The sequence below is a fragment of the Schistocerca cancellata genome, chromosome 3, assembly GCF_023864275.1.
Source record: "Schistocerca cancellata isolate TAMUIC-IGC-003103 chromosome 3, iqSchCanc2.1, whole genome shotgun sequence".
Taxonomy (NCBI): Eukaryota; Metazoa; Arthropoda; class Insecta; order Orthoptera; family Acrididae; genus Schistocerca; species Schistocerca cancellata.
In genome coordinates, this window is record NC_064628.1 from 142,998,312 (window position 1) to 143,142,490 (window position 144,179).

Here is a 144,179-nt window from a genome sequence, read left to right on the forward strand (position 1 = left end):
CAGCGTTAGAAATGTTCTGCCATATCATCACTTCATCGATCGCATGACAACATTAAGGAACAGGAGGACACAAAGAATAATATCACTCTCGATGTGGTTCACTACTACAGGGTAGATAAATAAATTTTGTGTAGTTCGTAACCTTGTGCTGAAAATTTAATACGAGCCCAGTAGGTGAACAGCAACCGTTCAATTGTCTAGCTACTATGACGTTCGTTATCTGAAAAGACTACCGGGAAGCGGTACCCACAATCTGTTGGCAAACAGTTGCTTAGCACCTGTACAGGCAAGACTGGTACTCGGTCTGAGCATCACGTTCATTTGACACTTGTATGTGTGTAGGCTCTGTAAAGGCAAATGACCGTCGTGTTGTCTATTTTCATCTCCTCTGGCATTTAGCTAGAAGACCAATTAGTACGTTTGTTCTGTACATCGGACAACTGAGCTTCAACATTAAAAATGCAGGTATTACCACCAACTTTTCGTGTAACTTACACCATTCACGAACGCATGTTGTTTTGTCATCGAGGTTTGAAAATTAAAACTGATGTAATTTCCACCACAACCCGTTCCATACCACTGACGTCTATCTTCTACACTAAGGTGGACAGCACGTACATCTCCTAGAACATGGCGGGTACAGAAATACTCTGAACTAGAAATACTAGTTCGTTTTGCCTGGGGCGAAGATTGATCGTTACTGAATCTGGAACCCACGACCAGAGTATGAATGTAGGAACATACACCAAGGATGCTGAGACATGAAAATTCCAGTGACATGCCTCTTTAAGTATTGAAATAGTAAAAAATCAGCTGATGATTAAATCGAACAGTATCAAGACTCAAATCCAGAGCCGAATCATAAATCCGAGAGCGATTACGTCACTTTGCACAGTTTTAGCTTATGGCAAGTAGAAGTAAACACCAGTATACACAGTAAGCCGTGTCGCACGTACTTACTACTCTCCATGCTTCCGCCAGGAGAGAATGTTAGCGTAATCGTCGTTCCTAGGTTATTTCTAAATACGACAGCTGGACCTCTCCTCATGATATTGGCAGAAATAGGCAACCAGATGACGTTTTAGAAGCACGAAACGGTTGTGAGACAATAAACCGTTGTCAGTTGGTTCTCAATAACAGTTATTATCATTTTCAAACTATAGTACAACGAATGCCGAAGTACGGGGTGTACCACATAAAAGATTCAAGGAATAGTGAACTAACTGAAACAGAATAGATAATAGAAACATTAAAAACATGTAGTTACCTGTTTATAAGAGATACAGAAACTGGTAGCCATGGGCATCCAGGCACCGTTGACTTCGTGTGATAACGTTATCACCAACATGCTGTAATTCTGCGGTCGCTGAAGTTAATTTCTCCATCAATGTTACATTTAAGATCGTCTATTGTGCGAGGACTGACAGCGTACGTTGTAGCTGTGCTTCATGAACAAAAGCTCTGAGCACCTTGGGGGCTAGAGGCCTCTACTGACCTACCTTCACGGAACAAATTGGTGATGTGGGCCATACTTTGGTTGGATGTGTGAGCAGTTCCTCGTCATTTTGTAGTACTGAGAGCAGCTTCCCTGCATTTTTTATTGAGCATAGAAAGAGTCAAAGATCTCCAAGTACACGGCACTGTTTGAGGCATAATTGTAAAATATGGTGCCAATAATGCAGATACCGAACAATCCGCACCAAAGACCTATCTTGTATGAGTCTGAAGGCCTTCACGCAGAATATCTGGATTTTACTGGGACTAATGTGTGCAATTCTGGGAGTTAACATAACCTGGCAAATGAAACTAGGCGTCACCTGAAGTAAAGCAAGGGTTCCAAGTAACCGTTAGCAATAGATGATAGCTGTCAGTTACGACCAGTGAACTGCTTTTTCCTGAGTCTCAGATTTCAGCTCTTGCATCACACTCACACGATGGGCTTTTAATTTCGTGTCTTTTAGTACACGATGGCACGATGTACGAGATACACCAACGTAGTTCTTACCGACTTGAGGGGACTTTTCGTAATGACCATGTGAGCTCTACCTATACTTTCAGAGATACTCACCGTCGGACACCTGCTTCTCTACACATTCTGATCGGATCCTACAGCCCTACATTTGTTGTACACATCCTGAATAGTGCTGGTCGGGGAATTTGCTACCAAGATACTTCGCTTGGAACATTTCTTCACATCCCTTGATGGAGTCTGTCTTTATCTAACACTCTACAATATCACTTCGATGTTCTAATGCAAACTGCCCCACATGTGTAACAGCTCAACCATACGAGCTTCTCACAACAACTGACGCACGAACACAAAGCTGCACTCAATTTTCCGATAAAATGCAGTGTAGCCAACATTCGAGACAGTGTTGTTATCTCACAAGCAGTTCTATTAGAGATAATTAACTGGGACGTGAGGCGGACTGGTGAAATGTGGGATACCCCGTATAACAGACAGCTGGAACTGGGATGCATCGGCTTTACACACGGAAGTGACATCTTGTTGGTGGCCTGTGGAATGCTTTCCTCCAAACGCAGTCAGTGCAGACGTGGCGAGAAGAGTACCGTTGACCACTGGAGAGACCTTAGTGTTAAAACCTTGTATATGACAGAGGGGAGTCGTAGCCAGCCGGCTTGCTGCGCCAGGAAAACACAATACTGCGCCTCCGTGAGAACAGAACGTAGGAGCCAGCGTTCCTGCTAGTGGGCGACCATTCTGAAGTCGCCTGCAGGGTTCCAGAGGGGATATGCTTGTTTGTGAGAAGCTGCGACCTGAGACATGAAAACGCTTACCCTAAGAGTGCATGAAAGTCCGTCCCCAACAGAGATAGATGGCACCAAGAAACCAAGAATCAGCAGAAGAACTGCCAGGAGGAATCGACTGCTGGCTGACTGTGATGTGTCATCTGCCAGTAAAATAGCTTGACATTATAATTTCAGCACTCTGGAGGCGAAAGAGAGGGGAGAATGGAGTCAAAACTGACGAGTTGGACACTGCTGCGACACATAATGTAGTCGACAGAATGATGAGCGTGACTTCGTGACGATTCTTCCGAGAGACTTCATGTAGGGTCTCAACATATTATAGTCAGGACTTGCTCTGCACTTGCCGTTGTTGCTGATCCGATTCCTTGATGACTTTAGTTTACGACAGAAAACTAGGACATACGTCGCATATAGTTAAATATCTCACAAAGGGCCTTCTGTGTACTATAGGTAGTCCCTCCAATACACTAAGGTGACAAAAGTTATGGAATAACGACATGCACATATACAGATGACAGTAGTACTGGGTACGCGAGGTATAAAAGGACATAAAATTGGTGGATCAGCCATTTGTATTCAGGTGTCTCATGTGAAAATATTTCCGATGTGATTATGGCCACACGACAGTAATTGACAGATTCTGAACGCGGGATGGTAGTTGCAGCTAGACACATGGAGCATCGTATTTCGAAAATCGCTAGGCAATTCATCTTTCCGAGCTCCACACTGTCAAGAGTGTGCCGAGAATACCAAATTTCAGGCATTACCACTTACGACGGACAACACAGTGGCTAACGATCTCAACGACCGAGGCCAGTGTCGTCTGCCACGAGTTGTCAGTGCTATCAGACCAGAACTCCACCAACCAAAATCAAATGGCTCTGAGCACTACGGGGCTTAACATCTGAGATCATCAGTCCGCTAGAACTACTTAAACCTAAGTAACCTAAGGACATCACACAGATCCATGTCCGAGGCAGGATTCCAACCTGCGACCGTAGCAGCAGCGCGGTTCCGGACTGAAGCGCCTAGAACCGCTCCGCCACCGCCGCCGGCAGAACACCATCAACACCTGTGGGAAAATGAATATATCTGTTAGGACAATGAGACGAAATCAGGTGTTAATGGGTTATGGCAACAGATGACCTATGCGAGTGCTGTTCCTAGCACTACCACATCGCCTGCAGCGCCTCTCCTGAGCTCGAGACTATATCGAATGGACTCTAAACAACTGGCCTGGTCACATGAGTCCCAGTTTCAGATGGTAATAGCTGATGGTACAGTTCGTGGGTGGCAGAGACCCCACAAAGCCATACATCCAAGTTGTCAACAATACACTGCTGAAAGCTAGCTGCCGCTTCATAATGGTGTGGGCTGTCTTTACGTGAAATGGACTGGGTCCTCTGGTAAAGCTGAACTGATCAGTCTCAGGAAATTGTTGTGTTCGTTTTCTTGTAGACCATTTACAGGCATTCATGGACTTCATGTATCCAAACGGTAATCGACGTTTTATCGATGAAAGTGCGCCATGTCACCGAACCACAATTGTTTGCGATTGGTTTGAAGAAAATTCTGGACAATTCGAGTGAGTAATTTGACCTTCCACATCACCCAATATGAATCCAAAATGGTTCAAATGGCTCTGAGCACTATGGGACTTAACATGTCAGGTCATCAGTCCCCTAGAACTTAGAACTACTTAAACCTAACTAACCTAAGGACCACACACACATCCATGCCTGAGGAGGATTCGAACCTGCGAACGTAGCGGTCGCGCGGTTCCAGACTATAGCGCCTAGAACCGCTCGGCCACCTAGGCCGGCAATATGAATCCCATCGAACATGTACGGGACAATATCGAGAGGTCAGTTCATGCACAACTTCTTGTACCGGCAATACCTTCGCAGTTATGTTCGGATGTAGAAGGAGCATAGCTTAATATTTCTGCAGGGTACATCCAACCTAAAGTAGGTCCGACACGATATTTGGAGACACCCCAAGACTCTTGTCACCTTAGGGCAGATTATAAAATTCTGCAAAAGGAAATGTACTAATTGACAGCTCTACACGACAGTATCCATTTAACAATTACTACACCGCACTAGCACTATGCAGATTTATTATGATTGTTGTTGTTTTCTACTAATATTGGAGGTGATCCGATACAAAGCATTGATAGTATGATTTCCGCCAGATCAGGAAAGAGGAGTCTAACAATCAAGTAATTTACAAATAGTAAGAGTGGTGGACACATATTAACTTGGTTAATTTTAAATGCGATTCCGTGTGTGGGTGAAGAAAATGCCGCTACGGTTAGGAGTGATGCGGGATAAGCATGTTTTGTAACATTTGTCTATCCTCAATGTAGGTAGTTAGCTTTCGCTTCCGAGAAAGAGTTTTAGGTGCCTCTCATGATGCACTCAGAATAATTGTTACATCAGTCTGTATAAAACCGTTATTAGATACTGACTATTTAGTTCATGGTTATAAAAAAATAGAATGAAAAATAATTTTCTTTTAATATATCTTTCATTCTAAGGTTTAGTTTGGTGCTGATGTCGATGATGGAGAGGGAGAGGAGGGTGGGGGGGGGGGAGGGTACCAGCTAACAATTGATCCACTGATGGAAATGTTGGTGGTTGGAAACCACTGAGTAGAGGAAAATCGTCCCGTCAAACACTCTTAGGAATATATTGTGCGTGGGATTTCGGCACTTAATGATGTTTTCTTTATTATCATGTTTAAAAGCAACTACCACAAATGTTAACTCGTTATCGGACGGCCTTGCACGCTAATAAAGAGGTGGTGGAAAACACGGCGCCCCGTCGGATGTTCGAGTTCTCCCTCGGGCTTGGGTGTTTGTGTTGTCCTTAGCGTTTAAGTTTTAAATTAAGTAATGCCTAAGCTTAGGGACCGATGACCTTAGCAGTTTGGTCCCATAAGTTCTTACCACCCACCCACCCACCCACACCCACCCACCCACACCCACACACACACACACACACACACACACACACAGAGCAAAATACCAGCTCAGTTAGGGAAGAATTAAGAAATTGTGGACGGATTTGGCGTATGTTAACGTGAAATTATCTGAAGTAAATTCCACATATCGTAAGATAAAAGGTCTGAAATGCTGATTTGGCATGATAGATGGACACTCAGCTGATATGGTACTGGAAATTTTGAGATACATTGAAAATTTATGTGAACCAGAACATTACTGTTTACCACTGAGCTGGTAGTCATATGATGTATTGGTCAGCCAATGGAACGATTTGAGTTGTGGATTGCACTTTGAAATTCAGTGAGTAACTTACAGATGGCAAAACAGTGAAGTAGAACATAATTGCGACAGTCGCATATCTAGAAGGACATCACAGGGTGTATAATGAAGTACAAAATAAGTAGCAAACATTCCACAATGTGAATGGCTGGCGACACAAAAGGCCCGACAAGACAGTGCAGGCCGCCGTCAGCGCATGCGCATACAAGCCTTCATGAATACAGAGTGGCTGAGGTCCCTTTACGTGCCAACCTGGAGACCCGTTAAGCAGCCCGTTACGCTGGCTTTGCACAGGGCATCCTGGTGACCTGCGCCGGACACACGAAACTGAACCGTACCCTAAGGGCAGCGGCAGAGCAGATTAGTGTTTGGCACGCCACACAAGTAAGAATCATTACTTACAAACTACTATCTGTAGTTTAGACTGTTAAATTTACGCATACAGATATTAATTTACTTTTTAACAGTTTTTCCAGGGTAATAAGAGCCAGAAACAAGAAATAAGTCGATTTACGTGGAAAGGCTGCAGCAGAGCGGAAAATATGAAAGAATGTATGGTACAACGTAAGTTCTGAGTTATCGCTCCTGTTAGCCGTCCACATTTCGTCAGTTTCAACTTCAGCCAAGGAATTCTTTTTATTTAACAAGAAGAAGAACCTAATTTAATCTAGTATGAGTAGGGTTCAGATGTGAGAGCGATGTACTACAACATTTATTCTCACAAAAGTTATTTACTTGACTGTTACACACACGCACATACCAGGCGCTCGAATCTGCTTCTGCTGTTAATACACACATTAGTTGTCCGAACAGTAATTTCTAGTGAATCTTACGCGACTAACGTCTCAGGCAACTGGAATGTATTCGGCAGTTGCTCCTACACATTGTTCACGCAATACGTTTGAATTCGTCTGGCAGTTTGTTCACATGATGCTTTTACTGTTGATCTATTCAAATTATGTGGTAACTAAAAATGGAGTACGAACTGTAACATGAGTTCAATGTTCCTGTATTATCAGTGGTATACATTCTTACTGAAAATATTTTACTGATAAATATTTTGACCGGCACATAATGTCCATATTCTAGAACTTTTTCGTGGCGTTTTCCTATATATTCACGGGTCGACTTGTCAATTTGGATAGCGTAATTTTAGTGGTAGAGCGTGGCCCGATGCCCTCCCCCCTTCCTCCCTCCAAACTGCCCCCTTCCCATAAATCCATCACCTTATCCACCATCAGTATGCGTGTAGAATTATGTGAAAATTTTTCTTTTTTTTAAGTTTTCTGAGACTGGATGTGGGTACCAGACCGATGGCTAGGAGGTCAAGTGTGTTATGCAACCATTTACAATTCGTATTGGCTCATTAAGTAATTGTTCAAAGTAATTCTCCGAGAAAGCATTTAGTACAATTTCGGAAGATGTTTTCTGTCTACCACCGGCTTTGAACATGTATATTCACCAATAAATCGAGGGTAGATTGAAGTCTCCACCAATTATAACTATATGAATGTGGTACTTATTTCTTTGAAGCGTTCAGCTATTATATCATCTGAGTCGGGGAGTCGGTAGAAGGAGCCAATTATTATTTTGCTACGGCTGTTGAGTATAACCTCTACCCATAGTAATTCGCTGGAACTATCTATTTCCACTTCACTACAAGATAAACTACTACCAACAGACACAAAGACACCACCACCTACTTTATTTAATCTATCCTTTCTGAACACGGATTCCGCCTCTGTAAAAATTTCGGCAGAATTATCCCCTGCTTTAGCCAGCTTTCTGTTCCTATAAAGATTTCAGCTTCTGTGCTTCCTATCAGCGCTTGAAACTCTGGTACTTTTCCAACACAGCTACGACAATTTACAATTACAATATCGACTGTTTCATGGTCGATTCTGGACGTTTCTTTGCCCTGTACCCTTTTGGACTGGAACACTTTCTGATTTTTCCCAAGACTGTCTAACCTAAAAAACCGCCCAGTCCACGCCACACAGCCCTGCTACTCGTGTAGCCGCCTCCTGTGTTCAATGGACACCTGACCTATTTAGCGGAACCCGAAACCCCACCACCCTACGGTGCAAGTCTAGGAATCTGCAGCCTACACGGCCGCAGAACCGTCTGAGCCTCTGATTCAGAACGTCCACTCGCCTCTGTACCATAGGTCCACAATCGATCCTGTCGACGTTGCTGCAAACGGTGAGCTCTGCCTTCATCTCGCTAGCAAGACTGGCAGTCTTCACCAACTCAGATAGCTGCCGGAAACCAGAGAGAATCTCTTCCTATCCACAGCGACACACATCGTTATTGCCGACTTGTGCCACCACCTGCAGTTGGCTGCAACCTGTACCTTTCATGGCATCCGGAAGGACCCTTCCCACATCTTGGATGACTCCCCCCGGTTTTTCACACGGAGTGCACATTGGCTTTATTCCCGTACTTTGCTGCCATATCCCTAAAGGGTTCCATCAGCCGCCTAACATTTGAGCTCCCAATGACAAGTAATCCCACCCTCTGCGATTTTCCGGAACTGTCAGGAAGACCGGCCACTGCTGCAACAGGCGAGGCCGCCCTTGCTGGCTCAGAAGTACTTTCAGCAGTGGCCAGCACCTCAAACCTGCCGACCGACTGTGTACGGCTACAGTGAAATGGTAATCATTCCCTTACCTAACCCTGTATCCAAACTCATATTGTATTCTGCAGGCCAATTTGATATTTGTTACATGCTGTGTTCATAGTGTTGCAATTTAAATGGTGACCAGTCTCAATAAGGTACAATGAAAGACTGACTGAAACTTAAGACAGTAATTTATCTTATATTTGATGTAGGACAAACCATACTCAATCTCGTTTTTAGTGTGTGGTTGACAAGCCTATTATGGGGACTGCTATTTTGGGTTCGAATGATTAAGTGTCTCAATCGAGGAAGACCAGCTTAGTTCCTTCTCATCGTTGGCCTATTTTCTCATTGCAATAATCAGCGAGTTCACCTTTCGCAGGAACGCCCGAGACGTGAAACTAAATTCGACTGCATTTTCTCATATTGAGAACAAAGAAGGAGCCATTTTTGTTTCATTTGTCCGCGGCGTTTATCGCTGTATCATGCTTCAATAAAATCTTCACGGTTTACAAGCAGCGTCATTTCGAATAAAACGCTCGAGCTTTCGACAGCGGTCTCCGCCATCGTCATCAGGAGTTGAAACCACTGACTGACGGTGCTGGCATGATGTTCTGCTTATATAGATGTAACGAGAGCGACTCCACGTTCCACAGACGGCCAGAGCAGCGCATTCTCAGTAAGAAAATTAGCCAGCGGCTCCGTCCCACCGCGCTACCGGGGCCAACGAAATTTACATGCACTGCAACGAACTAGTGACGTCACACTAGTCGGCTTCTCCGCTACACTTGGCGAACTCTCGGTCCTTGCGGGACCCGAGGGAAATCAATATGTAATATAAAAGGCACCCACTAAAGACTTTAATTTCTCGTGAGCTGTCGGAAGCTTATATGCACTTCAACGCGCAATCAAGAATTACTATTCCAGTCTGAAATAGTTACTCGCTTTCCGCCGAAGACGGCTGCTGTCATTCGTAATACTTGCACTCTCACGTGCTGCGACGTAAGTGTCACGGCCTGTCTTTCTTGTGGGCCTCGCGCGCACCCGAATGACGTCACATGGCTCCAGCGGTCTGCGCCACGTTTGAAACTGCCGACATCCAGTTCTTGGTTGGAAAGACTAAGAATAGTTCTGTGAGCTTTATTTGACACCGTGTAGTGACCTACGCGAATTAGCGGTTAGACTTGGAACACTGCTCGCATGTCGTCTTACACAAACTCGTTTGCTGCTGCTTGTCCGTGGCTACGTCTACCCATTCCAAAGGGCGACAAGGTTAATGCCAGAAGTAGACGGCAATCAAGTAGGTTTTAAAAATTAACATCAAGTTGATATCTAGTCTGCAGTATTGGCTGTGTCACTATGGCGTGACTAGTTTTCATCAAAATTCTGTCCGCTGCAACAGTTGGAGTGTGGTGTTCGACTACAGCAAAGCGAGGAATTACCTTCTTTGTACCGGTAGCGTTGTAAATATACTGATGAACGCAGTAAACGTGATCTCTTCCTCCGGACGTTTTCTACCAGTCGCGTTATGTCCTCACCGTAGCGGAATCACACGTGTCCTCGGAGTCTTTGGCGGTGATATGCTTCATAAAATCTTTACAGTTTACAAAGCGCGTAATTTCGAATAAAAACACTCGAACTTTCGACAGCTGTCTCCACCGCCGTCGTCAGGATTAATCACTAATGACCAGCGGTGGCACGGTCAAGTACTATAAAACTCATCTGAAATAATTACTCGATCCGAAACCTTATAAGGTAAACGTGTCTACAAGGAAAAGCAAGAAAAAAGATTAAATAAAATGAGGTGTATTATGTGCAGTTCTATTTTTGCTATAATTATACTGAGTAACCGATTAGCATGAACTATTATTTTCTTTTGGGAAACTACTGGGTATTACAGTAATACAGTATAAACATGTAACTGTGAACGTATATTATTATATGAATCAAATGGGCTTGATAATAGGAAAACAGGATACTCCAGTTTATAAAAGTTTGAAACTAATGATATGCATCACTATTTCTTTGCATCGATGAAACCTGTACTCCGTATCGCTCCATCGGCATCATCCGTGCATTCTAGTGAGGTTGGCGCTTTAGAAAACTACTGCACAGAATAGGAGTGCGCTGTTACTCTCTTGACATTAGTCGCTGATACACTGTTTATAGCAACTGAGATGCGTACGATTTCTGATTCATCCTATAAAAATCACAGTCCGCTCTGCTTAAAATAGCTTCCTTAGTTATTGTGAAACTGAGATATTTTGCAGATCTTACCTTTCCTGCAACAAGGTTTCTAGTAAAGTTGTGTCGTAGTTACGTTTTCGTTCTTGTGTATGTTAACTCTGAGGAGCTCGGAACGCACACCAATACAGCTCCAGTTTGCTTTGTTGTACTTTCTAATTTAATTTAGAAATACATTTTCATGGGATATTAGAACACGCATTGAAACATTAGTTTAATGCAAATATTTTTTCTTTAATCAACATACACTCCTGGAAATTGAAATAAGAACACCGTGAATTCATTGTCCCAGGAAGGGGAAACTTTATTGACACATTCCTGGGGTCAGATACATCACATGATCACACTAACAGAACCACAGGCACATAGACACAGGCAACAGAGCATGCACAATGTCGGCACTAGTACAGTGTATATCCACCATTCGCAGCAATGCAGGCTGCTATTCTCCCATGGAGACGATCGTAGAGATGCTGGATGTAGTCCTGTGGAACAGCTTGCCATGCCATTTCCACCTGGCGCCTCAGTTGGACCAGCGTTCGTGCTGGACGTGCAGACCGCGTGAGACGACGCTTTATCCAGTCCCAAACATGCTCAATGGGGGACAGATCCGGAGATCTTGCTGGCCAGGGTAGTTGACTTACACCTTCTAGAGCACGTTGGGTGGCACGGGATACATGCGGACGTGCATTGTCCTGTTGCAACAGCAAGTTCCCTTGCCGGTCTAGGAATGGTAGAACGATGGGTTCGATGACGGTGTGGATGTACCGTGCACTATTCAGTGTCCCCTCGACGATCACCAGTGGTGTACGGCCAGTGTAGGAGATCGCTCCCCACACCATGATGACGGGTGTTGGCCCTGTGTGCCTCGGTCGTATGCAGTCCTGATTGTGGCGCTCACCTGCACGGCGCCAAATACGCATACGACCATCATTGGCACCAAGGCAGAAGCGACTCTCATCGCTGAAGACGACACGTCTCCATTCGTCCCTCCATTCACGCCTGTCGTGACACCACTGGAGGCGGGCTGCACGATGTTGGGGCGTGAGCGGAAGACGGCCTAACGGTGTGCGGGACCGTAGCCCAGCTTCATGGAGACGGTTGCGAATGGCCCTCGCCGATACCCCAGGAGCAACAGTGTCCCTAATTTGCTGGGAAGTGGTGGTGCGGTCCCCTACGGCACTGCGTAGGATCCTACGGTCTTGGCGTGCATCCGTGCGTCGCTGCGGTCCGGTCCCAGGTCGACGGGCACGTGCACCTTCCGCCGACCACTGGCGACAACATCGTTGTACTGTGGAGACCTCACGCCCCACGTGTTGAGCAATTCGGCGGTACGTCCACCCGCCCTTCCGCATGCCCACAATACCCCCTCGCTCAAAGTCCGTCAACTGCACATACGGTTCACGTCCACGCTGTCGCGGCATGTTACCAGTGTTCAAGACTGCGATGGAGCTCCGTATGCCACGGCAAACTGGCTGACACTGACGGCGGCGGTGCACAAATGCTGCGCAGCTAGCGCCATTCGACGGCCAACACCGCGGTTCCTGGTGTGTCCGCTGTGCCGTGCGTGTGATCATTGCTTGTACAGCCCTCTCGCAGTGTCCGGAGCAAGTATGGTGGGTCTGACACACCGGTGTCAATGTGTTCTTTTTTCCATTTCCAGGATTGTAGATTTAAATGTTTCAATAGTCAAAGAAAAGCAAGCCATAGTAAAACCAAACGATTGTGAAAGAAAGCCATACTTATGGACCCCAGCTAAATACTTCGTTTTTCACCTAATAATATTAACAAGGAGCCAAAGTTAGCTCTAAAAATGCTGATTTGGCAACACTGATTGCTACTACTGTTACAATGTTCGCTCAGAATTCAGTAGCCTATCCAAACAGTTGCCTTGACAGTGTCGAAGATTTTAGTTTCGAAACGAGTTTAAAACATCTTTCTTTTTTATAAACAGAAGAGAACTTGTATGTGCGTCATTACGTACTGTGCGGAGCAGTGGTTTTCTGTTCCTGTGTTTCTTCATTTTTGAATCATTTGAGATTACTCACAAACTTTTAGACTTTCTTGTCTATAGTCAATTGTTTCTTATAGTGTAGATGTAAAGTTCAATTCGAAAGTAGAGAGCGTTTCTTCGTCAGTACTTTCTTCCACAAACACATAGTATTTTTATGGTCACCCATCATCTTCAGGTGATAAATGAATAAAACTAATCCATCAAACTAAACTATTTTTATCTGCTTAGGCAGAGAAAAGTGAGTTTTCATGAGTGGACATACTTTATGTAATGACTCCTCTTGAGCCAAAGACACCATTTAATCCCATGAATTCTTCTAATCTATATAACTGTGCATCATTTAATGTGACGTGTGTATGTGGCTTTTCCTTTCTTTTTGTTTTTGATAAAATAATTTTCGTATTGGACTGCGTCATTGTAGCTACTGAAATGGTTGAGCTGCCGCCGTTTCGACCGACTTGCTGCTCTCGTCTTCAGGGCGGTTCACTGCTGTGTACTGATGATGCTCTTCCTTTATATACCGTCATTTTTGGGAAGAGACGATGATTTGGAATGCCACAACGAAACACTATATCATCAGCAAGTTTTAGAATGTGCTGACTTAAGTCTAATTTCCTACAAAAATCCTGAGAACCCCATGAAAATCAAGCAGACACATATACAATAAAAAGAACAAAACTAAACCGGAAAATGTTGTCACTTTCTTTGCAAAATATAGTACACTATAGTCAACATAATCGTCTTGTGAGATTCAGCAACTGTGTAGATATTTAAGATAATTTGCATTTATTGTTCCCTCTCAGTTACACACTTTTGATTAGATTACGTGCAGACGCAACTACTTGGATCTAAAGATGATCCAGAGTGATCGAAACATTTAATCTAATTACAGTCTGTAACTGAGACGGAACAATAAATGACAATTATCTGAATTCGAAATGTAGTTATTACTGGAAGGTCGGACATACCTTTTAGAGGGCATCGTGATGAAGACTCTGTTTTCTAAAAAGGGTCCAGACTATTAAATAAAGTTTTCTTACAAAAACAAATGAAATTTCGTGTCGAAGAATGTAGAAATATTGAATCGGCGGAACAGCATAGCTCTCACAGTAAAAGAGGTACATTTCTTAGAAATACTATGCAGCATTCAACAAAACTGATTGTACAGTGTAGGATTTAATGGGATCTCTGATATTTTTCACGGAACTAACAAAACAATTTGGTGTCGAAGTTCATCAGGGAAGATTTCATAAGTTTATCAGTCCGCTAGAACCAAAGAAAAGTCAATAGAAACAATATTAAAAATTCATTATAAAGGTGAAATAAACGATGATATCGCTTCAACTTCTGAAAGTGCCCCTGATCACCAGCATTATTGTCAAGATAACAATATTTGTGACAAATATAAAGCAGAGAAAGACATAAGGATTCCCGAATTACTGGGGTAAAATAAGGTAAAACTGTGTTAAACACTATGAGAAGCCTTAATCTACAGCGATAAAGAGAGAAATATAGTCATGCTGAACGGGCCCCTTGTTTTAATCAATCTCTAAACTTTTGTATTTCTAGGTACATCGATGGGAAATTAGTGCGAAACTCAATTTGGATGGAGGAAGAGGTTGTCTCTTTCTTAACAGCTTCGTAAGAAAGATTTGTTGTACTCGTAAAGCATGTAGGGAACTAGGTAGTTTCCATGTGTGAAACAAGTATCGTAGAAAGGCACCCTCCGCCACACACCGTTGGGTGGCTTGCGGAGTATAAATGTAGATGTAGATCCATAGTGCTTATTCTTAAAAAAAAATAAAAGAAAAGAAAAATATTGAAATAATCGTGTCATGCCTAAACGAAACTCCGCTGTGGTCACATTTTATTCCAGGTGACACCTCTAGTGTAACAGGTAGGACCCAATCGTTTTATGTGCAATCAGTAATGGAGAGACCATTGTTACTCCCGTGTGCCTTGCTGATTTACTCACGCAAATACCCCTATCAGTAGGTTTTTCACGTCGAGAAATGCATAGTTCTGCAAAGAAGTGAGGAATCAACACAGAAGAAATAACTCAGAAACGTTCAAGCAGACAAGTAAGTAAAATTCACTACGTTAACGCACTGCTTTTCGCTCTAGATAGGAAGTCAGTTTCTAAATATCTCTCACTAGAGACTACTGACGATGTTATGTTCCATCCCAATTGAATGATACATATCTTCTGATGAGAACCGACACAAACTGAAAGTTTTCAAAGACGTCATTAAAATACCTTCAATAATTGTAAGACAACTGCGGGAAATATGTCACCAAATATGAAGAACCTGGAGTAGTTGATGATATCCTTAAAAAGAAAACTATTAAGAGTGACTACGCTCCGCACCTCCATCATTGAATCTAACCCAACAAAATATTTCTCTATTCATTTCTTGGGCCCGCCTCTTATCATATTCAACGCCTTCTTCATAATAAATGCAACTGTAACGTCGCCTTTTCTATCAATGATAATTTGAAAAAATACTTCGTTCATAATTTAAAATCGACTCGTTCCCCTTTGGAAAATTCTGGCATATATAAGATTTTCTACGACACCTGCTCCTCTTACTACATAGGAGAAACAGGACGTGCCTTTACAACCAGATATAAAGAACGTCTTTTAAGAAAAATTGGCACTAGCACCCAAAATTCGTCTTTTGCCGACCAACTTCTGATTACAGATCACGCGCCTAAAGCTGTTCACGATATCAACGTTTTGCACACTGAGAAGATAGGGCGTAGCTTACATATTCTCGAAGAATTAGAAATTTTTAAACATCTTTCTCGAAATGATAGCCTCATTCTCAATGAGCAGCTGCAGTTGCGTAATAAATACTTCTTCAACGGTATAAAGCAGTCGCTTGATATTTGATTTCGGGTGTCCTCGTGCAGTTACCGAAATGTTTTTTTTTTTCATCTAATTCCACTCATAATTTTTCGTTTATTAAATGGTTTATATTGGCTGTATTTCTTGTTTTCTACAGGCTGTGTCATTCAGCCCTTTTTTAATTTTATATAATGAAGTTTTCATCCTTTAAACTGTCATTCTAAGCTATGATATAGATAAAATGTTACCTTATCTGCTGCTGTCAAACAAAATATTGCCTTTTACCTCATGTACTGAATAATGTTCATCACAATATTCGTGTCTGTCTTTATATGAATGTTAAGTATCCAGGTGGTACTTGCGGGTATTATATGGCACTCTCGGTGCATTTTTCACCTGCCCACAGTTGTTAACGCGGGCGCCTTAGTCTGATGCTACCTGTAGATCGACATACGCGAGCAGCCCCTAGTGGTTTGCTTTCCTCGCATTCTGCTTTAAAAATTGTTGCTAAAGCTTTTTGGCTTGATTTTTATTTTATACATGAAGTGTAAGTACTGTTTCCTTTTGTACTGTTAATCAGTTTTCAGTCTTCAAACTGTATTTCTAAGCTTTTACATAAACAAAAAGTTACCATGTCTGCTGTTGTGAAATAAAACTTTGCCTGTTGGTTCATATACCAAATACTGTTCGACTTAAAATTCAGCTGTCTATATTTTAAATGTGTAGTAGTCTACTTATATTTACGGCTACTAGATGGCACTCATGATGTAATGTTCAGCTGCTCGAAGTTGCAAACGCGGCCGCCTCAGTCTGGTGCTACCTGTGGCTTTATGAGCAGCCCATAGTGCTCGCCTTCCATGTATTTTTTTTTAATTTTGTGACTTAAGCCTTTCTCGCATGATATTTATCTTATAGGTGACTTGTAAGTACTGTTTCTTTATTGTACTGCTAATCAGTTCTTACACTTTTATATTTAAAAAATTTCCAATTAATTTGTACTTATAGGCCAATTTGAATATTTAATGTCTGACGAAGGCACTCACAGAAGTGTTGAAACTTGGTCAAAAGACTTAAATTTTGTGACCGAGGGCTGTAATTGCTTTCAATTTGTAAATGGTAACTGAACCACGCAGCTCTGTTTAAAACTTTATCCTTACGTCGTTTTTATAATATTCAGTGTTTTGAGAACCGCAAATGAGACATTTTTGTCGCGGACTGCTCATGTTTGCTTAGTGAGCACACCCTTTTTTGTGGAATAATTTCTGTTTATAAGCAGATATTAAAAGAATTAGAGTCGAATAACACTTCATATTGTCCCCAGTTGGTAATTTCGATTTTTTCTGTGTTCCTATTTGAGTCACCTTATTTAGTAAGATATTATGATAAACGTTCATTGATTTTTCATGAAATGTAACCTCATTATAAATGCCGTTCCAAAATCAGGACGAGTTAGACGAAAATCAAGAGTAGATGAAAACGTTCTTGAGTAATTTTGAGTACCCGAAAGGGCGTGTGCTTAGCGTGAATACTACACCGCAACTATCTCAAACAGTTCCCACTCACATGGAAGCTGCTTCTTCGATTCTCTGGAAGGGCACTGAAAAACTGTTTTATACGAAATAAGTGCTTACAAAACACTGTTACGTGCTGAAATACTGCTCAAATCGTCAATCGGAGATAAAAAGGATTTGAAGAAATAATGAGTCTTCGCTGCAAAATAATCTTTATTATTGCATATTTTTCCAATAACGCTTTTCGCTTTGCTTAAGGTACCTTCATATGGACCGGTATCGCGGGTACTAAACATATAGGCTGCTGTCCATGCAAATGTCTTAGCCGGCAAACACCGTCGTTAATATTTCAAGAACACTACTTAGAGTCTGCACGCTGATATAAAACAGTGTTGAATACACGGGATATGCGGTCGGAAGAAGGTCCTGCAGGAACGGAACCAACGACGACTGAAAAGTATCGTTCAACGTGACAGGAGTGCAACCGTTCCGCATATTGCTGCAAATTTCAATGCTGGGCCAGCAACAAGTGTCAGCGTGCGAACCAGTGCAGACCCTAACCCAAGCTACACAAGCCACGCCTAATGTCAGAAAGACTGAGGACTGTCTTCTCTGCGGACTGTGTAATATACAGCAACCATGACAAGTATGGGGTGCCAGGTATCACTATTGTCAGTGCCGGGTGACGATCTGGCAGCTTCTTGTCGCTTCCGCAGAATGTCTTGTGCACTGTGTAACGTGGATCCAAGTCTACAGTCATAGAAATTCTTAATGATTTAATGATGTGTGACAAACACCTGCACTCGATAGAAAGTCACGACTTTTACGTGCAAAGGCGTCCTGGTCAAACAAACTTCAAAGAGAATTTGTTTATTACAGAGGACTAGCTTTCTACCAATGGTATATGAGGGCAGTCAGAGATAAATGAGCTTTTTGCCACGCCATAAGGAGAGGCTGTTCTGCTTTGCGAATGGAAATTCTTTTCTCCGTTGGTGACTTTCCTGTCGTCGTGTTATAAGAGGTGGATCCTCCTCATTGGCTAACCTAAACAAATTGTAGAGTCGAAGGAACCACACTTTTTGAGCAGTGGATCAGTGGAAGAAACCGCATTCCCTAGAACATCGAACAGGCTGAAGTGCAGCAGAGAAACTCAGAGTGGTTCAAGAGGAGTTTAACGTTTGGTTAACTTTGGATCTGAGCATGATGGGTAGAGTGTTAACTTGCTAACAATTAAGCAATTAGCCAGATCTTTCCAGAACCGTTGCTACTGGCACTCTAAAATTGTGAGGATTTGTCGAGTGGAGAACGAACACAGTTACTGATGGGGAACAGACAGAAGAACTGATATGAGCTCTCGGTAGAGGAATGACTTTTACGCAGTCCTTGATAGACAGCACGGAATACTTCACAGCGGTTCCCAAAAGAGGGAAGACTGCACTTTAGTTCTCGAACGTGTATGCTCGATTTGGACACTTCAGGTAGTGTGTCACAGTCTACGCCAGATCACAATGGCCACTTCGCTTCATTCATCAGAAAGGGAGCATGCTGATAAGAGTGTGGTATTGGCGACCATGGTACGTGAACGCATTTGTTTTTATCAGCACCCTGCCACGACCTGACACATTTCAGAACCCAACACTTTCGTGGGCATCTGCAGAATCATCATAATTCTATCAGAATTTTTTGTTGCTTGTGCAATTCTTTCAATCTTTTTATGGGTGCAGTAAATCACTATGTCGTAACTGCACAGTTAACTACCTATAAATCATTTGTGGATTAAAGTTTTGTCCCATCCGTCTGAAATATCCAGTATTTGCCAAAGTATTCAAGTGTGTGATTTCTAGTCACATACGTTAAAAGCTAATAGTTTTCTCTGCACTGAAGGTGATCGAACTGATCCCATAATAATTGGCTATTCATATGTATCAGCAAAGTAAATTCTAACAAACACGTGTAAATTTTAAATACTGTTTCAGTTCATAGATGACCACCCTGTCTGACACCTTGTGTGTCTTAAAGCACCCTTGTCTCATGTTAGCAAGGGACCATCAGTATCTCATTAATTATCCATTGCCTAATAGAGCTTTTTCATCATACGCATGAGAGTTGTAAGACGTATGCGTTGCCGGCGATGGGCGAGGCATGGTAGAGTCTCTGACCAGAGAGCAGTATGTGGTTAGTTGTTGCTTGTCGCTAGTCGGCATCAGTCGGCATTAGTCTTCCGTAGTCTGCGTGAGTTGTCAGTAGTCGACAGTAGTCGACAGTAGGATGAGTATTATTGTAGAAGGTAAAGAAGCAGCCTTGCGCATATCTAGTAATGTATATTAACTGTCATTAATTTCTTTTTAAAAAAATGCCCCAATAATAATTTTTATAATATAAAGTAATTTTTTTAAGAAAAGCATTCATTTCAATTTAAGAATATTTCCTATGCATGATCATTCCTTCCAAGAATCAAAAAAGGTATAGCCCAGCATTGCACGAAGCTGTGCCGAAAAGTTTTTTCGTAACAGCAGATATATTCGCAGTTTTTATTGAGGTAAGAATTTTTCCTTTTTTATTCAGAATACAGGGCCGAGGCGCAGCGATGCTGTCGTCATAAAATTTACCAGGTTACTGAATTTTTTAAAAATTATTTCCGGGTTTAGCAATTGAATTTTGTGGCTACATTAAATGTGAATGCATTTCTGCACAGAGATTATAAATGGGAGCCAATTTTGTTCAGAGGTTACAATATATAAAATTCATTTAATTATTATTTTTGTGCGGAGGTTACACTTGGTTCTTGGTTTTTAATTTTAAAAAATTCAGTGGGGAGGTTACACTTGGCGACATCCGGCCAGGATCGTATTTCTTAGTGAATCTTCTCATAAGTAGTCATATATCTGCTCTTATTTACTTAAATGTAGTTTGCATCTGGCGCAACGCATTTACTAATTTGTCACTCTTTCTTTCACAGATCATCGGCAATTTGTTGCTCTTTCTTGTATTTGTGTTTGTTGCATTTTATATTGTCCTTGTTTCGTTTGTGCTTAATTTTGATTTGTAAAAAATGCTGCGAAAAACTGTTAACAGTACATCGCGATGTACAATGAGTGAAATAGCCGACTCGAATAGCCTGACCGATAATACTTGCAACACTCAGTGTAATAGCGACAGTCCTCCATTTACGGAAAATTGTGCGTACCAATCACTAATATTGATTTTGATCCTAATGATAAACAAATAAATTCAATTATGTCCTCTGTTAATTTAACGACAATTGAAGACGCGGGACGTTCTGTTACAATGAACGCTGCCCAGCTTGACACACCCGGTTTGCAAAATTTACGTAATGACCAGATAATTATTTCTAACGAATATGAACAATTTACTCAAAGAACGACAAATTTATTTGATTCCGATTTAGTGACCAGCAGTGCACATTCGATTGGCAAACCTTTTCAAGAATCACAGAATATCCAAATGGATACACAAAACGTGACAATTGCAGGTACGCCATCAAACACCACAGAGAATAGAGTAGGTAATATTGGCTTGGATCAAATTATGGCAATATTGCTACAACAGAATTAAAGACAAGACAACAGTCATAAACAACTTAGTGAATGTCTCATACAACAAATTAATGAAATTAATGAAAAACAAGACAACCTTAATGAAAAACTAGACAACAGTTCCAAACAGTTGGATGAAAAATTAGACAACAATTCCAGACAGCTTAGTGAACAGATTACAGCCGTTGCCGCGCAATGTCATGATACTAAAGAACAATTACGTGAGGAAAGTAAGGCTTGTGCTAGGAAAAGTAGTGAAGAAATTAGATCTGTTGCCCAAGAATTAAGGAATACGCAAACAGCTGCAACAGAATCACTTAGAGACGAAATTAGAGCAGTCGGTAAACAATTCTCTGAAAACGCAACACAGTTACGCGACGAGTTTAAATTAATGTCAGCAGAACTTTCGCGCACACTGGATGCAAAAGTAGACGCAAAATTCGACCAACAGAACAGTCAAAATGACGAACGTTTTAATGACCACTTACAAAACAGTGAAACGCGTTACCGTAAATTCATACAGGAACAGAATAAAGTAAAGCGACAAGTCATGGAAACAATTACTGCAGAGAGACAGGAAGATAAGCGTAAATTGTTTACGAAAACAAAAACGTACGTAGATAACAATATTGCTACAGTATCAGACGAAATTAATACTATCAAACAGTTGAACACCGAATTGCGTGACGAAATTTCCGATCTTAAAACAAAAACAGATACACACATAGTAGACTTTCAGTCAGTGACCGACAGACTTGAACTATTAGAATAAATACAGGATTCCGATGCCATCAAAGCAGACATTAAAAAATTGAACGAAACCACACGTAAAATACAAAAACAAATTAATGCTTGTGACACTAAAAACGATGATCAGGTAAAAATACTGACTGAAAAATATGATGAATTGGCCAGTCGTATTGACGTTATTGAAAGTAATAATGACAGCAAATCAGACGATACTTCACCGATTTCGTTTAATCAAACACCTGAATTCCAAAATTTACAGCAGACGATCAGTGAGATAGATTCGTCCAACAATACGTTACGTAGAAAATTGTCAACTTTACAGCAAGAAGTGACAGAGATGAAAAATGTTTCGCTCAATAACACGTCACAGTATACAGCACATTCCGAACGTTTGTCACACTCACACAGCCAGTATAATTTATTTATTTATTTTTATTTATTTATTTATTTATTTAACCTGATCAGATTAGGGCCATCAGGCCCTCTCTTACATCGGACCAGTGTTTCACACATGCAGCATTTCACACATCAGAGTTACATCATGAAACATAGTTTAAATGAGAAAATTAGCTTACTCTAGTGACAATTTGAATAAAGTGTAGTGACTAAGACCTAATAAAGTAAATGCGGAAGTATTTTTACAACAGTTGCTATACATACAGATTATGATAAAAGCAATAATAATAACAGTAAAACAAAAAATCAAATAATAATGATGAATATGACTAAGACCTAATAAAGTAAATGCTGGCAGTATTTTTACATCAGGTGCTATACATACAGATTATGGTGAAAGCAATAATAATAACAGTAAAAAAAAAATCAAATAATAATGACAAACATGAGAAAGAGTGGCAATAATAATGAAGGTTTGTGCAGATGTACATTAATATATTGGTGTGTAAAGTAGATGTTTACTAGTATAGCGAGTTTTGGGTAAGGGAGGTTTAAGGAGGGGGAGAGAGGGAAGTAATGAGGTGAAGTGCACTCATGTACAGAGGAACGCATTACTGTTGCTTAAGTAGATACGTCATTAACTGTTTTTTGAAGCCGGTCATGTTTTTAAGTTCTCTAACATAACGAGGGAGGTTATTCCAGAGTCGGGTTCCCGCTACTGTAAATGACTTGGAGAAAGTGACTGAGCGATGCAGTGGAACGGAGAGGATTTTATTATGATGGGAACGTGTGTTTCTGTCATGTTGTTCCGACATGAGTGTTAGGGAAGAGGAGAGATATGAGGGACAGTGTACATTTATAAGGCAGTAGATGAGACAGAGTGTATGGAAATCTCTGCGTTTGTCTGCACGCAGCCAGGACAATTTTGCATATGCTGGTGAAATGTGATCAAAAAGTCGAACGTCACAGATATATCGGACGCAGGCATTCGTGACCAGTTCTAGACGTCGGGAATTTTCCTGAGAGAGGCCTTGTAGGATAATATCGCTGTAGTCAATGATTGGGAGTATAAGCGTTTGTACTAATTTCTTTTTCAGATCGAAAGGGAAGAGTTTTTTATATTTTTGTAGGACATGAAGGGATGCTGATGCTTTTTTGCACACTGCAGTTACGTGCTCTGTCCAATTTAGATTTTCATCAATTATTACTCCCAAACTCTTTGCTGATGGCGAGAAGTTAATATTTGTTCCATTTAGGATAAGAGGTGGTACGGATTCCCGATGTTTTGGGCTAATGAGCTTAGAGTGACCAACAAGTACCGCTTGGGTTTTAGATGGGTTTAGTTTTAGACCTATGTCCTGTGCCCAGTTTGACAGCGCATCGAGGTCAGTATTGAAATTTTCAATAGCTTTCTTGAGATTGCTTGGTTTCGCACTTAGATACAACTGAAGGTCATCAGCATACATATGGTATTTGCAATAGGTCAGGACCGATGACACATCATTGACATAAAGAGAGAAGAGTATAGGACCTAATACTGAGCCTTGGGGAACGCCTGACACTACCTGCCGCCATTGTGATTTTATATCCCCAGACAGGACGCGTTGCTGACGAGACATCATGTATGAGCGAAACCATTGCATTGCGCTTTGTGAGAAATTTAGACCGCTAAGTTTGGCTAGTAAGATGTCGAAGTCGACAGTATCAAATGCTTTGCTGAAATCTAAGAAGCAAATAATAGTCGCTTCTTGTCTGTCCATGGCAAGTTTCAGGTCATCTGTCACCTTTATCAGAGCGGATGTTGTGCTTCGATGTTTACGGAAACCTGATTGGTATTCGTCTAGTAGGTTGTTAGTAGTTAGGTAGTTGGTGAGCTGGTCATGAACTATATATTCTAAGGCCTTTGATAGTGCAGGAAGAAGGCAGATGGGGCGGTAGTCAGAGGCTGCTGTGGCGATGTCCTTTTTAGGCAGTGGCTTAATTTGTCCCAGTTTCCAGGCCTCAGGGAAAACACTTGTGATTAATGAATCGTTGAAAATGTCTGTTATAGAGGGCAGTAGTTGGTCAATAATAAGTTTTACCATCTGGATAGTGATACCATCATGTCCAGTAGATGCTGATCTAATCCGCATTATGGCTTTCTTAACAGTACTGCAAGTGACGTGCTGTAGATAGAATTTTTCTTTGCTACAGTCGTTCATCCCAATGAAGTAATCAATGATTCTCTGTTTTTTTTGCGGATCAATTTTGGTTGCAGGTAATGTGAAGAATCGGTTTAGTTCTTCAGCTGGGACCATGGGATTTTCTGCAACTTTTATTTTGCCTAAACCGAGACTACGGAGATTTTTCCACAGGATAGCTGGTCTACATCTATTGTCAGCTAATGTACGGGCATGTCTGAGCTTAGCGTTTCTCACCGCTTGACTGACTTTGTTTCGTTTCTGCTTGTATACAGCGTGATTTTCAGGTGTAGGGTGTATCTTGTATGCTCGATGTGCAGCATCTCTGAGATTCATGAGCTGTTTTAGTTCATCAGTCAGCCAAGGTGCAGGTTGCCTTTTTACTTTTCTGGTCTTTATTGGAGCATATTTGTCATATAGCTGAGTAATTTTGTTTGTGAAATCGTGGAGTTTGTCGTTTATGTCCATGAGGGGAGTAGAGGTCATCCCCCAAACTATTTTTTGTGCCTCAGTTTCGAGTTCAGGCAAATTTATGCGTTTGAGGTCTCGGTATGTAGACAGTTTTTGTTTCTTTCTAGGACATTCTAGTGAATACGTCATGGAAATGATGTCATGGGCAGACATGCCAGGCGCAGATATTTGAGAGGTGCGGATTATTCTGTTCGGAGATTTCGTTGCGAATATATCTATGAACGTGTGACTGGTAGTCGTGTGATGAGTAGGTGCCAGCTGAAGTAGCGTCATATTTGAGGAAGAAAGCATCCTCTTAAATTTCCCAGTGGAAGGACTATTGCACAGAAAATTAATGTTAGTGTCACCAGCTATAATTACATGTTCATATGACGATTCGAGACTAGAGAGGGCAGTTTCGAAGCAGGCGAACCCACCTACTTTAGGAGGTTTGTAAAGGACACATATTAAGCACTTTCTGTTAAGTGATTTGATCTCTATGAACATATATTCCACTTGTTTATCTACATTGTTGTCGGATGTGTGTAGTACTGTAGGTGACAAATCAGAGCGTATGTACGCCCCTACTCCGCCCCCTCGTCTGTTGCATCTGTCGTGCCTGAGAAAGATATAGCCATCTAGGTTTACGGAAGTTGTAGGAATACTTGGTTTGAGCCAAGTTTCTGACAAAAGTATTACGTGTATATCAGCAGTTTGAAATATATATTTGAACTCGTCGAAGTGAGCTGGCAGAGACTGGACATTTGCATGTGCAATATGCAGCTTGGTGCGTTCGGGTGTTGATTGCCCGAGGAGGCTGCCGACCGATGTTTGCGGGTCGTGGTTGGCGGTGACAAGAGGGTCTGGCATGAGGAATGCGGAAAGCGTGTGAAGGAGAGGCGGGTGAGGGAGTGTCCTCCCAGTTCTGTGCAGTGAAAGCGGCCGGGAGGGGGTAGGTCCCCGGGGAGACAACGGGATCTGCGGCCAAGGTCAGCGAGGTCTGCAACGGTTATGGAAGTAGCAGTGGGCTGGCAGGGGAAGGAATTTCGCTAAATACAACGGGAGTAATCTGCACGTTATGAAATAGTGTGATATTAATTGCACTTATGAGGATAACAACTAAAGTATGATGGTGGGTTGCTAATTAAGGATGGAAGTGAGACTACCTAATGCAATAATTAACAAAATTACATGAGAAAAACAATTAAAAATGAAAATAGTTATGTGGAGAAACGAAGAGTTGATAATACAAATAATAACAAATATTACACGAGAAAAAATAATTAGAGATTAAAAAAAATAGTTATTTAGAGAAACGAAACAATTTGATGATACATTAGTTACGATATGGTTGACAGTGTAAACAATATAAACATACAGGTTAGTGGCAGCAAGATTAGACATGATTTAGCTTCTAAAGCACAGGCTTTCGAGTTCATTAACACTGCAAATTGTTTTCTTTCCGTTTTCGGTCTTAACCATTATCCTGCCGTCATTTGTCCATACGTTATGTAGCCCAAATTTCGAAATCGCGCTCTTCAAAATGTTGTCTTTCAGAGGTCAGATCCTCGCGTACTGTCAGACCCGACTTCGCGAGATTCTTCTTTGCTCTGAAGATTTCAGATCTCTTCCTATACGACATAAATTTCACAATTATAGGCCTTGGTTTTGTAGAACCTGGCGACCTACGACCCACTCTATGACTTCTGTCAATGTCACTCAGAGTCACCTGCACGCCTAGCTTTTCTTGGACAAGGTTTATCACAAGCTCATCTGTGTTCTCTCTGCTGCTCTCTGGAATGCCGAACAGTCTGAGATTATTGCGTCTCTGATATTGTTCGAGCTCGTCCGTCTTCTCGATCAATTTCTGTTCGAGCAGTCGTGCTTTCTCCTCACTTGCTTTTAAAGATGTGTCCAGTGCACGGATCTCGCTCGCATTCGCCTCCAGGGTTTTCTGTATTTTGTCCGTCACTGCTGCAGTGACAGCATCAGTGATGGTTTGAACAACGAGCCCGAGCGTCTCCTTAGCCTGCAGCGCGGCACTCACCTCAGCCTTCACGAGTGCGGCGATGTCAGCGATCCCGGGCGGAGCGGCCGCAGCTCCCGGTGTGGACTCCACGCCTGCGCTGTCTCCGGCCTGGCCGTTGGCTGCACTGCGCGTTGTTCGGCGATTTTCCATTTTTAGTACGATTCCGTGTAATTGGTGCTCAGTATGTGATGTAAAATACGACACTCGGCAGTAGATATACGGCTTTAGTATATGTAGACTAGCCTAACTGCTTAAAACACCTCCAGATTTCACGTAAACTTGCGAGCCAAGCTAACGCACGTCACTCACTCGCCGCCATGTTGTTCACAATCAATTTAGGTAATTTACAGAGAGTACGTGACTTAGATTCCGAACAATCACAGACAAATAGATTCTCATACAATCCTGAACCTGTTCAGACGTACAGAGACGATAATTTTGATTACAAACATTTTCTATCAGTGAGAAAATTTAAAGTATTTAAAAATGACAGAACACAGATCCACCCCTTGGTATGGATACAACAATTTAGCTTTGCTTTTCCACCGGCTTGACCCGTAACACATAAACTTGAATTTATCTGTAGTTTTTTGGAAGGCGAACCGGCAACTCGTATGAGACCGATCGCGAGACAATGCTACTCGGCAGAAGAATTTCAGAATGCCTTTCTGTCAGCGTATTGGTCGCAGACGACACAGCGCGGAATTAAGGATCAATTAATTAGTTTACCGAATTATGAGAACTCAAATTTTTCCACTGTCATGCAATTTTTTGAACACATGGTCCAACAAAATCAGTACTTAAGTGAAACATACAGTGAATCTGCACTTATTCAATTATGTATTTCTAAATTACCACTATCATTAAGAGTGTCACTTATAACGGGTCAGCAGAAAGAAAATATTTCGGCATTCAGAGATCTGTTACAGCTTTTGGAAGTGCAGCAATCGGATAATTCCTTTATAAACAAAAATTTTTCATATAATAACCAAGGCTAACAAACAAACAGTAATTACGATCAGCCACGCAATTTTAATAGCATAGCTAATAGACGCTTCAGGAACGACAACCACCAGAACTTTAATAACAGACAAAATTTTAATTATCAGTATCGACAAGATTATCAGCAACAGCGAACGCATTTTGGTAACAATAGAGGTTTTTCACAACAACAGCATGAAAGTCAGCCGGTTAGCATACCTAACCAACAATGCAGTCTACAAGGTCAACCAAGCTTTAATGTTTCGCCGCCTACACGTATAGCGTCGGTTCCAACAAATAGTAACGCACAGCAACAAGGAAATCAGTACGTACAGAAAACACACTACTTCAATTCTTATCGCAATGCACCGTATAGAAATGACTATCATGACAGACGTAAAAGTAATGAGCACAATTTTCAGCGTACATTTAATAACAGTCGGTCTTATCAGCAGCAAAATCATCCGCAAATACATATTATCATGAATGAACCAGACATTAGATATCATCCCGAACGCAATACGTCAGGAAGAAATAACAGAACCGTACAAATAGTTCAAATGCCACAGCATCCTCCTGAAAATAATAGCGCGTCAGATAGAATTTTACTAGACACAGTACAGGTTGCATCTTCCAGTAACGCAAGCAATATTTTTGACACAGAGAATCTTGTTCACGAAAATGTTATTACTTTTGACGACATCCGAGACACTCTTTTGCAGGAAAAACCAGTTATTCAAAAACCCATTTCACACCCTGTCATTGTAGTAAAGATTGGATCATCCAAATTTTCGGCAGTAATCGATTCTGGATCTCCTATGTCAGTCATAAATGAGGAAACTTTCAACTAGTGTAACAAAGAGAATACTTATCCTACGTTACCATTAGGCAAAACTAAAGTAAAAGGAGCAGTATCTACTAAAGGAGTAGATGTAAAATTACAGACACATTTACCATTTTGTATTGCAGGTCATACATTTCACTTAATTTTTTGGATTGTTCCCTTATTGACGACAGACGTTATTTTAGGTACAAATTTTCTGGTACAACACGACGCAATTATTTACTTTCAAAACTCCTATTTAATGTAAAAGGATGAAAATGTACAACTGGCTTTAGAATTTCAGCACTCTTTATCTGCAGAAGAACAAACAATTAATCGTACAGAGGTCATTTGCGCATCACGTAACATAGATTGTCATTCCACATTGTTCATAGATACGTACGTACACAACTATAATACTCCAGACGAAGCCAACTTTGACGTTGTACAGATGATTTCTGATAAAGTTAAACAGACGACGAACGCACACAACTACGCAAAATTCTTTTACAGCAAGCTCCAGTTTTTGACAACGTTCCTGGTACTATGTCCGGTTTTTACGACACATTTAAAGCGAAACATTATCCCATTCTGTATATTCACAGAGAACAAGTTAAGAAAGAATTGCAAGCTATGCTTGACCAAGGAATTATTGAACCGGCAGTTAGTCCGTACATAAACCCGCTCCATATTGTTAAGAAAAAGGATGGTTCACTTCGCCTCGTACTTGATTCGCGTCACATCAACGACATTATTATTAACGAAACGGATCGCCCACAGACACTAGAAGAACTTATACAGAAATTTCATGGTACTGCTATTTATTCCACATTAGATTTGAAATCGGGATTTCGGCAAATTCAACTCCATCTGGACTGCAGAAAGTACACGGCTTTTCTCTGATTTGGTCACTGTTATCAAATTTGTCAATTACCGTTCGGTTTAACTATTTCTTCAACAGCATTTATTCGCGGTTTGAATACAATACTTCCGACAGAACTTAAGGACAGAATCACAACGTATGTATACGACATTCTTATTGCAGAAGCTAACTGGTCTGAACACAATCTGATTCTTGAACAACTGTTGCAAACTTTTCGTGCACAAGGACTCACAGTTAATCTCAGTAAATCGCACTTTGGTAAAACATCTATAAAATTTCTTGGACATGTAATTTCAGCAGAAGGCATTGCGCCTGACCCGGAAAAACTCCAAGCTGTACGTGACATTACTGTTGCTACGACAAAGAAACAACTACGCAGCTTTTAAGGGTTTAGTTAACTTTTTTCGTAAATTTATTCATTACTCTGCTTTAGACACCCCTAGAGTATGTCAATTGACAGGTAAAAACACTATTTGGTCCTTGGATAAGCAAGCACATTCTGAATTTATGAACCTGAAACATGCTTTGTTGAATGCACCACTTTTATCACATCCAGATCTTACTAGAAATTTTTCTATTGCCACCGACAGTTCTAACACTGCTTTAGGCGTAGATATTTTTCAGGAAATTGAAGAAGATGGCACTACAGTAATTAAAAACATCGCCTTTGCGAGTCGCATTCTGTCACCTGCTAAACGTAATTATTCAGTTACAGAACTTGAAACATTATGTGTTGTATGGGCATTTACGAGATTTCGGCATTTCCTTTATAGAAGACATACGACCGTTTATGCAGACCATATAGCGATACAGGTTTTACTTTCCGCTAAAGTTACACACGACAGATTAAGCATATGGAAACTTTATTTGCAAGAATTTAATTTTACAATTGTTCACATTCCCGGCACACAAAATATTGTAGGAGACGCACTATCCCGTTCTCTCAGCAGCAATCAGCAAGACATCGCAACCAACTTCTGCAAAGCAAATTTCAGCGGCATGTATATTCAACAAGTTGCATTTGAAAATTTCATTTCGGCGTCAGTGCGAGACTTAGCACAAGAACAGAGTAAAGACAACGTATGGAAAGAAATTAAACACCTTTGGCAAGATAGGAATAATGTTACCATTAGAAACCATCACACCGTACGCAATAATATTCTGTTTCGCCGCTCTAACCCTGACAGCAACAATTGGTTATTATGCATTCCTGACGAACTTGTTAACAAATTAATTTGGTATACTCATTTAAGTTACGCACATTACGGAGCCAGAAAATGTTTTCTTATACTGAGACAGAAATGTTATTTTACCAACATGGAGAAACGTATTCGACGAGTTTTAGCGTCATGCAAAATCTTCCAGAAAGCTAAGGCAGATACGACTTCCCATATTCCTCCATTACATCCCTTTGTACCTGTTAAATTGAGACACATGGCCGCTGTAGACATTTTTGACCCGATTCCCAGAACTAATGGAGGTTTTTGCTACATCTTTGTCGCTGTTGAACTCACTTCAATATTTGTTACCTTCACTGCGTTACGCAAAGCTACTGCTAAAACTGTTTCGAAAGCATTTGTAAAACATTTTCTATTTCATGTAGGGCATGTTTTGAAAGTAAATGCCGACAATGGACCACAGTTTCGATCTGCTATATGGACACGTATGTCACGAGCTAGAAACGTTTCTCCGATCTATATATCCAGGTACCATGCTTCTACAGAACCCTTGTGAACGATTAATGAAAGAAATTGGTAAACTGTGTAGAATATACTGCCATAAAAAACATATTGATTGGGACACACACATACTGTCATTCCAGGACGTAATTAATTCCATACCAATTGAATCTACTATGCTATCTCCGTCTGTTATACTGAAAAATGTTGAACCACCTAACAAAATTAAAGAATTAGTAACCTTTCCTACATCTCGTCGACTACGACACCATGAAATAATTGACATTGCGCTGAAGAACATCAAACGTGCCGCAGAGCGCCGAAGAAGACAGCAAAAACAGGTTTGTACACGCCGTGACTTTCACATTGGACAGAAGATATTAGTACGTACACTCTATTTATCCAACAGAAGAAAGAATAGATGCAGTAAATTTGAGCTTCTATATGCAGGTCCATATCGAATTCGCAGCATTCCTCACCCCAATGTAGTACACGTCGAAACTTTGAGAACCAGAAAAAGCAAGGGCAATCACCATGTCTCCAACATCAAACCCTTTATTGAATGAACATACTTTATGATTTATCACACTGTAATGCCATTTCCTAATTTTTTTATGACCAGTTATGCAATTATATTCACATGAACACTTACTGACGATTATCGTATTTTTTCTTGGCAAGTGCCCGGCAAGGTAAGGTTAGCAGGTCGCTTTACTTGTCGTTACACATCAGACCATGCATATTTTTCCTGATGAACTTACACATTTTATGACCACTTATGCAATTATATTTATGTGACTACTTACTGATGATTATCGTATTTTTTCTTCGCAAGTGCCCGGCAAGGTAAGATTAGCAGGTCGCTTTTCTTGTCGTTACACATCAGACCGTGCACATTTTTCCAGATAAACTTACATATTTTATGAACAATTATGCAATTCTATCTAGTGACATATTAATTTTATCAAATTCTCTCTCCATTAAAGTCTTCAATTCTCGCCTCTATTAACTACACAACATACAAGGTGAACACAAAGAAAGTCATTTCTTATCGTTATATATCAGACCGTGTACATTTTCCATTTTTTATGTATGTATGATTGTTTTCCTGTTTTGTTTGTATGTACTATGAAATATTTAAGATATAACAAACACCAGTTGACTTTAACATTTTGCCTTATGATATCTCAACATCGTGACTACTTTACTTTTTTTTGCTGCTACATTGTGATACTCTGTGTACGTTTTTGCCTCTGAACACTGTCTATGTTTTTGACATATTACGTTTTCCGTCATGCTATGCCGTATGCTCAATTATGTTACTATAAACCAGTTTTTATTTAATGGGTATATGATTTAAATGCAAGTCATTAATCTTTGTTCGTCATTTTCAGAAAGAAATAACGTGTAAAAGAAATAAATTAAACAGAAATGGGAATTTCAGCTTCGCAATGAACGAAAGAAGATGCAATACCTCGTCACGAAGAGTAAATGGATCAGAATTAACAAGCATTAACAAGAATATACTATACATATCGTAGAATAGCAGTGTTAACTAATTTTTTCTTTCAGAATATGAGGCGATTAATGCAGGCTGTCAGACAGAACTACACATCTTAGTTTTAGTGATGAAATATGCTAGAAATAAGGAATAGTTGCATAATGAATAATAAAGTGACTTTTTAGCAGATGATCATGAATGGTGATAATTAATGATGAAGAATATGTTAATATGGATAATGAAGTTTTTCTTTACAGGTGATGATAATAATGGAATTATGATGATATGGATAATGAAGTTTTTCTTTGCATATGAGGATAATGTTGAGGTTTATGTATTTATGCTATGTAGTTATTTAAGTATTTGTTGCAGTTCGTTTTGACAGTATGTCTTATGTCGCATGGTATGATGACTGAAGGTTTTGGAAAGGACAGCTAGAGAACATATATATTTTATACTCATTTCACTACCTGTTAATTCAAAGTTCACTACTTTTCAGCATAATATGCGTTCCTTCTATCAGTTTAATAATCCATTTTGTACTTTTTGCAGGAGAAATTATTCACGAAATTACTACGCTATAAGCAGTTAATCATTAAACCTGTTCTAGTACTTGAATTTTTTCTTACCCATTTGTGTGTGTCATTCATGAATGTGATCAAATATACTCTACTTCTTTCATAACCTTGCTACAGCTGACTCATGACGAATGACGTTACACATCTGCAGCAATAAGTCAAATGCAAATATTGTTATGCCCCAGTAATTATCGATCCCAACGCAACGCATTGCTAGCACAAAAAAAAAAAAAAAAAACAATGTATTACCTGCCCCAAATAATGCTACCAGTTTAAGAGAGTTCTGAGTAATACTTGATGATGTTTTCTAGTCACAGACGTTGAATAATAGTTACAGTATGTTACATTTGCAATATGTCCTATGTCACTGGAATGATCAGTTCTGAGTAATACTTAATGATGCTTTGTAATAATGCATAAATACTATGCCAATAATTTCTGTAAATAATATTTTGTTATACTTTATAAATGCTATGCCTATAATTGACTCTCATTTTGAATGATAACTTTTGAATAGTACTGAATAAGGTTTTATAAGAAATATAAGAATACTTTGTAACTGGCCAATGAGTGCCAATGTTCACTGTAATCAGATGATTTATGAACATTATTCTGTAATACTTTATACATGGTACAGAACTGTTCAGTAAATGGGCGATGAGTGCCACCAATTACTCAAATCAGTTGTTAGACTAGTGTAATTCTCAATGAAGACTAGTATGTGACTTAATGTCCTTCACCTTCTGACATAATTACCAGAAATTACTGCAATATCCGTTTGTCCTGTCTATCCTCATGATCATGGAGCACTATATTTGGTTTATGCACTGATTCTACGTTGGTGTACCTTACAAGAACGTGGTGTTGACACGACATGCTGTCCACCACCTTGAGCGATGGAGATGTTATTATGGTTCCACTGTTTGGTGTACCTAATGTACTACCAAAATGATAACATGGAATATTACTACGACATTTCAGTGTCTTGGATACACTGATTAATACTTCAAGGAAAAGAACTTCAGATTGTCTCACTTGATGTAGTGCTTCTGTAGAAAGATATGGACTTTCAGTGCAGCTGCGTGCAATCTAAAGTGCTACAACCATGATGCAATCCTTCCCTTTCCTATCCTAGTTCTTGTAAAATAGTAAAAGAAAGTATATACAGTGCGTGTGCACTTTTGTCGTTTGTTAACATGATTTGCATTCATTGCATATACATTTTGTGATTTGCTGATATGTTCAGTACTACAGTGCGTGTGCACTTTATGTCATTTGTTAATATGATTTGTACTCATTGTGTATACATTTTGTCATTGCTTGATATGTTCTGTACTCAGTGCATGTGCACTATATTTTATTTCATGTTCTGCATATGTATATATTCTGTGATTGTAAACTTAGTTAATTAAGAAAAATTTGTTGCTCATGGCAAGTCCAATTGACTCACCATCACTGCCAAATTTTTGACCCCCCCCCCCCCCCCAGTGGAGGGTTATGTAAGACGTATGCGTTGCCGGCGATGGGCGAGGCATGGTAGAGTCTCTGACCAGAGAGCAGTATGTGGTTAGTTGTTGCTTGTCGCTATTCGGCATCAGTCGGCGTTAGTCTTCAGTAGTCTGCGTGAGTTGGCAGTAGTCGACAGTAGTCGGCGCGTGCCTCCGCGTGTTGGCAGTCTGCTCTGGTCGGGACTCTGGAGGATGAGTATTATTGTAGAAGGTAAAGAAGCAGCCCTGCGCATATCTAGTAACGTATATTAACTGTCATTATTTTCTTTTTAAAAAAATGCCCCAATAATAATTTTTATAATATAAAGTAATTTTTTTAAGAAAAGCATTCATTTCTATTTAAATAATATTTCCAATGCATGATCACTCCTTCAGAGAATCAAAAAAGGTATAGCCCAGCATTGCACGAAGCTGTGCCGAAAAGTTTTTACGTAAGAGCAGATATATTCGCAGTTTTTGTTTTTATTGAGGTAAGAATTTTTCCATTTTTATTCAGAATACAGGGCCGAGGCGCAGCGCTGCGGTCGTCATAAAATTTACCAGGTTAATGAATTTTTTTTAAATTATTTCCGGGTTTAGCAATTGAATTTTGTGGTTACATTAAATGTGAATGCATTTCTGCACAGAGATTATAGTTGGTTGGTTGTTTGGGGAAGGAGACCAGACAGCGTGGTCATCGGTCTCATCGGATTAAGGAAGGATGGGGAAGGAAGTCGGCCGTGCCCTTTCAGAGGAACCATCCCGGCATTTGCCTGGAGTGATTTAGGGAAATCACGGAAAACCTAAATCAGGATGGCCGGACGCTGGATTGAACCGGCGTCCTCCTGAATGCGAGTCCAGTGTCTAACCACTGCGCCACCTCGCTCGGTCAGAGATTATAAATGGGAGCCAATTTGGTTCGGAGGTTACAATATATAAAATTCATTTAATTATTATTTTTGTGCGGAGGTTACACTTGGTTCTAGGTTTTTAATTTAAAAAAAAATTCAGTGGGGAGATTACAGGGTCCACGGGGAGCGATCTGACGATAGGAGAGGTTAACCGATGTGGATCATTTTGACATCCACTGTTTGTCCGTGGTGTTCTGGTTCACCCTATTCGTGTATTGCCATCCATCAAGATGAAGGCCGAATGCACTCCTGTAAAGGTACATAAGGAGTAATGTGTCGCAATGAAGTTGACTGGTAAGTGTAGTGTGTTCAAAGATTTGAAGGGTGTCCATAATTAATGTTCCGTTCTAGAAATGCTGAAAAACTGAAAATTTACCAATCGACGGTGCTGTAAGTGTTACATGCACAACAACAGACGCACGGCTCATGGATGTTTCTCAGTTTGCATCCGAGACGTTCGACATGACTGTCTCCATAAAGGATCGCACGCAGCTGGTAAAGCTCTTTTACAAGAACGGTGATTGTGTACCAGTAGCCCCACAGACGTTCTGGACAAACATTTTCCAAATATGTCACTGCTAGTAAAATAGTTAAATGAAAGTAGTACCATGCAGCGAAAGGAATATGCTTTGAGAACTGATATGACACGTTTAATCAAAGACTTAGCATGATTCGTGAAGTTCCCACCACATGCTCTGTAATGTGCACCCACGCTGATGACAAATTGGTACCCGATTCCTGTGGTAGGGCATTCCACTCCTCCATCAGCACATTTGACAACTGCTGGATGGTTGTTGCTGTATGTGCATGTGCTGCAGAACATCTCCCCACCGCATAACACATGAGTTCGAAGAAATTTAAGCCAGGTGATAGTGCAGGGCAATCTATTACCCAAATATTGTCTCTTTCCTAGAATCCCCCAACATGCAGAGCTAAGTGTAATCATGTACTGTCATCCATAAGAAAGAAATCAGGGCAGGATGTGCCCCTTGAAAGTAGCACATGGGAAAAGAGTACCATATCATAATAATGTTGACTGGTGACTATAATGTGTTCAGCTACCTGGAGGTCAGTACACACATGCAACATTATGCCTCCCAGCACCATAACACCTGGACCATCAAAACGGTTGTGTTCGATGATGTTATTAAGTACATTACGTTTTCCCACCTCCAACCATATCATGGTACATAATGCACCTAAGAAAAATTGCTTTACAAACTGTAAGTCAAATCTTATTACAAACAGTAATTATGTACAGCATTGTATTAACTGCACATGGGGGGAGGATGCATATGTAGTGTATCGACCGTATTTGGTCAAAAAGTATGCCAGCGTGGAAGTGCTTTGCTACAGCATCAGTGCAGGAAGGAAAGAGTGTTATGCACTGCAAAGCAGAACACAGCCAACGGACGTTGCAAAGCAGAGCCAGTTGGACACGAGGCAGCAACAGTCAACGCTGCAGTACACTGGTGGAAGGGTGTAAGCCTTTATCTACTTGCTGCCATGGTTTAGAGTATGTGCCTTAAGCCCTTAACGAACAAAGTCTGGAGCGTGTAAGTACTCTGCCATTCATGTACTGAAATAATCTCATCTCAGTATCAGAGCCTACACCATTAGACTGTGACAACCTGAGTGACATCGAGAATGCAGTACAGGGTTTGCATTTCGACCATGGGTCAGGGCAGCCTGCCTTGAGTCACAAAAGCCGCCGCTGCTGGAGCAAAGAGCTGCCCACTAACTATAGGGACGTCAGGGCACTCTGTGGAAGTGTCAGCTGCACTGTGGCGCTGTCATCATGGTCGCTGCCAGACATCGCCGACAGTGGCATTCGAGTGATGCCATGCTCAACCCTGCTCTTTGTGCTGTCAGCATCGACCGACGTCTACTGCTTCGCATGAGAGGCAACTGGACACCTCCACATAGCTTTTCCTGATTTACTATGGACGAGGGTCACAATAACGAAGTTAATTAAACAAATCTACTGTCGTCCTGACTTCTCATTTTACTCCTCATGGGTGACATTGCATGGAATCAGTTCATATGTCACCTTCTCAGAGCAGCATCTGAACCCACAACCTATGGTATGTTGTGTCAAAATATTTTGATTGTATTTTGGTTATAAAGAAAAGATTTGACAGCTATGCATCTTGTAAAGTATATTTTACTGTCAGTAGAGAACTAGTGGATTTGCGTCGTTTTAGAGTTAATGGGAGACGCGATTGGTTAGTGCCTGTTAGATGTGCACAGTCTAAACTCGAGTGCCACTCAGCACCATGTGTAGCCTGAGATCCAGTAAAATTTTATACATGTAATTGTTGGGGGCAAGTGCTAGACAATGCCAGGAGCCGAGGTGGGCCATGATTATACGAAGGGAGTGTTAGTTCTGAAAATGAGCGCTGACAACGACAAAGATTCGGCAGAAGTAGAGGTGCAAGGTGTGTCAGAGCCAGAAGCAGTATGAATATTATTGGGTTAGGTAGCGCAATTAACAGCAAACAATACAGGACTGCATGTATTTGCGGAATTGCGATCGCCACAATGGGGTGTAGATTTGTTAATCGAAAGTCTAATTGCTCCTGTTTCTGGTAATGCAAACGAGGATGTGGGAGACCTTGGAAATCTGGCTGAGATAGAAGATTGGTCTGATAAGGAATTATTGACAGTCGCAAAATTGAGACTAACGGGTGGATCTCAGTCTTATGTAGGGTATACAGAAGCTCTTAAGAGAGACACAACATTCAAAGAATTTAATGAAGAGTTAATTTAGAGATACACAAAAAGAAATAGTACCAGACACGATAGGGAACAATTAGGGACAATAACTAAGAAAAATACGAAAACGGGGAAAATTTCTCGATAGGATAAACAAAATTAAGTAATGTACCTATGAATTAGGACAGGGCGCTGCAGTCAATGAAATTACTATGCAAGAAGCCGAGAAGAAGATGCCTGATACTTTTTTAAGAGCGTTGCATACAGAAATGTGAGAACGTGTCCGGCCGGGGGTCTATCAGATTTGCACACGGCAGTGCGGTTAGCTATAGAGTTTGAGGCGATCGATTGGTCGAATGTAATGCGGGGTAAATGGACAGTGTTTGCTGATAGAATAAAATGTTTTAGGTGTGTATGAACATGGCATGTAAGGAGTCAGTGTCGCGAGCCTCAGGGTAATGTGAATAAAGTAAGAGGAAATAGTAGTTTTGGAAGTCGATGACCAGTGAAGGATAAGTTCTTGAATGCCAGCGGAAATCCCAGGTCAACCTATGGGAATTTCGAGTAAGACTGGACGCTACGAAATCGTATGCAGAGGTGGATTGTGCGATAAGAGAAATACTAGGAAGAAAAGCTTGCGAAGATATTTTGGACAAAGGGGCACATGCGCCGGTCACCAGTAGTGAGTGATCTGGTGAAATGTAAGCAATGGGACCCACCACGATACAGGTTGCGTGGAGTGGGCGATACAGATTTCACTCCAATAGAATTGATGGACATAAACTTTTGCATGGATACAGCTTTTTGAACAATGTGTAGAGATTGTACCACACGTGAATGAGGGCTATCGAAACGCAAAAATAATAACGGATGCCTACTCTTTGCCCAGCGTCATAGAAACCTTGAATCCTTTATGGCAATGCAAATAAATTTCGATAACGGATTTGAAGAGTGGTTATCACCAGTTACAGATTTCACCGCAGGATAGACAGAAAACAGCGTTTTTGGCACCCAGGGGACGCTACCAATTCAGAACAATGTCACTCGTATAAAAAGAAATACACCTACAACATTTCAGAAATTGTTGGATGTTTTAATCAAGGTGTTAAAATCACAGCAGTACCTTTTGATGACATAATCGTCTATGGAAGTGATATGAAACAGCATATGCAGCGAATAAATGAAGTATTCAAAGGTTTAAGGCAGCGAAGTTAACATTGAGTACAGAAAAGTGTAATTTGGTGATGAACGAATTAGCATACCTAGGTGACAGGATAAGTAAAGCTGGGGTTAACACAGACCTAAGATTAATTAGAGCTGTAGATGAATTTCCTGTACCAGAAACTGTAGAGGAGTTGCTGTCGTTATTAGGAGTTGTGAACTGTTACTGCACTTTCGTAAGAGGATTTGCAGGAATTGCCAGACTGTTGACACAATTATCAAAAAAGGATACTAAATTTCTGTGGGCAGAGATTGCCATAATGCTTTTGAGGAATTGGTTCAAATGGCTCAGAGCACTATGGGACTTAACATCTGTGGTCATCAGTCCCCTAGAACTAAGAACTACTTAAACCTGACTAACCTAAGGACATCACACACATCCATGCCCGAGGCAGGATTCGAACCTGCGACCGTAGCAGTCACGCGGTTCCAGACTGAAGCGCCTAGAAGCGCACTGCCACACCGGCCGGCCTGTTTGAGGAATTAAAAGAAGCTTTAACTTAGAGTCTGCTATTGGTATTTCCGGATTTTAATAGTAGATTTGTTTTATCATGTTATGTATCAATCCATGCAATTAGCTGTGTGTTCTCACAAGACGTAGAAGGCATAGAACATCCGATAGCTTACGTATCAAGACAACTATATTCCGCACAAGTAAATTATTCCACAACTGAGAACTAGTTGTGAAGCCTTATTTATGGAATCATACACTCCTGGAAATGGAAAAAAGAACACTTTGACACCGGTGTGTCAGATCCACCATACTTGTTCCGGACACTGCGGGAGGGCTGTACAAGCAATGATCACACGCACGGCACAGCGGACACACCAGGAACCGCGGTGTTGGCCGTCGAATGGCGCTAGCTGCGCAGCATTTGTGCACCGCCGCCGTCAGTGTCAGCCAGTTTGCCGTGGCATACGGAGCTCCATCGCAGTCTTTAACACTGGTAGCATGCCGCGACAGCGTGGACGTGAACCGTATGTGCAGTTGACGGACTTTGAGCGAGGGCGTATAGTGGGCATGCAGGAGGCCGGGTGGACGTACCGCCGAATTGCTCAACACGTGGGGCGTGAGGTCTCCACAGTACATCGATGTTGTCGCCAGTGGTCGGCGGGAAGGGCACGTGCCCGTCGAACTGGGACCGGACCGCAGCGACGCACGGATGCACGCCAAGACCGTAGGATCCTACGCAGTGCCGTAGGGGACCGCACCGCCACTTCCCAGCAAATTAGGGACACTGTTGCTCCTGGGGTATCGGCGAGGACCATTCGCAACCGTCTCCATGAAGCTGGGCTACGGTCCCGCACACCGTTAGGCCGTCTTCCGCTCACGCCCCAACATCGTGCAGCCCGCCTCCAGTGGTGTCGCGACAGGCGTGAATGGAGGGACGAATGGAGACGTGTCGTCTTCAGCGATGAGAGTCGCTTCTGCCTTGGTGCCAATGATGGTCGTATGCGTGTTTGGCGCCGTGCAGGTGAGCGCCACAGTCAGGACTGCATACGACCGAGGCACACAGGGCCAACACCCGGCATCATGGTGTGGGGAGCGATCTCCTACACTGGCCGTACACCACTGGTGATCGTCGAGGGGACACTGAATAGTGCACGGTACATCCAAACCGTCATCGAACCCATCGTTCTACCATTCCTAGACCGGCAAGGGAACTTGCTGTTCCAACAGGACAATGCACATCCGCATGTATCCCGTGCCACCCAACGTGCTCTAGAAGGTGTAAGTCAACTACCCTGGCCAGCAAGATCTCCGGATCTGTCCCCCATTGAGCATGTTTGGGACTGGATGAAGCGTCGTCTCACGCGGTCTGCACGTCCAGCACGAACGCTGGTCCAACTGAGGCGTCAGGTGGAAATGGCATGGCAAGCCGTTCCACAGGACTACATCCAGCATCTCTACGATCGTCTCCATGGGAGAATAGCAGCCTGCATTGCTGCGAAAGGTGGATATACACTGTACTAGTGCCGACATTGTGCATGCTCTGTTGCCTGTGTCTATGTGCCTGTGGTTCTGTCAGTGTGATCATGTGATGTATCTGACCCCAGGAATGTGTCAATAAAGTTTCCCCTTCTTGGGACAATGAATTCACGGTGTTCTTATTTCAATTTCCAGTAGTGTGTATATATATATATATATATATATATATATATATATATTCCTCACACACAAAGGAAGAAAATATGTTATGTGGACATGTGTCCGGAAACGCTTACTTTCCGTGTTAGAGCTCATTTTATTACTTCTCTTCAAATCACATTAAGCATGGAATGGAAACACACAGCAACAGAACGTACCAGCGTGACTTCAAACACTATGTTACAGGAAATATTCAAAATGACCTCCGTTAGCGATGATACACGCATCCACCCTCCGTCACATGGAATCCCTGATGCGCTGATGTAGCTCTGGAGAATGGCGTTTGTATCACAGCCGTCCACAATACGAGCACGAAGAGTCTCTACATTTGGTACCGGGGTTGCGTAGAGAAGAGCTTTCAAATGCCCTCATAAATGAAAGTCAAGAGGGTTGAGATCAGGAGAGCGTGGAGGCCATGGAATTGGTCCGCCTCTACCAATCCATCGGTCGCCGAATCTGCTGTTGAGAAGCGTACGAACACTTCGACTGAAATGTGCAGGAGCTCCATCGTGTATGAACCACATGTTGTGTCGTACTTGTAATGGCACATTTTCTAGCAGCACAAGTAGACTATCCCGTATGAAATCATGATAACGTGCTCCATTGAGCGTAGGTGGAAGAATATACTGACGAAACTAAAATGAGCTCTAACATGGAAAGTAAGCGTTTCCGGACACATGTCCACATAAGAACTTTTCTTTATTTGTGTGTGAGGAATGTTTCCTGAAAGTTTGGCCGTACGTTTTTGTAACACCCTGTATATATATTTCTGCTGCTCACAGACGGAACATGGAGACTAGTGGTCGTACAAGGTGTGGCAGTGATATTTTTCATGTCTGGTGCAAAGTGATATCAAAAGTGCTCGAGAGCTTTTTTCAGGTCATGTGTTGTTTTTTTTTATCATTGCCGTAATACTATAGAGTCTCCTAGTTTTTGTGACTTCAAAGCTGTTTTTTTAGGTTCTTCTCATTGTGAGTTTTTGCGAATATATATTTTTTCGTCAACACATTATACCGGACTGCTATGCAATTATTTGTTGTAGGCATGTCGCCTACATAATTGGTGACCTCCGATTAAGGCGGTTTAAACCTTTCGTTAGCTACGTCGAACATTAACTGCAAAAGCAATGAACGACGAAGGGAAACGATACGGTTCGATTACGGAAGAAATTCATAGGCTTCAGAATGAGATAGAAACTTTACAGTGGCCTATTTCGAAAGATATGAACTTCAAGCATATACTGGACCAAAGGAATGACGTTGATTCAACAACCATGGCACACACTAGCAAGGCAACATCATCGGAAACTGGGACTACTGCAGCACAACCACAGCAAGTAACAGCAATGGAACTACCCGCTAGTTTCAACGCTTCACCACCTCAACGGTTGCAATTACGAGCGCCCCCATTCAAGCCTTCTCAGCCACATACATGGTTCGCGGTAATGGAAATTATATTTCTACAACAAAGAATAGTCAGTGATCACGAGAAGTTCACCTTGGTGAAAAGTAATTTGGACCATCAGACCTCGGCTTTGATATCTGACATTATAGTGAACCCGCCTACAGAAGGAGCATACTGTAGAGTGAAAGGAGAATTAATTTCTCGGTGTGTGAAGTCAGTCGACATCAAACAAGTACTGTACCAAGAGAAACGGGGAGATAGGACCCCGTTAGGATACTGGCGTCATTTACGCAGCCTGGTAGATAGTTCGACAGTCTCTGATAGACTGTTACTCCACGTATGGCAACAACACCTACCAACGCAAGTAAGAACTACACTAGCTATATATGCCAAAAGATCAGTTGACAAACTGCTGCTCGCTGCAGACAGAATCTACGAGATGCACGAGCCTACTGCAACAGTAGCAATGACGTCGACAGATGCCACGTACGATAATTACCATTACCAGAAAGACCAAACTGCCGACATAACAGTAAACTGTGTCGCGGTCGCAACGCGACAAACAACAAGAAGTTCAAACGAAATTAGAGATTTAAAAACTGCAATAGAGGATTTGCGAACGCAGCTACGCACGCTACAGCGACCACAAGTTATCTTTAAGCGCAAGAGAGACCGGGCTGGGCGTGAAACACGAAGTCAACAAGAGGACGAGCGTAAGGTGTGTTGGTACCATAAACGTTTCGGGAGAGATGCTATAAGATGTACATCACCGTGCGTCTACTCAGACAACCAAGGTATGTGCAGGAACAGTGCAGTGTTTTCATGTCAGCGACAGCAATCGTCAATACATATGCCTCGTGCTTCGAAAAGATTGTATGTATCAGACGTACTTACGGGTACAAGGATTTTGGTGGATACCGGGTCAGACATTAGTTCGCTTCCTGTCAGCCATGCACCACAGAACGAAATATACATACAGCCACGTTTGAAGGCAGTGAATAGCTCGGTGATTAACACGTACGGATGTAAAGTGTGCATGATTGAAGTGGGTTTTTCCAAACAATTTACTCGGTCTTTTGTCATAGCTGGTATATGAGAACCTATTTTGGGCGCTGATTTTCTGGCACATTTCGAGTTGGCGGTCGACTTACAAGGAAAACGTTTGTTAAATCTGACAGACAACAGTGAAATATCAAGCACTAAAGGGCATACAACTTGTAAGAAGCTACATGACGAACAGAAGAATCGGAGATGATCTGACAGACAGACAGAAGAAGTTAAACATAGTACGGTTCACTATATTCGTACCACGCCAGAACAACCAGTTTAACGACGAGCACGTAGAATCGCACCAGAGAGATTGACAGAAACAAAGGCGATATTCGAGGAAATGTCACAGTCGGGAATAATTCAGACAGTCCGTGGTCTTCACCCCTACACTTAGTACGTAAGAAAGATGGATCATGGAGATCGTGTGGGGATTACCGAGCATTAAATTCAAGAACCATTCCAGATAGATACCCCGTACAGGATTTCACAAGTGCTTTGGCCGGCGCGAAAATTTTTAGCGTCCTCGATTGCAAGAAAGCATACAACCAGATACCGGTGGCTCCAAGACATGTTCAGAAGACAGCAGTGATTACACCATTTGGATTATTCGAGTTTTTATCTATGCCTTTTGGCCTTAAGAACGCAGCACAGACTTGGCAGCGTTTTATCAACGAAGTGATAAAGGGATTAACATTTTGCTTTGCTTATCTTGATGACATCTAGGTTTTCTCTCCGGATAGTCAAACACATGAACAGCATCTGTATAAACTTCGCAAGAGGCTATCTGACTACGGAGTCGCTTTAAACGAAAATAAATGCATCATGCACAAGAACCAAATCACTTTCCTCGGCCATACTGTGTCATCGGAAGGTATATTGCCTCTGCCAGAGAAGATCGCGGCGATACAGGCTCTTCCGAAATCGACAAACTACCAGGAGCTACGACGATACATGGGAGTAATAAATTCTTATAGACGTCATCTGCCAGCAACGGCTACGATGCAACCACCACTCACTGATGCACTCAAGGGACGCGACGCCAAAGGTCGACGAATAGTTAAGTGGACACAAGAAATGGACAAAGCATTTAATGATCTTCAAGCAAGCCTCAGCAAAGCAGTGTTGCTAGCTCACCCAGTTCACTACGCACAGCTAGCTATTGTTGTAGACGCGAGCCAGTCAGCAATAGGGGCGGCGCTGCACCAGCGTGTAGAAGGGCAATGGCAACCACTACGCTTTTTCTCTAAAAAGTTACAGACTGCACAACAGAAGTGGAACGCATATGACAGAGAATTGTTCGCGATCTACGAAGCAATTCGATACTTCCGCCCACAAATAGAGGCTAGACCAGTGACTGTGTTTACAGACCACAAACCCATAACATCGGCTTTTAAAAACACCAGTGATAAGTGCTCACCAAGACAGTTCGGTTATATTGAGTTCATAAGTCAGTTCACGACAGATATACGCCATTTAAGAGGCGTATATGTAGGATTTCAGAAATTATAGACTATGATTATCTTGAAGTGGAACAGACCAAGGCTGCAGAGCTACGACAGCTGTTAAACGACCCGTCTATAGGTCTGAAGTTCGAGAAAATTCTGGTGCCTAACTCCAAGCTGAAGCTGTGGTGCGACTTTTCTCAAGGCAGACCTAGACTATTCATTTCAGAAATATTGCGCAAGACGGCATTCGACAGTGTCCACACACTATCGCACCCAGGAGCCAACGCTACAGTGTAGCTGCTGACAGACCTATATGTGTGGTCTTCTATGAAAAGAGACGCGCGTCTTTGGGTACGTTCCTGCATTCCTTGTCAACAAAGTAAAGTAGGACGACATGTGCGTGCTGATATTGGAGTTTTTCAAGGTACCTCTGCTAGATTCGCACACTTTCACGTGGACCTGGTTGGACCTCTCCCACAGTCAGAGGGCTACAGATATTTGTTAACGGCCATAGATAGGTGCACAACATGGGCAGAAGCAACTCCAGTAGTCGATATTTCATCCGAAACCACTGCGAAGACGTTTCTGTGTACGTGGGTTGTCCGGTTTGGATGCCTTCTTCATGTCACAACTGACCATCGGACGTCAGTTCGAATAAACTTTATTCCTCGAGCTATCCAACATGTGCAGTTTCCAACGCCACCACACTCTACCTATCACCCTACCAGTAATGGTATGGTCGAACGATGGCACAGAACACTCAAAGCAGCATTGATGTGTCATCAAGAGAGATGGACGGAAGCATTACCATTAGTGTTGTTAGGCCTGCGGACAGCTCACAAACCCGATATTGGTGCATCAGTTGCCGAGTTGGTTTACGGCGAGCCGCTACGGATTCCTGCAGATTATTTAGTACCAACCTCACTACCGGGATCAGAGGGCCTCACACACTGGGTGCAGCAGCTAAAACGTCACTGCACAAATATACGTTGCCCGCCACCTTCTCTCCTTTGCAACCGTAAGGTGTTTGTACACAGAGATTTATACGATTGCTCTCACGTAATGTTGCGAACAGACTCAGACAAATCGCCTTTGCAACCACGATATACGGGCCCATTTCAGGTGTTAAGTAGAAATAAGCATACCGTTGACATTACGTACAATGGTGTTCCGACAAAGGTATCGATTGAACGTGTCAAGCGAGCATGGGTTGTACCCTCTCCAACCTCTGACACCACGCCTGTGCATCAACACATGATGGACGCAGAGCATACCGAAACACCGCTCAGTACATCGTCCGAGACAGGTGAATCACCACCACAAACAACAGCGTCACCGCCCCCGAGACACCCGACGCACACCAGAGCTGGACGTCGAATAAAATTCAAGTATAAAGATATCCCTGGGGCTCCGCACTTTAAGGGGTGGGGGGTGGGGGGGGGGGGGGTGGCAGTGATATTTTTCATGTCTGGTGCAAAGTGATATCAAAAGTGCTCGAGAGTTTTTTTCAGGTCAGGTGTGGTTTTTTTATCATTGCCGCAATACTATAGAGTCTCCTAGTTTTTGTGACTTCTCTGTTGTTTTTTTAGTTTCTTCTCGTCGTGAGTTTTTGCGAATAAATATTTTTTCGCTAACACATCATAACGGACGGCTGTGCAATTACTTTTTGTAAGCAAGTCGCCTACAAAGGTATGCTCCGTCATGCACCTTACAGTGAAGTATGTACGTAAATCAGGATGAAGCTGTAAAATAGTTTTGTATAATTAACGCTGATTCATGCAAACGATGCTCTGATCACTTTTATGAGTGTACGCATAACCTTTTCGGACGCTAGTGCCTTCCACGTAAACGTAGTTTATTGGTCTCTTTTAATTAAAATGCTCACTGTAATGTTTTCAAAACCTATCTTTGTTGAATCCATAATCGACGTGACGCGACTCATTATTACTTCGAAGACACGACTCGGAAATGCGAAAAGTACATTTTTCAGTAAACTACAAATATTTCTGTTGATGAACATTGAAATAAAGCATAGAACTTCTATAACGAAGTTTTCAACTGCTTTTGACAACTCTGCAATTGGTGGTTTTCCTGGAAAACGCCCGTCAGTCCCAGGCGTGCCCACAACGCAATCTAGGGAAGGACGCACTATAAATTTTCACGGACTCAAGAGAGGTAACTATCGACTCTGCTTACAAGACGTAACTGTCTCATTGTGAATATCTAAAAGCAATGTATGAAGTGGGTTTAAGTTATACAATGTATTTCAGTTTCCCTCATTCAGAAACTGTAAAACTAAGATTTTTAGAATTTTTGTAATGCTACGTATCATCAAATCACGACATTTTATCATGGCAGTACAACATTCACACTGCATTATTTGCTTCAAGTTACGTAAAACCACATGTTACCAAGCTGTTTTAAACCGCTATAGGCAGATGTCTAAAAAAATGAAAGATTTGGAACGAGAAGTAACATCATGCATATGATTCTGAGAAAATTTGCGGCCACGGTAAATGTGTTTCGTCATTACGATACGTCTTACGTTGTGAATATTACAATTTTCACCTCAGGATTCGTACTGAAATGCACACAGAGAGAATCTTTCACTCTGCAGCTGAACGTAAACTGTGGTTTTAAATACTGTGCAGTGGAGAAAGAAAACAGAATAAGATTTCAGTAATTCGGATTTTACTAATTCGGAGTACGCGATAATTCTGACTGTTTTTCACTGCAAAGTGAAATGAAATTTCTCGGAGCGGATGTCATTCACCCCAAGCTCATTTACTGTAAAGTGTTGAATGCATCTTCTCGCATCCCATTCGGTTCACTTGCGGCCGTTAGTGAGTAACGTGTGTTACGTTTGAAGGTGTATTAAGGCAGCGTACAGCACAATACAGTCACCAATATGACTGTTAGCAGTAACACAAATTCATCAGTATTGAAGATAAAATGAGAGTGCTTGATGAGATACAAGCCGGTGCCTCTGACCAGAGCGTTCTGACAGCATTTGGCCTTCCTAAGCCGACTTTTCATGGCGTTAAGGAAAATAGCAACGAAATTTCTGACTCTATGCTCACTAAAATAAGAATATCTAGCGGGAAAACATTTATAATTACACAAACAGCAACCCTCTGCACTGTTGATTTAATACGAATTAATGAAGTTTGAATGAGCTATTACCACTAAGATAGTATATTTGCTGATTATAATCCTATTCTCAACAAATATTCGACGCTTGTGAAAACTCTACTGTCCTTCAAAAAGTTTCTAATTTTTGTGCAGACAGACCTGGTACACTCGTTTACGTGATGCTGATTAGGAGTTGACAAAGGGTAAGGTCAGACGTCTGTTTAATTACTTCATTAGATAGACGTCATCAACTGTGTCAAGCCCGCATCTCGTGGTCGTGCGGTAGCGTTCTCGCTTCCCACGCCCGGGTTCCCGGGTTCGATTCCCGGCGGGGTCAGGGATTTTCTCTGCCTCGTGATGGCTGGGTGTTGTGTGCTGTCCTTAGGTTAGTTAGGTTTAAGTAGTTCTAAGTTCTAGGGGACTGATGACCATAGATGTTAAGTCCCATAGTGCTCAGAGCCATTTGAACCATTTTTTGAACTGTGTCAAATAGCCGCATTCTCTGAAATCCTAACGAGGTGAATCGAAATTCATAGAGGCCGTGGCAGGTGGCCTGATAATAAGGATTCTTAGGTTATCATCGAACCTCACCCTGCGAGTCAAATACGGATGACTGTGTTCCAGCAGCTGGACTCATTGAGTAAAATTTTCAAATTAAGAGATTGGCTCTCTTCTGTCGCAATCAGTTCTGTTGCTGAAGGCCTCATGGTAAGCGTTACTACCTCACTCGAAGTTTTAATCTGCCAATACTTCTCTCTTACCTTCCCAATTATATCGTTTATCGGACATAAAATGTATTTATTTTCAGAACGTGCTACGCACTGGGGCAGTTATATCCATGAAACTTTCGATGCAACCCGTGTCCGCTTCTATTGTCGAATTAATGAACAGGAATCGAATTTCTGTGCTGTATAAACCAGAGTAGCCTGCACGAATCCTGCTGCTGGTGAATTTAGCTACGAATGCCCTTGCGGGTACCAGACAGCTGCCGTCAGTTGTTCGCGTAGCGCCAGCACGGTAACCGACAGGCAGTTGGGCTCTGCGCGCTGTAAACTGGCTCTCGGATACACGTAGATGGACATTCACAGCAGTGATGACTGAACCACAAACAGTAGTCTTGTATTACGCTAGTCATGTGATTCGTTTGCTATTTTAAGTTACTCATTTGCTTCGCCGTAACACTAAGAGAAAGATATTTTCTTTCGTAATAGCTTCGAAAACTAGTGCTAGAAATTAGCAGTTTAACACATATAAGTAATTTGTCTACTCGGAAACAGTGAACAGCGAGACATCAGAGACAAATGTCTAGAAAACAAACGCGTAGTACAAATTTCACAACCATCTTCACTTAATGACAACATGCCTAACTTTAGCCACTCGACTTGTAGCGCTGTAACACTTGGAAAATAGGTTTCATCAGTTACTTACACAAACCTCTCCCAACACTGATACACTGATGAGTGGTAATAAATGACCCGCATAAAACACACCACAAAAGGATGTGTACAATAGCATCCGACCAATGTTATTATTGGTATTACAAAGAGAAGGTCAGCGCTATGATTCTTGTTAAATGACGAATTGATTCAAAGCAAGTACTGCTAAGCATTGTTGGTACTGCCTAGACAGCTGGTTACATATCAGAGACGGTGTGGAAGTTCTGGATTGGCGGATTTAATTGCCAAATCAGAGAACCTGAAATCAAGAAAAGTGAAGTATGAAAACACCATTTATCAAATGGTTCAAATGGCTCTGAGCACCATGGGACTTAACGTCTGAGGCCATCAGTCCCCTACAACTTAAACCTAAATAACCTAAGGACATCACACACATCCGTGCCCGAGGCAGGATTTGAACCTGCGGCCGTAACGGTCACGCGGTTCCAGACTAAAGCGCCTAGAACCGCTCGGTCACATCGGCCGGCCAGTATTTATCAAGTAACGCTATGGTATATACATATTACACAGCTAGGAGAGAAAGGTAAAGGGCGAATGAGTATACCTTACAGGAGTCAAAGGAATTTTATGTATAAAAAAACGTCCCCCGCGACTGTGACGGAGTGATTATCTCACTAACAGTTGCATGTTACCTAGCTAACAGCGGCGAGAGGCAACAAAAATTTGGTTGCTGGTATGTTACGTAATTATTGGACGAGTTTTAATATTTGAAATGCTATAATTTTCTGATCATTGAGCGGTATAACGTGTCAAAAGTTTAACACAATAAAAAGGCGTTACTGTTACAAAGTATTGGTTTTCTTGACGCAGCGTAGCTGACGGCCCGCGAATACCCTGACTGTATTCATCCAGTATTTTAGAAGGCGACCACATAGAAACTACCAACAAACTTTACACATACTTTCAAGTCTTTACCACACAGTCTTTTTGGTGACACACCGCGCTAAATGATGAAAGGAAAGAAGTTTACCGCGTACGTTGTTCTCGGGGCTCATGACGTTTTAATGTAGTACTTCCTATTTACAAGACAGTTCTCAGGACGTATCCAAATACACTCCTGGAAATTGAAATAAGAACACCGTGAATTCATTGTCCCAGGAAGGGGAAACTTTATTGACACATTCCTGGGGTCAGATACATCACATGATCACACTGACAGAACCACAGGCAAATAGACACAGGCAACAGAGCATGCACAATGTCGGCACTAGTACAGTGTATATCCACCTTTCGCAGCAATGCAGGCTGCTATTCTCCCATGGAGACGATCGTAGAGATGCTGGATGTAGTCCTGTGGAACGGCTTGCCATGCCATTTCCACCTGGCGCCTCAGTTGGACCAGCGTTCGTGCTGGACGTGCAGACCGCGTGAGACGACGCTTCATCCAGTCCCAAACATGCTCAATGGGGGACGGATCCGGAGATCTTGCTGGCCAGGGTAGTTGACTTACACCTTCTAGAGCACGTTGGGTGGCACGGGATACATGCGGACGTGCATTGTCCTGTTGGAACAGCAAGTTCCCTTGCCGGTCTAGGAATGGTAGAACGATGGGTTCGATGACGGTTTGGATGTACCGTGCACTATTCAGTGTCCCCTCGACGATCACCAGTGGTGTACGGCCAGTGTAGGAGATCGCTCCCCACACCATGATGCCGGGTGTTGGCCCTGTGTGCCTCGGTCGTATGCAGTCGTGATTGTGGCGCTCACCTGCACGGCGCCAAACACGCATACGACCATCATTAGCACCAAGGCAGAAGCGACTCTCATCGCTGAAGACGACACGTCTCCATTCGTCCCTCCATTCACGCCTGTCGCGACACCACTGGAGGCGGGCTGCACGATGTTGGGGCGTAAGCGGAAGACGGCCTAACGGTGTGCGGGACCGTAGCCCAGCTTCATGGAGACGGTTGCGAATGGTCCTCGCCGATACCCCAGGAGCAACAGTGTCCCTAATTTGCTGGGAAGTGGCGGTGCGGTCCCCTACGGCACTGCGTAGGATCCTACGGTCTTGGCGTGCATCCGTGCATCGCTGCGGTCCGGTCCCAGGTCGACGGGCACGTGCACCTTCCGCCGACCACTGGCGACAACATCGATGTACTGTGGAGACCTCACGCCCCACGTGTTGAGCAATTCGGCGGTACGTCCACCCGGCCTCCCGCATGCCCACTATACGCCCTCCCTCAAAGTCCGTCAGCTGCACATACGGTTCACGTCCACGGTGTCGCGGCATGCTACCAGTGTTAAAGACTGCGATGGAGCTCCGTATGCCACGGCAAACTGGCTGACACTGACGGCGGCGGTGCACAAATGCTGCGCAGCTAGCGCCATTCGACGGCCAACACCGCGGTTCCTGGTGTGTCCGCTGTGCCGTGCGTGTGATCATTGCTTGTACAGCCCTCTCGCAGTGTCCGGAGCAAGTATGGTGGGTCTGACACACCGGTGTCAATGTGTTCTTTTTTCCATTTCCAGGAGTGTATATCACTGAATGTAGATGTAAAATTATATCAGTGTAGGACACACGGTTCAGGAGATATGACATGACAGACATATAGACTGGTGGAAATTAGATTCTGCTTCAAATCACGGACAGAAAAACTTCAGCATCAGGCATCACGTTCTACTAATTTATTACTTGTTTGCTACTACGTCTACTCGCAATATACTTCGCCGACACAACCTACATAGAGCACTGAATATACCTGCAAAATTATGTGAGTTATGTCAACAGATAGAGCACTGAAGATACTTGCAAAATTATGTCAATGTTCGACACACAGTTAAGAAGATATAGTGTCGTTAACAATGGTACGCGAAAAATGTTTATTTTCGTTCAACACTCAGTGCACGTTACCCAGACAATATTCAACCAGTGTTTCATAGTGAGAACCCTTAATGATCTCCAAGAAACTTTAAGAACAATTTCTAACTTTTCAAACATTTTTCTCGCCTTACATCCGTAACGGCAAACATTCAGCACATCATGTCATCGTATAGTAATCAGAAGTTCCAATCTCTTGCATACATGATAATTAGATTCTCTAAAAACTTTAAGATTTACTGGTAATATACTAAACGACCTGAACATGATCGTTAAAGCGCCGAGTGGCAAAACATGAGTGCTATATGCAGGCGGCATTGAGAGTTGTTCTGTTGTTTAAGTGCCATTTAGAGAATACGCAAAACAGTCTTTTTAGCCTCTGCATCACAATAGCGTCATTCCTCTGTGGTTGTTTTGTGCTAAATATTATACTTGCATAGCGATGTAGTAAGTTGCAACTGCTTCTCAGTAACCTCTCCGGGTCGTAATTTTTGTTCGGTGCCATAGGTAGTTACGAATAGATTTATTCCTTTTATGCATTTATATGAAGAATTAGGTTCATAACCAACAGGTCCTGCATTCCAGTTGTAAGTCCGTATTTAATACTTCCAACGACAATACGTGGTTCTAGACAGTAATATAGTGAATATTTAAGGCCTTCGTGTATATATACGATGACGTGTGCGTTGTGATACCAGGCAACTCGTTATTATATGAGCTTCCCGCACTGCCAGTTCACAGTTAACGTCAACTGTTACTGAGACCTGCGATTACCCTAAAAGCCGTTTTCTGTTCTCGGCGATCACACATTTTGCCGCATTAGGCTGCATCTGATACCGAGGAGTGGCACACGTACTGCGAGACACCGCAAGTTAGAATACAGCGAAATGCTTTTGGCTGATGCGCCGCTTTCAGCCGCTATCCGGTTCCTCACCTAGCTCAATCTAGAGTCGGCATGTTTTGAAGCAGCCCATGTCATGTCGTGTATTAATACGCTGTAACAGTGCTTCCCGGTAATTTGAGTTGTCGCGCTGTGGGGTGACAATATACTATAAAAAAGCATCCAGAAATGAAAACGAAAACGTGTTTGCAACAGCTGAAGTAAATGCAATACGTGTGTTGGCTGTTGAAGCAAGCCAATATGCTCTTACTTAGAAGAGCCTTGCTGTACTTCTATGTGAAACAGTTCTGCCCATTTCAGTTTTGTAATGGTTATATTTTTACGACAGATTTTGAGACAAATGGTCCTCTTTTCCACATAAACAGTTTTGAATACTAATTGCTCTATTATACTCACAGTTTTGCTGATGAATCATTAAGTGACGAAAATTTTAAAAAAAATTTCTTCACTTTCGTAGTCTCGAACAGTGATGTATTATTATTAACGGCAGTGAAAATACATGTGAATGTTAGGGTAAAAGTAAGGATTATAGACACGTTTCCTCGGTTACCGTTTGTGAAAACAATCTTAAACTGTAAGAAATCTAATTCGAAAACAACAGAGACTCCAAGTATTGCCTAGAGTTACTGCCGTCGGCTCACCCATCTACAAACTGGCAAATCATCTGGCGGGATTATTAGTACCAAACCTGGGACACTACAAACATTACCGTCACTCGCAGTCATTTTTTGATACCTTCAGGAAAGTAAAGATGGAGAAATTGACATACTGGTCAGTCTCGACCTTGTGTCACTTTCTATTTGAGTGCCTTACGTTTCAAGGAGACGGTGTGGTTCTTGGTCTCTTATTTGACAACAAATTTACTTGTCTGCCACAACCCAAGCAGCTCAAAATAAGAGCCCTTAAGGCGGTGGATATCATTAAGTACTTGAGTGGGAAGAATGGGCTGCAGCTAGATAGTGCTTGCTGCAGTTCTATGAGGGTTTCGTGCTATCACGTCTTGATCGTGGTCGCGCAGTCTATGGCCCGACACGACCAACGTATTTAAAGATGCTAGGCTCCGTACAGCACGAGGTCATCAGGTTGGCCATAGGAGCCTGTATGACGAGCACTATACCGAGCTTTAGTAGAGAGGCAGAAGAGCTGCCAATAGCTGCTCGGCGGCAGTTCCTTGTTGCTAAATAGGCGCTGAAATTTCGGTTGTTTCCGACTTCACTGACTTTCCCTGTGACTATTAATATCTGTGAATCCTTAGAACGACTCTATGGTACTTGCCCAAGAGGGACGAAACCTTTCGGTATACGTGCAAAGTAGCATTTACTGGATCTAGGAGCGTCTCCGATAAATATACAATTGGAGGGTTGGTGCAAATCTCCACCCTGGTTGTTACTGAAACCTAGAATAAATTTAGATTTGACAGAGTGCTACAAGTTGTTCACTCCAAACTACGTTTTTATGAACAAGTTTATTACTATTTTAACCGAGTACCAGCACTAACGTAGTATACACTTACGGGTCCAAACAGGAATAAGCTATTGTTCTGTCGTTTTTCCTGCCTCTGTACTTAGGTTCCGTCTGCCTAGTCAGTTCCCTATCTTTGGCGCCGAACTCTATGCGATTCCTAAAGATGTGGCCTAGATGAATACTCAATGTGGATCGAAATTCCTCTTCCGCTCTGATTCGTTTAGTGCACTGAAGAGAATCCGGTCTATGTACCCAGCAGATAGAACTATGGAGGATATCTACGACGTCATCCTGCATTTGCAAAGACAAAGAAAGGAGGTGGGTATCAGGACACGTGCGTATCCATGGGAATGAGATAGCCTGTATTGCGGCGAAGAAGGAATGTACCCTTCCCAACGTAACCGACTGCCTTATCCCTCTTCCCGCCGCTCTTTCATTGCTGCGAAGATCTCTCATGCGTCTTTGGGAGGAAGGGTTGCAGCGCGTGACGGAAAATAAGTTGCAATAAATAAAAGAGATTTTGAGAATATGGCACACTTCCTTCCGGGAAGTTACAATTGATGAAGAGTGTTCAACGCGACTTCTAAAATGTTCAAATGTGTGTGAGTTCTTAAGGGACCAAACTGCAGAGGTCATTCGTCCCTAGATTCACACACTACTTACACTAGTTTAAACTAACCTACGCTAAGAACAACACACACACCCATGCGCGAGGGAGGACTCGAACCTCCGGCGGGAGGGGCCGCACAGTCAGTGACATTTAACGCTATTTCGAATAGGACGAACCCCTCTGACCTAAGGCCTCCTTACCAGACTTGAAGAACTGCCTATATGTAAGGAATGTGGTGTGCCGATTACAGTTCGCCACATTTTAACCGACTGTATTTTAAATAATTAAGATGGGATACAAGCTAGTTTACCGATGGACCTGCCCTCAATTTTAGGTGAAAATGAGCTGAAAGTGGCCCGTCTTTTACGATTTTCTCTTTTTTATTTCTTTCTACCTGAGTCGAAGCTTTTAGCATGTTAAAGAACCATTCGTTCATCCAGTTATAATTTTCGTTAACAGCCAGTATTCTTTTTCTGGGCTTGGCTCTTACTTACTTACTGTCCATATCTGATATCATTTTTGTCAATAATCTGCTTCGACCCGCTTGCTCTTTGTACCGTTCAGAGGAGTCGTGTTAGTTCATGTAGCCGGCCGCGGTGGTCTAGCGGTTCTGGCGCTGCAGTCCGGAACCCCGGGACTGCTACGGTCGCAGGTTCGAATCCTGCCTCGGATATGGGTGTGTGTGATGTCCTTAGGTTAGTTAGGTTTAAGTAGTTCTAAGTTCTAGGGGACTTATGACCTAAGATGTTGAGTCTCATAGTGCTCAGAGCCATTTTAACCATTTAGTTCATGTAAGAAAGAGTACAAAGAAGCGTACGCGTTCTTATGTTGTATTTTAGACTATCCTCATTTTTTGTGCTGTGGCCCCATTCATCTCATACAGTCAACGTACGGGTGCTGATGACCGTGATGCTAAGCGCTCAAAAGCTGCAACATAAACAAGAACGAAATTGCCGGTACGAGACAGGTTGAATCTACTGGGCCACCTGAGAGTGCAAGTTGCCCCGCAATGCCTTGACTACAGTGTCATTTCTACGCTGCACTGAAAGTTATGACAGGGCGACTGGGACAGCCATGGAATCCCCATTGTCTCCGAGCGTTGCGAAGTTCTTCATGGAGCACTTTGAAGAGCGAGCTCTGAGTACTGCGAGGTTGCGTCTATCTTGCTTCCTACGTTATATTGATGACGTCTTGTTGATACGGCCTGAGCTGCAACAGTTCTTCGACCACATAAATGTTGTCCGTCCCAAAATGCAGCTTACTGTCTAGTTGGAGAGGGATGGCCAGCTTACGTTCTTGGATGTTCCGGTTGAGTGGATGACAAGAGAACGGCCTGGTGATTCAGTAAACAGGATATCTATGTACAGTGACCGGTACTTGAACGTTAACAGCATTCACTACCCTGCACTCCATACAGCGGTCCTAAACAATTAACACAATCTGTTTCTGACAGCGGCCATCTAGAGTCTGAATTTCAGAATTTGATGCGCATATTCCGAGAAAATGGTTACAGCAATTGAGAAATATCTAAGGCTTTCAGGTGCCACCGCCGAAAGACGCCTCGTGAAGCACCGGAAGAGGCCATGCCAACTGCATCCCTTTCATACCGTGGAGCATTACTACCAAGATAAGATGCCTGCTGAAGATACATGGACTGAGACCAGGGTTTCGGTCTGCCTGCAAGATAGGTGATATCCATTTTCTTTTTCTGTTTTGAGTCGTCAATCTTTTGACTGGTTTGATGCGTTCCGCCACGAATTCCTCTCTTGTGCAAACCTCTTCATCTCAAAATAGCACTTGCAACCTAAGTCCTCAGTTATTTGCTGGATGTAATACAATCTCTGTCTCCCTCTACAGTTTTTGCCCTTTACAGCTCCCTAATATCTAACCAGATGTTCTATCATCTTGTCCCTTCTCCTAGTCAGTGTATTCTACATATTCTTCTCCTCTCCGAATCTCCGCACAAAGTCCTCCTTCGTTACCTTATCAATCCACCAAATTTTCAACATTCGTCTGAAGCACCACATCTCTAATGTTTCGATTATCTTCTATTCTGGTTTTTCCCACAGTCCAATTTTCACTACGAGACAATGTTATGTTCCAAACGTACATTCTGAGAAATTTCTTCCTCAAGGCCTATGTTTAATACTAGTAGACGTCATATCCTCCTAGCTCCGTGCGTCATTGGTTATTTTGCTGAATGGATAGTAGAATGATGAGCATAAATAGTAACCTGTTTCACAATAATGGAAAATTAATTAAGTCGTCATGCACAGTAGCACAAATAGAACAATAAACATTAGTAAGCACCAGGCAGAAAAATAGAAGGCATAAAAATAAGTATAATATGCAAATGATATAATATTATTCGTCCCTTTTTTATATTACTGTTTTACATACATAAAATATGTCTCGAGGATAAATACTGCACATAGTCTGTGAGATGGATGCATTAAGGTAGTTTAATCACAAACTGAAATGTCATATTGGTGTAGCACTGCGCGAAAGGTGTAGCCGACAGTGAAGTACACTACTGGCCATTAAAATTGCTACACCACGACGGCGACGTGCTACGGACGCGAAATTTAACCGACAGGAAGAAGATGCTGTGGTATGCAAATGATTAGCTTTTGAGAGCATTCACACAAGGTTGGCGCCGGTGGCGACACCTACAACGTGCTGACATGAGGAAAATTTCCAACCGATTTCTCATACACACAAACAGCAGTTGACCGGCGTTGCCTGGTGAAACGTTGTTGTGATCCCTCGTGTAAGAAGGAGCAACGCGTACCATCACGTTTACGACTTTGATAAAGGTCGGATTGTAGCCTATCGCGATTGCGGTTTATCGTATCTCGACATTGCTGCTACCGTTGGTCGAGATCAAATGACTGTTAGCAGAATATGGAATCCGTGGGTTGAGGAGTGTAATACGGAACGCAGTGCTGGATCCCAACGGCCTCGTATCACTAGCAGTCAAGATGACAGGCATCTTATCCGCATGGCTGTAACGGATCGAACAGCCACGTCTCGATCCCTGAGTCAACAGATGGAGACGTTTACAAGACAACAACCATCTGCACGAACAGTTCGACGACGTTTGCAGCCGCTTGGACTATCAGCTCGGAGACCATGGCTGCGGTTGCCCTTGACGCTGTATCACATACAGGAGCGCCAGCGATGGTGTACTCAACGACGAACCTCGGTACAAGAATGGCAAAACGTCATTTTATTGGATGAATCCAGGTTCTGTGTACAGCATCATGATGGTCGCATCCGTGTTTAGTGACATCACGATGAACGCACATTGGAAGCGTGTATTCGTCATCGCCCTACTGGCGTATCACCCGGCGTGATGCTATGGGGTGCCATTGGTTACACGTCTCGGTGACCTCTTGATCGCATTGAAGGCACTTTGAACAGTAAGCTCTACCCTTCATTCGATCCCTGCGAAACCCTACATTTCAGCAGGATAATGCACGACCGCATGTTGCAGGTCTTGTACGGGTATTTCTGGACACAGAAAATGTTCGACTGCTGCTGTAGCCAGCACATTCTCCAGATCTCTCACCCATTGAAAACATCAGGTCAATGGTGGCCGAGCAACTGGCTCATCACAATACGCCAGTCACTACTCTTGATAAACTGTGGTGTCGTGTTGAAGCTGCATGGGTAGCTGTACCTGTGCACGTCATCCATGCTCTGTTTGACTCAATGCCCAGGCGTATCAAGGCCATTATTACGGCCAGAGGTGGTTGTTCTGGGTATTGATTTCTCAGGATCTATGCACCCAAATTGCGTGAAAATATAATCACATATCAGTTGTCCAATGAATACCCGTTTATCATCTGCATTTCTTCTTGGTGTAGCAATTTTAATGGCCAGTAGTGTATATTCAAGGGAATCAGCAGAAGAGTGTCTCAAAGTGAACATTTGTGAACATTTTGTCGAAGACACTGTTCAAGATAAAAATTAAGTTAAATCAGAATGACATCGACAGATGTTGCGTAAGTAGATGAGTTCATGTGTGAATAGGCTAAACGCAAACTGACAGGTTGCTGTACCAGCCCTTATATATTCCTCTGACGACTCAGAGTCAATATGTCTCACAACCGTACTGACAGGTGCAAAGTTCCATATTAAGACGGAAATGTGTTTTCGTTTCATCAAATGTCGGGTAGTTGATAGCATCCTTGTCATAAATCCAACTTATAGTTTGTTATGAAAATGTGCATCATTTACGTAATCATTTCATAGTGCAGATATCCAAGCATAAAACATCCCAAGAATGTGTTCAATTAGAATATTATATAGGAGATAAGTATTTTTATAAAAGATTAAGTACGCAAGCTAATACAGAGCATGAATGATGTGTGTTACAATACTGTAGTACATTAATACCTAAAAGAAATCTGAGCGGAAGGATACGTTTGGCGGAAGCATTCAAGATCGGTCCCCCGTACAGAGCTAAAATTGAAAATGATAATGCGAATCAAATGACAGAATACCATAAGCAGTGCATAACAAAATATTAATGAAATTAAGAACATCACTGCAACAAAATAATCTGGGTAAGTAATGATGAAATAATGTTTCCACACTAGACATTAACTGGGAATAGAAACATTGCAGCCTCAATTAACAATCATGTGTCTAAATTCAGTTACAAAAAAAGAATACATCATCGTCATGATATATACTAAATTAACGTCCGCGTATGTACGATTGACTTACACAAGGTGAAACGTATCTACGCTAATTATAAATGAGAATACTAACTCCTGTGAATTCTCGTGCTCGAGTAACTACTAACCAAGAATGTTGACGAACGGAGGGAACAAAGGGTTTCTGCACAAAATTGTATTTGTACCTGGTAACAGAAACAAATTGTATTGAATCGTCAGTCGACAGCCTGTCAAGCACAAGAATAGTAAAATGTGGCCAAACCTGCTTGTTCTATGCATGTGCCTACTAACAATTATCATCTAAAAAACAAAGTTCTTAACGTCTCTCACCTACTAGAAAGATAAACAAATAATAAAAAATCCGTTACACATATTCACAAAGATGAATGGTATACCAAAGTAATACTAGTCATCAAAATTCTTCTGGGTTTGAGGCAGCATTGTCGTCTGTAAAATTCCGACGTTTCGGCGACTGTTGCAAGGCGCCTTCCTCAGCGTGTATTGCTAACTGCTGAATGAACACTAGTTTGGATACTTATATACCATGGACGAGTGCTGTCATTGGATATGAGGGTGAGGAGGAAGGGTATTAGGAGTTCATTTTATTGGTCTTTGCATTGCGTGTTGTCATTGGCGGAAATGGGAGTTTTCCATTGGAGCATCCTGTACTGCTTTCCATTGGTGGAAATTGGCGAATCAGCGGCGACTAAAGCGTAGCGTTGTTTACTAACTGCCTAGTATCGACTAGGCCGCGTCAGCGCTCTGTTTCTGAAATAAACCGCTTTCAGATTCAAAAAGGTTCAAATGGCTCTAATCACTATGGGTTTTAACTTCTGAGGTCATCAGTCCCCTAGAACTTAGAACTACTTAAACCTAGCTAACCTAAGGACAGCCGGCCGGTGTGGCCGAGAGGTTTTAGGCGCTTCAGTCTGGAACCGCGCGACCGCTACGGTCGCAGGTTCGAATCCTGCCTCGGGCATGGATGTGTGTGTCGTCCTTACGTTAGTTAGGTTTAAGTAGTTCTAAGTTCTAGGGGACTGATAACCTCAGATGTTAAGTTCCATAGTGCTCAGAGCCATTTGAACCATTTTTGAACCTAAGAACAACACACACATCCATGCCCGAGGCAGATTTCGAACCTGCGACCGTAGCTGTCGCGCGGATCCAGATCTTAGCGCCTAGAACCGCTCGGCCACGCTTTCAGCTTCATATGAACTTTTACAGGAAGACGACCGGTTTCGCGATTTCAAATAACATATTCGGCTCCACATACATTAGAGAAACATTTAAGGTGCGATGTAGGAAAGAGGGAGGACTCAGCCTCCTCAAAATAAAAATACAATGCTGTTACCCGCAACAAGCAGGGCGTATTTTATTTCGAGCATAATGAGTCTCCCTGCTTCCTATATCAAGGCTTCATTGTTTTACTGATGTATGTGCACCTGAAGATGTGATTTTAAATCATTAGATCTGTTGTGTTCCTGTAAAAATTTCATCTACAGATGAAAGTGGTTTCTTTCACAAACATAGATTATTTCAGCTGCAATTGCTCTCAACAGAAAACTCTATATCACAGGAACATAGTTGATATATACCATACACCTCAATAACTGTAGTGTATTGAAAAGCGCTTATAGATAAAAAGGTCTCTCATAACAGTATGGCAAGCTACGACGGTACCTAACGGTTCCTGCTATTAGCTGCTATTCTACAAAGCATACCTTACGAGCAAACCAGTTGCATCTTCACCTGTGGTTATTCGTACTTTAGTTACTTGGGCTATGCACCGTTCTGTTTTAAAAAGTGTAGCTCGGTGTAGTCATAGGGTCGAGTCGTGGATCACTAGTTTCATGCCCTGCAGTTAATTCACTGCAAATAAGAACTTCTAGCTGTGGTCCTACAATCAAATAGCCCACGCATTTGCTAGAAATGCGAGTTAATAAAATACAGAGAAATGCAAAATAAAAATTAAAATAATATCTTAGTAACAAGGTTTCTATTCTAATGACCGTAATTGATGTAGACGACAGAGAATTTTGTTGAAGAACGTTCGTTCAAGAAAGGACATCTCAAATAAACGGGAAGAGGTGCTAAAGTATTCAGTTAAAATTCAGTCATAAAATACCCTTGTCAAATGCAGTAAAGTTACGTTGAGAGCGTTACGAGAATTGTAATAAATTCCAAACTAAGTTATCTTCAACGATACACAAAAACTAAGTGTATTTCGTGACAACAATACATGAAGCAAACACCAGCTAAAACAGTTCAGAGTTCAACATGATGATTCAAAAATCAACACATATGGCACAAAACACACTAACTCCCACTGTTTCTGACCTCAGTTCCGTAAATCAAGCGGATGTAGTTACAGTCAAACGCTGTACACCTCTCGACATATAAACTCCATTCAGAAATTAAAGTATGGCAGCAGCCGTTCGCCGCCCAGAATCAAACGTCTTCACGATCGAATACGACTCGTTATCATAAGCAAATGTGCTTTCTTCCAGAACGAACGTCCAATTGTCTTCTTCAAGACATGGTGAAAAGTGACCTCTAAAGTTAAAGCCTCATAACTGCTCTTCACCGGCCACAATCCATCACCTATACTCCCGAATCACGCACGCTGTACAGGCAGTTCTGTCTTCTTCCAGCACAAACGTGAAAGTGTCTGTAATCGCTACCTATAGCTCTTCACGCGAAGAGTCCCTGTTTCCACTAGAATCTTATAATGTTGCACTACTGTCGCTTTTCAGTTGTCTGAAGGGCGTTCCCACCAAAAATGCATCATTCTCGCGATCAACAACCATAATTTGACTCAAAGTGACCACTCTCCCGGACTAATACAGTAAAACAGTATTTAAGTAAAAGAAATGCTATCAACATTCGGTCACATGTACAATGGTAACAGATAAGTGTTTGTTCATAAATTAATAAACTAGTATTCTTGCGCAAGGGCGCTCACGTTAAGGGACAACGAACTGTCGTTAAATTTTGTTTAATGAATTCCGGTGTACGGGAAACCAAAGCACACTAATCGGTACCTGCACGTGGACAGCCACCACCACCCAGCTCAAAAGTATTCTTTTCTGCATACGTTAACTGCCCGATCCTACCAGATAAGCGATGAAAATAACATCAAAGAAGAATTAAAGGAGCTACAACACACGTTTCGTTCCAACGGCTATGATCACAACATAATAAGAAAGGTAGCTAAAACGAAAGGGAGCAGAACACGAGAAGAAGGAAATGACGAGAAGCTTGCACTGGTACACTTACCGTATGTAAAAGGCGTCAGTGAACGGCTAGGCGGCTGGTCCCGGCGGAGGTTCGAGTCCTCCCTTCGGCATGGGTGTGTGTGTTTGACATTAGGATAATTTAGGTTAAGTAATGTGTAAGCTTAATGACTGATGACCTTAGCAGTTAAGTCCCATATGATTTCACACACATTTGAACATTTTTTTGAACGGCTAGGCAACGTCCTCCGAGATTTCAAACCGATTTTTCGAAGCAGTTACAGGAACCACGAAATGATAGGTTCCACCAAGGATGTAGTCAACAATCTTAACACTGCAGTTGTTTAGGAACGAGTGAGTGCGGAGCCGCCTGCATAGGAGAAACAGTCAGACCTGTCAGCTTACGCGTATCAGAACACGAACGCTATGTACGATTACAACAACATAATAAATCGGCGATAGCGGAATACCACCGAGACTGCGGACAGCCTATCAGGCCAGAAAGCCCGAGTACTGACTAAAGAATCTTGGATGTGAGAAAGCAAAGTACGGGAGGCAATCGAAATTATTAAGCAGCACGACAACATCAACAGAGAAGATGGCTACAAACAACCAGCGTCCTGGCTGCCGGCCATCCCAGTCCAACGGGCCACTATCGGTCGCGGGGCAGAAGCTACACGGGACGCAGGCGTATCTGCACAAACAGCTGTAGAGCAACTGTCAGTCCATTTCCGCGCACACCAGGAGAAAAACTTGCCAACTAGAAGCCGAACGCTGAATGGCGGACAGCTACCAATCGTTGACGACATGGACATCCACGAATTGCCTCTTTCCGTCCATCTTCCCTTACGTCATGACTAGCCAATCATATTAGAGGGCCAATAAAAAGTTTTACAACAGTGATGTCAGACATCGATAGACTGTAATAAATAGAAGCACCTATCCCCATGCAAAACCAGTCGTGCCCTGAGGAAGGCCGTTGCAATTCGGCCGAAACGTTGGTTTTAGTTTATTATTGTTGTTAGTTTTTTAGCAATGACGCGGCATAATACCCGGACGAATTTTAATCACTATGACACTGGCCGTCGCGTGGGATTAGCCGAGTGGTGTAAGGCGCTGCAGTCATGGTCTGTGCGGCTGATCCCGGCGGAGGTTCGAGTCCTCCCTCGGGCATGGGTGTGTGTGTTTATCCTTGGGATAGTTTAGGTTAAGTTGTGTGTAAGCTTAGGGACTGACGACCTTAGCAGTTAAGTCCCATAAGATTCCACACACATTTTTTTTGACACCGCCCGCCGAAGCCTACGTTCTTATATCAGACATTATGTATCTTTAATGCAGTGGTTTGCGTTGCCTTCTGCTTCCTCGTACCGTTGATAGTTGCTGATTCTTCCGCATTTGGGAGGGTTTACCCAGCCCAAGGGGAAGAGACTGCCTGAACCTCTGTGTGCTCCTCCACCGTCTTTCAAAAATCTGTCAGTTAAATTAGGATGCCTTCTTATGGCAGAAGTCTTTAGCCGACTTTTATGATGATTTTTATTCAAAATGTAAGTGGTGGCGGGGTTCGAAGCCAGGACCAAGGACGTTTTGAATAGTAGCCGTTAAGCTACATACCAAGTGGCGCCAATTTACAAGTACCCAGTTGACAGTAACATCGTGATTTTTGTCAACGAACGTTCACTGGATGGTGAAAAATATGCAAGAAAATTGCTCAACAAAGTGCTTAACAGTGGAAACATGGGATAATCCAAGAGTTCGTCTGGTCCGCAGAGCCTCAACCTCAACAACGTTGGGATGGACAATTCCAGAAAATGCGGAAGGGGCCATTATAAATCAAAAATAATTTCTGATACTAATTTTTAGCTTTGTGTGATATTCAATGTGACCGCACTAACACTTTTTCACCTACGTAGTAATTTCTATCATTGCATTATGTTTTCAGAAGTCATTTCCTCTTCTCTGGTGCCTGTTTAAAGTTTGCAGGAGCGATGTCTATAATCTGTTGGTGTGTTAATGATTTTAATTTAAGCAGGGGTATAATTTCTGTAAATCTGTCAGGCAGTTGTCTTAGAACACTTAATGTAGAGAGAGTAAAATAGAGTTGTTTTTTAAGGAGTTTGCAACATCCCAATAGACGGGAATATATTTATCCCCCGCAGTGTGTTTTCCACGAAGGTAAAGTGTGCATAAAATCTGTATTTTGTTCATAATTCTTTCATCTAGGTTAGAAAATATGTGGTACTGAGCAGTAAAGATTGCTTTAATTTTCTTACTATTCGGATTCCCAAAGCAAAAACTAGATGGAAATTGTCGTCCATTATCAGAGATGATCTCTTCAGAATGTCCCACTTGTCTTCAGATATTCTTGACAAATCCTGCTGAAAGAACGTTCTGGCTATCGCTAACGTAATGGTGTGAGTGAAACAAATTTTGATGTATGGTTAGCAGTATTCTTGCTTTCTAGCTGTAACAGGTCCATGTAGAGCCACAGCTGCTGCATAACGTAAATATACAGGTATGGTTGGAAATAGCTGAGAAGACTGTGAAACAGATGTTGTCTAAACTTTTGACGAAGTTTACATTTATCCACAACATGACAAATTCCATTTTCCCTATAGAAATCTATTGAAGTGTATGAAAACATTTTCTTGGCCTAGTGTGAATAACTTAAGTGAATGTCATTTATAAACGCTGATTAAATCTTAAGAAATGCAGACAACCCATGTGTGCTGTCAGGTCTCAATCGTTGAAACAGAATATTGTTCCTTAATAAACAATACTGTATAACTGTAGAGTTGTTCTTGTCATGCCGCTGATGCTTGTCGTTTTTCCATTTTCGATCTCTGTCTTACTTCTTGGCAGTGACATCTAAAGCTGAAGAAATGTAATTTTAAAATGCCACTTCTTGTATATACAGTAAACCCAAGGTGGATAGACAAAAAACTGTAGATGGTCCAGTTTGTGTTCCTCTAAGAGATCATAAAAAGCGTTAGCTACGATGTTCTCTGACTCAGGAATGTGAGTAATAGTGAAGCTCAAGTCTAGGAAATACAATGCCCACCTCGCCAAGCGCTCGTGGAAAGTTTGGCAGTCATCAGAGATTATAAAGCGAAGTGGTCTGGGCACATTTTAGTGTTTTCCAAACAAAAAAAATGTAAATATTTTGTAAATGTCCAAAAAACTGCTAATGCGTCCAGTTCAGTGACCAAATACTCATGTTCTGAAGAAAATAAAAAATTACTAACAAATAAAATACATTTTTGAACTATTGCACTATTTTCTTAGATTTCCTGGAACACGTGTAGACCATAAACGGTCTCAGAACTATCAGTAGTTACACAGAAGTTATCTGAAAAGCCAGGATGGGAAGATAATGGAGCATATCGTAAAGCTTGTTTCACTGTGTGAAATTCTCTGTGCCTGTTTGTTCCAAGATCAGTTTGTGTTTTTGCTACTTAACTGACATAGTCATGGAGTGTCAAGAAACCTGCAATGAACAAAGTGACGAAAAAATTATTTTTGAAATTGCAATACCTCGAATGGTCTGAGGTTTGTGTGGACTGGGTCGCATGACAGAAGCTGAAACAATATTTCCTAAAATATGATAGCTGATTTACCAGATTCGGATTTATTTAAGTTGATAGTGGTGCTATGATTCGAAAATGTTTTAACAAAGAGTTTAGAGGGCTGTTGTGTTGATACCAAGTTTTCTCTACAATACGCTGTAATTCTGTTCGTTAAATCCTCTGGGACAACTGAATTCAAACTCTGATAAAAGTTGTTGATGAAACATTTAATCCGAAAGTAAGTTTGCAAAATTGGTAACAAGGCTCTCTATTTACGACAGTTTGGACGTAATTCAATCTGCAAGAAGCTGGATTTCAAGTCCAAAGTGAAAACTACAATAACACCACGAAATTTTTGAAGTAATTTATCCAACATTTTGGGTATGTCTCTAACCGTTACAATAATCCCGTTAATTTGTCTCAAATCAAGAACAAATCTTAAGGAGACATCTTTTTTCCGAAAATGTCTAACAGGTTGTTGTGAGGGCTATTTACTGTGCCAGTGATACCTTGCTGCAGCATAGATTCAGTTTCGTGATTAACATTTTCTCTCTAAATGAGAGGAATGGTATATTGCCTAGCTACAAATGCATCAAAATCACGAATAATTCCAGGAACGTCATTGAAAACGTGAGCATGAGTCTCAAGAATCTGCTGTAACTGTAGCTTATCTCGGTCTGATGATGCTACGCAACTGTAAGCTTAATCTGTAGTGCCTGAGCACTATCTAAGTTCATCATCTCCATTCCCTAATGGAACTGGTCTCATCAGTGAAAGAAGTGTTTTATTTCGCAAAAATGGTGTCCCCTGTGAATGTGGTAGCACCTACATAAGTTTCGCAGTATTCCTGAGTGCTGTGCAGAGCATTCACGATGTGTCGAAACAAAGGGAACTTAACAAGTCGGCCGTGGTTGAATATTGTCAGGGAAACGGGCATAAAATACAAATTTGTAAAGACGAGAGTTTCAGCACAAAACCCATAGTTCTGGAATTCAGTTGCTAAAGAAGCGACCGAAATTAGAATAAACAGCAATAAATTGAACAAGGAGCAAGAGTACGTACTTAGTAGGGCATGGGGGCGGGCTTTCGACAGAGTGTGAGGAAAGATGTACGTTTGACGCTTGCAGGGACGCGGGAGCGGCAGTTTCAAACGTGGCGCTGGCCCTTCGCGCTATCTGACCTCTCTCGTTACTAAGCGGGATCCACAAGAAACAGTGGGCTCGCCCGCCGCACATCGCGAACGCTCGGCTCCGTACTGGGCCAATGGGAAATCGATATGTAACTTTAATGGGACCCACTAAACGTCTTAAGTTTTTCGTGTGCTACCGAGAGATCGGGTGCACTTAAATGCACGGTCAGGAACTATTAAACTCGTCTCAGCCGGCCGCGGTGGTCAAGCGGTTCTACGCACTTCAGTCCGGAACCGCGCGACTGCTACGGTCGCAGGTTCGAATCCTGCCTCGGGCATTGGTGTGAGTGATGTCCTTAGGTTGTTTAGGTTTAAGTAGTTCTACGTTCTAGGGGACTGATGACCTCAGATGTTAAGTCCCATAGTGCTCAGAGCCAATTCTTTTAAACTCGTCTTAAATGGTTAACTCGCTCCCTGCTGCAGACGGATGAAGGCAGTTGTAAGACCTGCAGTGTCACGTGCTGCAACATACCCGCAAAGGCCTGTCTTTCCCGCGGTTCTCGGTTCCACAGCGCTGACCTGCTAGGCGCTGCCCAACTTGTCTTCCGCGCATTCATCGCTATGGCCCTCTTTGGAAGGTTCCAGATGCTGCCATTACATCCATACAAGCAGAACTCTGTGCCAGCCACGGCCTCCTGAAGGCCATGGTGGAGACAGACAGCTATCGGAAGATCAAGTGTTTTGTTAGTTTTATTGATGCAGACAAACGAGACCAGTGTCACTGGACTACAATTTGTTCTCTAGCATCCTAATTCTCAAGGTGTATAAATAACAAGGCCGTACAATTATTGTGAAAAAAAAACAACGTAAGTCAGGCAGAAAGCAGCCTCGAGAGGTAGGGTATATTGGTGGACTTGACAAAAATGTTTAAGTAGATAGATAGACACTACTTAACATGTTCGAGGCATTTCATGAGGAGCAGGGAATTCATCAAATTAGGTCTGTCAGAAGTAAATCGTTTAGTGTTTTTTGCACTCTCCGAAATCAAGTGAGTTTACAAACAGTACGGTCACTTTGACTCATCACTGGCCAATCAGATTTATAGGAAAATTTATATTAATTGCTAGATGTTTATTAAACAATATTCACCTTGACTCTCTTATATATTCTGATGGAACTGAAGATCTCCCAAACAATAATCTGTGTGCAGATGTAAGCCGTGGGATAATCAGTACTCATATATTAGAAAGTAGGTTACCAAATTCACCTTCTCACTGTTGAACACGCACTTGTTACTTCCAAATTTTAGCAGTGTCTCTTAAATAAACTGCTTCAGATATATGGGCCCGTACAATAAAGCTGCAGAGACAAACAGGGATGCAAACAAGATTTGGATTGGATTGTTTAGGGGAAGAGACCAAACAGCGAGGTCATCGGTCTCATCTGATTAGGGAAGGACGGGGAAGGAAGTCGGCCGTGCCCTTTCAAAGGAACCATCCCGCCATTTGCCTGGAGCGATTTAGGGAAATCACAGAAAACCAAAATCGGGATGTGTTAACCACTGCGCCACCTCGCTCGGCTGCAAACAAGAAAAGGATTCACAAACAGCAATGGTAGTAGGTAAACACATAGGAATAACTGTATAATAAAAGAAAGCAGACGTCTAAAACTCATAGAAAAATAAGGGAGGTGGGGATGGGCCGCACTCCGGAAAGCGTTAGTTCCATATCCGAATCAGTAGAACGAAAAAATTACCTACCGAATTAAATCAGTATTCAATAAATTAAGATACCACTAGGAACATTTACGGTCAAGTAGATTCACACTGATGTGCGAAACTGAACAACGAATGTAACTTTTGCATGATGATGGAAACTAAAATAGTTAGCTAAAACTTGGACCATATATACCAAGAAGCGCTTCAGTATAGTACAGATGGGACCTGAAAGAAACACGCAATGAAATCAACACAAATGACATGTTTATTCAACGACAGTGGCTGCACTGAAGTCAAAGCACTCATGATGTTTCTCTGGACATTGCAGAAGGTGGAACATGGTCCCTAATAGGGTGTGCTATGACGCTGGCCACAGTACTGGTAAAGAAGTCTCTCCTCCACCTAGGCTGACAATTGCAGGGTGATATTTGGTGCGTGTGTACGTATATCAATACGTCTCCTCAACACATCCCACACGTGTTCCGTGGGAGTTAAGTAGGAGGAATGGGCACGCCTGTCTGTTAGCCGAATATCGTCTCGTTCCTTAAGATCCTCCATCTGCGCAGTTCGATGAGGTCGCTCAATATCATCCATAAAATGAAGTCAGGGTCAAAAAAGGAGATAACTTCAACTTGTCAGGAATGGAGTAAGAGAGTCATGCGACCAAAACCGGTGACACTAACATGGACTCATGCGACATTTTTCTGACCGTGTTGTCCGAAAATAGCTCCGAGAAGATAGAATACCAGTCCTGACAGTAACGTCTTTGACCTCCTAGCAACAAACAGACCTGCGCTTTCACGTAGTGGCTATCACCGATCGCATGGCAGTAAATAGCATCTATGATTACACACAAGAAATGTGATGAAAAGAAAAAAAAATCATTTTTGCTTACTGCGATTGGTGCTTACGGGCGCTCAATGCCGAGGTACCAGCGTACCACGATTGATGGGGTACTAATTGCGGAGTATTTCAGTAGTCAACATTATGTATTCAGTGGTCAGGACGATGATGTAGAGCACAAATGCAAAAAAAGAAAAAAGAAAAAAAAATCAGAATCATCGTTCTATATTTCTTGGGCAAATGTGTTCCGAGGAAAGTCTTAAGGAATGTGAAAGAAAGTGTTACAAAACTCCTATTTACACGAAAAGGACTTCATCACAGATTCAACAGATGTCGAAACCTAACACAAATAAAGTCATTCCATGATGTTGTAATAGATGTCCTATCTTCCTACACCTTTTCCTTGTCAATGTTTTCCACATAATCCACTCCTCTCCTAATTTGCGCAGTGCTTCCTCGTCATTTACCTCATCAGTTCACCTAACTTTCAACATTCGCCTGTAGCACCACATCTCATATGCTTCGATTCTCTAGTGTTGTGGTTTTCCCACAGTCCGTGTTTCACTACCATGCAATGCTGTGCCCCAAATGTACAGTTTCGGAAATGTCTTCGTCAAATGAAGGCTGATGTTTGATACTTGTAGACTTCTCTTGGTGGGTAACGCCCTTTTTGCCAGTGCTCGTCATCTTTTGATTTCCTTCTTGCTCTGTCCGTCATGGATATTTTGCTGCTTAGGTAGTAGAACTTCGTAAGTTCATCTACTTCGTGACCATCATTCCTTATGTTGACTTTCCCGCTGTTCTCATTTCTGCTACTTGTCATTACTTTCGTCTTCCTTCAGTTTACTCTCAGTCCATATTCTGTACCCATTAAATTGTTTATTTCGTTCAGCGGATCATTTAATTTTTCTTCACCTTCACTGACGATGGCAATGTCATCAGCGAATAGTATCACGGAAATCCGTTCACCGTGAATTTTAATCCCTCTCCTGAAACTTTCGCTTGTTTCCATCATTGCTTCTTCAGTGTACAGACTGAACAGTAGGGAAGAAACACAACATCCTTCTTAATCCGAGCACTCCGTTGGTTGTGCACTGTTATTATTCCCTGTTCGCTCCTTACATATTGTACATGACCCGTCTCTCGCTACAATTTGCACCATTTGACATCGTCGGAAGCTTTTTCAAGGTCGACGAATCTGCTGAACGTGTCATTATATTTCTTTAGTGTTGCTTCCATTATCAACCGCAACGTCTCAATGGCCTCGGCTGTGCCATTACCTTTCCTAAAGCCGTTGATCATCATCTAACACCTCCGCAATTTTCTTTCCCATCATTTGTATGTTATGTTTGTCGGCAACTTGGATGCATAACCTGCTAAGCTGATAGTGCGATATTCCTCGCACTTTTCAGCTCTTGCAGTCTTCGACATTGTGGGGATGATATTTTTCCGGAAGTCAGATGCTATGTCGCCAGACTCATACATTCTACACACGGCAACGTTTTATTGAAACTTTTGGGAGTGATATTAGAAATTTTGATGGAATATCATGTATCCATGTTTCCTTACTTCATCTTAAGTCCTCCGAACCTGTGTTAAATTCTGATACTAATACCAGATCCAACATCTCTTCTAAATTGGCTCCTGTTTGTTCTTCTATAGCATCAGAGAAATATTCCCCCTCATAGAGATCTTCTTTCCGCCTATGCGCTATCTCCTCTGCATTTAACAGTGGAATTCGCGTTGCCCTCTTAATGTTACCACTTTTGCTTTTAATTTCATCGAAGGCTGTTTTGACTTCACTGTATGCTGATTCACTCCTTCCGACCATCATTTCTTTTTCGATTTCTTCACATTTTTCATGCAGCCATTTCGTCTTAGCTTCCCTGCACCTCCTATTTATTTCATTTCTCTGCGACATTTATTACTGCATTCATGAATTTTCCTAAACATTTTTTTACTTCCTTCTTTCATAGATCAATTGAAAAATTTCTTCTGTTACCCGTGGTTACTTCGGAGTTACCTTCTTTGTATTTATGTTTTTCCTTCCGACTTCTGTGATTGCCATTTTTAGAGTTGTGCGTTCCTCTTCAACTTTAGTGCCTACTGAGCCTGTTCCTTATCGTTGTATCCATAGCCTCAGAGAATTTCAAGCGCATGTCTTCATTCATTAGTAATTCTGTATCCAACTGCTAATGTATTGATTCCACCTGACTATTCTCTTAAACTTCATCCTACTCTTCATCACTACTACATTTTGAATTGAATCTATATCTCCTACTGGCATCACCTTACTATCCAGTATCTGATTTCGGAACTCCGCCTGACCGTGTTGAAATCTAACTGAAACCTTCCCGTATCCCCCGGTCTTTGTCATGTGTACCTTCTCCTCTTGTGATTCGGGAATAGAGTATTCGTTATTACTATCTGAAATTAATTACAGATGCATTCCAGTCCCCCATGACTATTACATTTTCGTCTCCCTTTACGTACTACATGACCCTTTCAGTATCCTCACGTATTCTCTCTCTCTCTACATCTTCAGCTTGCGACGTCGGTATGTATAGCTGAACTATCGCTGTCGGTGTTGGTTTACTGTCAGTTCAGATAAAAGCAACACTATCACTGAACTGTTGACAGTTACACAGTCTCTGCCCTTCTCGTTATACCGTTTTCTGCTGCTGTTGATATTACCCTATATTAATCTTTACAGAAATCATTGCTTTCTTTCTGTTTCACTTAACTGACCCCTAATACATCTAGATTGAGCCTTTGTACTTCCCTTTTCGAATTTTCTTGCTTCTGTACCGTGTTCAAGCTTCTAACATTCCACGTCCCGACTCGTAAAACTTTATCCTTTCGTTGGGTATTCGAGATTTTTCTCATATTCACCTCCTCTTTGGCAGTCCCTTCCCGGAGATCCGAATGGGAGACATCTCCGGAATTTTTTGCCAGTGGAGAGATCATCAGGACTCTTTTTCAGTTACATGCTGCTTGCCCTCTGGATACACGTTATTTGTCTTTAAAGCAGTGGTTTCAGTTGCCTTCGGTAACCTCCTGCGTTGATCATTGTAATTTACCACCACAAGGACGAGAGATTGCCCTGAACCCATGTCCACTCCTCCGCCCTCTTTGACAAGGTCGTGGTCAGAATTAGGGTGACCTCTTACACCGGAAGTCTTCGGCCGCAGTGCTTATTGTTAATCAAAATTTAGGTGGTAATGCGTTTTGAACCCGGGACTGAGAGCGTTCTAGTTACTAGTCAAAGATGCAACTCCGAGACCACGGGTTACAACGCTGAGTTCTTTTGTTCATCAATTTGGTATCCTCATCTGGTGTGACTGAAAGAAGAGACAGACAAGACGTAACGGACAGCAGTGCGTTTCGTCTCAAGGTCATTTAGTCGGCAATGACACATGATACAGGAGACGCGTTGTGCATCACAGAATGGTTTTGTACTGAAATTCCAAGAGATTACGTTCCATAAGAGTCGGGCAATACACTACTTCGTACCACATACATCTCACAAAATGATCGTAACGGAAAATTTGGAGACTTGCAGCTACTGTAGTGGTTTACAGGCAGTCATCCTTCCCACGCACCTTTCGAGAATGGAACAGGGAAGGGATGACATGTAGCCTCCGCCACACACCGTCAATTGGCTTGTGGTTGTTGATGTGGGTGTGGATGCACCCCTGAAGGCACGCACGTTGGGAAAGGATACAGAGGCAATAACGTTAACTCATGAGTGCACTCCGTTCACAGATTTGGAAGTTAATATGTCCGTGGAAAATTATTCCTCCCAACACTATAACAACTGGACCACCAAAAGTCACCATGTTCGACAACGTTCCTGGGTGCATTACGTGTTACCACCTGTCGTCATATGAGGATACGTCCAGCATCATTAGACTGAATCTGCAACTAGCGAGGTGGCGCAGTGGCTAGCACAATGGACTCGCGTTCGGGAGGACGACGGTTCAATCCCGTGTCCGGCCATCCTGATTTAGATTTTCCATGATTTCTTTAAATCGCTCCAGGCAAATGCCGGGATGGTTCCTTTGAAAGGGCACGGCCGATTTCCTTCCCCAATCTTCCCTAATCCGATGAGACCGACGACCTCGCTGTCTGGTCTCTTCCCTCAAACAACCCAGCGCCACCCAACTAAAACTGCTCCCATCCGAGAAAAGCACGCGATCCCATTCGTCGTTGGGCCAGTACCTAAGCTCTAGGCGATCGCAAATGATGTCGCCGATGGGTGGCTGTCGACGGAACACAACACACCGGTTGTGGAGCATAAGGACTGGCACCGTGCAATGACCGTACTACCGTGTAACGTGAGACTGTGTTTCTTGTCGTCCTACTAAATGTGGCTATAATGGCTCTCGTTGTATCACATGGGTCCTGTTTGCCTGTTTCCCAATATAATAGTCATCTGCTGCTATAGGTGACGGTGGTCAGTGGTGTTCTCTCTTGTGGGGAGCAATGCAGAACGACCGCCATGGACGTTAAACACTGCTGTGACAAAACCAAACTCGTCACACTCTTCTCTGAGTGAATTCATCCAGAAGTTCTCTTCTGGCCATATTTCAGTGAAAAACACCACCATGTGGCACCATAACAACGTGCTGATTGATACGCACTGTCTTTTCCCATTGTCTCAACTGCCTCGTGTGGTGGTACCACCCACATTCGCTTTTATAGTGACGAGGGCCTCATGTCATAAGGCGTCTACCTTTCTGTGCACGAGTGAGAGACCACCGGCAACATGCTATTGCACTTCCATTTGTTCTCATCAAGTAGTCAATATGTCGACGTACTTTATTTAGTGCGTCCTTAATTTGTACACTCCACTATATTTTACAACGACAAACGCACAGAAAAGAAACTCTTAATCTCCACGCATCGTTTGGAAACCGCAACTGATAACTAACAGAAATTAATGACGGCCTAAAATATGTTAGTTATCATGATACGTGCGGACTTCAAAGTCGCCACTGTTGCGATTAATTTGCAGTGGGTTGACACCACCAGTTTTCTTCCGCAACCAGCGTGGAACGTGTAGCGACTATCGACCGAGTCCACTCTGTTGCACCCCAGGACAGGTTTGTTTTTCTGGCTCTACACTGTCAATGGCGACGTCTACCCTCGAGTGACCCAACGTGTTAAAGTCGGTTGTTCGATGTCTTGAGCCATGGTCGCCTATTCGGAGTTGTGAACACTGGTGTACCTCTTTGCATGCCACAAATAGTGGGTGGCCTTATTTAGTATCCGGAAAGGCTCATGTCCCTATTCAGAAAACCGTTGGTGTAGCTGATGACAAGCTGGCTGTCGTACGTTTATGAGCGGGGTGGCCACATTCTTGCTGATTGCAGTAAATAATGGTTGCTCATTCATGGGTGAAGCCACGAGTAGTGTTGTATGACTTTCACTATCTTTGTAAGTGTCTATGTAAAAATACATTCAATATTAAATGACGGTTATTTCATTCATGTCACACCAGCATCTTCCGTGTATGGATGATGGAGGATTTTCAAATCGGTTTTATATTTTTTTCTTTTATTATGGCGTCTTTCGTAAATTATTGTATATGAAATTTTCAATTGCCGTGGAAGTTGCGGAAGTACACTCACACTGTTTTTAATTATATTACGTTAAAGTGATTACATTTGAGTATCGTTGTTTTCTTTTCATGGCCCTTCTTGAAGTAGGCGTGTAATATATTTTGGAGAAAAGTATCACTTTCAGCTATGTCTAGGCCTTCCTCTCACGTAACACGAAGAAATATCTCATCATGAAACAAATTCGAAACCTTAATGGACACTAAAAATTTTCTTACAATCACAGCTGACTAAGTACACAGACGGATGAAGTACTTATTTCCGACTACAGCTACCAGAAGGGAGTGAGAGGAAATGAAAAATGCAGGAGCTACCTGAGTTGAATCACGCGTCTCAGTTGGGTACAACAGATCACAGCATAAAATAAAATAAAATAAAACGTCACATTTGTAACAACGGAAACTTCCCTTTATTTACAGAATCACATGTAGGCCTATTAAGGTTTGTGGCGCCAAGATAAAATCTGTCAAAAAGACACGTCTCGGACATCGTTATTACAGGTGCTTCGAAAGCGAAAAACTTTCAGAGTGTGCAGAAATAAATGTGGTCAGATGTTCTGATGAGAGGACTCTTACGTGAACCCCGAATGAAAAATCAATCAAAATCAAAGCATGTGAACGAACTGATAAGTAATAGTGAATGAAAGACATTGTGTGTGCACCGTCACTTGGACAAAGTGAGATGGGCAATAATGATTCAAAATGGCTCTGAGCACTATGGGACTTAACATCTGAGTTCATCAGTCCCCTAGCACTAAGAAATACTTAAAACCTTCATAATCACTGTAGACGCGTTTAAGTTATACGTAAGAGAACGGAAACCTTTCGTGTATTTTCACAATTTAAATCCTTCAGTTCACTGCTAAATCGTTATTGACGACATCCATCAACTATGGGATTTAGATTTACATCTACATTGACATGGATACTCTGCAAATCACATTTAAGTGCATGGCAGAGGGTTCATTGAACCACATTCACAATTCTCTATTATTGCAATCTCGTATAGCGCGGAAAGAACGAACACCTATATCTAACCGTACGAGCTCTGATATCCTTTACTTTATCCTGGTGATGGTTTCGCCCTGCGTAGGTCGGTGTCAACAAAATATTTTCGGATTTGGAGGAGAAAGTTGGTCATTGGAATTCCGTGAAAAGATTCCGCCGCAACGAAAAACGCCGTTGTTTTAATGATGTCCAGCCCAAATCCTGTATCATTTCAGTGACACTCTCTCCAATATTTCGTGATAATACAAAACGTGCTGCCCTTCTTTGAACTTTTTCGATGTACTCCGTGAGTCCTATCTGGTAAGGATCCCACACGGTGCAGCAGTATTCTAAATGAGGACGGACAAGCGTATTTTAGGCAGTCTCCTTAGTAGGTCTGTTATATTTTCTAAGTCTCCTGCCAATAAAATGCAGTCTTTGGTTAGCATTCCCCACAACATTTTCTATGTGTTCCTTCCAATTTGCCCGCATCTCGTGGTCGTGCGGTAGCGTTCTCGCTTCCCACGCCCGGGTTCCCGGGTTCGATTCCCGGCGGGGTCAGGGATTTTCTCTGCCTCGTGATGGCTGGGTGTTGTGTGCTGTCCTTAGGTTAGTTAGGTTTAAGTAGCTCTAAGTTCTAGGGGACTGATGACCATAGATGTTAAGTCCCATAGTGCTCACAGCCAATTGAACCAATTGAACCTTCCAATTTAAGTGGTTCGTAATTGCAATTCCTAGGTATTTAGTTGAATTTACGATCTTTATATTTGACTGACCTATCGTGTAACTGAAGTTTAACGGATTCCATTTAGCACTCATTTACGGTCAACTGCCAATTATCGAACCATTCAGCTATCGTTTCTAAACCGTTTTGCAGTTTTTTTTATCTTCTGATGACTTCATTAATCGATAAACGACAGCGTCACTTGCAAACAACAGCTGCTCAGATTGTCTCCCAAATCATTTATATAGATACGGAACAGCAAAAGGCCTATAACAATACCTTGGTGCACGCCAGAAATCACTTCTGTTTTACTCGATTACTTTCCGACAATTACTACGAACTGTGGCCTCTCTGGCAGGAAGTCACAAATCCAGTCACATAACTGAGACGATATTCCAAAAGCACGGAATTTCACTGTAAGCCGCTTGTGTGGTATAGTCTCAAAAGCCATCGGGAAATCCAGAAATATGGAATCGATCTGAAATTCCTTGTCAATAGCACTCAACAATCCATTCGAATAAAGAGCTAGTTGTGTTTCACAAGAACGATGTTTTCTAAACCCATGTTGACTGTCTGTCAATAGACCGTCTTCTTAGAGGTAATTCGTAATGCTGTAACACAAGATATTTTCCAGATTCCAGCTGCATATCGACGTTGATGATTTACGTAAGTCATATGTGTTTACTTCAACTAACTATTCACATCAGTTATTTCTTCGGCTGCTTCAACTACAGTGGAACAAGCTCGAAAGTGAAAAATACTACAGTCCCAAAGTATAGTTCAGTCACACATGAATACATTAATCACCGAATGATCATGACGTAAGGTCTGGAGTCAGCTGAGTGGTCAGTGCGATATACTGTCAATCCTAAGGGCCCGGGTTCGATTCCCGGCTGGGTCGGAGATTTTCTCTGCTCAGGGACTGGGTGTTGTGTTATCATCATCATTTCATCCCCATCGACGCGCAAGTCGCCGAAGTGGCGTCAAATCGAAAGACTGGCACCAGGCGAGCGGTCTACCCGACGGGAGGTCCTCGTCACACGCCATTATTATTATTATCTCAATTCACAGCATGAATGGTCGTTGCACGGCACAGATAGAACTACTGCTACTTCCACACCACTTTCAAGACAGTACTACCGTCCACGGCTACTTCCCGCAGTTGTAGCTAAGCAGTGTGAACCTCACCAAAACAGAGATTACTGCCAGCGAACAGCATTAGGCCGATACGAACAATAGCGAGTACGAAGGTTCACGCCGCTCTGCTGTTAGTGCTGGAGGGATCTGAAGCCATGAATCCTGCAGGTCTATCCACAAATCCGTAAGAATACGTGGGGGAGGGGCGGGGGGTGGAGATCTCTTAACAGCACGTTCTAGCGCATCCAAAATACGCTTAATAATGTTCATGTCTGGGGATTATGTTCGCTGGCGGAAGTGTTTAAACTCAGAAGAATGTTCCTGGAGCCACTCTGTAGCAAATCTTGATGTATGGGGTGATGCAGTGCCCAGCTCGAATTGCCAAGTTCTTCCGAATACACAATGGATATGAACAGATGCAGGTGAGCAGACAGAATGCTTACGTACGTGTTACCTGTCAGAGTCATATCTACGAGTCACAAATCCGTCACTGCAAACTATCACTTACTACTAGCAGAAGATGATACGAATTCAAGATTAGACGAAGATTTTTATCCTATTATTCTGAATCTCTGACCCACCATGGTAGCCGAGAGCGCTGACGCGCTGCTTCCTGGAGTCGGGGAGGCGCGCCGGCCCCCAATAGAATCCGCCCGGCGGATTAACGGCGAGGGCCGGTGTGATGGGCGGCCTGGATGTGGGTTTTAGGTGACTACTGGGCTGGTCCCCACGTCCCACCTCGGTTAAACGACTCGCAGACATTTGCAACACGTTCGCACTAATTTCATGGCTCACACTAGTCGCAGACAGCTGGGGTACACTGATTCCGTCCCGGGGGTACTCGGTGGCGGCAGGAAGGGCATCCGGCCACCCTCTGACATTAACATCGCAAAATTCGTAATAACAATACCGAACCCGCTTTGAAGTTGGACAAAGGCCCAAAGCAAATGATGATGATTGTGAATCTCTACGACCCAATAAATTTTTACTGAACTATTATCATAACACTTTCATCGAACTGGGAAGCAGTGTTAAAACCTGTGAGAAATGAATAGAGTTCGGATTGAAAATAGTGCTGTCGGTATCAAAAATGATTAGTTTAATGATTACATAGTGCTCATGTCGTCTGTTTCAAAGCTTATAAAACAGCGAGAGCCATCTTTAAATACAAAATTACGAATATGGTAGTGAGACTAGTTGTGAAATTAACGAGACGTCAATGAATTTTTCTGCAGACGGCTTCTGCTAACAAACGTTATTACGACGATACGAAGAAACTGTGTGTTTAAATTAGGTGAGCAAGTCCAGACGGAGATACGGCAAGAAAACAGTAATGTGTTCTTCAACTGTAGTTTTTATTCGCGAACTGATATAAAGATATAGCAGTGTAAGATTATCTAAGAGAAAGCAACATGCCCTTACGTCAAAAGGAGATTTTTGAAGTTGTTCTCGAAATGAATTTACACTTATTTGTTTTGTAAATGGTTCAAATTGTTTCAAATGGCTCTGAACACTATGGGACTCAACTGCTGAGGTCATTAGTCCCCTAGAACTTAGAACTAGTTAAACCTAACTAACCTAAGGACATCACAAACATCCATGCCCGAGGCAGGATTCGAACCTGCGACCGTAGCGGTCTGGCGGTTCCAGACTGCAGTGCCTTTAACCGCACGGCCACTTCGGCCGGCCGTTTTGTAAATGAAAACCGCCTCTCCTGCTGCTCTGTAATTTAATTCTCCCAGATGTGTCTCTTTTCTTTTGTTTTTTGTTTTTTTTTGTTTTTTGTTTTTTTTTTTCATTAGATGTACATCATCAAGCAGTTTAAGACGCGTTTTTATGTAAATAAGTAATTACTTACAGTTTGTTAGCATCTGCGTTACATCTCATTTGAATTACACTTGTAGTAAGTCTACGATGATCAGAGTATACATACGCTCTATTTATATGTGCGCTTTCATGTAGTTAAGTTCCCACTTTTTTCATTCGCTCATCCACTGCTTATTCTCCTTATTGTACTCACTACAAATGCGGTAAGCCATGTGCCTGAAATATATATACTGTATTCCATTATGTTGAGTTAAATTATCTCATTTATAGTTTTGGGTGTTCAAGGACTCGTTTTAATTAATGTGATTGAAAGTCTTTCATCGAGCACTCAATATATCTGCACCTTAATAGTGGTACAGGTCTCCCTTTGAGCAATTTTCATAGAATATTCCTACATACTTTCGTTTACGAACAAAATCAAGATCATATGAAGAATGTAAGCCTGAGCTTCCCTGGCTATCGTCGTAGTCGACAAAATTTTTATGGATATGTGACGGCATTGTCAATGTGTGAAACTTCCGACGTCTAGGCCTGTCGCAAATGATCTTTCTTCCGTCGTTTTCGCTAACTATAAAAACGCCGTGAGGAAGACCATTCCCAATAAAGGCTGAAACATCGCAAGTTTGACACAACGAAAATATGGTAGGTCACACATCTAAAAGAATTTTATTGACCATACAGGGTGTTACAAAAAGGTACGGCCAAACTTTCAGGAAACATTCCTCTAACACAAATAAAGAAAAGATGTTATGTGGACATGTGTCCGGAAACGCCTAATTTCCATGTTAGACCTCATTTTAGTTTCGTCCACCTACGCTCAATGGAGCACGTTATCATGATTTCATACGGGATACTCTACCTGTGCTGCTAGAACATGTGCCTTTACAAGTACGACACAACATGTGGTTCATGCGGGATGGAGCTCCTGCGCATTTCAGTCGAAGCGTTCGTACGCTTCTCAACAACAGATTCGATGACCGATGGATTGGTGAAGGCCGACCAATTCCATGGCCTCCACGCTCTCCTGACCTCAACCCTCTTGACTTTCATTTATGGGGGCATTTGAAAGCTCTTGTCTACACAACCCCGGTACCAAATGTAGAGACTCTTCGTGCTCGTATTATGGACGGCTGTGGTACAATACGCCATTCTCCAGGGCTGCATCAGCGCATCAGGGATTCCATGCGACGGAGGGTGGATGCATGTATCCTCGCTAACGGAGGACATTTTGAACATTTCCTGTAACAAAGTGTTTGAAGTCACGTTGGTACGTTCTGTTGCTGTGTGTTTCCATTCCATGATTAATGTGATTTGAAGAGAAGTAATAAAATGAGCTCTAACATGGAAAGTAAGCGATTCCGGGCACATGTCCACATAACATATTTTCTTTCTTTGTGTGTGAGGAATGTTTCCTGAAAGTTTGGCCGTACCTTTTTGTAACACCCTGTATATGAAGAACGTTACTTAGAATTAGATTATTATCTCTCAGCTGTCCTATACCAAAGGGCAGATGTAAATGTGGCTGGATGACATACGAAGCATTATAGTCTGGAAAGATAATGACCCAAGTTTGACATCCAGAAGGAGTGTTCTTTTTTGTGTTAAACTTCTAATTCAGCTTAAGGAATCTATATTTATGTGAAATACCCCATTTGCAGCCTTATCCGATTATACACTGATGTTCAAAATTAAACCAACAAACCGCTATTTCCCCTTCCTTTGTCTAATTCATGGTATAATTATACAAACCGACAATTGTTGTCTGTACGATCGTGTTCTGCACTGAAGATGGCATTCCGACCAACAGACAACGACGACGTCACGGTACCTGTCAAACGAGGGATTTTGTTGACTCTCGAACACCAAATTTTACGGGTGAGACGGCGAGGTTTAACTGCGGTCAGGTGTCGTGTCGTGATCTGGGGACCTCATGTGCGGTTATTGCGAGGTGCTGTGGGCCCAGACGTCGTACTGATCGACGATGATACTCGACCTCATAGAGCACTGTTGGTTGATGCTTTATTGGAATGTAGTTTCCCGAATGTGTGCGCAAATCCGTTAAGTTGAAAAAAAATGTGTACCGTTATGCATGTTGCAGTTGTTTACATTTAGTATTCTTTACATTGCTTCTAATTTACTATCACCTGTTTATCCACTTTGAGGCAAAATAAACACAATCTTACAAAATTTCCGTTTGTAGCTTTAATTCTGGACACCGGTGGACTAGCTCCCACGATTGGCGCATACGTGAACAGCAGGAAACGATGTATAAAACTACTGGACCAGCAGTCTTCTGTGGATGCAGACTTAACTTCAGCATTGATATCAACGATTCCTACACACATGGCAACGGATGGTTAACCGTCGCTATTGTACGAGGTGGTTCTGGAGTTCCAAATGTATCCGGCCTCGAGAGCTTTGTCGACCGTGATGTCATCGCATATAGAACCTATCATGTTACTGAAAATGCTAATAAAGACTTCGGCAAATCCACTTATATGTCACCCTCACCCTTTACTTTATATACTCGTAATAGGCGTAAGCTATCATCTAATGAAACTGTATTTATTTGGATCAAAGGGAAAGGTACTTGTGAATTTGTAAAGTTTGTTGGTGAAGGAATCGTTGATATCAATGCTGAAGTTAAGTCTGCATCCACAGAAGACTGCTGGTCCATCAAGTAGAGAGTGTGCTGCGACAGACTTTATAGTATTCTTTTTTTTGTCTGCAGCTGATGTTGTCATCTCCACGTCTTCAATTGTTTTATATATTGTCTGTCTTGAACGTCGGCGATATCTTCTGTAATAAGGCATTGTGGCAGCGTTCAATGCAGTTGCCTGTGCAGCAGCAGCAGCGCGAATGAGCTGCTGAGCAGCGCTCGCTTGCTTTTATAGACGCGCGATAGCGCGTGACCTTGATTGGGACTTAGCGTATTTCACAGTGCCAGCGGAGCGCATGTTGTCCGTTTTTAAGCGATGACTGTGGTCCTAGAGGGATCGGCCCCCTAGCCCGGACGGGGGCGCACCTAGAGCGACTAGTGCGCCCGTACGGGATAACGCCAAAAACTCTAAATTATGATATTGCATAAATTTAAATGACAAACGATGTACCCTTGTCCGTATAGCAGACGTGTCAAATTACATACAAAAACATTAACAATTAACGAAGTTATTAACAAATTACGATGTTACGTCAGCTCTCTGAGCGCCTGACCTTTGACCCCGGCCGATAAGGCCGGCCGCGCCATCGTGGCAGCGCGCCAGCGGCTAAGAGTGACAAACATCGGACGGGCGGCACCTAGAGCGACTAGTGCGCCCGTCCGGGATAACGCTCCGCTGGCACTGTGAAATACGCTAAGTCCCAATCAAGGTTGAAGAGTTTGATTGGAAAAGGACACATCGGGAACACAGGAGTAATCCGTTGTGGTTACCACATATTTCTTAATTACAATCATAAAACATTCATCAAATCCTAATCATAATAATAGCACAAAGACGACTGCCTTATAACGCCACATAACTATAACAAATGACATAAACAAATTTCCTTAATTAGAACAATGCCCATAAAACCTGAAAAACTGAATTTGACTACGTGAACTAACTCAGATAACTTTCATTACTTAGATGAAACTAATGTCCACATTATTCCTATCAGAACTGTAGTTACTTCCAACCGCAAAGAAAATATATTAAGTCCAAAACACAGATCTTGCACCATTTGGCTAGCATACTTTCCTTAAATAAAACAATATTCATAAAATCTTTATTAGTAAAAACAAGGACCACTTCTACGACTAATGAGGTGCATTAATTTCACCAAACAATTTTTTAAAGTTTGGTTAACCAAGTTGATTAATGGAAAATATTCATAAAACCATTGCTACTAGAACATAGCTATATGACAAACAGCCCCTAAAATGAGGCCGCTTCAATTCTGCGTATGAATTAGATAGACGCGAGCACACCAAAGGATTTTAACCAATACAAGAGCTCCACGGGACAGATAATGAAATAGAAATGCATTCAACTTTGCACTGCAATTCAAATGTCAGACACCATAAATCTTCACCGGAAGGATGGAATAACAAAACAGTAACAACATAACCGGGTATGCAAGGGAGGGGGAGGGGGGGGCAGGTCCTTAAATCACTCTGCCACCGTGGTATTCGGCCCCGGTTTGCTCGCATCGACCATTGCCAATGATATACAACATAAAACACATCAGTGGCAGACAGTATTCTGAGGCATGAGCTACACAGTCCTATCTGGAGAACAGGTTATCAATAACTTTCAATGATATACGTCACAACTAAATGAAAGCCCAATTAACCTCCGTGAGTTTCTAGGCCAGTTACTGCCCTTAAAATTTAATGAACCAATTGTTTAATACCACTAATGAAATAAAGGCCTAGAAGTTAAAAAGACACACAATTATCTCGGCGCACGTTTAAACCCCAGACTACAATAACTAGCTACAAGGTAGACTGGCTTAAATGTCCCGGCGTGGCTTGGAAAGCTAGACACCGACTTACGCACTACTTGTTGCACTTCTACCTACGTACAGGGTGGTCCAAAAGTGCGGAAACACCCTGATAAAATCGAAATGGAGTAGCAAACAAGGAAACAGAGTCCCTACACATGAGGAACGGGAAGGGGGAAACTTTATAGGCTATGCCACCAACATGGCGGCCATCTTGAAAGCCGCCATCTTGGATTCAACTCTAAAATTTCAAATGGAAATGTGGTCATGTGACATATCAAGCAGATAGAGAATTTCACCAGAAAAACAATGCCGTTGTTATTTTAAACATAGCTTTATTCATTCCAGGGTTATAGCCAATTAGTTGCGGCAGCAGTGGAACGCTCGGCAGCGAGAGTATTACGTACTGAGAAGTCATACAATGGAGTCTGAAACGGTTCAAAGTGACTATCCCATGCCTGATATGTTACATGTGTTTCACTGTTAGCTATCATTTCCTCACGCTAACGTTTTAATAATTGTTTCCCTATTTACAGGTTACAAAATTTCCTTAACACATGAAGAACGCATTGAAATCATCTTGATATCAGGAGAAAGAAGCACACGGGTCATTGCTGACGATTTCAACAGTCGTCACTCAACCAGACAGCCCATCACTCACAGCGCAGTTGCCAAGCTTTTGGCCAAATTCCGAGCAACAGGTTCTGTCGCAGATAAACCTAATACTGGAAGACCAAAATCCGCCACCGATGAAGCAACAACAGTGAGCGTGTTGGCATCATTTAGCAAGAGTCCGCAACGGAGTACTCGTCGCCTGTCACAAGAATGTGGGGTTAACCGTACCTCCATACTGCCAATTTTATCGCAGCACAAATGGCACCCGTAAAAAGTTCAGCTGCTCCAACACCTGAACGAGGATAACCCAGACCGTCGGGTACGGTTCGCAGAATGGGTGACACAGCAGCTGCAGATAAACCCACGTTTCCCCTATCAGGTGCTGCTCAGTGATGAAGCCAATTTCTTTATCAATGGTGAAGTGAACAAGCAGAATCACAGATACTGGTGCGATACAAATCCGCACTGGATCGGTGCTTCCAAAACGCTCGACTCACAAAAAGTGGTGGTCTGGTGTGGTGTGTGGGGTATCAAAGTCGTTGGACCTTTTTTTTATTGATGGTACGTTAACAGCCAACGGTTATCTCAGGTTATAGGATGAAGAAGTGTTTCCGTCGTTGTTAACGGAGGCGGGAATTTTCCGGAATTCTTCCAGCATGATGGAGCCCCACCACATTATGGGCACAATCTGCGAGCATACCTGGATGTGCAGTTCCCTCAAAAGTGGATTGGTCGTAGGGGTGCTGTGGAGTGGTCACCAAGTTCACCAGATTTGACTCCTTTGGATTTTTATCTTTGGGGTCATGTCAAAGCACTAGTTTATTCTGTGAAAATACGGGATTTGCATCATCTAAAGCAGCGAATTGTTGATGCGTGTGGTCAAATTCAGGCAGATGTGTTGGTCAAAGTTCATCAGGACTGGGTTCGGAGGATAGCATTAACAAACCAACATAATGGACAACATATCGAGACATTCCTGTGACTGTTGGTGGTCTTTCGGGACTGTCTAACATCGGCGTAATGTCTCTTCGGCACATAACACGTATGCTGCCGAGCCTCCCAACGCCAACATGTAACTGGCTATAAACCGAGAATGAATAAAGCTATGTTTAAAATAACAATGGCATTGTTTTTATGGTGAAATTCTCTATCTGTTTGATATGTCACATGACCACATTCGCATTTGAAATTTTGGAGTTGAATCCAAGATGGTGGCGTTCAAGATGGCTGCCATGTTGCTGGCATAGCCTATAAAGTTTCCACCTTCCCGTTACTCGTGTGTAGGGACTCTGTTTCCTTGTTTGCTACTCCATTTGAATTTTATGAGAGTGTTTCCGGACTTTTGGACCACCCTGTATTTAGCCATACTCCGTGTCTGTTTGTTGGGCGTACCTACACTTCCTTAACTGCCGTCTAGGTATCAAGTCACGACACCGGATTGAGTGATAAGCAACTAGAACAGCCCCAAATGGTTTTAGTACACTGGAATATTCAGTTAACATGCGCACAAGCCACCGAAGCAACTCGACGAGTCCAATTCATTCGGCCTCTATAGCGTGTAACAGACTCGAAGAAACTTGTCCTGGGCAATGGATCTGCCTTGCACGATTAAACTTGTCGCAGCGGCTGGCCACAGTCCTTCGTGATGCCGACTCGGCCTCTCGGCGTGCTACATACGTACACAGTCTGACGTCGCTCCACCTCATACCACGGAGACCCGCACCCGCCTCTCGCAGAGCGCACGCGCAGCCGTTGAATCACGCCACCAAAGATGTGAAGAAGACAAATAAGAATCTAAGTCGACTCAAAGATCAAAATGAGAATCGATGGAAACTGGCACCAGCAACGCACCAGCTCATGATCTTTGTGAAGAATGCTTTTAAGGCGAGACAAAAGCCATTTCCGACATCTCACTGAGTTAGACCGAAGTGATGTAATATTGTTACGAGAAACTGGATGTTCCTTCTGAGCTACTAGAGAAGGACGTGCCAGGAACGTAGCCACTGCGCTTGACTGCTGGCAGCGCTGATCAGAGAATTTACAACAAAAAGAAGTCCGGACTCCGAATGGCCATGTGGCAAAGGGAAGATTATCCGGTTCAGCGTGTGACTCTATCGCGTCATACTGCATCTGCACCAACAAACTGGGCAACAGTTGGCACCACAGTGCCACAACGAACTGTTATAAATCGGTTACTTCATGGACAGCTCCGTGCCTGATGCCCTGTAGCATGCATTCTGCCAACCACAACCACCGCTATTTGCGACTTCAGTCGTGTCAAGTGAGAGCTCGTTGGACCGAAGGGTTGAGGTCTGTTTTATTTTCTGATAAAACTGGTTTTGCTGCGGTGCCAGTCATGGCTGTGGGTTGGTTAGAAGAAGATTGGTTGAGAACCTACAGCTAGTCCGTGTGATTGCTTGACACGCTGGCCTTACACTCGAGTTATGGTCTATGGTGTTATTTCGTGTCACAGCATGGGCACTCTCGTGGTTATCCCGCGCACACTAACAGCAATTTGTAGATCTGGTGATCGACTTGTTGTGCTGCCACTCATGAGTAGTATTTCAGGTGGCGTTTTTCACCAGGATAATTCTCACCTGCACACCACTGTGGTCACCCGACGTACCCTACAGTGTCGACATGTTGCCTTGGGCTGCTCGACCACCAAATCTGTCTCCAATCGAGCACATATGGGACATAATCGGAAGACAGCCCCAACATCACTCACATAAAGCACTAACCATTCCTGTAGTGATCGACCAGGTGCAACAGGCGTGGAACTCCATCCCACAAACTGAAATCCGCCTACCGCACAACACAATGCATGCACGTCTATATGCTTGCATTCAACTTTCCCGATGTTATACCAATTGTTAATGTACCAGAATCTCACATTTGCAGTGTCTTAACTTGCAATTACATAAACCATTTATCTGGCAATGTTGAGACCTTAAATTTCTTACCTAGGCATATGCATGCCCGAAGTTTCATTACTCTACATTTATTATTTTTTGGTACCACGATTTTTTTGTCAGTGTACTTCAAATTCCTATAGGCCTCAGTACATAACCTATTCAGCAACATCAAAGATCTCTTACATCTGACTGCACAGACACTACACTTCAAATATCACCTTCAACCCATAGAGCCCACGACCAGAGTCGCATGCCCGTGGACTGCTAACCAGCTCCCTTATTTTGCGCGTAACAGAAAGCTAAAATAAAACTCTTTTTACATACAGACCTTTCTCCGAAAGGGATTTAGGAATGGGAAACGGAAAACGTCAGTGAAGATCTATTGCAAACTGATATAGCTTCTCTGTAGTGTATCGCATCCTGACAAGTATTTTCGAATGTTTATTTGTCAAAGGTTCTGTAAAAAACCTCACATGATGGAAAAATCACTCGCTCCTATGTCAGCACTGTAGTCTCTGACCATAACCCATTTGAACTGATTATTGAGCCAGGTCACTATCAGTATTAAAGGGCCGCGTCACTTGAACTAGGCTATGGTGTGATCTTGAAATAAGGGTTTAAACCGCTGTAAGGGGATTACCTCAAGGATTTGCCACCTGCGGCGCATGCATAAGCTAGTGAGTATGGGTGGACAGTGGGAGAGCTGTTCACATGTGGTGTAGATGCCACTGGCTTGGCTCAGTTTGACCGTGGAAGGAAGTTTGATGACAACATTATATGATATGTTCACAGGGGCATCTGAAAGTGGAGTTCGCGCTATGTTTCGAGATGAAACATATCGTTTGTAAAGAATAAATTAAGGTCAAATTAAGGTCAATTTCGCACCTTACATAAGTGTTTTATACGTCGTAACTGGAAGGTGAATATGACACCTAACATACTTCGGCAGTAATGAGCAGATTTGCTTACAATTATGTAATGCAAAAGGCATGACACTCAATCAAGAGTATTAACACACTGCTCCTATACAATGCATGTCAAAGAGCAGAAGGTGTAACAAGCAGCGAGAGGAAACGTTTTGTGTCGAAGCAGGTGTGGGCAGAAACAGAGACTGCACCATGGGAGGCACCACGAAAACCTTTTAGGGGGTGTCCCATGGCGGGAGTCAGCGACCGGAGAGGTTATGCATACTGGAGAGCAAGCAATGGGACATCAAACGTAAGACAGAAAGAAGCTTTATAAAACTACATTTCGGAATTCCAAATTGATACAAACAAAACCAGTGTCCAGTTAATCACGTGAACAGCGTGTGGTACACATGTGATGTACGCATGTAACTGTTAGGCAACTGGAACGGGTAGAACCGATTGGCGGAAACGAACTAGGAATGAGTAAATGGCCGATATTTTGATGCAGTTTAATGCTATGGTCATTGCGACTGGCAGAGAGAGATTCCACAAAAATAATAGAACACTCCTATTGGTCGAAAAAAGCCATGATGATGCCGGCCGAAGTGGCCGAGCGGTTCTAGGTGCTACAGTCTGGAACCGCGCGACAGCTACGGTCGCAGGTTCGAATCCTACCTCGGGCATGGATGTGTGTGATGTCCTTAGGTTAGTAAGGTTTAAGTAGTTCTAAGTTCTAGGGGACTGATGACCTCAGAAGTTAAGTCCCATAGTACTCAGAGCCATTTGAACCAAAAGCCATGATGTGGAGAAGAAGAGAACCAAGGTGAGGAGACAGTTCGACTATGAGAAAGACAAGAGCCAAGTTTTCGGGAACTCCTCTCTAAACTGGCGTCAAATGCAGAACAGGGCGCATAACACTCTGTACAGTGCAGAGGAGAAATTTGTGTGAACACAGTGTTCACTGCAGCTGACATTTAGCTAGATATTAGCTGAAGCGTCGTTGAGTTCAAACTGTGGAGAAACGAAACAGCCAGTTAGTTAATTGTTCTTGCGAGGACTGAGGGGGCATTTTAATATGCATACTGCTCTAGCCACGAACGTTCATATCACCATATTCGAAGACTAGGGATGAGTACATGTTTTCTCACATATCGAGAAACATAGGCAGAGTTTTTGCTATAAAAAAACCACAAAGGCTTAATTAGGTTTTATAGGATTTTCAGAGGATGAGAGTAGCCATGCAGATGAAAGCTCACCGCAGCTAAGGTAAATACTGCGAGGAGAGGCATAAACTTCTTAGTTCGCCAACTGGCGTCCACTGTAAACTCCAGCGACCTTTGCTAATCTTCTGCTCAACTTGCCACAAAACTAATCATCCTCCGTAGACTTTTCATCCGAAATAGTTTCGAACTTTGAACCGGAATGGGATGATTTATCATAGTACTGGCCAACATCATGACATAGTAGTAAGAACAATTTTGTAAAGAAACTTCTAGTTAAAATTATCTATTGTTGTGTTTAGGTTTATTTCACTTTCTGAGGACGAGATGCTTTCGTTTGACAACTGTCATAACATTGTCACGTTGTACACTGTGTAAATGCGTGTAATTCTATGATAAGATTGCAACATTAAACCAAAAATATTTACCGCTTACACAGTTGTTGTTCTGTCCGCAAAATCTTACATGTTGACATGGAAGTACTACACTACCTGGCGCAGCTACTTCTCCGCTGAAATTACGAATTACGTTTGCCCTCTTGAATGTGCTGCCAGTTCTATCTAATGGCTGACAGGCGCAACAAGTATGGTTCGAGTTATTTGGTAGTTTGCTTGAATTGTCATAGTAAAAGGATACGCAACACAAATAAACAGGAAGCCTTGCAGTTTGATACGCATTTATCAGCTTTTGTGTTAATATACGATACCGATTAAACTTGTCTAATAGTCTTGCAGTATTTGATACAATTGTGTTCAAGTCTATGTTAGGAGCGATAGGTACACGGTGAGTTGAGATGGTTCCCTATCTCTGTTCTGATTGTGTATTGTTAAGTTTTATACATTCATGTTGATACTTAATGGTGCAGCGTTTTTAAATTTTGTGTATGGGCAGGCACCTTTACCCTTATTAATTGATTTTTCTTTAATTGTTTTAAAAGGGAAATATATTTTTATAGCTTTGCTCTTGGTTAAGGTGAGCCATCCATTTCCCTTAGGGATTTTGTCTACATGTGATTCACGAAACGGAATGTACTCTTGAAATCATATTGTGGGAAGTAGTTTTAATATTTTATTGCATGATATTTAGTCTGAGTATTGGTAAAACTTTATTATTAAAGTCGTATTTATGAGTGTAATTTTATTCGTTGGGCCATCGATTGAAGGCCTATTTTAGTTCTGTTACTTGGGTTTCAGATCACATCACCCAAAAATTTCTGCTTCCTTCCTTTACAGTAAGAATGATATAGTTGCTTATGATAAGTGGCTCCGTTGGCGCCAGTCGCTTTTCTGTCTTCATTTAAGATTTCTGCGATCAACTCTCTAGCGCGTGGCCGCAGTTTTCCTATTTGGTCGCTTTTCGGCTATTTAAGCGCACGACTCTTTGGGGAGGGTGCTGGTTTTGGCCGGTTGGTTGGCGCTCTGGTGCGCAATCTGGTTTTCGGAGGTCGCACTTTGCGTGTGCTCTGACTCTTTCTGTCACGTGGGCAGTGGGGCTGCGGACGGAGACATGTGTGCGGACTGCAGCTAGTCGTGGGGCAGTCTGTGTGTCTGTCTGTGCTGCTAAACAGTGTGAACATGTGTGAAAGTGTCTTTGGAATGTATCAGCCTGTAACCGGATAAGCTACAGCTTGGACGCGCATTTTATCTGTTTCGTATTGACCACTGGTGAACAATTTATTGAACAGTGGTTACCTGTGTACCTGTGTGAGTTAGCTTTGCCTCTTATGGACGGACTTGAGATACGGGCAAGGGGTGTACATCTAAGTGCATGTCTGTGCACTCGGCTGCTATTTAAGTGATGTGTTCGGAGGTAAACAAAAAAAAACTTTGTCTTCTGTCTTACGGCATGTCTTGTGATGGGGGAAGCCTCGTCACAGAGGTCTACCGCATAAGCGTATAGGGAAGTGATTCCAGCAGTGGTTTCCCGTTGCCTTCCACTGATCATGATAAAATGATAATGAGGCCAACACAACACCCAGTCCCTGAGTGGAGAAAATCTACGACACACTCAGGGCTTAATGTTGAAAAATTTATTGTGTGCTAGAGTCCTGTCGTATTGTAATTACTGAGTGTATTAATCGGCTCTGTGGCTATGTTATGAGTTACGTTACGAGTGTACGATTTACCACTATGACCAGCTTCATATATATTTGAGTATATTATCACTTCCTGCTCAAGCAGTAACAAGCCTTTCTGCACGTATTATAATGACAAAGTAGTGCAGATATTTAAAGTGTTTACTTCTTGACGGTCGCTTGTGGCCGTATTCCTGTGTTGAAATTTGTTTAATGTTTCAAGGACTGTGTCAATCTCGATACTACCCAGTTGCTGTGTGGTTTTTAATGTAGGGGTTTCCATTGGTAGTCTTTGTCGTTGTGTTTTTGAAATTTTTAAGCTCACCCTTCATCATAGAGTTATTTGATAAAATAATTTGAAAGTTGTACGTGTTTGTTTCTCGATACCTTCCGGCACCGAATTGACTGTACCATCTTGTATTTTAGAGACTATTTACAGAAAGATTGTCCAGGCTGGACAACCCTCCCTGATACAGAAAGTAAGCTCGGATGTTGAAAATAGTCAAGACGATACGCTTTGTCCAGGAATGGACCGTTACGTAGTGACTACAAGTAGAGGATCGTTTCGTATGTCCCCATCGTCAGCTCTTGCTGCTGAAACACAGAGCTGCAAAGCGCCACCTGCACCTGCAGCCGCTACCGCCTGCCGGGTGTCAGTCGATTGCCATTCCGCGGGTGCAGGGGAGAGTTACATGCGTGTAATTAACGCGCCGCGGTCGCGTGTGTGAGGTCCACGGGCGGCTTTGGACAGCTGTGGCGTGCGCGCCTGTCTATGGCACTACAAACCAGTCGGCATACACACTCCATCAGTACCAACATTATAGGCGGTTGCTACTAATTTACCGCTCGTATCAGTACATTAATGACCTATATATTTATTTCTTTTGCTACGCGTTTCGATGGTTAATCATCATCAGCAGGTGGAAGGAATGTTTTACATTGTTATTAATGCTAACCATTGACGACTTCCTGCCGTACTACGTCAGGTTAGCTTGTAACTATCAGGTGCAAAAAGAGCAGGAAGCGTACTGTGTTACTGCATTCTGCCGCTGAAACTCGCACATACTTCCTACTGTGTGTCAGTCACACTACATTGATGTTATGTAGCATATGCGAGTCCAGCGGCAGAATGCTGTCCTGCATTGCTCTTCTGGAACCTGCAAGTCACAACCTAACCTCTCAACCAGCTCACATAGTGCTTTACGAAGTCGTCGCATTCATAACCACATATGGAGCACAGTCTCCTTTAGCTTCACAGTGCCTGACCACACACGACTGAGTCATTGTCATCGATTATCCTCCATACCATACCCACTTGGTCACATCTGATTTTCTTGTTTGCAGAACTTAAATAACATTATCGAGGACCTCACGTAGATAGTGATTAAGTGGTATAAGCAGGAGTGAGGTTGGGACTCCACAAACATACCTTCTATAGTGATGATATCAACAACAGGTTTCTCGAGGGGAGAAATGCGTTCGTCGCCAAGGTAACTGTTGAGAACTTAATATGGAGACAAGAACAATAAATATGTAGAATTTAATAACCTTCGTTTTACTTAAACACCGTTAAGAGTTTCCATACAAAAATTTCGGAGGTATTACTTTTCAAAATTCCCTCGCATACAGGGATTCTAAGTAAATCAGTTTTAGATACACAGAAAAATTTCTTTAGTGCACTTAAAAAAATGAAATTTTGAAGAATACATTAAACGAATTGCAAATGTACTGTAAGAATATCGTCCATCAGTCGGTCCTAAGGAGAAAAAGAAGTTAATCACTAAAAGCATATGTAATTTTCCTCCACATATGGATCTGAAGTCAATGTACGAACAAAAAATTGAACTGAACACTTAGTGCAGTAAACGTATCTCTGACATGGAATTAAACGAACAGATCTATTTTCAGAAAAAGTACATCTTAATATGCGTCCGTTACATGGAGGGAGCTACAGAATTATTAGGATGAAAAATATTCTGAGTGGAAGAATGCCGGTGGAAGGATTGATTCATTTGAAATTGTTTCGGGTATGACTGCAGAGTTCTGAGACAAATTTCCGGCTGTACCGCGAGTGTAGACACGATTTGCGAGCAGCCTCTTATAAATGTCAGTTTTATGCACATTGCACAATGTCGCGAGTTAACAGACTTTCCGCATGCAAGGGCGTAGACAAAGGGGTGTGGGGGGGAGGTGAGGTCTAGGGGGGGGGGCGGGATTCCCCTAATCACCTGAATGAAATCACATACGACAAAACTGCCTTGTAGTGAAACTGAAGGACATTTTGATTTTCAGTCATCCGACAGAGGAGGGACATGCTGTATCGATAGTCAACATGGCTGTTGATAGATTGAAACTAGTGGTACATCGGAAGCATTATCAGCTGTCGCCCAACCCTTCTTCAGCCAAGATCAACTAATGTACATTGTTGGCCTTACTGGAGCTTAGTTGTTGTTTTGTTAACCAGTTCAGTTCTTATTTGTATTAGTATTTAATATGGGTGCTGTCGTTTATTGCTTTTGCGCTGTGTGTTGTTGTAATAGTTTCTAATTACGGATAAGTTTGTAACAAGAAAGAAGAGGAAAACCAATTTTTATTAGTCCCCTAGCGTTATGGTAAGTTACAAATATTTACCTAGTACTATAATACCCAAATTACTTTTGTATAGCAGTATAATGTTAGCACTGGAAGCGTCATAAGGAGAATCGTAGAGCTTCGAGGTTCCAAAGTTTTTGTATTTCACAAGGCAGATGATCGGTAACATTGTTACAAATCACACTCAATTGAAATGAGGTCATAAAAATACACCTGAATTTACCTGTGTCACCCAAAATTCGTGTTGATCAACAAAAAATATCGCTCAAGCGGCGATGGTTGCATTTTTTTTTAAATGGCTCTAAATTCTATCGTTAGTAACCCAAATGGTAAAATATCGCCAATCAGTGCTCAATTATGATAACCAGTTCCTTTACGGAACGATGGTAACGGACTTGGAGAGAGCGGAAAAGGTATGTCATGATAGCGTAATCCAAAGTTCGTTCGTTTCTAAAGGATTTTTTCAGCGGGCTGCTTGAATCCGTCCAAACCGATTTCGCACTGCATCACTCTGCCCCCTTTTATCCAAAATCTTTTCACGCTCTTTCAATACTACAACAACTGAATCCAGGATTTCCATCCTCAGTTAAATTAAAAAAAAATGTATATATTCATTCCCTATTAAACGACCAAACGTGTAATGCCTGAATTCCATCTTTTCTTGTGATGTCTTTTATTTTATTTTGAAGCGGTGTAGTACAGATAGAGTTTTCAAAATCTCTGTCGTTGAGGTGTTCAGCTAACAATTCCCGGACTCAGGAGGCGAGATGGTTCGATTCCAACTTTCAGCAACCTTACAAATATTTTCTATGGTCTCTCATTTTTAGTTTAGGCAAATATCAGGGTTGGTCCTACACTATAGGCAATTCTTTCCGAATTTCTTTCTCTCCTGATAGACTGCAATTCCCTAAAAGATGTAGCCTTTCTTACTAAATGAAAAGAGCTGCATATCGTGCGAGAGTCCTTGCTTCAGATGTCATACGATAAATAAATAATGTGAAAATTCTTCTTATTTAGCCTCAAGTGTTTACCTGGCCGGACATTCTTTATTGCAGAATATAATCTTTGTACACTGCAAGAAGTACAAGGTGCACGCTTCAATCAGCAATGTGTAAGGTTGGATAATTGCAGAAGCTTTGCATTTTCATCACCAGAAATTTTTGTAGCTGCTCTGTCGAACAGAGCAGTGCCAGTTCGATTTATTCAAAGAGCCTTGTCGGTAATATTCATTGTGTCCCAAACAATGTGCGCTCGACCATTCCGAATCATTGCCTTACTTAAAATCCTGATTAAAACGAGAAGGGTATCAAATTCCCTTTGAGGGTTAAGGGAGATTGGAGCGTGACTGTTTGTTAGTGATTTGCACAATATTGCACCTCTAAGTAACGTGATTTCGTTCATTCTGTACAGTCCACATTTTACAGATCCAAATACAGAAAATAGACTATTACGCACAAAAGCGTAAAATTAAGCACTTAAGACCGAAATTGGTGATTAATATGCAGTATTAAAGTGCATTATATTATACTAAGTATAAAAAGACCAGAATATGCAATAGGCAAGAAGGTCAAAATATGCAGCCATGCAAGGAGAAACTATGGTTATTTTTATTATTAAGCCATGAATGAATAATACCAGAGTTTCAGATGTGCAATCCACATACACCAAAACTTGCTTTCCTATGGATATTCTTGCTTCAATAATAACTACACCCAAGTGAATTTGATTCAGGCTACTCTGTACATACGTCACCTTTTTAAATTTATTTGCATCCATCTATCACTTATGAACTTTAAGTACTATATTTGCAATTCAAATAATTGAACCAGAATACCAAAAGTTGATTTGGTGATGAAAAGTAGAGGAAGAAGAAATGTGTTTATTTAGAACTGATCGTCATAATAGGTTTTTTTAGGTCTTTCAAACACGTCAGTTTTCGACGACGTCATGTTGGAAATGTATAGTCCTGTAAATATAAATTTTTATACACTCATCATTTCAATATTGACATAGGTTTCTACCTCAGATCCGAAGTCTATTGATGAGTAAACGGTTTTGTGTTTATATGTATCGAACATCCAAAAATTGCCAGGGTTGTAATAGCGCATTGAACTCCATGACATAAAGTATAAAAATCTCACTTTGTAGTTGTTGTATTGTAGTGGAAATTCAACTTAAGGATATATTTTTTCTACTGTTCCACCGCAATGACGAATAAATCTATGTGGAGAGGCATTTAGAAACCTATGTTCTGGTAAAATTGTACAGTAAACTTAAGGAGCCTAGTCAGAGCAATACGAAACTCCAAATTTTTATAAATATCTTAAGTACATTCAGAATATATATCTAGAAAACGTTTTTCTTTGACGCTACAATGTAGTCAGAAATTATATTTTTAATCTAGTTTAATTCTTTTCGTAATCGAATAAATGAACTTAAATGAACTGGTTTGTAGGTCAAAAAGTCGTTACATCTTTGTTTAAGAGTTCCTATTAGAAAGATCAATCATCTACCAGCTCTCAGTCTGCTTAGTTAGATATTGAATATGTTTTCAGCTTTAAATTATAGCTTTCAACATATCTTCAAAATCTTCAACTAACTTTGTACTCAACACTTCAATTAGGTGCTGAAATCCGTGGGAAATTTAAAGATCTTCACTCTGATGATAAATTTTTGGCTCTAACATCATAAGGTATTAGAAAAATCATCAACCTTACCCAAAGAGGTATTTGAATATGTTATCGAGACACAGATAAAGGAACAAACCGAAAGAGACAGCCATCCATACAACTCCCCTGAAGTATAGAATATCACTATTTTGCCAGCAATAGATAGACTCATTAAAAATCAGGAGAAGGAATTTCATCGGAACAAGGATTTCTTACCTTCAGTCGAAATAATGTTACACATTAATTACCACGACAGGAATTTAGATAAGCTACCCAAACTGCAAGATATAGCGTATCTGAAATGGAAATTAAAGCACAGTACGCATTGTGACAGGAGAAATGGAGTTATCAAGAAAAATCTTCCTTCTCTACAAAGCTTATGTTGGTTATGATGCTTGTGATAAGAATTACTATCAAAACATACACTATCTCTTGTGAGTGTCTGCTTCCCTACCAGTATCAACATGCAAAGCTGAGAGGTCATTTACCACAATGAAACGGATGAAGACTTACTTGTGGAACACAATGGACAATAAAAGATTCACTGGGTGAGCAATAATGTCAGTACACTATCCTCTTCCCTTTGCAGAGGAAGATATCTTAAATGTCATGGCAAGACTAGGGATCAAACGCTTTGGCTGTAGTTATGAAATGAAGTTTGTTGGTATTTATACATTGATATAAACTAATATAACGTTATTTAAGAAAATTAACCACAAATATTAATTTTAGAAATAATAGTTTAAGTACTGTATTATCTGAAATGTCTGTCTTACACGCTATCTGTTCTTCAATGAATACTCTGATTTTATACAACATGGATAGTGTAACGAAAGAATACTTTCATTTTGTCACAGTAAATTGAAATATTTGAAGTTAAATTGGTTAACTCAGTTTATCTTTTGCCCATTGCTACTATCTACAGTTAAGTGATATACACTATACTCCACTAACGAATTGTGTGGCTGGACTATGGATTAATTATTGCTTTGAGCTGCTTGAAACTTTTCAGTTTAATTTATTTGTAATTAATTTATTTTTGCTCATCTTCTTTTGTTTAGTAGTTCTTATTCTTTTTCTGAGGTTCTGTTATTATCTTATAACTGTTATGTTTTTAAACTGTACAAATAATTATTTAAAATTAATATTTTCTTTTACTTTTCTAACAATATTTATCTCGATTTGGTCAATAGTTACTTATGTCAGAAGCTGGCAGTATTTAATTTTAATGATGGTTAGTATAACATTTCGACAGTTGTGTAGCTTTGCAATATTTACATTGAAAGGCGGCTAGCCATCATTTTGTACTATGCAACTGTGCATAAATATGGCTCACTTGTAAATTTTTCTACAAGAACGATGTACTGCTGTCAGATTTCTTATTCATAATGTCCTAAGGCAGTGAGCCCAACTGTCACAACTCTGATATATCTGTGAATAAACGTCATATTAACAGCAACGTATGTTGCACATCATAGAGGACTTTATTACAATCAGAGCCTGTATAACCATTTTATCATGGATAAATAGGAGCTCATTTAAGAGGTCACATACATTAGATGTATAGTTTAAATCAATGTGTAATTCACTGTTAAGATCCGAAAATTGTTGCTCATAGTATATATGTATTCAGTTTTGTTTTATAAATAAGTTTGTTTGCTATAGTTTCTAATTGACTATTAAGATAATAATTCAAACAAAATTCATGATGATGTAACGAAGATGAAGAATTTTAAGAAAATGACAGGTACATGAAGAAAAGCTGAGGTTAAATTTAGAAACTTGTAATATGCTGAAGGAATTCTGACTTCGTTTTAGATAAGCCATTAACTGAAATACAACAAATAATTATCATGAAACAAACAGAAAATCTCTTACTAAATCTCGAACAGACATTCCAGAAAGGCATGCCAGAGCTCAAGCGCTGCTCCCACGACATTAAGACTCATGTTTACATCTTGCCTGTAGCAAAAATAATTTATCTTCGACTGTCACAACATTCAAGTTGTCCTGCAACAATCTGCCCGTCCTCTTTAATGCTCCTCCTGTTCGCACGTGGCCATACCATTTTCTGTACCTGTGTGGATAATGACCCTCAGCACCAAACAACTTCAAAAACAACCATTTAATTTCCCCTCCATGAGTCAGCTGAAAGGTCCCAAAAGACTGTCAAAATAAAAACACCCCTTCACAGTATCAAGAGGTAAGAAGAAAAAGAAATAATTATCAATGCGATCATTGGCAGTAATGAATAATGCTTTCAGTTTTAATGTTGCGTGAGTGATTTTACTTTATCTAATATTTGGACCTGAATATTAAATTATATAAGTGGTTAAATGACAGTTTGGACATAAAATGCTACATAACACTATTTTTCTCATAGTTGTCGGGTCACAGTTACACAGTCATCGTTTCTGCTTAGAAAGATCTTGTTTAATGGTCTGATGTCGACGATTAGAAAGTTAGAGCGTATACTATGCAATGCAAGAGTACAAAAACAATCCATCAGATCAGCCTGACACGAAAAAAGTCACATTACAGAAAATCAAGTACAGCATAATGTACTGGAACACACTTTCTTTGGCAGTTTTACAGTTTATAATGTATGATTACAGATTTCAGAAAAGTGATATGTGGATAGCTGAGAGTTCGAACGACTATATTTATCCAGAGTATCACATTGACGGCATTTACTTCGTCTTTTGTCGACCTTTCGACTGCTTTGATATCAGTTAGCAATTATTCAACTGCAGCTTTGGTCGAACCTTTAAGAAGCAAATGAACACAAAGATAGGTCGTGCATTACCAACCAGTCTTACAGGAAATGAAACGTGGTAAAGCACATCCAACACTATGTATCCAACATGTGACAAGCAGTGCGATTACTAATAAAAATCGGAGACACTTATAATTACACAACAATGGTAATTTTAATACCTGAAGTATCCATAGCAGAAGCTAGTGCACTCTTAGTAGCAATATGTCTATAAAATGAATCTCAGAATTCTATGACATTTAATTTTACAAATTACACTATGACAACAATCGATCGGCATGTCCTCTACATAGCATATTGTAGACCTACATAATCTGTTCTGCATAATCTAGTTTTTGTTTAGTTCCACAATATTCCCTTCTACTACGTTTTCGGTACAAATCAGCTATTCATATGTGAGTAGTATATGTCCCACTAACAGGAGCCTTCTTCGTTTTCGTATTTCTCCATTTCCTACTTATCATTTAGGATTCTTCGACAGTATGATATTTCAAATGATACGATTTTATTTACATAGAAAGTACAGCAAGGAGCAGGAGAGTCTTGGCTATAATGAACACATAAAATGAGAACCAGCGTTAATAACTGCAAATGTCATCATTATCAAACTTGACACTGTAGTAGGTAATAAATAGAAAAATTAGGTTTTTACGTGGATACGAAACACTTACAGCACCAGGGACATTCAATAAGTAATGCTACACGTTCTTTTCTCTGCCAGTATACCCACTTCAGACTCTATAGTTTCATGTAGTTTGGATTGGAGGTGGGGATATACTTATCTTTCAAAATGTCGTCTGTAACAGAGATGTGTTCCAAGAAATGAGCCATCATTGTATTCCTTTTAGTGGGAAATCAGAGCTTCACAGTACGAATGCGTGCTCGTGATAAATGAGGCCATAGAGATTAGAATTTCTGACAACGCCCTCAATAGAGACGGTGGACTGCAGCTGAGTACAGCGTGGGAACCGGTGTTGAGGGAGTTGAAGCGGGCCAGGCGGTCGCGCGGCCAAAACATTACCATATATGGTGCGGACCGAGCGCCAGTGACGTCACGAGCGACGTCGCGAGCGACGGTGCGACAGAGGAGATCTCTGCCGAAAGCTCGCGGGCAGTAAACGACTTAACGCGGCTTGAAAGCCGAGAATGTTTTATTAACAGAGCATTGCAGATATTCATAGGCGCTTGCTGAATATCTACGGGGATCCGGAAGTGAACAGAATGACGGTGAGTCTTTGAGCGAAGTGTCTGTCATCATAGCAACAGGATCTCACAAACCTGTCTTATCTCCCGTACGCCGGCCGGCTGCACACAGATGTGACTCGTGCAATGTTGGAACGTGTGGACACTCTCATACGTGGTAATCTACGGATCACAACCAGTCATCTCGCTGCAAACCTGGTCGTCTCTGTTGGTAATGCTGACACACCCGTCCACCAGTCTGTGGACCCGCTAGGTTCCTCGCCGCCGAGTAGACCACAAAGAGCAATGAAGGACCACCTATGCGAAATTTCTGGCGCGTTGCAAGCCTCAACGAGATATTTGTCGAGCATTGCCACAGGCAGTGGAACATGGATTCTTCACTACAAACCGTAGAGGAAAAGGCAATCCATGGAGTGGCGCCACACCACCTCTCCTCGGAAGACAAAGTACAAAGCCGCACCCTCAGCTAGTAAAGTCATGACGACCGTCTTCGGGTACAATGAAGAGGTTATTCTGTTTGATGTCCTCCCTCATGAACCAACAATCAACTCTGACGAGAACTGTGGTACCCTCAGGAAACTGAAGGAACTATTTCCGTGTGTTCCTCATCACAAAAATGGAAACGAACTGTTCCTTCTTCACCTCAACGCAAGGCCTCGCACAAGTCTGCGCACCCGAGAGGAGCTCACAAAACCTTGCTGGACGGTTCTTCCTCGTACACTCTACAACCAGGATCTCGTGCATTCCGTCTTCCATTCTTCTGGCGCAATGAAGGATGCACATCACTAGAAGCAGTACGTGGATGATGCAGCAAGACCTCGGTTCCGACGTCGAATGGTACCAAGCCGACGTACAGGTTTTACGAGTAAAGTAGCGCCCGTCCGTTGTATTATAAGGAAATTACGTTGAATAAGGACTTTGTAGCCCGTAGATGGGGAAATCAAATAATTGGAATCCTGAATAAAACTAAACTGCTTTCCAAAAAAAGGGTGTTGCATTACTTATTGAACGCCCCTCGTACTATGATAAAATCTTTCAAATTAATACACTACTGGCCATTAAAATTGCTACACCGAGAAGAAATGCAGATGATAGACGGGTATTCATTGGACAAATATGTTATACTAGAACTGAGCTGTGATTAAATTTTCACGTACTTTGGGTTCATAGATCCAGAGAAATCAATACCCAGAACAACAAACTCTGGCCTTAAAAACGGCCTTGATACGACTGGGCATTGAGTCAAACAGAACTTGGATGGTGTGTACAAGTACAGCTGCCCATGCAGCTTCACAGCTCATCAAGAGCAGTGACTGGCGTATTGTGACGAGCCAGTTGCTCGGCCACTATTGACCAGACATTTTCAGTTGGTGAGAGATCTGGAGAATTAGCTGTCCATGGCAGCAGTCGAACATTTTCTGTGTGCAGAAAGGCCCATACAGGACCTGCAACATGCGGTCGTACATTATCCTGCTGAAATGTACGGTTTCGCAGGGATCGAAAGAAGGCTAGAGCCACGGGTCGTAACACATCTGAAATGTAACCTCCACTGTTCAAAGTGCCATCAATGCGAGCAAGAGGTGACCGAGACGTGTAACCAATGGTACCCCATACCATCACGCCAGGTGATACGCCATTATGGCGATCACGAATACACGCTTTCAATGTGCGTTCACCGCGATGTCGCCAAACAAAGATGCGACCATCATGATTCTGTAAACAGAACCTGGATTCATCCTAAAAATGACGTTTTACCATTCGTGCACCCAGGTTCTTCGTTGAGTACACCATCGCAGGCGCTCCTGTCTGTGATGCAGCGTCAAGGGTAACAGTAGCCATGGTCGAGCTGATAGTCCACGCTGCTGCAAACGTCGTGGAACTGTTCGTGCAGATGGTTGTTGTCTTGCAAACATCCCCATATGTTGACTCAGGGGTCGAGACGTGGCTGCACGATCCGTTACAGCCATGCGGATAAGCTGCCTGTCATTTCGACTGCTAGTGATACGGGGCCGTTGGGAACCAGCACGGCGTTCCGTATTGCCCTCCTGAACCCACCGATTCCGTATGCTGCTAACAGTCATTGGATCTCGACCAACGCGAGCAGCAGTGTCGCGATACGATAAACCGTAATCGGGATGGGCTACAATCTGACCTTTATCAAATTCGGAAACGTTATGGTATGCATCACAACAACGTTTCACGAGGCAACGCCGGTCAACTGCTGTTTGTTTATGAGAAATCGGTTGGAAAGTTTCCTCATATCAGCACGTAGCTCTGAAAAGCTGATCATTTGCTTATTACAGCATTTTCTTCCTGTCGGTTAATTTCGTGTGTGTAGCACGTCATCTTCGTGGTGTAGTAATTTTAATGGCCAGTAGTGTAATTACATTAAAATGACAACAGGTCTACGTTTACAAGTTTGAACTAATAAAATTGCAACGGAACACGATTATTCTGATAATATTTTTTAAACAGTTTCAATAAAAATCATAGCATCGTATAACTCGCTGCTTGAAAAGGCAAACATCTTCTCCGGGATTAATAATATCACTAGCTGCGTCATATTCACAGACCGATATTGCGAAAAATGTCATCCAGTTTGTGAGTTGCTGTAAGTGTATATAATTACACTGTTCGTTGTTACTCATTCACCAACGTGCCTCGCCAACGAGTGAATCGCGTGCTTCGGTGATGTCCTACTATTTACAAGACTGTTTTAGATTTGAAGACAGATTGAGCCGTGGCGAGCTGGCGCCACTGTTATTTTGTTCGTGTATCGTCGAGATCGATTGTGGTTGAGCTAAGTTATCTTTGCTTTTCGCGTGTCTTATCTTCTGGGTTGGCGGGCGAAGCGAGTTGGTTCTGAGCCTTAGACGGGTACCCCTCGAGATCTCGTGACATTCGCGTGGAGACGAGTGTCAACGGCTGCCGAAAGAGCGTGTTCACCGTTACACGTTGTGGTGTGAAATTGGTTGGGCGTTTTGTCGGCATGGGCAGCTTGGAGATACAAGCTCTGTGGCTTCGATGGGAAGAAAATTTGAAGGGAAGCGGTGACGCTGCGGAAACCGCTCCCTCGTATTGTGTACCTGGTATGAAGTACGGCGTCGTAATTGTGCTTCTTCACTGACGCACTGAGAACCATTTAAACTTTATTATTATGGTTAGACTTTCATAGAGCCGGCCGGAGTGGTCGTGCGGTTCTAGGCGCTACAGTCTGGAACCGAGCGACCGCTACGGTCGCAGGTTCGAATCCTGCCTCGGGCATGGATGTGTGTGATGTCCGTAGGTTAGTTAGGTTTAATTAGTTCTAAGTTCTAGGCGACTGATGACCTCAGAAGTTAAGTCGCATAGTGCTCAGAGCCATTTGAACCATTATTTAGACTTTCATAGTCTAACCTTAAGACGGCGTGGAAGACTTCAGTTGGCCTAGTTAAATGGTGGCCGTTATTTGACAGATTTCTCAGAAGTTTTACTAGTGCTTTGTGTCCCTTGCCATCAAATGACTAAGTTGCCGTTTTTAAAGCCTGCAATCTATTAATACAGTTGTCCATGTGTGAGTCAAAAGTTCTGCCGAGTGTTTCTATGTTTCAGAGTTACTGGAAAGTCTTTGTGATTGTGCCAGCGCCTTGGCGGGGAGTGAAATGTCATCCGAGGTCTAGGCCCGGCAGTTTTTAAGACTCTGGCCACTGCTGGGAGTTGTTCACATATCGCCTTCCAAAGTTTACTATTTATCTTCCTTCCAAGGTGGTTTAAGCTGGTGGATATATATATACATATTGTGCGTAACCTTTCCGTACGTGAACGTGTTTCCTTAAATATTAGGGATTGACAACTGGCTAAACCTTAAACTGCATAGCATCTGCTGAATTCCCTGTGCAGCCTTTTCTAGTAATTTTTTTATTAATACGTCTGAGCATGTGAACTTTTATTTTCAATGATCAATGTTTCTGCTGTAGTTTTTTTATTTAACTGGTTGTGTCATGTTATGTCATTGGATCACAGCTTGGCACTAGTGTTCAAGTGTCATTGAGTCACCCTTTACTTGTAATTGTTGTATTATATGGGAAATCCTATATGGGAGTTTTAATTACTGAAATTTGTCAGAATTTTGTTCTCTTAGTAAGGGAGTGTTTGAGTACTGAGTACGTTGGGTTTCTAACTGTATCTGTAAAGCTTTATCTAATGGCTCATCCAGAATTTATAATTCTCAATTTTCTTAAAGCCGTAATGTCAGTAAATTGTCTTAATTATAAAGTGTGACCTCCAACCTTGATTCCATCCCGCTTCTACGTTTATGTTATTTAGGATATGGTGTGTAAGTGTGGTACGATTAAGGTATCACGTATCACAAACTATGATATGAATGTCAATTCTGTAAGATTATTACTGATGTTCTACACGATCGTACTGTGTTTCATTGTGTACGTTCGGATACTGCGTTAACTGAAATTGTTCCTGGGACAGAATATCTTACAGTTATCGTAGTTCGTGTTGATTTTGCACACTGCTCTCATTGGCTACTAGTTTGAAACGTTTTCCGCCTTTGATTTCGTTGCATGCCGTAGGTTTATTGAGCCAGTCTCGCGTGCGACATCACGATTAGATTTTAAGTGTGCTATTATTCGCTTAAAGTTGGCAGCAAGCGCCCTGGCGGCGCCGCTATTCTTGGTGGCGGTGCTTCTTCTAGCGCTCACGAGGAGTCGGCACGGAAAGGGGAACAGTGAAGTTCTGTTCCGTGGTTGCGACTTGTTTCCACTATCAGTCAGTATTGATCTGTGGAATTGCAAGCACAATCCGTAAGGTGCGTAGGTGGAGCCGTGGTAACGCTTAAGTCCAAATCTGCTAGGTGGAGGGGGCAAACTTCACTCTCACTCAGCTATGAGCAGCAAGTGTATACTAGTGTCTGGCATCACTTGTGATTTACATGAGATGATGGTGCCTTTGTAGAGTTGAGTCATTTGTCGGACATGGAACATACTTGGTTACTTTGGAGCGAAATGTGACCTACTGCACTCTGCGGTCTGCGGTACATCGGATGCATATGTGAGGGTCGTTTTGCGGAAAATGTTGAACATAACCGCTGGACCCATCGTTTTATTGTGTGGTTTACAAACGGTGAGAATTGCGTGCGTTCGATGCATGAGCTGCTCCCTTGAAAACAAGCTGTTTACTTGGGCCATGCCATGTAGAACAAGGTGGCGCAGTGGTTAAAACGCTGGACTGTCTTTCGGGAGGACGACGGTTCAAACCCGTTCGGTCCTCCTTAGGTAAGTTTTCCGTGATTTCCCTACGTCGATACAGGCAAATTCCTGGATGGTTCCTTTTAAACGGCACGGCCGACTTCCTTCCGCATTTTTCCATAACCCGACGGGACCGATGACCCAGCTGTTTGGTCCGCTCGCCTGAACCAACCAACCAACCAGGCAATTGGGCCATTTTCTCCGCTTATTATAGTCCTAAGGATGCACCATGAATACCATTTGTATACTTTCTTGTGGTTTTAATTATCAGTTTGTGATACCCATATGCTGTCTCCTCAACTTCTTTGAACACTAATATTACCACTAACTATACATTGTGGAGCTCATATCTCTTCTTAACTTATTGTGAACTGTTGTGCACTATCACACGTACGTGGACTATTACCTATAATTCATTTGCCTGATTTGGTGCAGAAACAGAGTTATTGAGTTTACTGTAATGTTTAGCTTACTTGAATTCTTGAAGTTGAAGTTCTCCAGTAGATCAGTTTTATTTAAATATTCTGAAGGACTTGATCACATATATTTATGTTCACAAGCCTGAAATTTTACTTGTTGCTTAGTTTTTTTAAGGTTTCATGTTTTAAGGATTTTTTTTATTATCAAGAGCTAAATCTGAAGGTTTCATTATTTAAACTCTTGTTGATCAGTTGTTAAAAGGAATGCTTAGCATTTTACTATCTTCGTTACTTGTGGCCGATACTGGCTGGCCTAAAGATTTTATACTTCTCATCTTTTACAACGTGCATTCTCTCTGTTGTAGTTGCACTTAACTGTCCAAACGACCATTTTGAGGATCCGTTCCCTATGTATCGTAACTACAGCACTGAAGTATTTAATTTGAACAGTTCATTCTCTCAAGAAAAGTTAAATTTCGTAATGAGATGCCGCACTTTGTACATTGATTCTGTTGTACTCGGTATAATAAATACTCTCAACGATCAATAAAGAGACTGTTTAGTTCCGTTAAATATTTTCGAGGCCTAGATGCTTAGGGGTCATACTAAATCCTCGCCCCACGCCACTTGTCGTTACTCAACCTGAAGTGGCGGCAAATATTAATACTCCAGAGAATTTCTTTATTGATAAAACTGCGTATTTGAGGAGCCGTCGGGAGTGTAAGTTATCAAAAAAGACACTGTATCGTGAAGTTTCTGTGAAGCTTAAATTCGTTAGTAACATGGGACTGTATAATACACTCTCATGTCACATTAATATGACCACGATGTCAAAAGCATGAACAACCAAATTATTCAGCACCGTCCTCTGTGAACAGTCCAAGAAGAGACTGAATGATTTACCAGATGCAGAGCCACGCCAGCTCCAGCGCAGTGGCCAGCTGCGCCAGTTTCCTCGGCTGAGGATACATGGCGCGATCAGTCCAACCGAGGTGGTCCACAGATTCTCGACTGGGTTGAAATCCGGTGAGTTTGGTGGTCCGGTGAGTAATGGTAACTCATCCTGCTGCTCTTCCAATCACGCTGCGAGCTGTGTGACATGTTTATTGTCTGCAGAAAGATGCCACCTGAAGGATAGATACATAATTATGCTGATAAATTATGCCTTACCGAATGAGGAGATTGCCTAGGTAATGCCCTTCAGCCTGAACCCATCCGACGGTTGATGATCCATCTACAAAGGCCACCTGTCACCACCGTGGACGTCCAGCTGCGGTACTGGTGTGCAAATTCCAGCCTTCATAGCCGATGAACAGCTGTCGGCTTGGGCGCATGAACCAGGTGCCTGCTGCAGAGACCCATAAGCTGTAATGTTTGCTGAAGGGTCGTTGAGGAGACACTGTTGGTAGCCCTGCGGTTCGTCTGAGTGGTCAGTTGCTTAACAGTTGCACATCTACCCGTAAAGCCAATGATCAATCCCTTTTGGGCGCCAAACACGTGAAGTGGCTCCATTTCGGCATTGCGATAACAATTGCACTGTTAGTTTGCGTCCCCCCGACACGCTGTTATACCCATCATTGCTAATGCTGCCACCTGCCATCTGTGAGTAGTAATTGTATGTTGACTTCAAGCATAGGTGGTGGTCACATTAATGTGATTAGGGCGTTAGTATTTAAGTACAGTACGCAGAGAAAATTGCAAACAGAGCACCAACTGTGGAGAGAAGTTAAAGAACAACACAATATTGTATTGTTTAAGCTTCCACTTCCTCACCAGAGAGGTAACCGCGATCTGACATGCAGTCTGTAATCAGACAACAGCACTGCTCATGAAACCTTGCAGCATGACGAGGAAAGAAATATCTGTTTGCTGAAATCACAAGTTCAGTACTCTCAAGCGATTGCATCCTTATCATTCTATTCAGCTGTCATTCCTGGAGCTGTTTTCTGTAGCATTCTATCATTTTTCCGATCGGTTCGGTAGGCAAGCCCATCGAACGGTCTTGTTTTAGAAATAGTATTACATTATTCAGTAAGCATTTTGAAAGCGATGCCGAACAGTCCTACCGAACCGAAACGCTGTTGTCATTTCTCCGTGCGCCAACCATTGAAAAGCAATCTGCCTCCCATCCGCGCATGCGCACTGCAGCGCCACAGCGTCACGAACTCGAAGCGGCTAGCAGCCAACACAGGAATGTCATTCATCCCAGTACCGAAAGGTGTGGTTAGAGTACGTGATAGTGTTCAAATTTCGCTGACGACGGGCTTCCATAAATGCATGACAACGATAGAATATTGACTGTGTTCTGGAAACTGTCATAAATGTCACATTATGTCATGTTATTCTCGTTTATATCGACGTCTTGTTTTGGATTTTACTTTTCGGAGTATGAGTTAGGAATGGAGTGTAGTACCACATTGTACAAATACATCTATAGAAACACCCGAGAAAATTCGTCATATTTTCTGTTTTCTATCGTTCCATAGTTGCTTCAAAATTCATGGAGGTATGCAACTAATTGATGGCAGTTTGTTTTTGCCAGACGCGTTTCGCTTCCCTTATTCGTGATGATGCTTCACAAATAAAGGAAGCGAAATTCATAAGGGAGTATATTGCTTTTACTTAGTTGCATAGACGGACCACATGTCCACAATCCCAAAAAAATTGTGTATGAGAGTGTCAAAGAATAAAAATATGCATAGAAAGTGGTTGTAGCTCGCTCCAAGAGATCCATATGACGAAGTAACCTACTTCCCTATATGATAAATCAACGATTTGGTTTAGTTCGTTGTAGTTTATAACATGCATCTAACAAATCGAAATGTTTCATATATGGTGGAACAGTCTAAAAATATTGTGGCGAGAACCTTTCATCTCTTTCTACTGTTGTTAAGGATTAGATCGCAGATAAATAGTAGATACAATGTAGACTATAAAGACGATTGATGCTAGTTTCATCCACAGTAATTTACGTTGCGCTCTTAGATTCCTGTTCGACCTCACTCTCAGAAATCGCTACGTATTCCGAAAAATATGGTGAATTATTTGTGACACGATGTAGTATAAATGTCACAGTCAGTTGTTTCACATGCAGTAATTTCATCTTTCATTTCTTGAACATATGGAAGTCACAAAATGGGAGGTACTCGTTACAGAGAAAACGAACTCTTATGTGTAAATTACAATGAATACTTCAGAGAAATGGTTAACTTTGACGATTAAAGAAATTTCAGAATGTGTTGCAAACACGAAGAGGAAAAAAAAAAAAAATTCGCAACCAGCGATAAACGAACTTAATCCCTCCGCCACGGCAGTTCACCGCCTTACCGACTTCGCTACTACAAGTCGCCTGTTGTTGGTGCTTCATTTTATGTAATTCGATTCGAAAGAGACAGGGCCGATTTCGTTGCCGAATGATGCGGCCAAAAACCTTAAGTTCATGAAATTTTAGAAGGTTTCCCTTATCTGACTTCACAAAATTCCGTTGAATTTTTACTTAAAAGTTTTAAAAGTGTTTAGATAATTAATAAGTAAATCATTCGTGGAAAAGAATATGTGAAGTCACTAGTAATTTCAGCTAACACTCATGTAATATAAGTAACCAGAGCCGATGTCTTGATGTTTAATGATCTTTAAACTCTTAATTACATAAAAATAAAGGGTAGTTTGAGAGAATATTTTTTATGATGTAATCATTCAGAGTAACAATTTAACCCAATCATATTTCTAACAAATGAAAATAGTGTATTATGTACTCACTTTACAACTGGACGCATTCTGTGTTGGTTCTTTAGTAACACAATCACTAAATCCAAAGCTAAAACCGCTCAATATGTTAAAAGTAACCAATTATAGGTATAAAGAAACCACAGCTAATGAACGGCAGAGCCATACTGAAATCCAATACCTCTCGGTACAGTTGTCGAAAAATCGGCGAGAGGAGCATTCGGTAACAGGTCTCAGAAGCTTACTGAATAGAAAATTCGGGTAAAGAACCGAAAATGACGCCACTACCGAGACTAACCTAGTTCACTGATCGGTATGAACGATATAGAATATGGCCCCTGTGCCGGTGCCACAATCATCGCTGCTGCTGGTGGTGGATGCGCGCTGCAGAGCTGCTGAATATAGACTCCCGCCTTGTGCTGTTCTGATGCCTTAGTAGTCTCCGCAAGGCCAGGCTAATTAGTGAGTTAGATGGTTAGTTAGTTAGTTACATGTTCCATAGATCATTTGAACGATTCTTTTATTGGAATGGCGTGGTGCTGCAACAGGGATATGGGAGCAACAGTGTTTATATTCCATGTGGAAGTTTCAGAAGTGCTGAAGATCCATATCAGCACCTGAGCCTGTAGAGCCCTTTCGTTGATGAAATCTTCTTTAATTATATCTTCCATTCTTCCGTCATGGGGTTCAAATTTACTCCTTGCGCAAACGAATCCTTCAACTGCTTCCACCAAAGCACAATTTTGGGGTGATCTTCTCCTTTAGAATACTTGAAATTAACTTTAGTGTTCGCATTATTTATCCTTCAACAATAATCAAAAGTTAACTGTTGCTTTCAACAGGACTTTGGCCGCATCGAGAACAACGAGGTCCTCTGCAAACCAGACCATCGGTGCTTGTTCTCTGGGTACATCTGTCAGTCTTCAATTACACTCATCCAAAAGAGTGTAGCATCACCTCGGTTCCGAGTGCTCCAGAACCTGTACAAAAAATTGGAGCAGAGGTCAACATAGACATCTCATCCACCCTTTTTATTGCTCATGAAACCCACACATTGCACGTTGTACCACCATACAACGAGACCTTCAGAGGTGGTCGTCCGGGTTGCTGTACACACCGGTACTTCTAATACCCAGCAGCACGTGCTCTAGACTTGACGCATGCCTGTATTCGTCGTGGGATACTATCCACAAGTTCATCAGGCTCTGTTGGTCCAGATTGTCGTATTCCTGAACGGCAATTCGGCGTAGATCCCTCAGAGTGGTTAGTGGGTCACATCGTCCACAAACAGCCCTTCTCAATTTATCCCAGGCAAGGTCGATAGGGTTCACGTTTGGAGAACATGCTGGCCACTCTATTCGAGCGATGTCGTTTTCCTGAAGGAAGTCATTCGCAAGATGTGCATGATGGGGGTTCGAATTCATGAAGACGAATGCCTCTCCAATATGCTGCCAATATGGTTGCACTATCGGTCGGAGGATGGCATTCAAGTATCGTACAGCCGTTACGACGCCTTCCATGACCACCAGCAGCGTACGTCGGCCACACATAATGCCACCCCTCTCGCTGGACAGTGCGTCCAAGGCGTTCAGCCTGACCGGGTTGCCTCCAAACACATCTCCGATGATTGTCTAGTTGAAGGAATATGCGACACTCATCGTCGAAGAGAACGTGATGCCAATCCTAAGCTGTCCATTCGGCATGTTGTAGGGCCCATCTGTACCGCGCAAAGATGGACCTCGCCATGGACGTCGGGAGTGAAGTGGCGCATCATGCAGCCAATTGCGCACAATTTGAGTCTTAACATGACGTCCAATGGCTTAAAGAAAAGCATTAAAAGCATTATTCAGCATGGTGACCTCCGAGTCACAATCTTTAGTTAGCGGTAAGCCGCTGCAGTAGTAGCCCTTGAGCGGCCCGAGCGAGGCTTGCTATCGACAGTTCCTGTCTCTCTGTATGTCCGAACAACATCGCTTTGGTTCGCTCCGAAACGCTTCGACACTTCCCCTGTTGAGAGTCCTTCCTGGCACAATGTAACAATGCGGACGCGATCGAACCGCGGTATTGACCGCCTAGGCATGACTAAGCTTCTGAAAACACGAGCCGTGTACATCCTTCCTGGTGGAATGACTGGAACTAATCGGCTGTCGGACCCCGTCCGTCTAATAGGCGTTGCTCATGTATGGTTGTTTACATCTTCGGTTGGGTTTAGTGACATCTCAGAGGGACTGTGTCTGTGATACAATATCCACAGCCAGCATCTATCTTCACGAGTTCAGTGAACTGGGATGATGCAAAACGTTTTGATGTGTGGAGTTCCACTTTCTTTCTTGAGTACTTCTTCGACGTATAAATGAAGAACTATGGCGATAAGCAGCAACACGAACTTCCATTTCCTGATATTTCACTTTGACCATCATTTATGACTCCAACTCGTTTTTTGTACCTGATAAAGATTATACGTCTGTCTCTGTACTGTAACCTCAATTTTCTAAGGAAAATTAACGGTTCAAATGGCTCTGAGCACTATGGGACTCAACTGCTGAGGTCATTAGTCCCCTAGAACTTAGAACTAGTTAAACCTAACTAACCTAAGGACATCACAAACATCCATGCCCGAGGCAGGATTCGAACCTGCGACCGTAGCGGTCTTGCGGTTCCAGACTGCAGCGCCTTTAACCGCACGGCCACTTCGGCCGGCAAGGAAAATTAATACTTAATTCAATTTTAAATTGTCGCTGAATTTCTCTAAGCCTAAAAATGATGTAAATGAGACCTGACATCTCTCATTCCATAAAGAAGCTCACTATACACATCCCTGGATTAGAGAAACAACCGAAAGAGTTGGAATCAAATGTCACCAGTGCTAGGTTTGTGTGGAAACTCTTTTCGGTTTTACAAAAAGTACCCTATGGTACTGACTTCTTACTTAGCTTGCTCTTATCGCGAATGGAAAAAGCACAGGTGACTCCTGTACACAAGAAGTAGAATGGACCCGCAAAACCACTGGCTAATATCCTTAACATCGGTTTGCAGCAGAACTCTCAGTTCCACTATAGTAAATTGCCTTGAGACAGAATAGATTTCGCCCACTAATCAGCACGGGTTTACTAAACATCGCCCGTGCGACATTCAGCTTGCTCTTCCCTCACAAGACTTCCTGCGAATTATGGATGAAGGGAAACAGACTGGTTCCATTCTCCTAGGTTTCCGAAAAGCGTGTGATAGGGTGCCCCACTGCTGACTGTAAACGAAGGTACCAACATACGGAACAGGTTCAGAGGTGTGCGCCTTGAAGACTTCTTAAGTAACGGAACTTAGTACGTCGTACTCGATGGCGACTGTTCAGCGCCAACCAGGATATGGGCAGCAGTGCCCCAGCAAAACGTGACAGGACTGCTATTATTTCCATGTACACAAATCATTCGGAGGTCAGGGTGGCCAGCAATCTTTAGCAGTTTACTGATGATTCTGCGGAGTACGAGAAGGTGACACCGTGGACGGACTGTACGAAGATACAAGATGATTTAGACAAAATTTCCAGTTGGGGGTCATGAATGGCAGCTTGCTCTAAATGCAGACCGATGTACGTTTATGCAGACGAGTGGGAAAAATAATCCCATAATATTCGAATACAGCATTAGTAGAAACCTGCTTCACACAATCACATAGTTGAAATATCTGGGTGTATATGGTATGAGATGCTATTGAGGCACCCGATAAACACGCTGGGCAGAACAACTAACAGAGATTCAATTAAAATAGTCTCCTACACAAGACTTTTCTAAAAGGTGTTGAAAGGTCTCTGTTGGATTCCTTTCATGTTTAATTTCTTAAATCTGTTGCCATTTATGGAATAAATTCCTCTTCTAAATGTACTGTGGCGTTTCTGACTATCTGGGAGGAGACTGAGCAGTGGAACGTGTTACTTTTACACATAAACAAGAACGATCTGTCACACTACTACACTTTAAAGCACAGTTTATATGTAATTCTTATATGTAATTCATGTCACACAGTCTCATACGGAACCTACATCCGCTTTCTTTTATATACTGTATATGATAAGATACTGTCATCCCCCTTCCCTTTTGTGTGAGAGGATGAATGAGCATATGTATTTCTAGTTGCATGCTTGAGGGTTGCAGACAAGGCTGTCTGCTAGAGAACAGTAGGACCAACGTCGGAACAGGTAGCTACGCTTCCTAAAAGCAAAGAGGTTTCTATCCTTAGTATGGTCCTGTCCATCCGTTGTCATGTTGGTATAGGAAGCTGCCCCTCTGGCCACTTCCGTTGGTCTTTGTGAGCCACCCCTCAGGAAGCACGCTCAGCAGTAGGCAGTTGCTGTGTGGCCGTGGCGAGCGTCTGAAGTGGTAAGATCTCCGGCTAAGCGCGTGTCTGTTAAGTCCGTAGGACAATGGATTTCTTAAGTTCAGCCTAACTGAAAATTTAATCACCTTGATTTCAGGTTTAGCTCTAAAATATCTAATGCTATCTTAAAGTGCAGCGGAGTGTAATTCTCGTGTTAAATTCAGATTATTTTGCGGTAGTTGCTTTGTTACTACTTTGTGAGTAAAGTGGAACCACGTGTTGATCAGTAACTCTAACTAAGTTCATCAATCTTAAATGCGAATGCTTGTGTGATTATAACGTCTCGTCTTGACTATATTTTCAATATAGCAACTTTTCTTTATGTTCAGCCCACGTGGGGTGTACTTGGCGAGACCACTACCACGTGCTTATATAACTGTTTGACCCATCAGGTTAATAGTAAGACGTTAGTAACCAGTTCAAGGTTTTTCTTTTGTCAATTGCTTTTCGATCTAATGTATTTTAATTATCAAAATTATTGTGGAGTTGTACGCTTTGTGTAAACCAAGTTGACCACGTGAAGCATGTGGTGTAATCATCAAAGTAGCCCCCAGCTATTCTTTTTGCGAAGACTTCACAAAGAGTTAATATGAATTTAGTATACCAGTGTGTGGTAATTACATGACGGACAGGATTGTGGTATGAACGTAATTTCTTTGGGTAAAAAACTGAATCTGTTGGTTGTGGTTAATTTCTTCTTGCTTATGTTTCAATGTTCTTCGTGTGTTATTTTATGAATGGAGTGTTGTATGCAGTTTCCCAAATCTTGGCTCCATATTTTATGTGTTCCGTAAGATTACAATCTCACATTCTTTTCAATCGTAAATAAGGCACCAGCTCAGTTATAGCTCACGTATAATATGCTGAATTTCAATGAACAATCTTAAAATAAATTTCCAAGTATAAACTGATTTCTTTCTTTTTATTTAAATTCTCCTTTTTATATATATATATTTTACCGGTTTTGTATGACTATTAAAAGATTATCATTAATGTTAGTCTGCTAAATATCTGATGAAACAGTTTCCCAGTAATCCACGGTTAACGTCCCCAGACAGATCACGGCTTTTAACCCACTTTCATTGTCAATTAGCACCGATTTCAGCATACCAAATTAAAGTAACAACGTTACACATCAGCATACAAAATTAAAGTTACAATGTTACACATGGCGACCCTGTTCTGTGATTCCGCTAGACTCTGGAATCTCTGAAATGTTAGATTGCGAGCGTGTTATAATCTTAATTTTTTTCCCTACAGCGCTCAAACAACTTCTGTGTTGTTTCCGAGCAGACTTTCAAAAGATTCACGGCGTTGTTGATCAGCGTTGCGTTGTTTGTCTTGTTTTGTTTTTTTATACTTGTGTGTTTTATATGTCTGTGTGTTTTTTATTCTCGCTTGTAAATTCCACTGTTTCGATCTAAGATAAAAATTTGTTTTGCGTGTGAAAAAGTGTGTACTAGGTTGGGTATCTTTCGTGTGACTGTCGTAATTTTTGTGGGACACATTTATTTTGATTAGTGTGTCGCATACCGGTTATAAATTGCACTAATGCAAACACGTAACCAAGCTAAAAGTAAGCGGTCCAACAACTTAAGCAACATGGACCAAGGGGATAATTTTATTTCGAATATTAATGTGTCGGACAGTTCCGAAAATACAATGGGAAATACTTCAGACGAAATGCAAAACAGCACGAACGGGCTCACATCAGAGCCAGAAATTAATTTGCCTCTAACTAACCAAATTGATGTAGCAGAACTTATGAAAGCCTTATTGCAACAAAATAAAGAAAACGCAGAGAAATCAGAAAAATCGTTCCGAGAACAAAAAGAATCATCCGAAAAATCGATCCGCGAGCTAGGCGAACAAATGACGCAGAAATCTGAAAAATCGATCCGGGAGCTAGGGGAACAAATAGACGAAAAACTAATCCAGCAGACAAATAAAGTCGACAAGTCGATGCAGAGAGTGTCCGAGGATATCTCACAAAGAATAAACAATCTGGCAAGTGAGATAAAAAGTGATATTATGAAAGAATTAGGCCGTACATTTGAACAAATCGATGATCGTCTGCAAGCCTTAGAACAGAGCAAGCGAAGGGGCGATACCGAATCTAAAGAAAGCGAAGAACGGCTACTTAGGAATTTCCAAGAGCTGAGGGAAGAATGCCAAAGGGAACACCAGCAGGTAATCTCGAGGGTTCAAGAGGCGGAAACGCGTTGTCCCACGTCCGTTAGCAACACAATAGCGGACAACAGTTTAGCGATCCACGCGTTGGAACAGCAAGTAGAACAATTGAAGCAGACTGGGGTGGAGGACAAGAGACAAATTGATAATAAGATTGCGGCATTAGCGGACACTGTAGGCACGATGAAGCTGACAGAAAGCGAGAACAATACTACACCGGTAGCGGCCGCAGAGACCGAAGAAGTGCGTTCGCTTCTTAGATTTCAGAAGGGACAGTTTGAAGTGAACAGACAACACAAAGCTGTAACAGGCGAATTACAAGAACGCGTGGCGCATCTGGAAAACCGCATGGCGTGTGATTCCGAACTCGCCAATAGCACTAAAAATAGCCGTACGAACAGTGCAGAGAGGGACTCCGGCCACGAGGGAGATTTTGACGACAGGGAAGAATGTAATTTAAGGGGCAGACATGAGAGAAACAGAAACATTCAAGGGCCTCGCCAGGAGGATATGCGGGGATTTGATTTCAAACATTTCCTTACGGTAAGAAAGTTTGAGATATTCCGAAATTCGCAAAAAGGAATACATCCACGTGCATGGCTCGAGCAATTTGAGTTTTGTCTTCCCCCCGACTGGGCAAGTTCACATAAGATAGAATATATGTGTGGCTATTTGGAAGGCGAACCGGCGATTCGCATGAGGTCGGCAGCGCGTCACTGCAACTCCACTCGGGAGTTTCGACAAGCCTTTCTGTCCGCCTATTGGTCGGAAGCGGCACAAGATAGGGTCAAACATGGCATAATTATGCTGCCAAATTTGAACCAGTCTGGTTTCGGCAGCCCTGCACGCCTATTCGACCACATGCTGCAGGCAAATCAATTTTTATACGACCCATACGGGCCTGCGGAACTAATTAGGATATGCATCACCAAATTGCCGATGCACTTGCGGCACGTCATTCTTGCGGGACGATGCAAAGAGGACGTGGAAACGTTTAAAACACTTCTCCAAGATTTGGAATATAATACAGCAGAATGCCCGCCTAGTCAGGCACAAAGTTATTACGGGGCACAGCAGCGCGATCGCAGTCGTGGCCGTAGTACTAATCAACGGCGTGACTGGTCGTCGCGACGCGAACGGAACAATAATCGGGACAGGCCGTATAGAAACTGGGGTGACAGTCGCGAACACAGGTGGAACAACAGAAATGATCGAGGACGTAGACAGGATCGTGAACGCTACAGGTACGGCAACCAGAATCGACACTATGATGAATACGGTGGGAATAGGACTGTAGGCGGAGCACCTCATGATGTTGAAATTCGGCCAGCTAACCCTAGACATAATCCAGCAAATGGAAATGAACGAAACCGGCAATGACAAACGATCAGCGCAGAAGGCGCCCGATCGGAACAAATGAGCGACATGGCAAATGAGTAGAAAGGACAGTGAGAAGTAGAGAGGACGGTGAGGAGAAAGAATTGATTAGTTTAAATTTGTGACGTATGCATTTTGAATAATATGTTGGTAAAAATTAATGATAAAGATGTTTCTATGTGATGGATTGAAGTGATGTTTTAATTTTTTTCTCTCCTTGTGCAATTAGGATTTAGTTTGATTCAAACGTGAAGATAAAATGTTTCTTTGTGAACGAGTAAAATGCTGTTTACGTTTTTTTTGTGTGTAAATTGAAAAGAGTCGCTCCTGAGGAAAGCAAGATCGTTGCTGAATTAGTGCATAAACTCAGGGGAATATCCGATCTGTGGGTATTATGGGTCTGGCAAACCCAGGTCCCCAGCTGTTAGTAGCCTTGTTTCCGATTTTCTGCTTTCAGTGCTACTATCTATCTATTACTATTCTATATCTGTCAGTATAAATGAGGATCTCTTACTATAGTATGCGTGCTGTATGAATATTTTAAGATAGGAGAACTCTGAGAAAGGAATGAGTAAGTTTGGAATCTTGAAAACAGGATGCGATAATACGATTGTTGAACCATTGGCTTCCAATACGCGATGATATGTTAATATTGATGATATATGTCTTTTTGTTCTTTATAGCTGAGTACGTAAAGTGCTGTCTGTGGATTTCGTAAGTATATTGATTCCCTTCAAGGTGAAAGAAGAATTGTGGTTTGTGTAATTTACGTGGCTCTGAAAGATTATTGTGGTAGTCAAATACGAGCAGCTTTTCAGCAAATGGAGAATGGAACGGAAATATGGATCCTTTTTGTAGTCTTGATTGATGTTGAGCCAAAGCCTAAAAAAATTATTCTGCGTTAATACTTGTCCTAGTAAAGCGACGTTTATGTGTTTTGCTGATGCTGTGAGCATTACAGCTTACTGTTTTCGCTGGTGCGGGATGCACTGCAGCCTATATGATTTGTACTGAGGAAATTTCCCTCCTGAAGGTAGAGGATGATTAAATAATTTTGATTATGGGAACGAAGGAAAGCTTGGTTTAAGGTAATAAGGATAAAGCAAAACATTTGTCATTTAAACTACAGGAGGATTCGGATCTTTTGTGTCTGTTGTAAGTTCAATATGTTAAGATGATACTGTTTTACAGAATAGAGGTGACCACAATTTTGCCATTCATGAGAAATGAATCCAGAATAACCACCACAGGCGAAATAACTGATTTGGAAGCGAAAGGTAACGTAAAGAAGGAACGAAATCGCAGCAAAATGGGTAAGAAAATGTAATATAACCTGTATAATGCAAACATTTTTAACCTTCTCAGAGTCATCTGCGTGATTAATTGTTGTGATAACGTAATTTTAGGTGAAATTTTCTTACTGTTTTATGTGTGAATATATGAGTATGATAAATGTATAATTGCGAGTCTCTTTTCAGGTGTGCGAAGTGGTATAAATGTTTTGGCGTGTAAATAACCATTGTTCTTTTTAATGTGTATGTTTAAGGAAAGTTCTCCATATTTATCATGTGACAAGACGTATGCCGCGAGCGTCAAGAAGAGGACGAAATAGTACAATGTTGTAGTGGTATATACACGGTGTTGAAATAGCACTGAAGTAGCTTATTGGCTTAACTAGTAGTGGATAGAAGTAGAATATTGAGTAATGCATGTTTATGGGTAGTTAGTTTGTAGAAGAGACAACAGGTGTGCATGTATGTGTGTGTAAATAACATGTGAACCCTATGCTGTCCTGACCTATACTTGCACAAGGCATAATCCTATTCATTTTAGTGAATTAATAAATAGCATTTGATTTATTAAAACGTAAGTGAACCACATTAGTGATGTGGATTTAAATATTATATTGTCAGCTCATTTAAATTTTTATTTTTATACTGTCAAGTCATTTCACTTCTATTTTTTTTTACATTGTCAAGTCATTTAAATTTTATTTTATATTGTCGATTCATCTAATTTTTTTATTTAAAAAAAAATATTAAGTCTCACTTTGTTCTTAAAAATTGTGAAAGACAATACTAAGTGGTATTATGTATGACATTGTGTAATCACATAAGGATGATGAAAAATTTCTGTGAATGCAGTTGAGAACCTGAAAGCGAACCGGCAAAACTCTTAAGAGACAGCGGGAGCAGCCGGACTAGTTGTAAACTGGCGGGTTTCCCAGCGGGACACGCTGTCATCCGGGCCACTTTGGGAGCGCGGCCGACAACAAAAGGAGAGTAAGCGGCAAACACTTTCCCTTGTACCTGGAGCTAATGGGCGGCCGCCCCGGGCGACCCTTCCTCGAGGCGATGACCTGAGATGGGCGAGCGGTCCACCGCGCGGAAATCCATCTGCTGGCAACGCACCACACGCACGCGACCGTGACGAGACGGCCGCGGTGAAACAACACAAGGGGCGTGGAGCCTTTTGACAGGTACTGCCCAGAGAAACTAGCAGACGTCAACGACGCCTATCGACATTTCCTGATGGATGCCTACTGTCAAGCGACAGTAAATCTTGGTTCGATGTTCTCTGGTCGCTAAGGGTGGCACAAAAGAAGAGCCACTAAGTGTCATCCTTGCCCGAGAATATCAACCTGGCGTGTCAAACGAGGATACCGCACGAATTTGACAATACAAACATGGAACCAAATCGAGATGTACGTGACACGAGAGAAACTTCATGAGAGGGCAGAGACGGCGGGATCGCACGCAACAGATGGACAAAAAATCCCTGCTGACAGCTGCGGCGACGAACCCCCCCCCCCTTTCCCTTATATTGTGCCTCGGAACAGTGGAACTACTGAGTGTGTCAGTGAACAGTGATTATACGGTTCTTAGTCCAGTGCATATACGTGTGTTTCTGTCAGAGAAACTCTGATTCGTGTGTGTTGCAGGAGTTCGATTTATTGGTGTTTATTAGACTGACTCTTGTATTTTGCAGGTGTTCTATTTATCTTTTTTAGACTTTGACTCTTGTATTTTGCAGGTGTTTTATTTATAGGCGTTTTTTTTGTTTTAGATGTTGACTATTGTACTGTTTTATTTATCAATGTTTGTTTTTGTTTGATGTATTAGATTTGTGATATTTTGTTTCGTAAATTCATTGCTGTGGCATTGCTTCGTTTATCAGTCAGATAGCTTTTTATTCTCATTGAACTGTGATCGATTAGCCTTTGCATGGGGCATATTTACTGTGAGGAACCCCTTAAGGGTAACAATCACATAATTATTGTAGTTTCAGTATAATGACACAGTGCTCATTGTTTGCTAGCTAATTGAAATATAGTAGAGTGATTAAATGAGTGCCACATAGTTATTTTAATTCTACAAATTATTAGTTTTATACGATATAGAATTTTTTTTGCGATAACCACTTTGTAAAACATGTTTTTTCTCTTATCATTTTGTTGCTTTTGCAGATTGTGCATTGTTATGTTCTGCTTTTTAATACCGATGTTATTTGATGTTCTTTTTTTAATTGCTGTGGCACCTTTGCTATTTTCATAAATTTTGCTTGTTAATAAACAGTCATAAATTTTCCTGTGATCAGTTGGCTCTTGCAATGAGCAAATACTGGTGAACTCCATAAGGGTAACAACCAGAAATTGTTTTCATATTAATGACACAGGAACCATTGTTTTTACTTGCTGACCGAATTAGGTCTACACTACCTTTTAAATAGGTGTCACAGATTGTGTTCTTTTTTTCTGTTTGAAATTGGTAGATTCTAAAGATGTGTTGAAATTATTGTGTTTTAGCAAGTAGCTGGTGTCCTTTTGCCTTTTCTTTTACACTTTTGGTTTAAGTAGGGTGTGAGAAGCCTGCTTGGGAATGTCCTAGCATGGCCAGAAAATTCCCTGCACAGTCTTTTCCCGGAGCGTTGGGGTTATGAAAGGTCTCTGTTGGATTCCTTTCATGTTTAATTTCTTAAATCTGTTGCCATTTATGGAATAAATTCCTCTTCTAAATGTACTGTGGCGTTTCTGACTATCTGGGAGGAGACTGAGCAGTGGAACGTGTTACTTTTACACATAAACAAGAACGATCTGTCACACTACTACACTTTAAAGCACAGTTTATATGTAATTCTTATATGTAATTCATGTCACACAGTCTCATACGGAACCTACATCCGCTTTCTTTTATATACTGTATATGATAAGATACTGTCATCCCCCTTCCCTTTTGTGTGAGAGGATGAATGACTATATGTATTTCTAGTTGCATGCTTGAGGGTTGCAGACAAGGCTGTCTGCTAGAGAACAGTAGGACCAACGTCGGAACAGGTAGCTACGCTTCCTAAAAGCAAAGAGGTTTCTATCCTTAGTATGGTCCTGTCCATCCGTTGTCATGTTGGTATAGGAAGCTGCCCCTCTGGCCACTTCCGTTGGTCTTTGTGAGCCACCCCTCAGGAAGCACGCTCAGCAGTAGGCAGTTGCTGTGTGGCCGTGGCGAGCGTCTGAAGTGGTAAGATCTCCGGCTAAGCGCGTGTCTGTTAAGTCCGTAGGACAATGGATTTCTTAAGTTCAGCCTAACTGAAAATTTAATCACCTTGATTTCAGGTTTAGCTCTAAAATATCTAATGCTATCTTAAAGTGCAGCGGAGTGTAATTCTCGTGTTAAATTCAGATTATTTTGCGGTAGTTGCTTTGTTACTACTTTGTGAGTAAAGTGGAACCACGTGTTGATCAGTAACTCTAACTAAGTTCATCAATCTTAAATGCGAATGCTTGTGTGATTATAACGTCTCGTCTTGACTATATTTTCAATATAGCAACTTTTCTTTATGTTCAGCCCACGTGGGGTGTACTTGGCGAGACCACTACCACGTGCTTATATAACTGTTTGACCCATCAGGTTAATAGTAAGACGTTAGTAACCAGTTCAAGGTTTTTCTTTTGTCAATTGCTTTTCGATCTAATGTATTTTAATTATCAAAATTATTGTGGAGTTGTACGCTTTGTGTAAACCAAGTTGACCACGTGAAGCATGTGGTGTAATCATCAAAGTAGCCCCCAGCTATTCTTTTTGCGAAGACTTCACAAAGAGTTAATATGAATTTAGTATACCAGTGTGTGGTAATTACATGACGGACAGGATTGTGGTATGAACGTAATTTCTTTGGGTAAAAAACTGAATCTGTTGGTTGTGGTTAATTTCTTCTTGCTTATGTTTCAATGTTCTTCGTGTGTTATTTTATGAATGGAGTGTTGTATGCAGTTTCCCAAATCTTGGCTCCATATTTTATGTGTTCCGTAAGATTACAATCTCACATTCTTTTCAATCGTAAATAAGGCACCAGCTCAGTTATAGCTCACGTATAATATGCTGAATTTCAATGAACAATCTTAAAATAAATTTCCAAGTATAAACTGATTTCTTTCTTTTTATTTAAATTCTCCTTTTTATATATATATTTTACCGGTTTTGTATGACTATTAAAAGATTATCATTAATGTTAGTCTGCTAAATATCTGATGAAACAGTTGCCCAGTAATCCACGGTTAACGTCCCCAGACAGATCACGGCTTTTAACCCACTTTCATTGTCAATTAGCACCGATTTCAGCATACCAAATTAAAGTAACAACGTTACACATCAGCATACAAAATTAAAGTTACAATGTTACAGTGTAATTGCCATCTGTTAACGAAATTGTTATTAGCAGAAGCCTTGCGATGCTTCAGTAACGTAAGGCAATAATCCTCAAGTAACAATAAATGAATTGCAGATATCCATATTTCATCGTAGCACATTTAGTATATACGCTGCGAAGTTCGTACACACTGAAGGCGAAGACGAAGATCTATGCATCAGTGTCGTTAAAAATACTTTTCGTCCCACTCTAAACGGTACGCCTCCTGCAGGCTGACGATTTGGGACGGCTGTGACGGCACCAGCGGCAAAGTGATTGAGTTGGCGCAGAGCCAGGCAGGCTAACAGCATTACCCGGAGTCTATCGACAGCGGAAGCGGGCAGTGGGGTGACGACCATTCCTAACTGATTTCACGTTTATCGGTGGAGTCACGCTGTGGTGCCAGTACACTGCTGTTGAAACCTATCTTCCGAGAGAAGTACCAACTGCCAATAGTTACGGCTTTCTACACGCTTCAATTAAAACAGTAAGAATAAAAAGGAAGATTAAAAACGACCTGGCCACTATTTAAAAATTACTGATAATCACTGCTTTCGGAGGGGGGACTGGAGGACTGGTGTGTGGTACCCGTGGCCTGGAGTGGCTGTTGGGTTTGGCGCAAGTCTGCAAGAGATGGTTAGGAGAAGGGGTAGGTAGTCATTTCCCGCAGTGAGGCATCCAAGAAGGCTGGAAGATACTAGGGAGTCATCTTGGGTGGTGTTGCTTTCAGGACGGATGTATTGTGGGCTTGGGATAATGTTACCAGGGAGGGAGACCATAAACTGGTGCCATCGCTGGATTAATGCAGGGAACTACTGTGGATACACATGTCTGTGGCAATAGAATAGATGTAAGATCTATGATTGGCTGTGAGTGAGGAAATCATAGAGAATGTAATTGTCGGGTCAGATGTAGTTAGTAACACAGGAAACAATTAAGCTTTTTAAGAAGAGGCTGAGGATAAGCTGTTACATGGAATTATTGAGCAATGACTGAGGCTGATCGAGGAAGTTTTGCGGTGGTCGACAGCAACTTTATGTCTGTGAAGGTGATTATGTGCATGGTGGTGGATGTAGGGAGGATGATGTGACAGGGTTGGAGGGAGGTTTCATAAGGAATGAAGGTATCGACTTTGTGATGGGACAGGCTGTGCACTTAATGGGGCTTGTTGATTGGTAGAGAATGGACATTGTGGTAAAGGATGCAGTATCTCTGACACACTATGATGAGGAACTGCGGAGTGGACTGCGTGGGTGAGGGATGGAGAAATTTAAGCAAGGGTGTTGAGATGGGTGAAAACGATGTGGACTTAGTCTCGGGAATATGTGGCTTTGGGAACAGATGCGGAAATATGGTGCTGGCGGCAAGAGAAATTGGTTGTAAGGAATGCAATTGTTCGAAGAGGTGTATATTTTGGAGGATGATGGAGAGAAATCTCATCAGATCTTTGCAGGGAGATGCGGGCAGAGAGAGTTATTGGTATGGATAGGATAACCACAATCATAGACACAGTTAATTCTGGTTTGATAGGTGGAGGCGTGACTTTCAGTTAGGCAGAGTAGGTCAGGTGGATATTATTGCAGGTGTTGCAGTTGGGAGAGGAGGTGAGGGTCGAAAATATCTTGAGGGAGTAGGAATCTTTGCAGTGATGACTGGTAGGTGATATTTTTCAATCAGGAGAAGCTAGTCATTATAAAGATGCAGTTTTGTCAATGGTAGGACTAGGGGAGGGTTTTGAAGGATTCAGCTTTATGACAGTGGTTGTAAATCATTGCTCCCTCTGTGAGGAGCTGATCAATGGTGGGTGCAGAGTCTGTGAAGACTCGCTTAACGAGAGTGGGACCTGAGTCGCTGTATATATGGCTGGCTGTGTGGATATATAATACAGGATTCGGATTCGGTTAGAAGACCAACTCCTCCACAGTGATCACGGCACTGAGAGAGGGGAGGCAAGGGTTTCTTTAATGGTAAGGCAGTGTTGAAGCGAGTGAGGGAGTCATGATGGCCAAAGGAAATACTTGTGATTTTGAGGAAGAATCTCCATTCGTGGAATCGATCTGAATTTTTGTGGCGTACGGTTTGGGTGATGGGAATGTGAGGAATGTAGTTCCTGCTTTTAGTACTGGGTCGGTGGTACAGGGCAGGGAGTAGTATCCACGTGTTGAGCAGGACTAGGATTCCTCTGGGGTGTTTTTGAGGCTTTATGGAGGGGTATGGTGAGGTACAGGCCCTTCTATTTGGCTTGGGAAGGTGTGGCCCCTTATTGACTAAGTTGTGGTTTCTGTTGTTGCCATGCAAGCTCGACGAATTGTTATTTTTGCTAGTGTTGCAGTGGCCAATGTGGAGTACGTTGGTGGTGAGAGCTAGGAAAACGGAGTGGTAGAAAGTGTGGAAGAGGTCTTGGGAGAGGTAGGGTATGAGAGGAAACTGACTGCAGTTGGAAACAACACTGTGGGAAAGAGAGGGTAGACATAGGGTGGAGGACAAGAGGAAGTACTCCAAGTAGTGACTTGGGATTTGGGAGGGGGTGATATAAATGATTGAGGTGGTAGGAGTGTCCATTGTGAGACAAGTAAAAAGGGAACTGATGGTTGATGATGCTTATTGCTGATGGAGTGTCACGGAGATGGTTGGGGATGACAGCAGCGATGACCAGTGTGATCTGTTGATGACGGCGGCAGATGAAGGTCGTGGTGATAACGCTGAAGGTGGCGAGATGACTGCAGTGTCGAAGATGGAGGTGAGCCGACTGTGGCGGGAATGAGGGCAGCAGTTATGGTTTCGAGACAGTGGTGACAAGATGGAGATGGAAATGGTCATGACTATTAACAAAGTGTGGTGACTATGAACACACACACACACACACACACACACACACACACACACACACACATACAGAGAGAGACAGAGAGAGAGAGAGAGAGAGAGAGAGAGAGAGAGAAAGAGAGAGAGAGAGAGAGAGAGAAGAAGTCACAAAGACACAAATAAACGGCAAACATGAACAGATACATATGAGAAGCGAACCGGAGTACCCCTATTGGTCTACACAGAGAGGTAGATGAGCAGAAACGTTTCATATAGCACTGGGGAGAACCATAGACAGTCTATTCCAATGGCTGCGGAGGGATGTATACCACCACACAAATTTCTTTATCCGTTAACTGAAGTGGCCGTTTTGCGTCCATGGCTTATATCAGGAAGAACATCAGGGATTATGATCCGGTTTTACACTGATGCACGATGAATTTTTGTGTATATAGTTAATAAATACTTCGTACAAATTGAATTCATGAAGCGATGCCGTTACCACCCAGTGAACAGCTGCCATATCTCGAGAGAGCTGCAATAATCGTGAATGTAGAAAGCGTTCACATCAGATGTGCTAGTGTAGTGGCAGCAGTTCTGCTTGGAGAACTGAACAGATCGGATACGTTTATTCTCCCGCTCTGCCGTAGCCTTTGTAGTCGTGCCAGTTCGTTGTTCACACGATGTGTTGTGAAATTTGTGTGGATATTTGTCAGTGAATCATCCCTTCTGTTAGTTTAATTGTGTATTTGGTAGCAGTTCCGACCGCTTCGTTTTCATCACGTCTTCCACGCTGATCCCACGCAAAAGAACCGTTAGTTTTGTATTTGACTAAGTCCGTTCATTATATTCTGCCAAGTTCCACTGAAATTCATGACTGGTTAATAGACACATTTGGTATTATTTCAGATAAGATTTACATTTCTTTCATTGTAAAATTCATAAACCTTCTGGAAGTAGACAGGTTTATTTTATTTCTTTTTCGCTATGCTAACGTTGATGTTAAATATAACAATGTGTGAATTTTCAACTCGCCGCAGGAAGTAGTTGATAAATATCTTAAGGATAAGGTATTTACATTTGGTGATGCTAAGGGCATTTGCTGCGAACGCTGGACGAGTCAACACTGCTTCAATTCTATAGTGTTATGCGTTCCATTAACAGTAAAGAGAACATCTCATCACATCTTCAGATTTGTCGTTAACGGTTCTGCGTTACTTATCGTGGTCAGGTGGGGATATGTTTCTTATGTAATAAGAGTAATCACCAACGTCTCAATTGTTTTAAGCGGATTTTCGTTCTAAGATGTTCTCATGAACAACAACAAAAATTGACTGTAGCAGACATCTTTCCACCAAATGCTAATGATAGTGACAAATCAGCGACTGATTCGAGTTCATCCGCGGGTAATTTTCCCCCGTCAAAACCGAAAACGGATTCTGCGCCATCTTCTGCCCGTTCCGATGCTCAGGTGCTGCGGCATAAGCAACGTCTTACGCAGGATGCAGATCTTTCCCCCACGTTATTCCCTCCTGCGTCAAGTGTCTCCACTGGAGATACAAACTGTGTGTAGTAGACACCCGTTCTCCTGCGGAGGCTGTGGAGGCAACGACTCTTATGGAGTCACTTTAGGGATCAAGTGTGTCTGATCCGTCCCGTTCTGCCTCCATTCCCATCCCAGATACCGTAGTACGACGAACAGCCTGTTTGTGTGTCGACCGCCATCGTCTCCAATTCGGTTTCACAACCTTAGAAGCTTCCGCCGTTGTATCTTGTAGTGCAGGAGTCGCCCTAGGTTGTATGAGCCTTGTCCGCTACTGATCCTGTTGTTCCGTCGCTGTCTGTTACTTTTACTGTTGCAGCGCTGGCAGATTGAGATCCTGTGTTTTTGACCGCCCTACTCCTCCGACAGCTGAGGCAGTATTGCCTCCCTGCCAGCGCACAGAGCGTGTCCAAACGGATAGCGCTGTCTAAGGCAAGAAGCCACGGCGTAAGGATCCTTCACAGAGCTACAGATCTACTTCATTGGTTGTGAACAGCAGATTGTACTCATTGCTTGGTCGTGTGACTGGTAGGTAGCGTCCCGGGCAGAATACACAGATGTGGTTTACGACCTTACAAGTATTCATTGTGCTTTTGCAAGGCATTTGATCGCGTTGATCACGCGCACCTGGATCGCTTGTTGGAGACAGCCTTCTTTACTGCTCTTCTCTGTAACTAATACAGGAAAATTGCAGCGTCAACGGTGGTCAATAGAAGGCTGACGCCGCCGGTTGTTCTCTGCTGGGGGGTGCCTCAGGACAGACCGTTTTCAATGTCTTTGCTTGACCTGTCTCTTAAACCACTGATGAGTCAAGTTTATGATTGGTTGTGAGGTTTAAAACTCTTAGGGGAAACCTCACAGTTAGGACGTATGCCGATGACGTGATGGTCATCCTTCGTCGAAGTGATGAGTCAAGTTTATGATTGGTTGTGAGGTTTAAAACTCTTAGGGGAAACCTCACAGTTAGGACGTATGCCGATGACGTGATGGTCATCCTTCGTCGAAGTGAGGAAGTCCCCTTGTTACAAGTGATACTTCATGGTTTTTGTCGAGCTGAACGAGCGCTCTTAAATGAAGACCAATGAAAGCTTCTTAACCTAAGCGGTTTCGGGGACCCTCTCCATTCTCGGACAAATTTTGTGGGTCGAAACATCTTTTGGAATTGGCATTGAACCTTGTCTACTGAAGATACTGACTTTGAATTTGGAATATGTTACTGATAAAATTTAGAGTGCCATACTGGAACATGAGCGACGCTCGCTTACCGTTTAACAGAAAATACGAATTCTGGATACTTATATTTTCTGTGAGACAGATCACATCACACGTATCTTTCCAATTCCGAAGATGGTAGTGAAGAAATTGCGGCAATTTTCTTTCCGATTTATATGGAGAGGTCAGATATTTAAACTACGTTACGATATTCTGACGATGCCGCCCGCGGAAGGAAACTCGCCTCTCTGAGCTAAGACACGCAACGCGTCTGCATTATGTGTCCGATGAATGATACTGATTTTTACCCGTGAATTGCATACTATCATGTCCCGGCTCCTTCCCTCTCGTACAGTCAGTAGTATTGCTTCGCCTGTTGACGTAGGTCGCATTCATTTCAAATTACGTTATGTTCGGGAATTTTATATTTCGCTGAGCTATCTAGTGGACGACATATTGGGGCTGTAGGTGGCCCAGACACCATTCCTGCTTGCTCGTGGGGACAGGGCGCATTCATTTCATTTCAAATTACGTTATGTTCGGGAATTTTATATTTCGCTGAGCTCTCTAGAAGACGACATCTTGGGGCTGTAGGTGGCCCAGACACAATTCCTGCTTGCTCATGGGGACAGGACGGTCTGCCCCAATCCCGATGAACTGTTATCAGCGCAACTGTTCGTTGGAAAGTTGTATCGACTGAAACGTCCCCTTAGAAAAATTATACAAGACTGTGCTTAAACTGACACACAATATATTTTAGCGCAACGCGATCTGACTTTCAGAAATCCGTACAAAGGAATGGCCCTGACTAACATTAACCTGTACCTTTCACAAATCGCTTACCTCACCAAAATTCTTCGTTACTCGAACTACTGCAATACAGCGAGCGCCACTACTGCCAGCTAAATAAAAGATTCAAACTACAGAAGGCACTAACTACTGATAGGGATAGTTAGCAAATGAAAGATTTTAATAGAGAACAAACAATGTATTTACCTTAATAGTCATAATATATATAGCAGTTCATAATATCCAGTATAACAAATTTCAAAACTCCGCCATCTCTCCCCCCACATCCACCACTGCTGGCGGCTCACCTCCAACTGCGCAACGCTACGCGCTGTTCACATCCAGCTGCCGCTGCCCAACACTACAATGGCAGACAACAATGCAAACAAGCCACAGACTGCAGGCAGCACAGCCAGTGATTTTCATATAGAGCGCTACGTAACGTTGCCAATAAGAAAACATAAACAGCCTACTTACATAAAGAAAACATAAACAGCCTACTTACATAAAGAAAACATTAACACCCTACTTACACGACGAACATCAGTCTCCCGATTCACACGATCGAACTGGCTTCCTCTTGGTGCAACGTCTTTAGTAACTTATTACCTGCTATTAATAAGCTACTATTAATAACTTATCTCCTACTAAGGCGTCTGGTGGACGGCATCTCGAAAGTTACCTGTTTAAATTCATTTTAGTGAAAGTGCATCTAATGTTGTGTTTTTAATGTTAAATTTTCTATTAGATGCTAAATTTTGGACTTCCTGTTTAGAATTATGCGCTGATAGAGGGAAAAATAGCTGGTGAATATGGACTGCATAAACGGAATGAAAGAGGAAGCCGCCTGGTAGAGTTTTGCACAATTTAATAATCACTGACACTTCGTTTAGCAACCATAACAAAAGGTTTTATTCGTGGAAGGGACGTGGATATACAGGAACGTTTAAAATTGATTATATAACAGTCAGAGACAGATTTAGCAACTAGATTATAAATTGTAGTCCAGTGGCTAATGTGGACTCAAACCACAATTTACTGGTCATGAACTGCAGATTAAAACTGAAGAAATTGGGAAAAATAGGAAATTGATATGGGACATAGATAAGTAGAAAGAACCAGAGGTTGCTGAGAGTTTCAGAGGTAACATCAGGCAATGGTTGAATATAGCAGGGGAAAGGAATACAGTAGAAGACGAATGGGTAGCTTTAAGAGATGTAATAGTGAAGGTTGCAGAGCATAAAGTGTGTAAAAGGACTAGGTCATGCGGAAATCCTTGGAAAACGCAAGAGATATTGAATTTAAACTCTGAAAATAGAAAATACAAAATACAGAACGTGAAGCAGGCAAAAACGAAGACAAGCTTTAAAAGAATCCGATTGACAGGAAGTGCAAAATGGGTAAGGAGGAATGGCTAGATCACAAATGCAAGGACTTGGTACGTATTTCACTAGAAGAAACATAGATACCGCCTACAGGAAAATAAAGAGGCCTTGAGGGAAAAGAGAAGCAGCTCTCAGATCGTTAAGAGTTCATATGGAAAACCAGTCCTCAGCAATGAAGGGAAACCTGAATGATCGATGGGGTATATAGAGGATCTGTACAAGGTAAATGAACTTTCAGGCAATATTGTAGAAAAGTAAGAGGACTCTGATGAAGATGGGGTGTGAGATATGATTTTGTGACAAGAATCTGACAGAGCTCTGGAAGCTCTAGGTCGAAAATAGGCCCAGGAAGTAAATGATATTCCGACAGAACTACTGATAGTGTTGGGAGAGCCAGCGATGACAATACTCTTCCGTCTAGTGTGCAACATACATCAGACAAGCGAAATAGCCTCAAAGTTCAAGAAGAATGTAATAATTCCTACTCCAAGGAAAGCAGTTGCTGACAGTTGTGAAAACTATCGAGCTGTAAGTTCATTAAGTCATGGTCGCAAAATACTAACAATAATTATTTACAGAAGAATCGAAAACTAGTGGAAGACGACTTCGGGAAGGATCGGTTTGGATTCAAGAGAAAAGTAAAACACGCTGATCATACAACTTAACAGAAAACAGGTTAAGGAAAAGCGAGCCTATGTTTATATCATTTTTAGACTTAGATAAAGCTTTTGACAGTGTTGACTGGAATACTCTCATTGACGTTCAGAAGGCAGCAGAGGTAAAGTACAAGGAGCGAAAGGCTATTTAAAGCTTTTGTGGAAGCCAGACGGTAGAAGCAGGGGTTGAGAAGAGAGTGAGACAGGATTGTAGTTTGTCCGCAATATTATTCAATCTGTACGCTAAACAAGCAGTTAAGGAAAACTAACAAAAATTTGGAGTAGGAATTAAAGTAAAACGAGAAGAAAGATAAACTTTGAAATCTGCCGATGACATTGAATTCTGTCAGAGGCAGGAAAGGACTTGGAAGACCAGTTGAACGGAATGGACGGACAAAAGATGAACATCAACAAAAGCAAAACAAAGATAATGGCATGCACATGAATTAAGTCACGTGGTGCTAAGAGAATTAGAACTGAAAACGAGAAACTGAAAGTAGTAGACGAGTTTAGCTATTTGGGCAGCCAAATAGCTGAGGATGGTTGAAGTAGAGAGGGATAAAATGTAGACAGGCTATGGCTAGAAAAGTGTCTTTGAAGGGGCGAAATTTCTCAACGTTGGATACATATGTAAGTGTTTGGAAGTCTTCTATGAAGGTATTTGTCTGGGGAATAGCCATGTGTGGAACTAAAACATGGACTATAAACAGTTTGGAGAAAAAGAGAAGAGAATCTCTTGAAAACATAACTATTGAGGATGTGCTGAATACATAACTATTGAGGATGTGCTGAATGGAATTGGGAAGACAAGAAATTTGTGGCACAACTATACCAACAGTAGTGACTGGCTGATAGGATATATTCTGAGACTGCTGGAGGGAAGTGTGAGAACTAAAAATCTTAGAGGGAGACCGAGGTCTGAATTCAGTGAGCAGATTCAGAAGAGTGTAGGCTGCAGTGGTTATTCGGAGATGAAAAAGCTCGCAAAGATCTGTGTAGCCTGGAGAGCTGCATCAGGCCAATCTTCGGGCTGAAGACCATCACAAAACTACTCCTAAACTATATGTTGTACAACAACTTTTTTTGCAGGTACATTCAGTGGTAACGTGAATACTGCCTGCCAAATGTGTCACAAATACATTTTGTAGCAGATAAATAATACATTATTATGTCATGCCCAATGCGGCGGTTTTACTGCATGAACTGCAAAATTTTGTAGGGGATAAACAGTTTTCCATTCATCAATTTGTGCGGGGTTGTCAGCAATAAAATATTTCGTACAGGTTTGAAATGAAATGCAAAGTATGTGGCAAGTCACCAAGTGCTATCATTCTGAACTACTGGATGACTAGAAAGTCTCGGTATTCCCAAGTGTGAGAGACATTCCTTTTTCACCCCTAGCACTTTTGCAGATAGCTTGTTGTTACACCCATGGCGATTATTTCTTCCATACAGTGACTGATATGTGTACCAAGTTTGATTGAAATGGGTACAGCGGTTCAGGAGAAGATGTATAACACACACACACACGCACACACACACACACACACACACACACACACACACACACACACAGTCCAGTAACACTTTCAATTATTTATTGCACAAGATCCAAACATTGTACAGATATCATACGTATGTCATTTTTAATAGAAACCCTGAAAGTTTTTTTCCGCGCATAACGCCACGGCGTAGTTTGGTAATTTGCCAATAGTCAGCACTAGTCGTAAACACGGCGAGTTCAGGTGGGGATCGAGCTTTCTGTGTGTTGGAGTTCGGCAAAAACAAGTGTGCTACAGCTGTTCAGCGAATGTTTAGAACCAAGTACGGTAAGAAGCCACCAACAACGGAGGCCATTTACCACTGGCACAACAAATATGGTACAACGGGTTGCTTATGCCCGGCAAAGAGAAGCAGAGTCCCAATCTGTGGGAAGTGAATGTGTAGCACGTACAAAAGACATTCATGAGGAGTCCAAAGAAATCGGTGCGTCATGCATACCGAACTCGAAATGGCTCCAATGACAGTGTGGAAAGTCTTGCAACAGAAGTTTCCAATTAAACCATTGAAATTGGAGCTAGCGCAGAAGCTCAATGACGACGACAAACACAAGCGTTTTGAGTTTTGTTCGCAGTTGCAACAACTGAATGAGTATGGGGATGGCGTTGTTGATAACTTAATTTTTAGCGTCGAAGCCACCTTTGACACTAATGGGAAAGTGAACAGGCATAGCTGTCGAATCTGGGGTGCAAAGCATCAACGCGAATGCATTAAATTTGAGCGTGATTCCCAAAAGGTAACTGATTTTTGTGCCTTGTCACTTCGAACACTGTATGGGCCACTCTTCTTCGCCGAGAGAACTGTCACTGGACATTCCTACTTGGACGTGTTGCAGCAATGGCGGATTCCTCAAATGCAATCGGACTCTCCGTTCATCTTTCAGTAGGATGGGGCTCCACCCCATTTTCATCGTGAATTTCGTCCGTACCTGAAAACGGAGCTGTCGGATCGGTGGATTGGCCGTGCTGCAGAATGGGACAGCTGCTTCATGACATGGCCTCCCCGATCAGTAGAGTTTCTCTTCAAAATGCAATATGTAAGACATCTGTACAATGTTTGGCTCTTGTGCAATAAAGAGTTTACGATCCACTTTCCACGGGATAGGTAATGAATTGTGAGGAAAAGCAATTCAATATGCAGCAGAACATAAAAAATACTATTGGGACTATGGACTTGAGGCAGAATCCGAAAACACGCTATATTGTGGTACTAGTTGTAAAACAATAACAAAATATTTAGTGAAGATTCGCACAATAGCGTTTGAGTAAGCAATCTCTAATCATTTACCATTTCGGAGCTTAATCTCAATTAATGCTGATTATTTCTAATTACTTAAGCTTAATGCTGCAGTTTTGTAGAATGGTGTAAATAAAACATTTACTTGCACTTCTCTGTAATGGTGGAATTGAACTCCGTGTCTGAAAATGAATTTATATCGCCTTCCTCAACAGAGGGGAAAACATTAAGAGGTTGGAAAAGATGTGCATTTGATCCTTATCTCTGGGTTTACGTAAACTCTGCTAGACGTTACTCACTGAAATGGTATTTAATGCTTTATTAAAAACTTATCACGTTTTTTCTACCTACGATGGAAGGCTGAAAACTTAGAAGATGTCACAGTACTCACGAAACACCATAAGTACATTTAGCATACCGGAATTCGAAGTAGACTATGAAATGATTCCCGCTATTTCCATCGTATACCTCACGTTGTCTCCATGTCTATCAAAAAGGGAGATTACGCAATTACGGCTGTATATAGACATCTCTCCCTTCCACCTCATTCCATTTGTGGATGAAACACGATTTCGAATGGCTCTTACTGTTATAAAATAATCCCCATAACACCTTGTATAATGATTTACGATTCATGTTGATTTAGGTGCAGATTTCGCGGGATAGAGCGTGGGTTTTAAACACATTAGTACCTCCACTGACTGAAAGGAAATATTCAAACATCGTAACGTGTGAAGCGATTTATCTTCATAAACCAAGGTGCATGTTAATTATGCCTCTAGCCTATTGGTGAAACTGTATGCTGATAGCAAAGGCCTATTCAGCAAACTGGGGAAGAAGAAACATTGTGAAATTTTCCCTTTTGTCTACTTACATCATATCACTTTTGTTTTAACAGTGGTTGACGAAACCACTGTAGTGACGCACACCTCATCTGTTGTTGATTCTCTCTCCTTTGAGCTCTCCGTGTCAGTCATTTGCTATCCCTCTTCTTACACTATTGGAATTGTCCCTGGGTTTTTCGGTAAAGACGTACAGCAAGCACATTGGGTCATGCTCCAATTTTTTTTGCAGACGAAGCATTGGAAAGCACTGTATGACACGGTAACAAGGAAACACGATAAAACATTGTTGCCTGTAGCAGTATCTGTTAAAACGCCGTCCCGAGGCATTCGTGGCGTCCTCGTGTACAACATCGCGAACCGCCGAGAGCAGGGGTGAGGCCGGGAGAAAATTGAGATCGCTCTCCAGCGGCGAACCGCTATTGAAACCTCGCCTGCGGCGGACATGGCGCAGTTTCGTTTCAGCCTGCGTCTCGCGCTGCACCATTTCGTGTCGGCGAGAGCAACGCACAAAACAAGGTGGAACGGGAACTGCCAGGAACCAAAAGAACTGACAGAGAACATCTCAGAGTCTGCGAGCTGTTGACAGCATTCAAACTGCGTCACAAAGGACGAACAAAACAAAAGAATATCGATTACATACACTGTATATTATTATACTAATATACTACTACAGCTGCTTCTTGCTTACACTTGTGGTCTCTTCCAAATATTTATAATGATGCCAATTTTTTATCATGTTTTCGTCAAAAAATCTATTACCTCAAGTGTTATTTTTATGCCTATACCATTTCGGTAACTTGACTTTGTTGTTAAGGTCTGTAATTCCTGACACTGTCCCCAGCCAGTGTTTCTTTGAAAGATTTTATTTTCGTTTCGTATCTCTGCCAGGTCATCTACGGACGGGACTTGGCCACCTTCGATAGACAAACAATACAATACTGTGTTGTACTGAGAATGATAAGCTGGACCTTTGCTTAGTGCCTCGCTCACTATCATAATCAGAAAAAATATCTTCACAGAGTCTGTATCATGAGAAGTCCTTTTACAAAACTAATGGCAGAACTTCGTGTGAAATTAAATGTTGCTTATTAGTGTATGTAAAATTCTTTGCGAATAGCCGAGATAATTTTCTTTCATCCAGAGCCTGTATGACTACCTTACAAGTATAGCCTTAGTTACCACAAATCTCTCTCACTGTATACTTGCATACTTCGAAATAAATTTCGCAGCTATGAGATTTTTAATGAGTCATATTATAACATTAACCTGCCGTGAAACATGCTAATGTTACCCTCTGAGAGGATTTCGGAGTTCGACCGCGCGTGTGTTTAATGGACAGGATATCGGACTATAATTTCGAATTTGGTGTAATTAACAGAAAAAAACCGAACGAGCTCTAACCTTAGAAGTTGACGAAAGTGGTAAAACCATAAACGAATGAATGAAATGAATGGTCGCCAGCCCAATTAAGCACATTAATTTGGAAATATATATTTGAGAATACTGAATACTAGATATTGAAGTTACTTATGTTGAGATTTCCCTTTGAATGGCAAACAGGATACAAACTGACACAGTGCCCTCAGTACTGCGTGTAGCAGCAGTTACCAATAACATACACACCAGTATATTATGGGGAACAAATTTGCCCCGAGCTCATACTAATTACAGCCACACTTAAGTGCGTTACTTAAAGAAAATCTGAAACGTCACTGCATGAAGTGCAAAACAAATTTTGGACATGAGGGGCTTCTATCTCGACTGACATGAAAAACACAAAAAAAGGTGAATAACATCTTAAAGACACTGTTTAAGCTCCGCTACATATATCAGTTCTCCTTAGTAACAGTAATAGATCAATTTTTTCTTATTAGGTGAATAATATTATGGGGACCCATAAACTAGTATAGTTTCACTAGTCAAAGATCTGACTATTGCAATAGTAAAGACTAACTCTAAAAGCTAATCATTCACTTAAATTACCTTGCAAGACAACAAAATACAACACAGGGCTTAATTAACTTCAAAAAGGAACCTTTAATGATGGGTACCACAACTACACCTTGTTTGAAAATGTGCATAATTTTTCTTCTAACAGTACTACTGCAACTCTGTTCAGTAAAGATTTATATGTATTTGAACTTTAATTGCGTCTGAAGCAGGTATTCTTTGCAGTAATCTTTATATAATCTTCCACTTTAATCCTACAAAACCATATTTTATAAAAACTAAGAATACTTTAGTAAAAGTCTATCCAACTTCTATTTTGTGGTTTTAACTTTTAAGCAGTTACGGTTTTTACTTTCCTATTAATTGATCTCTGAATTTCTGGACTTAAACTTCCTACATTAACAATTTCACTTGGAGTAGTTAATTAAGAAAGCATCCAAATGTTACTCTTACTTTAACTTTTACTACTCCTTTTACTCTACACAGAAAATTACTTTTAAAACATGAATGCAAGAATTGTTTATTTAAATCAGGATACTCGGTTTTAGTAGCACTTAGGTGAGGACCCTGCTTACGTTCGTAATCAGGACTGAAATTATGGTTCCAGAGACGAATTTATGTTTTATGTGAGTATTATTGAAACAACACACAAATTAACTGGTCCATGCCCATATACATTACTTAACTGAATGTATGAAGTTTGTGAAGCAGTGGCGAAGATTGGTGGCAGACGCTATGGCGACTAACTGTACTCACGGCTTTTGATGTGCGAATGCTCTATAAATTCTCTTCTTGGCGTCGGATTTTCAACATATTAGAGCCATTCTATTATGCTGCGAAACCCAGCTAATAACCAGAACCACATCCAAGGCAAATTCCCCGTAATGCATCTTCCTATTGCCTGTCTTAGCACAAAAAAAGTTCAAATGTTTGTAAATTCCTAAGGGGCATAACTGCTTTGGTCATTGGTCCCTAGACTTACACTACTTAAACTATCTTACGCTACGAGCAACACACACACCCATGCCCAAGGGGGGACTCGAACTTCCGGCCGGGGTCTCTTAGCACCGTCGAGTTGTAACGTGTTAAGGCTAACCACACAATGCGTGTCTTTCACACAAAGGAGTAGCTCAGATCGACCGCCAAACCCACCTTTTACATCGCGCCATTCCACTTTCCTTGCGGAGAGTCTTCTCTACAGCATTTACATGTAACAAACACAAGTGCACTAAACGTGAAGCAGCTTTTAACAAACATATTCTATTTCATAAACATATTCATATTATAATAATTTAAAATTTAAACATATTCTTTTCCTTTTTTCATATGTGCATTACAGAACTCTAATTCTCTTGCCATACATCAAAATGTTTAAACAACACAGAACGCACATTTCATAAATTGCAGGTACACAGTTTCATAAAATAAACTTACTCCCAATCGATATAGGTGTTACAATATCTTCACGGGAAGCACAGGTGATGAAGAAGTAACGTCTGTGATTGATAATCACAAAGTTCTCGGTCCAGGGTTTGAAACCCGCCACCGCTTAAATTCTGAATAAAATAATCAGCGTTGGCGGCCGAAGACTTCCGGCATAAGAAGTCGCCGTCATTCTTCCAAAGGCTTTGTCAAAGAGGGCGGCAGAGCGGACAGTGATTCAGAGCACTCAGTTGCCTTCTGCGCGGGAAACAGCACCTGAAGGCAGAAGAGTCAAGAATGATCAACGACATGAGGATACAGAAGGCAATGGAAAACACTGCATTAAAGACACATAATGTATATCTACAGGACATGCGACCTGTAATTGAGAAAGTGTCATGATGACTTCTCCATTGGCAAAAGTTTCCGAAATAGTCCGACATTCGGATCTCCTGGAGGGGACTGTCAAGGTGGAGGCGACAATGAGAGAAAAAAATGGTTCAAATGGCTCTGAGCACTATGGGACTTAACATCTGAGGTCATCAGTCCCCTAGAACTACTTAAACCTAACTAACCTAAGGACATCACACACATCCATGTCCGAGGCAGGATTCGAACCTGCGACCGTAGCGGTCACGCGGTTCCAAACTGAAGCTCCTAGAACCGCACGGCCACTCCGGCCGGCCAATGAGAGAAAGATTCAATTATCGACGAAATGATAATCTTCTACGAGTCGGGGCGTGGAATGTCAGGAGTCTGGACGTGGTATTGAGGTTAGAAAATCTGAAAAGGGAAGTGCAAAGGTTCAATATAGATATTGTGGGGATCAGTGAAGTGATGTGGATAGAAGACAAGAGTTTCTGATCACATGAGTATAGGGTAATATCACCAGGAGCAGAATATTTTATAGCAAGAGTAGGATCCGTTACGGATAGGTTGGTCGGGCAGAGTGTATGTTACTGGGAACAATTCTGTGATAGTGTTGTTCTCATCAGAATCAACAGGATACCAACATCGACAACGCTAGTTCAGGTGAACATGGCGACGTCGCAACCTGAGGCTGAGGAGACAGAAAAAGTGTATGATATTATTGAATGGGTAATTCAGTACGTAAGGGCAGATGAAAATCTAGTTCTCATGGGAGACTAAAATGTAGTTGTAGGGTATGGAACTGAAGAAACGATTGCGGTAAAATTTCGGCTTGGTACTAGAAATGAGAGAGGAGAACGACTAATTAAGTTCTCCAATACATTTCCGCTAATAATACCGAATACTCTTCTCAAGAGTCACAAGAGGGTAGGTATCTTTGGGAGAGGTCGGAGATATGGGAGGATTTCAGTTAGCTTACATCATGGTCAAGCAGAGAATCCGAAACCGGTATTAGATTGTAAAGTATACCCAGGAGATTCAGATCACTATTTAATGGTGATGAAGAGTAGGTTGAAGAGAGTATTCAAAAGAGATCAGTACGCAAAGAAGTGAGATACGGAAGTACTAAGAAACGAAGAGATATGTTTGAAGTTCTCTGTGGCTACAGATACAGCGATACTTAATAGCGCTGTAGACAGTTCAGTTGAAAAGGAATGGATATATCTAAAAATGGCAATCACACAAGCTGGAAAATACTTAGGTATAAAGAAGGCAATGGGAAAGAAACCATGGGCAACAGAAGAAATACTTAAGGTGATCGATTAAAGAAGGAAGTACAAAAATTTTCAGGGATATTCAGGATACAGAAACACAAGTCACTTAGGAATGTAATAAACAGAAGAGAAGAAATGGAAAAAGAAATGATTGTCGCAAGGACTGACTCAACGTTTAGAAAAGTCAAAACAACTTTCGGTGAAATTAAATGTAAGGATGGTAACATTAAGATAGCAATGGGAATTCAACAATTAAATGCAGGGGACAGAGCGGTAAGGTTGAAAGCCTCTATGAGGTGAAGACTTGTCTGATGTGATAGAAGAAGAATCAGGATTCGGTTTAGAAGAGATAGTGGATCGTGTATTAGAATCAGAACTTAAGAGAGCTTTGGGGGAGTTAAGATCAAATAAGGCAGAATGGATGGATAACATTCTATCAGAATATCTATAATCCATGGGGAAAGTGGCAACAAAACGACTATTCACGTTTGTGCGTAGAATGTAGGAGTCTGGCGATATACCATCAGACTTCGGAAAAATACCGTTCACACAATTCCGAGGACTACAACAGCTAACAAGTGCGAGAATTATAGCACAATGAGCTTAACAGCTCATGCATCCAAGTTCCTGACAAGATTAATATACAGAATACAGCAAAAGAAAATTGAGGATGTGTCAGATAACGATCAGTTTGGTTTTACAAAAGGCAAAGGCACCAAAGAGGCCACTCTGGCGGTGCGTTTGATAATGGAAGCAAGACTAAAGGAAAATCAAGCCACTTTCATAGGACTTGACGACTCAGAATAAGCGTTCGACAATGTCAAATGATGCAAAATGTTCAAAATTAAGAAGAAAGTAGGGCTAAGCTATAGAGACAGACGGGTAATATACAATATGTCATTAGCCAAGAGATTAAGAAGAGTGGAAGACAAAGAATGAAGTACTCGGATTAAAAGTGGTATTAGAAAGGGATGTAGTGTTTTGCCCCTTCTGTTCGATCCAACATCGAAAAAATAACTGAAGTAAAGAAATGTTCAAGAGTGGGAGTAAAATTCAAGGTGAAAGGATATCAATTATAACATTCGCTGATGATATTGCTACCTTCAGTTAAAGCGAAGAAGTGTTACAGGATCTCCTGAGTGGAATGAACAGAATAAAGGTTTAATGTAAATCGAAGGAAGACGGAAGTAGTCAGAAGTAGCAGAAATGAGAACAGCGAGATGCTTAACATCAGGATTGACGGTCACGTCAAGTACATGAAGTTACGGAATGCTGCTACCTCCACAGCTAAATATCTCATGACGGACAAAGCAAGAAGCACATCAAAAGCGACTAGAACTGAC